Raw genomic sequence first — 120,109 nt, 5'->3', positions numbered from 1 at the left:
CAATAATAAACTCAAAATTTCATTTGGTCTGGTTTTCATTTTATGCATTATCTATACTTACTGTTTCTCCTGCAACTTTTTGGCTCCCTCCATTTGAGTCACTTATCCTTTCTGAAATTTCTCTGCTATAAAATGAAAGGGAAGAAATTATCTCCTAGGTCTATTTAACACTAAACTTTTATGATTTTCTGATTTCTCTACTCAAGTTGAACCATTATGAAAACCTGAGCTCAGGAAATAAAAGCAACTGAAACCTAAGTCAGGCAATCTTTCCCCCTTACTAGGTTAGATTAAAGAGAATTTTAAAACTGTTTGCTATGATGACTAGATTGCCACTCCTACAAATCCAAAATATTTCAGTCTCTTTTTTTCCCCATTCAAATTGGCTATATTTCCCTAGCATTAGAATATCTTAATTTTCTAAAATGAGGACAGAGTGAAAGAGATTCTTACATTGGTGAAAATAACTTCTGCAGTTTTAAAGATGCTCATTTTGCATTTACTCCTCCACATCTCCACTGGAGATTCAGAATCAGAGTCCTCCGAGGTATTGGAGATGAGCCTCAAATGGCTAAGCCAGAGCCTGTGTCGATGGAGAGAACAGTAAAAAGCAGGAGTGACCCAACACTTTTCAGTTCCTGGGAAATGGAAAGCTGACTCCATGGGCTTTGGTGTCTCTACTACTTCCCCTCTATCACAACCTCCAGTGACATTAAATTCTCCATGCTCCAAGATTTAGAGGAAGAGCAGGAAAGTTTCCTTGATTCAGGCAGCTTTAGACAAAATTACGACACCATGCATTTCCTTAGAGAGCAATCCTTACTTTAAGCCCAACTCTAGGAGTAAATCATTTTTAACTTTTTTCCTGTCTTTGTAGTGCCACATCTCCACAGCATTTTTGAATGCTTACTCCCTTTAGTGAAGGGAAACTTTCTCTTATCAGGGAAGCGAGAACCTTTAGAACACAGCCTGGACACACCGCCAAGTCTATCATCGTTATTTTTCCCCCTAAATATACTAAGTCCTCTTCTATCTTGCCCTCAGTATGAGGCTGCCTCCTGACCAAACTCATGCTAACAAAGGAAAAAGAGGGACTGGAAAATTTGTATTTACATTTTAGATAAAAATACATTTTAAAAGTGGTCAGTGCTGCTACAATTTTTTAGCTAAACTGAAGGATGATGGTAATTTTTGAAAGGGTAGAGCAGCACCATGGAAATGCCTGCAAAAGGAATGGTTTTGCAATAGCCTTTTCAATCCATGAAAGGGATAGATTTTGTGTTGGGCCTTGCACGTACCACAAAGGATACAGAGAATCTTAAGTGCAAACTTCATTTTGGTTCCAACAGGTTAGTAGATTTTGTGCCTCAAAAATTAAATTCGGAGTTCTGGTCATGGTGCGCAGCGGAAATGAATCTGACCAGGAACCATGAGGTTGCAGGTTCAGTTCCTGGACTTGCTCAGTGGGTCAGAGATTTGGCGTTGCCGTGAGCTGTGGTGTAGGTCACAGATACGGTTCAGATCTGGCATTGCCGTGGCTGCGGTGTAGGCCAGCAGCAGTAGCTGCTATTCAACCCCTAGCCTGGGAACTTCCATGTGTTGTGAGTGCGGCCCTAAAGAGACAAAGAAGACAAAGAAAAAATTAAATTCGATTAGCCTTTGTCCATAGTCCAAGTGGGTCTTGAAACTCCTGTTCCTGCCTTGTCCTGACCCCCTGTCAGACCACAAAGTTTCCATGTCCATTTGAAGGCCTATTTGTCTGAATAACTTAATCCTGGGTTACGACCTTTAAAGGGACCTGAAAGACAGTTTAATATTTCACTCACTTTCTCCCTTCTGCTATAGTATCTGAGGTGAGAGAAAGTATCACTGTAATACACTAAGAGATTATGGTGTTACCATCATATCAGGTTCATGATCTACTTGTTTTCATTATAGGGCCTATTCTATCTATAAAGACATAGTTTTTAGTTCTCAAAATCTAATAGAAGACTGCAAATAACTATCAAAACTCCAGCTAGCAACAGTATACAAGAGGTTTTAGTTAAGACCTGAATATCCATGTTTTCTTTCACTGACGTGGAATTGCTTAGAATTTTCTTGCTGTAGTTGTTCTATGACTCCTGTAACTATTCCTTGCTACGAGAATTTAGGTTGTGTCTAATCTATCTTATTATAAATAGTGTCTTTTAGTTTAGTTTTGTTTTTTGTTTTTTGTTTTGTTTTGTTTTGTTTTTTGGTGGGGGCACCTGGATATGAACTGGGGATAAATAGTATCTTTGTGCACAATTTTTTTTTAAATTTAGGATTTTTTTCTTAAGGAATATTCCAAGAGCTGAATATCCAATATTTAAATACATAGCCATATTTAGAAGGCATGGATATTTTGAGTGTTCTCTATACATATGCCCAAAGTGATCTTCAAAAGTATTATAGCACTACATGAAAATGCCCTTTTTACTACAAAATAATTTACTTTTCTTTTTCTTTCTTTCTTTCTTTCTTTCTTTCTTTCTTTCTTTCTTTCTTTCTTTCTTTCTTTCTCTCTCTCTTTCTTTCTTTCTTTCTTTCTTTCTTTCTTTCTTTCTTTCTTTCTTTCTTTCTTTCTTTCTTTCTTTCTTTTTCTTTTTAGGACCACACCTTTGGCATATGGAAGTTCCCAAGCTAGGGGTCAAATTGGAGCTGCAGCTGCTGGCCTATGCCACAGCAACACCAGATCTGAGCTGCGTCTGTGACCCACCAGAGTTCCCAGCAACACTGGTACTTAACCCATTGAGTGAGGCCATGGATCAAACCCACATGCTCTTGGATACTATTCAGGTTCTTTACTGCTGAGTCACAACAAACTCCCATTTTCGTTTTAAATTTATTTTTTCTTGTTTGTCAAAGTATGGAGTCTTGCTGCTCAAAATTTTGGAAAACCCTTTTTCCCCCCACATTAAAAATTCATGAAGAAAATACATTTTGGATTTTTGTATGTTATAGAGAGGAAAAGGCATTTGATATCACAAACTACAAAATTATAAAGACTAATATTTCTCTACTTTATTACAGCTTTTTTGTGCAATGACTGTTCTTACAGTGAATCAGGCTTAACTTAAAATTTAATTTAAAAATTAAATTAGAAGTTCCCGTTATGGCTAGGCAGTAACAAACCCAACTAGTATCCATGAGGACATGGGTTTGATCCCTGGTCTCACTCAGTGGGTTAAGGATCCAGTGTTGCCATGAGCTGTGGTACAGGTCACAGATGCTGCTCAGATCCCTCGTTGCTGTGGCTGTGGCATACACCTGAAGCTGCAGCTCTGATTCAACCCCTAGCCTGAGAACTTCCATATCTGCGGGTTTGGCCCTAAAAAGATACACACACACACAAATTAATTAATCAAGCTTGTCAATATAACAATTTAAATTTCCTAAAGAAAGCTATAGCCTATACTGCTAGCAAAATTGCTCTTTTCTGATTATTTGGAAATAAAAAAAGGAGAAACTATTCTTAGACTGAATTAATCAAAATGGTTTGGTAATTTTTTCTTAGTGTAAATATCCAGCAAATATTTAATACTAGCTGAAAAAGGTTTTATTTATTTATTTATTTATTTATTTATTTATTTATTTATTTATTTAGGGCTGCACCCCAAATGTATGGAGTTTCCTAGGCTAGGGGTCAAATCAGAGCTGTAGCCACCTGCCTATACCACAGCCACAGCAATGCCAGATCTGAGCTGTATCTGAGACCTACACCACAGCTCATGGCAATGCCGGATCCTTAACCCACTGAGCAAGACCAGGGATCAAACATGAGTCCTCATGGATGCTAGTCATATTTCCCACTGAGCCACGACAGGAACTCCTGAAAAAGTTTTTTAAATCAATAAAATATTTCACTTTGATTCTGAAAGTTACCTAATTTCTTTCAAATTGTTTTTGAAACAAATACCAGCCAGAGAATTTTTAATTTCCATGATCAATTTTGCCTGAGATTAAAATATAGGAAACAAGCATTGGGTGAGTATTATTGTAGACAGGACAGGTAGAACAAGGCCTGGTGGCTTCATGCCTGCCAGTCTTCAAAGAAGTGTGAATCACCTAGAAAAAAAAAAATGTGATTGTTCAGTAGGGGATTTATCTTTCTCTCTTTTAACCCAGTGACGGTGACACAGCACAATGAATGTGCTGGCTTCATTCTTCACTTGCTTCTCAAAGAAACTAACATTTATCAGACAGTAGTATATCACATGCTATTAGCTTAGCTTCAGTTTGATAGATAGATATGTATTTAACTGAACTTAATACATTTTACCACTTGGTTTGGCTATTCCTAGGCATGTCTCTTTGATATTTATTCTTACAGTCTTCTCTTTTAAAAATGTTGCCAAAAATTACCATCAAGCACCATGCAAATAAAATTAAGCCTCATTAAGAATACTGTTTATAAGTCCAGTTTGAGGACTTATTGCATAAAAGAATTTTAGTTTGGATTATAGACAAATTAAAATCCTTTATGTTCAAGTTTGGTAAAGCATTAAGTGTCAAAACTGGGTAATGGGTATATGGGAGATCATTATACCCTTTAATTCTTTTTAATGTTTGAAACAATTTGTAATTAAGAAGTAAAAAAAAAAAATTCCCACTAAAGGTAGGAACACCTCTTACATAAAAGAGACATAAATGTAAGACCAGATTCTATAAAACTCTTAGAGGAAAACATAGACCAAATACTCTCTGACATAAACAATATCTCCTCAGATCCACCTCCTAGGGTGATGATGATAAAAACAAAAGTAAATAAATGGAACCTAATTAAACTTAAAACTTTTTGAACAGCAGAGGAAACCATAAACAAAACAAAAAGACAACCCACAGAATGGAGAAAATATTTGCAAATGAAGCAATTGACAAGGGATTAATGTCCTAAATATACAAACATCTCCTTCAGCCCAAACAGAAAACCACAATCAAAAATTGGGAAGAAGGGATTCCCGTTGTGGCAGAGCTGAAACAAATTGGACTAGGAACAATAAGGTTTTGGGTACAATCCCTGGCCTCACTCAGTGGGATAAGGATCTGTCGTTGCCATGAGTTGTGATGTAGGTCGAAGATGTGGCTCAGATCTAATGTTGCTGTGGCTGTGGTGTAGGCTAGCAGCTGTAGCTCTGATTTGACCCCTAGCCTGGGAACCTTCACATGCCATGGGTATGGCCTTAAAAAGAAAAGAAAAAAAAAAAAAAAGGAAGAAAATCTACAATCTAAATAGACATTTCTCCAAAGAAGACATATGGGTGGCCAAAAAACACATGAAAAGATGCTCAACATCACTAATTATTACCAGCCAAAATGGCCATCATCAAAAATTCTACAAATAATAAATGCTGAAGAGGATGTGGAAAAAAGGGAATGCTCTTACACTGTTGGTGGGAATGTACATTGGTGCAATCACTGTGGAAAACATTATAGAGGTTCCTCAAAAAACTGAAAGTAAAGTGACCATTCAATCCAGCAATCCCACTCCTGGGCATCTATCCTGAGAAAACCATAATTCAAAAAGATACATGCACCCCAGTGTTCACTGCAGCACTGTTTACAATAGCTAAGACATGGAAAAAGCTTAAATGTCCATCAACAGAGGGATAGATAAAGAAGATGTGGGGAGTTCCCACTGTGATGCAGTGGAAATGAATCTGACTAGCATCCATGGGGACACAGGTTCGATCCCTGGCCTTGCTCAGTGGGTTAAGGATCCAGCGTTGCTGTGAGCTGTGGTGTGGGTTGCAGACAAGGCTCAGATCTGATGTTGCTGTGGCTCTGGCATAGGCTGGCGGCTACAGCTCCGATTTAACCCCTAGCCTGGGAACCTCCATATGCTGCAAATGCAGCCCTAAAAAGCAAAAAAAAAAAAAAAAAAAAAAAAAAAAAAAAGTACGTGAATATAATGGAATATTACTCAGCCATAAAAAAGAATGAAATAATGCCATTTGCAGCAACACGGATGGACCTAGAAACTACCACACTAAATGAAGTTAGACAATGAAAGACAAGCATCATATGATATCACTTATGTGTGGATTCGAAAAAAAAATACAAATGAACTTTATTGCAGAATAGAAGCAGACTCACAGACTTTGAGAAACTTATGGTTACCAAAAGAGACAGGTGCGGGGGAGGGGGAGTGTGGAAGGGATGGACTGGGGGTTTGGGATTGGCATACAAATACTGACGTATATGGAACGATTGGCCAGCAGGGACCTGTTGTATAGCACGGAGAACTCTACCCAGTATTCTTTGATAATCCGTGTGGGCAAAGAATCTGAGAGAATGAATATGTGTATACATATGACTGTGTCACTTTGTTATATAGCAGAAATTATCACAGCCTTGTAAATTAACTATACTTCAATAAAACTTGAAAAAAGAGTTTCTAATTGGTTATTATTTATATTATTTATTTTCTAATTATATATACTGCATAAATAAAAAAAATTTATTTTAGATTATAGACAAATTAAAATCCTTTACATTCAAGTCTAGGAAAGCGTTAAGTGTCAAAGCTGGGTAGGGTAGATGGGAGGTCATTATACCCTTTAATTCTTTTCATGTTTTAAGTGATTTGTAATTAAAAAGTTAAAATTAAAAAAAAACCTACTAAATGTAGGAACAACTCGACATAAAAAAGACACAAAAGAAAAAGACCTCTTTCACATATATGAAACTACTCTGTTTCCCATAGAGGGAAAAAAAAATCCTTTAATCCTAGCTTTCGATTATCTTTTTCACATGATCTTATTCCACAAGGAGTTTGAAGCAATGCACCTAATGCTGATAATTGCGGACAAGTCCATTGCTTTGTGTCAAATAGTTATTTAACATTAAATGATGCTGGTGGTATTTACTGTATATTTACTTTTTGCCTGTCTGTAAAAGCAATGGCATTGTGAAACATAGGGCATATTTCACATTGTAAAGGGGGAATTTGCCACCTGGCATAGAGGTCAAGAGAGGGGAAATCTTCACTAACAAGAACATATGGCCAACATATAAAGACATATAAATGTCTAAGTATTTGAAAACCTAACCACACTGGATCTTCTTAGAATTCATTGCTTTCTTCACTTTTGTGATCCTTTCATATATCCTATGTCCCTCTCTTCCTCATGTTAAGTTTCACTTCTTATTAATCCAGTATGCATAGTGTGTACCAGCAACAGATTTCCAAATGTTCTGCTTTATACAACGCAGCTTTGAAAGCTGAAAAGCTGGCTGGTTCTGCTTTAGCAGTAGGCTTCTGAGACTAAATTTACAATTTTTCTGCAGTCATTCTGAGGCAGACTAACTATGGCTTATGTAATGTGCAGAAACCACAGGCTTTCTTTAAGGCAATGTATGTTTCATTAAGGAGACAGCCAGCCCTTCATTACATTTAGCAGTAAGAGAAAGGGCTTTGCAGGCAAATGGTAACTTGCACACAATTCAAAAACTTAGTGCTAAATAAAAGTTTCCATTTTTTTCTCTTTCACACTAAACTGTTTAGTCCAGGTATTCAATTGAAAGTAAAGCAAACAACTTGAGTTTCATGCTTTCCGTTCTCCTTCTTACATTCTGTTGGAAGTGCCAAATGTCTGGCAGCCAGAGGGAGGCAGATAAAGAGAGAACTTGAGCAATCTATCTACAGTGGGATATTTAGTCCTGATAAAATGTAGGTTACAAGGTTTACCCTATCACTTCTGTGGAAAGATTGCCATAGAGTCTACTGTAATCCACTGAACAGATCAGGAAAGACATGCTTTTTACATCTCTACATGATGATCTAAAAAGTTTGTTTTTTACAAGTTCCCATTGTGGCTCAGCAGGTTAAGAACCTAACATATGTCTGTAAGGATGTGGGTTTGATACCTGGTCTTGCTCAGTGGGTTAATGATCTAGCATTGATGCAAAAGCTGCACAGATTGCAGAAGTGGCTTGGATCCAGTATTACACTGGCTGTGGTGTAGACCATACCTGCAGCTCCAATTCGACCCCTAGCCCAGGAACTTCCATACGTCACAGGTGTGGCCTTAAAAAGAAAAAAAAAAGGTTTGTTCTTCAACATTAATGTTGATTATACCAGACAGTTAACATATAATTACTTGGGTATGCAATTGTACCTTTTTGGATGGACTCATTACAATCCAGAAAGGCTCTGAATCTTGGGTCTATGGGGTCTTATATAGGCTTTGGAGAGACTATAAACACTTTAAAGTTATACTAAAAATTTATATATTTTTACTTACAGAATGCCTAGCTTTACTAGATTTATACGGGATTCATGGATCCAAAGCTAATTAGGAACTTTAGAACTAAGAATTCATTTGGTCTATAAAGACCAATGTGTAAGAAAAAATGATTTCAGCTTTGTTTTTGTTTCTGCTTTAACTCCTTGGGGGAGATGGGTCAAGAAGAGTTGTTCTCTTCATTCCTTTCTTCTGATTCAATTCAGGAACCTTAAGCTTTCTTTCTTTCTTTCTTTCTTTCTTCCTTCCTTCCTTCCTTCCTTCCTTCCTTCCTTCCTTCCTTCCTTCCTTCCTTTCTTTCTTTCTTTCTTTCTTTCTTTCTTTCTTTCTTTCTTTCTTTCTTTCTTTCTTTCTTTCTTTCTTTCTTTTGGGCTGCACCTGTGGCATATGGAAGTTCCTGGGACAGGGGTTGAATTGGAGCTGCAGCTGCCAGACTATGCCATAACCACACCAAAGTGGGATCTGAGTCACTTCTTCCACCTACACCACAGCTCATGGCAATGCCAGATCCTTAACCCACTGAAAGAGGCCAGGGATCAAACCCATATCCTCATGGATACTAGCTGGGCTCATTTCCACTGAGCCACAACAGGAACTCCCCATAACCATTATCTATATAAATCAACTTATATATATATCAAACTATTCTATAATTAAAATCTGACATAAGGAAGTATTTATACATATGCTAAAGTTTGTTTTAATATGCTCCTAATATTGTAGAATCTATGATATAGAATAAGTTAATAAAAAAATACTAGCTGGGAAACGTGGCTTTCCTCTCTTCACAAACTGAAAGTTAATTGCTCATCTTATCTTCTCAAATATAGTGCAAATAAAGACCATTGGGAATGGAAGAAATACACAAAGTGATTGTGGAAAATTTGAAAAAATTCTTATTCTAAATGTTTGTTGGGAAAAGAGCAATCAGTTGAAGTAATTAGAAACAATGGAAGAAATGATAAAAGTGTAACATGCAAATAATATAGGTGGGACAGTTAGTGTTCATAGTTTTAAAGCAGAAAAATAGAATTTGAGAACTTGGTATAGTAATGGTTAAGTAACACTGGATTTGAATTTAAGGGGTAATAGAAAGTTGAATTTAAGCATCAGTGAACACTTGACATACAAATATTGAGACTTTAGTGATGTTTTAATGAATAAAATCATCTTTTAATGAGTATGTTTTAGTGCAATGTATATTTTGTAATAAGAAAATATTTAATGTTCTTAACATTTGCACATAATATTAGAAAATAATGTCCTTAACATTTGCACAGTCAACACTTAGAAGCTTAATAATTATGCTGTGTGTCTAACATGAACTAGAAACAATGTCATTTTCAGAAATCATTACTTTGAAATAGGAATTTGTCAGGCAAAGCAATGTTAATACAATTAGGTGGGTTTTTAATTTTTTTTTTTTTTTGGTTGAATGCAAAAACATGGAGTTAGCTATGTTATTCCCTAACCACCACTCTCAACTCCTTTGCCCCTTTCTCTCTCCATGGTACTCACCTAAAATCTACAAAGAAAAATCTATACACTTTCAGCTCTTTAGCATCAGGTACCAACGTAGAAAACCACAAAACTGGGTAGACTGTGGCAATAAGATTAATCACCATAATAGTAGTAACAACAAACATATTTACTCACTGAATTATACAAGGTATAGTCCTAAAAATTATCCCATACATTTCTCAAACAATCTAATGAGGTAGGCACAATACTCCCCACTGAAGGTGAAAAATTGAGTTTTAGACTGCTTTCATCACATGTCTAAGGTCCATTGTAAGTGGCAAAGCCAGGATTCCAACTCTGTCAGTCTGACCCCAGAGCCTAGGTTTTTTCTGCTAACCATTTAAATATTTGATATCAAACTCAAATAAACATTCAACATTTCTGACACGAGACACCTCCCCCTTTTAGGCTGATGAAATATTTCTAGTTCATTGAGAAAATAGAAGATGTGAGAAAACTTTCTTATCTTCCCTAAGCCAATTATACTGACATCAGTGTACTCATCAAGTGGTTAATAGCCTGAGCCCAGCCCCTTACCAGCTGTGACCTTAGGCACAACTTCCTCATCTGTTTAATAAGAATGATAAAGTGCACCTATTTCAGAGTTTGTTATAATAAAATACGTTGATCCATGTAAGGCACTTGGAACAGGGCATGACACATTGCAGGTACTCAATAAATGTTTGCTAATATTGTTATCTTGTCTTTTTCTGAAACCTCCAATCAAAATCAGTTTGACTAAATATCATCTGCTTCTTCTCCACCTCTTTTCTTTCTGTTCTATCAAGACTTCTACACTTTTGATTATTCTTTCTCTCTGTACTGAGTTTAAATCTCTCCCTCTCTATAGGATAATTTGATAACTGTCCCTGAAAATAAACCAAAGTCCCTCCTGTAATTTCTCCAGCTACTGCCCTAGTCTCTGGTCCCCTTTACACTCCTGTTCAGTCTTATTTGCTGACTTCACTTGTATCTGATTCCTAAAAGCTGGAGTTCTTCAGGGCTTTGGCTTAAGCCCTAGTTTCCTTTTAAAAATACTCTCTCTGAAAATGATCTAATCTTAATCCCATGGTTCCAAATAACATCCATATTTTGATGATCCCAAATTTGTATCTCTAGTCTAGATCTCTCCCTGTTAAATATCCTTCCCAATTTTTTAAAGCCTGTTCATCCAGGGTAGACTAAATATAAAAATATAAATGGATTTTATGTTCATTTGGAAGTTGAGTATCATCATAGGTTTGACCTGGATCCTAATTCAAGTTTTACCATAGATATCGCCAATTTTACATGTAACTTTCTAATATTTTAAAATACTTAACATCAAATTCCAAAGACCAACCAGTAAGTGTATGTATATGTTGATATGTCATCAGTGAATATTTAGGTATAAGTTTAAGCATAATAAATTTATAAATCAAAAGCAACTCAAAAGTTCTCTGTACTGGAAAAAGTACCAAGGAGAATTAAAACCAATCATAAACTGAAAGTGTTCATTACACTAGAGTTTTTGTACAGAAAAAAAACTGAAATTCTTTGAGTGGCTTTAAAAGGAAATTGATATTCTCTTATGGCTCAGAGAGTTAAAGACCCGGTGTTGTCACTGCAGTGGCCTGGGTCACTGCTGTGTTGTGGGTTCAATCCCTGGCCCAGGAACTTCGTTTTTCTGCAGGTGTAGTCAAAAAAGAAAAAAAGTATGTCTTTAGCTTTGCAGAGCAGAAGCAAATAATCATGTCTGAAGTGCATTATCAAGATCTGGCAGACTATATGGTGAATTTAATTGGATGTGAAAGGTCAAGATTAAGTCTGTAATTAATTTTTCATTGTTTTCTTTTTGAACTTTTGGGATCAGTTCTATTTCTGGCATGTCTTCTGCTGACTGCTAGAGACATCTTATGTTTCATTTAGACATGTCTTGATTACTCCTTTGTAATACTAAGTTGCAATCTCCAGCTAACTCTTGACTCTTTATTCATTTACTGCAGATACTAGGATACTGTTTCTCCATCTTTTTCTTATTCACTTTCTTAATCATTTTTAGTTGAGTAAATTTGAAAACTTTGTGTTCTTTGGATTTGTAGAAAAGCAGAACTTGAAGTATTGATTTAGCATATACTGTCTATCCTTTTTATGACAACACTTAAAATACAGTGAAATTTCTCTATAGTCTTTCCACAGCTATTAATCCAGAGTTGGTTCCTCTGTGTATATGATCCAACTATATGCAGTCTTAAATTGAAAAAGTAATAGTTCTGGAGTTCCCGCTGTGGCACAGTGTGTTAAGGATAAAGAGCCCATGTTGTTGCAGTTGTGGCATGGGTCACAGCTACAGTTAGGATTAAATTCCTGGCCCAGGAACTTCCATCCACTATGGGTGCAGCCATTAAAAAAAAAAAAAAAAAAAAAAGAGAGAGAGAGAGAGAGAGAAATAATATTTGTGTTTACATAATCTGACCTTTCCCCACAGCCTGATTCACTTTTCTCTTTCTGCACTTAATTTTGTCAGAAGGTAGCACTTTCATAGTAGGAAGGGATACAGGACAGACAAAACAAAACAAAACACCAATAAATATCTATGAGACTATATCTAGGTTATTTCTCAGAGAAATTTCTTGAAACATGCCTAGTCATACATGGCTGCCTGGTTAGAGGTCTGATGTGAGGAGAAACGTTGCATTTGTCTTTAAGAATAAGTGGAACATTACCTTTGACAGGAGATAATCCTAATCAAAGGGCTTTTACCCTAAGAACACAAGAAGATGCTCGTCATTAATTTTCTCTCTTTTTGCTTTAAATAGGGAAGTAACAGAAGTCTGGGTGATTTAAAAGGCAAACTGAAATATACTTCATGATTAGCAAAAAAACATTACAATGATCATTCTCATTCTAGTTTCTGGAGAAAGCAAAGCTAAAGAAAACCACCTAAAAGACCTAGTATATCAGTAAGGGGAAAATATGACATAGGCTAGCTTTTAATTGAAAATTTAGTGAAAGGACTGTTTGTGAAGGTTTAGAAGAGCTGAGGAACTCTAGCAGAAATTATAGAATTCTATTCACTGGGTGCATGACAAATTTATGCCATCCAACTTGTTGTCAGTGACACTGAAGTAGTTAAGGATATGCATGAACTTTGGAGTCAGACTGATAAAGGACCCAATACCAGCTTTACCACTTTCTATGGGCGTGACCTTCAACAACTAAAAAGATCTCTCCGTATCTCAGCTTCCTTACTTGTAAAATGAAGACAATAATATCTCAAAGGATTATTGAGAGAGGCAGATGAGGAAATGTAACTCAAAGAGTAGTACTTGATACTAATGTAAAAATATTTAATAAATATTAAAATTGACTGTTAGTCTTTATTTTATTCCTAGTAATGATGCTATAATGTTGATCACAAAAACTATTGTTATTTTGGATCAAGTTTGACAGCAAATCGTAAAAAAATCTTGATAAAAGAAGCCTAAGTAAAACTTTCTCTTTACACAAAATCCAGATATAGAAAGGGCAGGTTTAGTATTGGTAATTCTGTCCTAAGAAGCCCACTTACACCTTCCATTTCTATGTTCTGCCATCCTTAGTGAGTTCAAGGGGATTAAAATCTATATTTTACACAGCTTCACATCTCCTCTTAGAACAACAGCACTTTGCACATTTTAATTATTTGATTGTCCAATGCAATCTTAAATCTGATAATTATATAGAACAGAAAAGGATTCTTTAAATCCATCCAAGATTCATTCTATAAATGATTGAATTATTTATAGTACATATATAAAAAGCTGTATGCCATAGCCAAAGATTTGTTTCTGAAATTTTATGAGTAGAACTGTATTTAAGTGAATCACTGTAAAATATATTTGAGGGCCCTATTATGAATTCATAAGCTATTATGAATTCTTTTATAAAGCCAAATTTATTCCTCCACCAATTTAAATATTTTCTAGTTTGGATTTTCAAATGTTTTTCTTAGAGTGGGTACCATTATATTTGTCTCAGTAAAAAATAATTTTTCAAATATATATAATTTTTTAAAAGTCAAATTTATTGAGATATAATTACATACAGTGAAATTTTAAGGCATACTGTCCTGTACTAGCAAACTTCCTAAGATTACTCAAATACGAAGCTATCATCTACTTTCTAAATCTCTGTGAAGGCTTATAATTTAAAGATCTCTGAATATGTTCTGGGGACAAACAGCAGAAATCTCAACTAAAGTGAAACTATTTGAAAATATTTGGTATCAAAGGAACTGTGAGGACAATGATGAGGGAAATAAAATCTTCAATCATCCTTTTTAAAACAGTTTTCTAATCATTTAAACAATTTTATGCTTTTGCAGTTAAACTATAGCAGGAAAAATTCTACAAGAGGGGCAATTTTTGTAAGAACTTTATAGCCTAATTTGCATGATATGACACATTTTCAAAGACTGAAAACTGAAAGGATATATAAGATGACATATACTAATTACACTTGCCATAAAATCATACAGGAATGGCAAAACAGATGATTATTACATTAGCACTGACAGTATACTTTTTACTACACATATGTGCAAACTTTAAAAGGGTTGGTTTTTAATAACAAAATGCATTTTAATGCAAAATACAGAGAAATGCAAGAATAGTGAATACTTCATCTACACCTAATGTTTTTTACTCAAATAGACATATTCCATCCAATCTCAGGTCAATATGTCTAAAAATTAGTTATAATAAAAACTGAATAATGAGGCTCAGCATTGGGTACTGAGTTAAAAATAGCTATGAGTGTTTTAAGTTCACATGGAAACACGATGGTGGCTCTTCTTGAGTAACAGTTGTGTTCAAATTTTAATATGGCACTCTTTTCTTCTTCTTTTTATACAGTACTTTTGAAAAACTAGAAAATGATATAAACTTTCATTGTGGGACTCTGTAATTCTGCCTCTGGTTACATTTGTTTGTAGTCGCTGAAAAGTGCTTATCTTTACTCCCCAGCCTCCTCACAAGCATCTTCTCCTTCCCAGGTCTGCTTTATCTTAGGTTCCAGACCCTTACCTCCAATAAATTAATATTTAAACTATTAGGTTAGAATGTAACTAGATAAATTAAATGACCCCCGACCTGTTAATGACTAATAAGAGCTCCATAGGTGATCTCTCAGATGTGTTTGTATTAAAAACCTTCATCACAATTTCCTTTGCATAAAGTGTTTTCATTAAGCCAATGATAGCTTATTTATTTTTACAAGGTCGTTCATTGAAGGTGGCATAATATTTTGTCACTCACTTAAAATTAATTAATATAATATAAAAGATTAACACATGGAAGGAAATTAGGGTAAAAAACAAAACAAAACAAAACACATCAAAACAGCATGAATCGTCTCTGCTGGAATCCCCACTCCAGTCAATTGTAAAAGTCCTTGATTTGCTCACTTTTGGAACCGTGTCTAATATGCTTGACCAGAAGGAGTGTCCCTGGGGTGTGACTGGGAGGAAACTGATCAAGAAAAAAAAGAGATGGAAAAGTAGAATACTGCCAAGAAGGGGTGGGGATTTGGGGTGGAGGCCAGAAAAAAAAAAAAAAGTGGGAGCGTTCCTTCATTTATTGAACAAACATTTTTTGCCTCGCACATGCCATTGCTTCTTAGCGTCTTCTCCGGAAGGGTGATCCTCGTCGACAAATTCCAGATTCTGATTATCTCAGGAACTTGATTTGCCCTCGCTTCCGACCTCCTCTCTCACAAACTGCCTTGAGGCGGGGGAGTTGGGATTGGATGGGGAGGAAGGGAGAGGCGAGGCCCGCTTCGCAGAGCACAACATCTGCTGTGTTCAGCCAGGAGCGTCTGTCAAGCAGTGGGAGGGAAAAGCGCACGGTGCCACCAGCCCACTCTTGGGCGAAACTCGCCAGAAAAACACCCGCCCTGCCTCCGCCCACCGCCTCCCCATGGGCTTCTGCTGGTTTCTTTCGGGAGGTGGTGCGGAAAGGCAACTTTTGGGAACTTAAAAGAGAGGGGTGTGCGGAAAGCAGAGAAACGTGACTTCATCAGGTCCCGGCTTAGACTCCCAAACCCGGATCAAGGGCAGTGGGCGGTCCAAGCCCATCGGGTCAGGTCTGGGACCCCTCAGCCGCCTCTCGGGCCGCGGCCGTCGCGAGGCCGGGCGGGGCGCGCTAGGGACCCCAGGCGCAGTTCCCCGTCCGCCCTCGCGGGGGCGCCGGCGCGGCTGATCAGGTGACCGAGAGCTGGTCCCGGGCTGCGGGAAGCGGCCTGGTTCTCAGCCGCCGGAGACGCCGCCGCCGCCGCCACACCTAGTGGAGGAGCCCGGGAAGGCGGCTCGGTGGGGGCTGGGGCCGAGGGCACCGGGGGGTGGGGACGGAAGGGCGGCAAGCGGAAGGCAGGAGGCTGCCGGGGCGCGGGCTGCTGCGGGGGAAGGGGCCCCGAGGCGTCCGCCGCGGCTCGCTCTGTCACCGGCGCGGAATTGGAGCGCGAGGGCTATGGGCGCGCTCCCCTGAGGCGGAGGTCGCGGGCGGGAGGGGAGAAGGCCCGACCGAGGTAGCTGCGGAGGCCGCGGGCCGGTGACTGGGCGAGAGGCAGCCGGCGGCGGCGGCGACGACACTACCACCACCACCACCACTATCACTACCACCATGTCGCGCTCCGTGCTGCAGCCCAGTCAGCAGAAGCTGGCGGAGAAGCTCACCATCCTCAACGACCGCGGCGTCGGTATGCTTACCCGCCTCTACAACATCAAGAAGGTGCGCACGGCTGGCGAGGCCGCGGCGGGATCGGCGGGTGGGCTGGGGAGGGCTGGAAGGCCCGGAAGGCCGGGGCGGGGGGGTCGGCGGGCGGCGCCTGGGGTAGAATTCACGGCCTCGCCGGGGCAGGCCGGGCCGGGGTCGCCGGGAGGCGCCGCGGCCTAACGCGGAGTCCCGGCGCCTCTCCCGGTGGCTCGCCGGCCGATCAGTGTCAGAAAGAAGCCATTTCCCGGTTCCTAGCGGCGAGATCCGGCGGGTCCGGCCCCGCTCGGGGTGAGGGGCACCTCCGCCCCCGAAACGGGGTCTACGGAAAAGGGGGTTGGTAGTGGGTGGACAAGATTCTGGGAGGGGGATAGGAAAACTTGGATGTTCCGTAACTGAGGCCGAATGGTAGGAATCTGGCGGAGATGGTAGCAGGTTTTTTTCCCTCAATTTTTGGTGTGTAAGTGGAAATGCAGGAGGGGGATGGCTAATCAGGATGAACCCCGCATCTCTTCCACTTTGCCATTTTATTCTATATTGCGAAATAAAAGCCAATCAAGAGCATATTGGCGATTTGGAATTATTTCATCTTGAAGGTGGAGAGGAGGGGGAAGTGAGGGTGGAACCAATTTTCTTCTGAAATACTTCTGGGTTGTGAGTCACTAGAACAGGAATAACAACCTTCTCTCTCGTTCCTCTTTACTCCTCCTCATTTTAGTTTTTCCAACCATGTCTGATAGTACCAAAGCATCATTTCTTAAAGTTCGGTGTCTATAAAATAAAAATAAATATGTTGCTATTATTGCTGATTTTATAGAGTAGTCTCATAACTTGAGTAGCTCTAGCTAATAGGTCTGTTCGAAGTCTTTACATGCCTTCAGAGTAAAGAATGGAAGGCTGAATTGGAGTTAAGAAAAATAGATGTTAAGATAGAACAAATATATTAATTTATCTCAGGGGAAAAAAAGACATCCTTTTCCTTTTAAGACAAAGTAAGTTTTAAATAATTCAGTAAAGAGAAAATTAAGATTTTTTTCGTACAGTCTAGATCCTGAGAGTTTCCAGTCTATATTTGATATTATATCTTCATAATTATTTTTGTCTTTTTAATGCATCATGAATATTTCCTTTAGTTTAGTCATAGCAGTAGAATTGTAGCCCTTGTAAATTAGGGCTACTGAGGAAAGAATTTTTTTTTTGTCTTTTCTAGGGCCGTACCCGCAGCATATGGAGGTTCCCAGGCTAGGGGTCTAATCAGAGCTGTAGCCGCTGGCCTACACCACAGCCACAGCAACGTGGGATCCGAGCCAAGTCTGCGACCTAACCACAGCTCATGGCAACACCTGGATCCTTAACCCTCTGATCGAGGTCAGGGATTGAACCCGCATCCTCATGGTTCCTAGTCAGATTCGTTAACCACTGAGCCAGGATGAGAATTCCTGAGGAAAGAATATTTTTAAATATTTCATATCATGGGGTTCAAGTATAAAGTTGATTTATTTAAACAATTTGATGTAGACACTGTATTCTAAAGGAGAAGACTGCCCTGGCTTAATGGTGATGAATTTTGTATAAGGATAGCTAATGTTCCAGTTGCTCACCTGTATATGAAGATGATTGACTCTGAATTTAGTGTAATCTGGAAGAGTAACTGCAACATGTCTGTTGGGTTTGTCACATTTTATGTAGCAGGAGCTTGAGGGTCATTACAAAAAAGCCCTCTGCATTTACCAAAGAGCCTTGATTATAAATTCATGTAAGTTCAGAATAATTTAGACAGTATTACTTCTAGGTTGCATTGACCTGAACTTTTTTGTGAGATTATGCACCTTAACAAACTTGGAAATTGGTTCCTATATGATCTTTGTTCAAAAAAAATCCTAGCAAGTCAAACATTACTAAAAGTTACTAGACTCGTGGTATTGCGGTTAAAGGAAATGGTTATGATGGTTTCCAGAAGAGGAAGTGAGAGTAACATCAAAAGTGGTTTGGGTATATGGCAAAATACCTCTTTTTTTTTTTTTTTTTTTTTTTTTTAAGCATTCACTATAAACATTTTTATGGCATAAATACAGTCAAACTTTGTATATTTCACCTTCATAAATGAAATAATGTAAAGCCAAATTCTAAGCATTTGAACTCTTAGAATTCCAATTCACTGCCTTTCCTCAAAAGCATATTTTTTCACTTCCTGTTTTGAGAAACTTCAGGCTCTTGTATTATTGAACTAGTAAAACTTCAAATAAGTTGAATGTGATCACTATATTCAAGTGTCTAGTATTTTAAGTTACTGAAATGTTATATTTCGGCACTCAACACATTTATAATTTGTTGAGAAATAGTTTTCTACCTTGCCTGATTGTGAGTTCTCTCTGGATGGGGCCATTGTTGCTCATTTTTGAATTACTAGTACTTAGGGCCTTACCTGGTCCATGAGGCCTTCAGTTAGGACTTGTTGAAATGGATGAATATATTATGTACATTATATTTTTTGTTTATAATGTATATATGAATGTATCTATAATCTTGCTCTAGTTTTAATAATATTAGCTTTTGGTCTGTCTCCTTGTGTGATTTTGCATACAAATACATCAGATGGATTTTTAATGTTTCAGTCTGAATAGAGTTGTCTCTAAAGGCTGGCATATCTTCCTGGCTGGTTAGGATTGAAACATTTGTTCAGAAATCTTGCCAAAAAAGTAAGATCCGTTTACCATGTGTTTGTAAGGTTCCTGCTGTCTACATTTTTATGACAGTGTAAACCACATAATCTTTTTAGTCTCAATTTCTTATAGTCCTCAAAAAAACATTCTACTACATAATACATTTCTGCCAATTATTACATTTTTATTAATGCATCTATATATTAGCTTATCTATCAGATATGATTACTGTGCTCTATTTCAACTATAAGTCTGCAGTGGAAATATTTTAGTGAAGAGTTCCCGTTGTGGCTCAGTGGAAACGAATCTGACTGGTATCCATGAGGTCACAGGTTTGATCCCTGGCCTTGCTCAGTGGGTTAAGGATCAGGTGTTGCTGTGAGCTGTGGTGTAGGTTGCAGATGTGGCTTGGATCTGGCATTGCTGTGGCGGTGGCTTAGGCCAGCGACTACAGCTACAACTTGACCCCTAGCCTGGGAACTTCCATATGCCCAGGGTGTAGCCCTAAAAAGACAAAAAAAGAAAGGTTTTAGTGAATGTACGCAATGAAAAATACTGAAGTGACCAAAGTAAAATAACTATTAAGTTACTACTATCAAGAATAATAGGCTTTAATGCTATATTTGGGAAATGTAACATGGTTCCTGTAAAATGTTGCTTTTTTAAAGAAAATGTCGTTGATTGAAAAGACCTGGAGATCTTAATATGTACAGGTTATGAAAATTTTGAATTCGTATTCTAATCAGGAACGAAAAAGAGTACATAAAGTAAGATTCAGAGAAAAGGTGAAAGTGATAGGTAATTTTACATTTAAATTTATTTCTTTCATAATTCCTTAAGGTTTTTTTTTAAATGAGAAGTATGTCTTCCCTTTTCCAAATCTAACAATGCCATTCACATATACAGTGATTTTTAACATTTTCAGGCTACCTTTATATCTACTACTGTGGTATGGCAGTCAGTGTGTTGGTGCAAGTAAAGAGTTCTGGGCCAGAAGTTAGGAGACCCGCCTTCTAATCTCCAGCCTGGCATTAAGAGTTGTGTAGGATTGGGTAGGTGTCTTGACTTCCCTGAGCTTCATTTTTCCTCAGCTATAAAATGGGGAAAACTAACTGTGAAACAAACACGAACGTCTCCAGCTCTATGTTCTTTACAGTAGAAGTTAAGCACTCATTTTAAACAGTAACTGAGCTCAATTTAGTTTTCCTTAATATAGGCATGGTAATGCCTGCTGTACTTATTTCACAAAATTTTGTTTGTTTGTTTGTTTTGCTTTGTAGAGCTGCACCCACGGCATATGGAGGTTCCCAGGCTAGGGGTCAAATTGGAGCTGCACCTGCTGGCCTGTGCCATAGCCACAGCAACACCAGGTCCGAGCTGCGTCTACGACCAACCTACACCACAGCTCACGGCAACACCAGATCCTTAACTCAGTGAGCGAGACCACGGATCCAACCCACAGCCTCATGGTTCCTAGTCAGATTCATTTCCGCTGCGCCGTGATGGGAACTCCCACAGAATTATTTGTGAAGATAAAAGATAACGATGTGGAGATAATTGAAAATTTCTCCAAATATAAGATAGTATTTGTTTAGGAGTCCCAGTAACTTTTTAGGGCAACATTTGTTTTTCTGAAATTTTATTGCTCTTTAGCAAAAGTGTATAGTGAAATCCCAAAAGAAAACATTTTAGCTGAGCTTAAAAATATTTTTCTTGTTTACTTTTTTCCCTATCTCCTGTTTTTTTCCTGAACTTGATAACTCTACCAAAAAAGTTTCATATTTTTCATCTTGTTAAATTATTGCTTCAGTTCTAAAGCACAGAAATAGGAAAAAGACTCACCCAACTATTGCACACTTTTAAAAAATGGAGTATTTTTCAAGTTTCAATGTAGTTTTACTTTTTTTTGTAATTAGAGGAATACTCTCCCCAGTCTTTTCCCCCTGATTTTAGATAAATTTATTTCATGAGGAAAAAAGTAGAGTAGCAGAGTAAAATTGAAAGTCTTTAGCTGTTACCTGCTTGTTTAATGGAGCGAGAAAAAATGTATGTGAAGGATGCAGTCAAGGTAAAGAGAGGGGAACCAGCTTTAGTTTTCCCTTTCAGTGTTAGGTTTCTCTTCATTTAGAGCTTTATTTTCTGTGTTAGTTAATCAGGAGCAGAAGCATCTTATAAAGGTTGGATTCTGACAAGTTCTAGAGTATTAAGTATTGTTAGTATGTATACTTTTTTTTCTCCCCCAGTGAGATTTCATTATCAATATCCCTAAAGTAAGAAGGAAACATCATAAATCTGAATTTAAATAATATATATATTACATAAAGTCCTACTGCATCTGTTTGTAACTTTTCAGGGAAGCTGCTTGTAAAAATAAGGATTTGATTAATTCTATTTCTTGTTAGGCTGGAAGGTAGGCTGAGGAGATAAATGTCACTGAAAAATACTTATGAAAAAGAATTATTTTTATTTTTTCAAGTAGCAGTGGTAGATTATCCATTTTGTGTTTGCTTTGTAGAATTGTTAAATAACTTAGAGTTTTTTTAATGATTACGAAAGGAATACATGCTTATGCTATTGTCAAAAATTTAAACATGACTTCAGAAATTCTTTGCCTGTTCATCACCCACTTTTAAAAATAAGCTGTATGTACTTAATACTCTTTTTGTACAAATGCTGACATATGTGCATGCATATTTTATTACATTATGACTAAATTAGATTCTTTCCAAAAATAAAATTGAAGAAGCAGCATAGTATAGTTTACAGATAAATTAAATTAGGATTCTTAATCTATTACCTGTGTACTTATACTTTAAGAAAACTAAAAGTCTGGGCATACTTAGCTAGCTACATCCAATGTATTAAAAGTGAGGAAGTCCGGATAAGAAAGTCTCAGTACTGAAAATTCTAGTCCTTACTGGTAAGGATGATTAAAAATTTATGTATTTCTGTTAATTTACTGGCAGTGTTACTGTTAAGTAAAATTCTAACAGCAATTTCAGATCACATTCAGTAGATATACATTTTATTTTTTACTGGAACTAAAACAGTTTTCTCTTTATTCAAAAAAAATAATGTGGGAGTTTCCGTCGTGGCGCAGTGGTTAACGAATCCGACTAGGAACCATGAGGTTGCGGGTTGGGTCCCTGCCCTTGCTCAGTGGGTTAACGATCCGGCGTTGCCGTGAGCTGTGGTGTAGGTTGCAGACGCGGCTCGGATCCCGCGTTGCTGTGGCTCTGGCGTAGGCCGGTGGCTACAGCTCCGATTCAACCCCTAGCCTGGGAACCTCCATATGCCGCGGGAGCGGCCCAAGAAATAGCAACAACAACAACAACAACAAAAAGACAAAAGACAAAAAAAAAAAAAAAAAAAAAAAAAAGTGTAATAAAAGTAATGCTAGCCATTGTTTATTGAGACTCTATTATATGCTAAATTGAAAAACAGTCTTTTATTTGTTCATAGATGTGGGTGCCTATTCTATAGATAAAGCTATTGAATTTGGAGAGGTTAATTTGCCCTTTTTTTTTTCTTTTTTTTTTTTAGGGTCTCACCCTCAGTACATGGAGGTTCCCAGGCTAGGGGTGGAATCAGAGCCATAGTTGCCAGCCTGCACCACAGCCATAGCAGTGCCAGATCCAAGCCAAATCTGTGACTTATGCCACAGCTTACAATGCTGGATCCTTAACCCACTGAACGAGGCCAGGGATTGAACACACATCCTCATGGATAGTAGTTAGTTTCATAACCTGCTGAGTCACAACAGGAACTCCTGCCCAGTTTTTACTCTATGAAAAATAAGAATTTGGACTGACACCTTTTTTGACCCCTAAATCAAGCTCTTAATTTAATTGTCTTGCTTTAGATTTATAGTTATTAGTGAAATTTTTATGGTAGATATAATTCGATTTTGAACACACAGTAACCTTAAAAATATGCAGCTATATTACAGACCTAATTTTACTCTTTACTGTAGACTGCTTTTGTATGAACTTTGCATAGATTTGTATGAAAAGATCATTGAGATCATAATTACCGGTATACCTATGGTTATTAATAAAGACTTCTGTTTACCTTTGTAATGTATTAAAATGAGAAATGGAGTTAGGAAACTTAAAATTCAGTTTACTGAGATTTGGGGCAAGTATATTTTCTATTTGCTTTTTATATTATATGCATTTTTCCTTTGTGATTATTTCTAAAGTTTAGCCCCTGGCATATTATAATATACATACTGAAAATACTAACCGTGCACATGATACTAAGAAAACTTAGAGGAAGTTTTGCTTAAAATGGGGGAAGAGTACATATAAAGCAGAAAGGAAAGTGTAAACTCAAAGAAACCGTGAAACGGCATTTACCTTCCTTAATTTTAAGAACACAGTCTTTACCTAATTGAAGATATTTTATCTTTAATTTTGAGATTTCAAATTACTTTTTCCATTTTCCATTTTGATTTCTCAAGTCAAATAGTGACATTTTTACATTGAAAAATCCTTCATGAAATGTAAGAAATACAATTAAGGAAGTAAAACCAGTAAGTCTGTTTCTTTCTGTCTTTTCTATTCCTACGATGTGTTTTTTTTAGTTGACTTAATTTAATATTGTCTTTATTAATAAATGTAATAAAATCTTCTTAATTTTGATCCTATTAGGAATTTGTAGTACTGTAATTATTAGATTTTGGTTTACTTAATCTAACAGTGGTAAGAAAACTTCTAGTTGATCATTTCCTCAAATAATATTGTACAGAAATGTTTTGCTTAAACAGATATACTAAATAAGCTTTTGAATTGTTAGTTTGTAAGTGGAGTTGAAAACAGACAACAACATAGACATCATCTTGAGAAATAAATTGTAATCAGTAACTTTTATTTTTTTTTAAATTTTTTTGTTGTTTTTTTTTTAGGGCCGCACCCAAGGAATATGGAGGTTCCCAGGCTAGGGGTCTAATCAGAGCTGTTGCTGCTGGTCTACGCCAGAGCCACAGCAATGCCAGATCCAAGCCACGTCTTCGACCTACACCACAGCTTATGGCAACACCGAATCCTTAACCCACTGAGCGAGGCCGGGGGAACCCGCAACCTCATGGTTCCTAGTTGGATTCGTTTCCGCTGCGCCACGATGGGAACTCCGGAATCATTAAAATTTTTTAATAATGAATTTTGAAATGTATAATGAGTTGAAGATTTCAAAGGAATTTCTTGTTTTAAGTAAAAGAGCCTGTACTGGAAAATACTTTTTTATTGTATAGTTGATTTTTTTAGATACTTGACAGTAATAAAATTGTATCTTTAAAACTATTTTATAAGTCATATGAGCTATTCTTTCAGTTAGTACCAAATATTGAGGGTTTCTTTTTCGTTCATTCATTTACTCCCCATTTATTGAATGTCTTCCTGGACACAGGGAAACAGATATAGTCTTCAATGCCAGTAAATTCAGATTGTAGTGGTGATAGAGATACAGATAATTAACTAAAATGCAGTATTTTAAGTGTGGTTTTGAGTGTCTTGAGAAGGGAGTTAAAAATTCTCATCTGGGGGAGATAAAAAGAAATAGTGACTTCTGGGCTTCACTTTGAAATATGAATAGAAACTTCAGCCAGGTAATGACAAGAAGTCATTATTTAAGATTCCAGGCTTTTGTTCAGTAGAATATACAAAGATACAAAATAGATAAGGTTATAAAATACCCTTGTAATATCAAATGTCCTTCTTGTTGGCATGTAGCCTCTAAACTTATCTGTTATTTTCCATATTTGTAGCATATTATGTGGGTTAAGAGGGCTAGATTCTAGATAAAACTTATTTTTTTTTTCTTTACTTTAGACAAACTGTTTAGTCTTTCTGAGTTACAGTTTCCTTATTTATAAATCAAGGAGATCTGTGGTTCTTAGGGATACACAGTATAGTCATTTTAGAAGTATTTTATAAAAAATACAAACATCCGGATCTTGATCCAAACCTATTGAATAAGAAAAAGCCCCTGAAGTGGTTCTGATATTAAGAACCACTGAAATAAGTGAAATGTAAGTTCTTAATGCTTCTCATTTCTTTGTCTGATAATTGTTCACAGTAGTGATTTAATTGCTTTCTAGAAATAACTAAATTTCTGGAATGCTAAGCCACACCTAAATTCTTAATGCTAGCAAAACCATCCACAGGATACTACAGGATATTTATTTGCTCTCAGCTTCTCTTATGCTTCAAGTTATGTTTTTTGGTTTACTAATCCATGTTAGTCTTAATGATTCTAATTCTTGCAACTTTAAATAGATATTAGAGTTTTCCCACATTTTAATTAGCCTTATAAAGTTGAGAATTCAGTGAATTAATTTACATAAAATGCTGGTATAGTGCCTGGCACAAGAGGAAGAAGTGAATAAATGTTGGCTATTATTATTTCTGTTGCTGGGGCTTGAAACATAGTGGACACTTATTGAGGGTTTTTTTTTTTTCCTATTACCTTTAGGAAACGTTTCTTAAATTATTCCTTTTTACTGCCTGATATTATTGTATGATATCTACTTATTGCCAATACAAAATAAATTATTTCAGAAGTTTATTTCTCAGAAATCTTTTGAAAAGTAACTTCTTTAAAACAGTAAAATTATGACCACATATAAAACTTTTAAATAAACTGTAACAGAATCCTTTTGTTTTATAAACTGAGATGTTTCTGTATATTAGAAGCTGAAAAAGTTTTGAGGGCAACAGCAATGTAGACATCTTCCTGAGAACTGAATGGTAATTAATAACTTTAGTTTGAATCATTAAAATTTTTAATAATGAATTTTGAAACACATAATTAGTTGAAATATTTCCTAAGTTTATGATTTTCCCATATCCTATGCTTAGAAAATAATAACCATAGTTTATATATCTTTAAAGCTGCTACTATTGGCTCTAATTAAGAGGTAATTTATAAAATTACATTAATTTTAAATTATTTCCAATGGTTTCAATATACTTTCCTATCAAGCTTCTTAATCCAAACTGTAGCAGTGGGTTACTTTTTTTTTTCCCCCCCACCTTTTTTTTTTCCCCACCTACCCAAACTCAGGGGGAAGTTGAAAGCAGATTGGTTGGCCAAAAATAGGTGATACACATAAGGAAAAAAAACATGGAAAATTAACTGGTAATACTAGAATTTGAGGCTTGTTTTCATCTTGATAGATTTTCCAGTACATATTGGAAAATGTCACATTGTATTTCATTGTTTTTAAAATTAGAAAATAATTATAAGCAAGTTGCACTTATGGTCCATGATCTTAGGTGATGTCCATTTTATTTTCCAGGCATTAATAATCAATTTGTTGAAGGTTCAAGGGAGAATCTTAGTCCCTTTATGCTTTCAGTTTTGCAAAACCTGCTTTAAAACAAGTTGATTATTCCTTGTTTATTGAGTAAAAATTAAATTCCCCTTTCTAGAATAAATTGGTCACATTTTGTATTTTTCTCCTCTTACCTGACATGATTCAGATGAGGCTGGTTTCTTTCCTGTACTCACAAACAGCATTCTCACTCCGATCCCTGAAATTGTGTTCATTTGTTTTTTTAATTCAGTTATTGTGTTGAAGAAAAAAACTTTTTTTTCCTATAGTATTTTGGCAAAGGAATGTGTTTTATTGATGAGCTAGACCAGAAATTAAAAAATAAAACTAATCAAACTGATCACCTTTTTCTTTGGTAGTGATTACACCAATAAAATTTTGAGCAGGACCTATTGTGGCTCAGCAGTAATGAACCTGAGATCCATGAGGACACAGGTTCAGTCCTTGGCCTGGCTCAGTGGGTTAAGGATCTGGCGTTGCCGTGAGCTGTGGTGTAGGTCACAGATGTGGCTGGGATCCAGCATTGCTGTGGGTGTGGCATAGGCGTCTGTAGCTCCAATTCAGCCCCTAGCCTGGAAACTTCCATATGTCATAGGTTCAGGCCTGAAAAGAAAAAAGAAAAAAAAAAAAAACAACAAAAAAAAACCAGTTTGAGCAGCTGAGGTATTAAAAGAATACAGCAGACTTTGATACATTTTTGAGAGCATATATATATATATATATAAAGTTTTAATGGCCACACCTATGGCATATGGACCAGACATTGAATTCAGACTGCATTAAAGGACAACCCATATCCTTTAACTCACTCTGCTGGGCTATGGAGTGAACCTGCACCTCTTTAGTGACCTGAGCAGCTGCAGTTGGATTCTTAACCCACTGCACCACAGCAGGAACTCCTAGAGTGGTACTTTTTAAAAATAATTCTGTGGTTAAGATATAGTTTCCTTTTTGTCTGGTGAAATAGCCCCTTTAGCTAATTATGCAAAAAAACCTTTTTTTGTAGGGCTGTGATATTCAGGGGCATAGACACAATTTGCCCTCTTTCTTTTTTGGGGGGAGGTGTGGGGGTGGCCAGGTTAGTAATACTCAAGATTTTTATTTAATTGAATTGGTAATTTGTTAAACCTTTTGATTCAGTCATTGTAGTAAGCCTTTCTGAAGTGTATTAGTCTAAAATGTATTGATAACTAAATATAGTAGTATGTATATTTTCTTAATTGTAATACTTCAAAGGATGATACTTTTGAGAGTAAAGGATTAATTTTGTGTAATATTGTTATAGGAGTAGACCAAGATAGGGTTTTAGGTGTACCAATTGGCAGGCTGTGCTCTTAAAGTATAAGTTGGTATGATTTCTTGGTCCTCAGTGTCATCAAAATGTTTAAGTTAGAGTAGGGAGGTGGTATGAAGATTAATCTTTTATATATTGAGACATTTGGTTAGTTGGAATTTTGCTCCGTTTCGTCAGTATAGTAGGACCTCCTTCTTCACTGAATTATTATTATTACTATTTTTTTTATGGCCACACCCACAGCATTTGGAAGTTCCTGGGCCAGGGATCAAATCCAAGCTGCAGCTATGACGTAGGCTACAGGTGCGGCAGTGCTGAATCCCACTCTGCCAGATTAAGGATCCAGCCCACAACTCTGCAGTAACACAAGCCACAACAGTCGATTCATAACCCACTGCATGGCAGTGGGAACTCTTTAACTGAATTATTAAGTATGACTCTTTACCTACATTCTAGCTTTTAGTCAAGATTTGTTTTTTTCTTGCATTTTTTTCTTTTTTGCCTGAACATTTGCAAGTGTCTTTCTTGGTATTAAGTAAATAAGTGAAGTAGGTTGATTTTATTGGCTTCTTAAAAAAATTCTGCTGGTGTGTACACACACAGACACTCAGGTAATGGGCTTAAAAACTTTTTAGGGTAGATTGTAATTATTATCACCTATTTAACAGGTAAAGAAACTGCGGCACAGAAATTTGCTTATGGTTACAGTAAGGAAGAGATGAAGCCAGAATTTGAACGTGGACAACCTGTCTTAGAACTAATGTTCTTAACTACTAGGCCAATCTTTTTCTATAAGTAAAACAAATTTGTTACATTTAGATTTGGGATAAGTGAAAGAAATATGACATTGGGAGAAGGAATTATAGTCATTGCTGGTTCTGTATAGTATGATAAAGATTCCTCTGTGATTACTATTCATATGAGACTTTGTTTAGGTAATTATATCTATTGTTAACAAAAGTAAACATTTTTAGAGCGCTATAAGCCAGTCCTTTTGCTAAATACCGTACATGGTTTATCTATCTCTCTTCTAATCCTCATAATGACTCTATGAGGTAAGTACTAATTTCCCCATTTACACATGAAGAAACTGAAACTAGTAGATGTTATGTAATATATTCAAGGTTCCACAGATAGTAAGTGATGAAGACTGAAATTTAGTCAGTCTTATTCCAGAGTCTTGTTCTTAATCTTTACGGCATACTGTCTCCCATTGTAATTTGTTTAGACATGGGTCACTGAGTAGCATGGGAAAAGGTAAATCAATCCCAAGGAAAGACTTATAACTATTTATTTTTCCTCTGAAATGAAATTCCATTCTTCATGTTTTCAGTATAATAAGGAAGAGCTGTTCATATATAGATATCTTTAGTTAAGTTCTTACACAAAATTTGTGATCATTGGAAATGAGTATGGTAGTCTACCATTGTCATTTGATAGTCACTAATATTGTTAGAATGAATACCTGAATTTTTAAATAGAGTATGAAAGATCATACATTTTAAAATATAATTTGGAATCACCTTAGGATTCTGCATTATCTCAGGCATGTGTTTGAAACTTGATTTTCATTTTATCATTGATAGAAGGCAATGCTATTATGTAACTATTTCTTGGGACAAATTCTTAGTTATGTGGCTCTTAGTTATTCTTATTTTATACTATATTTTGGGAGAAGTGGATTAATTAGAAGGCAGATTTATGAGAAATAATACCTTAAGCAAATGATAGTCTACTCTGAGGAAAAGTGGATATACTTTAATATTTATCATGTTGAAATGGAATTTACCTAGTAGCCTGTGTCAATCTGGTTAAGGATTATAAAATTATAAATTTCTTATAGTTAACTTTGTTTTATCTAATTATATTTGAGAATTAAAATAATTCTTGCTGCATTCCTGTTTCCATTTGGAAAATATAGGAATGTTTGCATTGATTTTTATACCTTGGCTCTTTAAGGAGTTAGTTGATACTTGAAAAATAGTTTCAATTTGAGCTGAAGTGCAAGTCATCCAATAACGATTTATTTTTATTCTTGGGCTACCGTTTCTTTTTAAGGTATGTAAAATTTCACTGATGGTTTTGCTCCTGTTTTTATAGTTGCATGTAGTCTTCGTTTTTCCTGCTAGTGTTATTTTGATTTAGAAAGAGCACCAAGAAACTGACGTGGTTGTACACCTACACAGTAGTATTTAAATATATATGAATAATATAAACTCTATAAATCTACTGTATACTAAACCTTGCTATTTAGAATACCTTTAAAATTGTAGCACCATATAGTTCTCATCTTGTTTTGTTACTCATAGTCTGCAGTGCATAAGTTCTCTACTGAAACGTATGTCATAGTTTGACAATCATTGTTTACAAGTAATTTTCTCTCTTTTTATTACAATGCTTCCCCAGCAAGGACAAGTTTGGAAGGTTTGCAAAGCTTTTCACCTTCCCTCTGCCCGCTTGCCCGCTTTCAGATCAGTTTCATGTTTCATAACTTCTCTTTCTGCAATCCACAACATAGCCATAGTAAACAATGAAAAAACATTAAATTACAATAATGTATTTCATCACACATAATAGAGAACTTTTCAAATGGACGCATCTCTTTAAAGTGCATTAAAAAGTTAAGTAGGAAGGTTATAATTTTAGTAGTTCTCTACAAAATCACATCACTAGAAAGCAGCTAATTAAATATAACAATGAGTCTAATAGTATTGATTATATTCTGTATTGCTAATAGTTCAGATAAAAAGTTTCTAATAGTAATACCTTACATTTGTACAATGCTTTACAGTTTACTACAGAGACTGCTCTACTGCTGACATGGTCAAAATGTAAACATTTCCATTTGTTCTGTGCTTATGAGGTATAGAATAGATGTAGATTTCATTGTTCGAAGTGCTGCTGGTATGATGGAAAACAGTTGTAACTCAGGTGTTTGGAGGAACAAGTAACACACCTTAGTTCTACAAAGGCAATTTTAGCAGCTTCCTTGAACTAGGGCTCTTGTTTTAAAATGTTTAATGTGAATAAGGAAAACATTTTGGAAAAGACATTTAAACATAAGCTTTTATTATATAACACATACAAAGAAACATTTCCAGTACTCTACTGAATATTTAATTTTGTAATATTTTATTAGCTTCAGATGAATACAATCCTACCTCAAACCAAGAGTTTTCTTTTTCTTTTTCTTTTTTTTTTTAGGTTTGAGCTTTTTCCTTCACTGCTGTTCTGCGCTAACTGCTTTGAAACTTTCCATGCATTTTTTTTTCAGTAGAAGAACATCTCTGTACTGTCTCCCATTGCATATTTCAGCTGTGACAATCCCTGCACTTTGCCTATTCATTTTATCACCTGCTCACCAAAAACAAATATCTCTAATTTCTAATTACAGATTTGATGTTATTTCTTGGTTTTAGAAGAAGGATGCATTTCACTTTTTTTTTTTTGTTACTATTTTTTATAGGCTTGTGGAGACCCCAAGGCAAAACCATCCTACCTTATTGACAAAAACCTGGAATCTGCTGTGAAATTCATAGTCAGGAAATTCCCTGCTGTAGAAACCCGCAACAACAATGTAAGTCATTTAAATTTTTGTATTACTTGATTCTAGCCATCTGTAGTGAAAGTAATGGGTGGTAAACTGCTTGATGTTGCCCTTATTTATCTAGTTCTTTGTATTTTGCTCTGCAAATTGCATATGTTGATGAAGGGTAAGGGCTTTTAGAGATTATATTCTTATCTCTGAAACTGGAAAAAAAAAGACTGAGCTACCTTGACATTTTATTATAGAAAACATAGGATCTTAATTTCTTATATACACTTATTCCCTTTCAAGTTGCAACAAAGAATAAGGTAATGTATATGTATATATTCTAAGTATTTGCATGACTAATTGGGGAGTTTTTTCTTATTGTTATAAACTTTGACTTGAAGTTAGAAAATGTCTTGTGGAGCTAATGTTGCTTTTAGTAATTACGTATGTTCAGCTTTAAAATATATTTATTTCTCCAGTTTTTTTTTTTAATGGAGAAAAATGTTTTTAAAAATTAAATAATATAACAAGGTGATGGTATTAGGATCTTTTTTATCCCATATTACTTTTCTCAGATGGGACAGTTTTGCATAGTACTACCTTGAAATACAGTCATATTTAGAGTTTTCCTGATATGTTTACATTTTTTAAAATTCTTTATAATAACTGCTGTGAATAACTAATTTTAGGAAATTAGGGTTAATTTTCACCTTACCATGGCCTTTTCATGTAAATTATGTTGACTTGGAATATTTCTGAATGTCTTTTCTTTTTCCTTTATTTTTTTCTTTGATGGTCTTATGTTATAATCCTTGCTGGGTTTTTTTGGCCATGCCCAGGGCAGGTGGAAGTTTCCAGGCCAGGGATTGAACCTGCACCATAGCAGCAACCTGAGCCACTGTAGTGACAACTGCTAGATACCTAACCCATTGTTGCATAAGAGAACTCCTGCTATGTCTTTTTCCTAATGTACAAACTTGGTCTATATGTAAGAAATTTCCTCTTATATATGATCTCCTTGATTTTAAGAAGCTCTGCTTAAAAAATATTTTGTCATCTTTTGGTTTCCTCAGATCATGTGTGTGGATAGAAGATTTGTATTTAGTCTGTTGATACAACTTTCACTTTAAGTTTTTTTTTTTTTTAATGTGGAGGGAAAATACCAGCCAATGAATAGAATAAGTCTGATAAGTGGTTTTTTTTTTTTTTTTGTCTTTTTGCCTTTTCTTGAACCGCTCCTGCGGCATATGGGGATTCCCAGGCTAGGGGTCTAATCGGAGCTGTAGCCGCCGGCCTGCACCAGAGCCACAGCAACGCAGGATCCGAGCCACATCTGCGACCTACACCACAGCTCACAGCAACACCAGATCCTTAACCCACTGAGCAAGGCCAGGGATCTAACTTGCAGCCTCATGGTTCCTAGCCAGATTCGTTAACCACTGAGCCACGACAGGAACTCCTGATAAAGTGTTTTTGAAAGAATTAATTTTTAAAAGTTTTATGTTTTTTGGGGAGTATAGGTTAATAGAGAGCTTTTTTGTTTCAAAGAAGATTGTTTTATAATTGGTGTATTAAGGTGTCACAGTTAGTTCCTGATTACAGATGGGTGATTAAAAGCACACATCTTAAGAACCCTATTATTTGTGTGGAGAACTCTTTTTTATTTTTATTTTATTTTATTTTTTGGCTTTTTAGGGCCGCAGGTACAGCACATGGAATTTCCCAGGCTAGGGGTTGAATTGGAGCTACAGCTGCCCTCTTATGCCATGGCCATGCAGGATCCGAGCTGTGTCTGCAACCTATACCACAGCTCACAGCAACACCAGATCCCCAACCTATTGCGCAAGGCCAGGTATCAAACCTGCATTCTCATGGATACTAGTCAGATTCATTTCTGCTGCGCCACAATGGGAACTTCAGGAGAACTCCTTTTTTTTTGTTATTGACATTAATTAGTTAACTCACCTAAGAGATTATATATTCACTCTAAAAGAGATAAGAAAATCTTACATTTAACTTCATATTCTTCTCTTTCTCATGGCTTATGAAATCTCTGATATAAGCTCTCCCAAGAATCTTCTAAGTTTAATTTGTATATATATAATGTATGTAATATATATATGTATACGTGTGTGTGTATATATAAATTTCTGTGTGAGAATAAGAATAATTCCTGGATATGATGTCTTCTCTTAGAAAAAATTAGCAAGATCTGTTAAATATATATTCACTGTTTCATAATAGTAAAATTTTTTTGTTAAAGAATAAATTGAGGGAGTTTCCATTGTGGCTCAATGAGTTAAGAATACTACTACTATACATGAGGATGCAGATTCAATCCCTGGCCTCGCTCAGTGGGTTAAGGATCTGCCATTATTCTGGCAGTGGCATAAGCCACTGGCTGCAGCTCCGATTTGACCCCTCGTCTGGGAACTTCCATATGCTGTGGGTGTGGCCTTAAAAGAATAAATTGAAGATTTTTGTACTTGATTTGCTGAGCTAACTGTTTGCAATAATGGTGTTGGTTTTTTTAAAAATAGTTTTACTTAACATTTTCAACTTTATTGATACATGATTCACAAAGCATACAGTTTACTCATTTAAAGTGTATAATTCGGTGCTTTTTAGTATAGCCATAGAGTTGTACATCTAATACCACAATCAATTTTAGAACATTTTTATCATCCCCCCCAAAAAAACCCCAGGCCCATTAGCAGTCACTTATGCCACCCTGCTCTCCCCAACCCTAGGCAAACATGAATCTGCTTTCTGTATGTATGCTTATCTTGGAGATTTTATATAAATAGAGTCAAATTACATGTCTTTTTGAATGTCTTCTTTTTTTTCTTTTTTTTTGTGGCTGCTTCTGTGGTTGTGGAAGTTCCTGGGCTAGAGGTTGAATCAGAGCTGCACCTGCAGGCCTGTGCCGCAGCCATGGCAGCTTCAGGTCCTAGCCACATCTGCAGCCTATGCTACAGCTGTGGCAATGCAGAATCCTTAACTCACTGAGCGAGAACAGGGATCGGACCCGCATCCTCACGGACACTATGTCGGGTTCTTAACTCACTGAGCTGCAATGGGAACTCCTTGACTGGCTTCTTTTATAATGTTTTCAAGGTTTATCCAAGTTGTAGCATGTATCAGTGCTTCATTTCTTTTTATTGTCAATTTTCCATCATGTATATGTCACGTTTTATTTATTCATTTAACAGTTGATGGATACTTGAGTTGTTTCTACTTTTTTGACTCTTAGTAATGAGTAATGAGTAATGCTGCTATCAGTATTTGTATAAAAGTAATGTGGACATATTTGTTTATTTCTCTTGTTTATATCTCCACACACACACATACACACCTAGGAATAAAATTGATGGGTCATCATAATTCTATAATTCTATAAAATCAGCTGTGCAACTGTTGTTGAATGTTAGGGCTACTCGTAGAATTTACTTGAGTTGTTTTGTTTGCAAAGTCTGAGTTTTGTTATATGACCTTTACAACTATTTTATGTACTGCTATTCTTTGTTTTTAACCTGCTCAAGTACTCTGTAATGAGTATTTGTGAAGTTTTCTTATGCTAGTTTTTTTTTTTTTTTTGCTCTTTAGGGCCACACCAACAGCATATGGAGGTTCCCAGGCTAGGGGTCAAATTGGAACTATAGCTACCAGCCTACACTACAGCCACAGCAACACAGGATCCAAGCTGAGTCTGTGACCTACACTACCAACACCATATCCTTAACCCACTGAGTGAGGCCAGGGATCAACCTGCGTCCTCATGGTTCCCAGTCAGATTCATTTCCACTGCGCCACAACGGGAACTCCCTGTTATCTTAGTTTTGATTTAGGCCTGCTACTATCCTCATGCAAACTTCCTGGCCACTTTGGGTCAGGAAATGAGAAATGAGTTTAGTTTTACTGTTATTTTTTAATTATAGAGAAATTGTTAATAAGAGTTTAAGGACAGGCAACGACAGTAGCATCTAGGGTTTATAGGAGCTGGCAGACTTCTGACTACTTAAGTACACTGAAAAAATGGTATTGATATTACAGTTTATTTCTTTCTTATATTACCTGGCCTTTGGGCCATTGTATAAATATGTGCTAGAGAGCATGCTTCCTTAATTTCAAGGTTCAGGGAGAATTATTGCTTAGTGCTACTTCTGTGTTGATTTATGGCATACACCTACCACTTGTCCCCAGTTTCAGAAAAGACAGTCACAAAAAGATTGTTTGCTGAAAAATTCAGCAACATTTGTCTTCAAATTTTTAAAATAGATCCTTATAAAAAGACCAGTCTTATTCTGCAGCCAAAAAATAGTTGATTTTTGATTTTTTTGGTAAATGCTCCTGCTCCCATACTTTTATATCCAGTAAAAGCTGGGAGTACATAGTTATCTGGTATACAGCAAAAGAGGGTGCTGCCAGCTAAAAGCAGGATTGGTTCCTTGCATGACTTCAACAGTAATGATGTTGGTCTCGGTTGAGGCACTTTTACTGTCATCCTTAGGACTCTTCGTGACCACTTATTAACTTTCCCCCCAATTCTGGACTCAGGGAAAGTCTGTACCAAGGAATTCCGCCACCCCCACCCCCACCCCCATCCGTAGGTCATGATGTTGAACTAAATGCCCTAAGTGCTTCAGTGAAGGTCAGTTAAGTAAAATTCAAAAGAATGAAGGGCATCTAGTTTTATAATTATGGCAGCCACTTATTGAGTGTCTAATAGTGCCAGGCTCTGTGTTTTAATTGAATTTGCAGATTTTTCTTATTTAATTTAAATTAAGGAGCGGGAAGTTCTCATCATGGCTCAGTGATTACAAACCCGACTAGTATCCATGAGGATGTGGGTTTTATCTCTGGCCTCACTCAGTGGGTTAAGGATTTGCTGTTACCGTGAGCTGTGGTGTAGGTTGCAGGTATGGCTCGGATCCCTCTTTGCTGTGGCTGTGGTGTAGGCCGGTGGCTACAGCTCCAATTCAATGCTTAGGTTGGGAACTTACATAAGCTGAGGGTGTGGCCTTTAAAAAAAAAAAAAAAAGATTAAGGAAAGCATTTCTGAGCTGAAAGATCTGATTTGTCTATTAACATGATCCATTATTTTGAAAGTTTAGCCTTTAAATGGATTTATGATTTATTTCCCATAGTGTTCTTATGAGCATTTCGTTTCCCTGGATGAAGAAAATAGTAGAAACTCCTTATTTTATTAACAAGTAAAAATGGGTTTGCCCAAGATAATCTAAAAGCTGATTTCAGGTGTATATTAAAAGTTTTCCAGAGTTCCCGTTGTGGCGCAGCGGAAATGAATCCGACTAGGAACCATGAGGTTACGGGTTTGATCTCTGGCCTGGCTCAGTGGGTTAAGGATCCAGCGTTGCTGAGAGCTGTGGTGTAGGTTGCAGATGTGGCTCGGATCTGGCGTTGCTGTGGCTCCGGTGTAGGCCAGTAGCTGTACCTCCAGTTAGACCCCCAGCCTGGGAACCTCCGTGTGCCACAGGTGCCCTAAAAAAGGACAAAAGACCAAAAAAAAAAAGTTTTCCTAAGAAATTTTTTTCCTAAAATAATTAATTTCCCTCCTTTTCTCCCTGTGTTGTATGACATCTAAAAGCTGGTTTGTATTTTTTAAAACAGTAAAAATATCTAACAAAAAAATATCATTATGGGATTTTCCTGTTTATTGTACATTTTAGTGTAAAATTTTGGCTTTGATTCCCAAATTCAGAGAAAAATGATCTAAATTACTGTCCTCTCTATGTTAAACTAGATCTTAAAATCCCAGAGCATTAAGACATTGTTAGGGAGTAGAGTGGCACAATAGTAATAAAGAGATTCCAAAGTTAGTTGCAGGCCTTTATTGAAATAATTTGAAGTTAAGCTTTCAAACTTAGAGGAATATTTTGTGTTATAGATATTACTTCTTTCAGGGAGCACAGTATTATAGGATACTACATAATAAGTTATGTGTTTATTTAAGTAGCTTACAAGGTCACTCAAAGCAAGAGAAAATGAAGTAACTATAAAAAGTGTCGTAATTGACAGTGAAGTTTGTTTAGAGACGCAGCATTAGAGTCTGTTTTTAGGCACTATTTTATTCCTAGTGCTTGGCACATTAGAGTCACTAAAATGTTTGATGAGTGAATGAACCTAATTGGTATGCTTTAACTTAGCTAATTTTCATTTATTCAAACATTCTCTTAGATTTATGTCAGGATCCAAATTTATCAACACTTTTAAAGAACTTCATTATGTCATTACCCCCCTCCCGCCCCCCGCCTAGTATTTTAGGTTTTTTAGTAGAGCTGTACAAATACATCTCATTACTGAAAGTAACCTGAAAAAAAAGAGCGAGAGTCCCAGGTTTTTAAAAACTTAAATAAATGTGTTCTGGGCTAGGGTAGCGGTATTGGGGATGGGGACGGGAAGTCTCTTGACACGTGTACTGTGGTTTAGTTAAGAGGTAGAAGGAAGGGTTAAGGAAATTTAACTCACTCCTATTTAGTCTCTAAACAGGCATTCCTTGTTTTGTCATGGCTTCCAACATGATGGTAGTATACCGGTTGAGAGGGTGGATAGTACACTAGAATTTGTTATGGTCTTTCTACTTATTAGCTGAATAATTTTGGACAAATCATTTAACATCTTAAGGTTTCTTTATTCTTTTCTCTAAAATGGTGATAGTACCAGTCTCAAGATATTTATTTTTCTTTTTTAAATGATTTTTATTTTTCCATTATAATTGATTTATAGTGTTCTGTCAGTTTTCTACTGTACAGCAAAGTGATCCAGTCACACATACATATATACATTCTTTTTCTCACATTATCTTCCATCATGCTCCATCATAAGTCCCTAAAGTTCCCAGGGCTATACAGCAGGATTTCATGGTCAAGAAGCGGTTTAATGTCTCCTTAAAGCACTTAGCAAATTTGTGAAACAGATTGCCTTTGAAAATGGAAGCTTGTATATACGTATGAGAACATTTTTCTTCCATGCTTCAAGTGACTACTACATTATCTAGTAATATACTATCTATAGCTACCCTTTGGACAGCTCCACAAGCTAAATAGCAAACTTCGTATCCAGTGTTGAACACATGATTATCCTTCATTTTATTTCTCTTCTGTGTTCTCTGCTTTGAGCGATTACCATTCACTTGAACCTTTGGAAACACATTTAACTTTTATAAAACATCATACTGGTCATTAAGGGCTTGTCAGTTTTAATATTATCTGTGATTTTTTAAATTACTCAATGAATTTATTACATTTATAGTTGTACAGTGATCATCACAATCCAGTTTTTTAGGATTTATTATCTGTGATGTTTTTTGAATGTAGCCTTTCAGACCTGTGTCTCCTGCTGGGACAAATGTGACCATAATCCAAACACTGCTTTTCATGTCTCCCCACCTCTGCCCAGCCTCCACTAGGGGAAACAGAACAAAGCAAAAGTAATGTTTGGGGTGCTTTGTGTCTCTGTTTTCCTAGACCATGCACCCATCTTTTAATCTCTTTTGACTAGGCCAGCAAATAATACTTTGATTTTTATGATTTTTATTCATTTTTATTTTTTATTGTTTGCTTTTTAGGGCCACACCTGTGGCATATGGAAGTTCCCGGGCTAGGGGTTGAATCAGAGCTGCAACTGATGGTCTACACCACAGCCACTGCAGTGCAGGATCCCAGCCACATCTGCCACCTGGACCACAACTCACAGCCACACCAGATACTTAACCCACTGAGCAAGGCCAGGGATCGAACCCGGATCCTCATGGATACTAGTTAAGTTCATAAATTGCTGAGCTATGACGGGAACTCTCAGATTTTTATGATTTTTAAAGAATCATTTTGTAGTAAAATAATGTAGAGGAGTTTTGATGATGCACTTTTGTGAGGAAATTGTGTGTGTGTGTGTGTGTGTCTGTGTGTGTTCTAAATGAGAAATTAAAGAAATATTTGGTTTTGATTAAACTTTGCCAAAATTCAAAGAATTTTTTTTTTTTTTTTTTTTTTTTTTGTCTTTTTGTCTTTTGTTGTTGTTGTTGCTATTTCTTGGGCCGCTCCTGCAGCATATGGAGGTTCCCAGGCTAGGGGTTGAATCGGAGCATATGGAGGTTCCCAGGCTAGGAGATGAATCGGAGCTGTAGCCACCGGCCTACGCCAGAGCCACAGCAACGCGGGATCCGAGCCGCGTCTGCAACCTACACCACAGCTCACGGCAACGCCGGATCGTTAACCCACTGAGCAAGGGCAGGGACCGAACCCGCAACCTCATGGTTCCTAGTCGGATTCGTTAACCACTGCGCCACGACGGGAACTCCCAAAATTCAAAGAATTTTAATGCAGTGAGAACTTGTGTCTTTTTTTATAAAAGTATCATTAACATTCAGTTTTTCTTCCACATGTAATCTTTAATTGTAGCTTGAATAAAGAAAATAAATAAAAGAATGAACCCTTCATTAGAAGATATAAGTAAACCTTGCTTTGATGTATTTGAAAAGTATTTGAAATAGTCAAGTGCTGGCAGGGAATTGCATCAGCAAATTTAAATTTTCTTTTATTTTTAATTTTTACCAAAATAAACTGAATACATGATAATGAGCCAAATAGTCTTGTAGTGGAGAGGGGGAAGGGCCCTCCCAGAACAAAGGAAAGGAAACTTGCAACATCAACACCTGTGTGCACATGCACAGTTCTGTAACAGTGTAACATAACCTGAACCCATGGGTGTAAGCATATCCATAACTGTCCACCCAGAAGTTTCAGAATGTATGTTACCTTATAAGGGGTGACAAAGGGACTTAGATGTAACAACAACAGTAACAGACCTAATGGGGGTATATATAAGGTGACACCCCACTGCAGTCAGGGCTCAGCCTTTGAATATGAATCCCCTGAGAAAGTGCCAGCACGAATAAACGCTCCTTCCTGCAAAAAGGCCTCAGTGTCCTCTCTCCCTGTACGTAAGTCTAGAAGAATTTAGAATGAAAAATTAGTGTATCTGACCCTATCCCACTCTTTCCCACCCTAGTCATATTTCTCAAGGGAACTTCTGCTTTTGGTATATCTAGAGGGTACTTTCAGAACTATAAGGAATATGCTTATGCTATTATATATTCATTTGCAAACTTTAGACAAGATCTGTTAACTCTTTTCTACAAAATGCAATGATTTAGCTCATTAAGTTTCTTGTCCCTCATTTATCCTCTCCCCTCTTCCTGATGTTTGATAGTTTTTGTTGTTGCTGTTGTTAATATTTTGGGGTCATTGATTACTTCCTTTTTAAACTTTAATAGTATAGCTCTCTATATTCTTACTCTTATCCTTGGTCATTTATAGTTTTATGTTGTCAAAATTGTTAATGCTTTCCTTTAGTTCTGTAGTCATGAAGTGTTCTGAGATTGAATTATATGCTGAGTCTAAAAATTAAAAACTAGTAAATACCTGAATGTTTGGTTTACATTGCTTCTCTCCATTATCACACTGTGGACTTTCTTAGAAGTCCAAATAATATATTTATATTATGTGTATTCATTCGTATTTACCTATATAATATATGTTATTAAAATGAGATGGATTCTCTCTTCCAGAATTGTTTCGCAGTTAAATTTGTTATATAGGTATATTATGACTTTGTTGAATTAGTTATGTGCCTTTATAGAATTTCAGAATTTTGCCAGTCTAACAATCATACCATCTTTCTATAAGCTTTCCTTTTTTTCTGGCGCTCACTCTCCTATAACCCTCTGTCTTCTAACTTCCTTCTGGATAGTTTTTTTTAAGCCTGTTGCATAGCTCTCATCCTGGAATGTAATTCTCTTTATTGTCCCAAGTAGAATGGTTTTCATCTGAGCTTTTGGCAGAGTTTCATAGTTTGGGAATCTCCTGAAATTGTGTACAGAGTTTGTGTATGAATGTATTTATCAGCTTTTGTCATATTCCCAAGAGTGCTTCTGTGAGTCAAAAACATATGTCTTTTAAGATCACATTATTTTGTGAATCTTGTACACTATATGTTCCAATCATGCTAAGTTATCATCATAACCTTTTCAGCTCAAGGATGCTTTTGGTTTTTCTGCAAGTGAGATAGCCAGTGAGCATGTAGTAGGGCTTCATAGTATAGTCCCCAAGGAGATGCATTCCTGCCAGCTGAAATCATTTATCCATTTTCTTCAGATTTCCTGAAGTTATAGTTTGCCTTTAGTGAGAGTTTTTCAGCTATTTTCCAAACAGTTGTTAGCCAGTCCCTTTGGCTGTAATGGTGGTTATGATTTCCTTCATAATAGCAAAGGATATTACCAATACCTAATCACCTATTGATGTTTAGTTTTTGTTTTCTTGATCATTTCTTTGAAGGAGACTTTAGCCACTTTTAAACTGGTACTCTTTGAGTGCCTTTAACATGGTATCTTACTGTTTTTCATGGCCAACTCACTCTTATCTTTTGTCAAATCAAAAGTTATTTGTCAAGATCCAAAATTGAAAACAGCAAAAGAAACTATAAGGGAGTAAATAATGGGTATTGCAAAATGCTTATTTTGTTTTGTTCTTCCTAGCATTCATCTTGGCTAAAAATATTTTAAATATGTACACTAATGGTATTTGACCAAGAATGTGTAGATAGTATACTTTGTTAGTCCTCAATATCTTGTGTAGGATAGAACATAGGAAATGGGGAAATAGATTTAATTGCTTTAATTGCTTTATTTTTTAAGGGAGTATTTTATTTTGGGAAAGAATTTATATACTTTCATGGCACAAATGACCATGTCTTCTCTTGCCTCTGGGCCTTATATTTATGCCATTTTTACTTTTTGGAGCAATCTCTCTCTTCCATATTCTTTTACAAGTCTAACTTCTGCTTGTCTTTCAGCTCTATCCTTAGATGTCACCATTCCAGAGAAGCTTTTTCTGACTCTTTCAGATTAGGTTAAGCGTTGCTTGTGTGTGTTCCCATAGGCCTTTCTACTCATCAGTCATTTGTTTATTTACTGGATGCCTTCTTTTAGCCAAGTCCTGTTCTGGGAGAGGGAATCCAGTAGTAAATAAACAAGTCAAGTTACTAGCCTTGTAGAGCTTATGTTCTGCCAGACAGATGTAGGAAAAAAAAAAAAATACCCAGTAGATATGAATTCCAAAAAAAAAAAAGAGTGATAGTGGGGAGATACTAATTTACTCTACCTGAGGAAAGCCTTATTGAGGAGGAGGGAGTAGGGCAAATATTTAAAGATAGGAGGGAGTGAGGTGTGCTAGGGGAGTAGGGAGTAGTCTTCTGTGCTGATGGAGCAGCAGTGGCAAAGCCTGAGGTGGGAGCATGCCTGGTTTTTTCAAGGAACTCAAGGTAGGCCAGTATGAGTGGACCAGAGTGGTTGGGGAGGGAGATAGGGAGATCATAGTAGGAGATGAGGACAATCATTGAAGGGATAAATAGATCATACAGGGCTTTCCAAGGCATAGTAAGGACTTTGGCTAATTACTTTGAGTTGAAATGTTATTGGAGAAGAGTAGTAAAAGAATGAAGTGATACATCTATGATCACTCTGGTTACTGGGTTGAGAAAAATGCTGGAGGGGAACAGAGGTAAAAACAGGGAAATTTGCAGTCACAGAGATAGGAGCTGATAGTAGCTTGGAACTAGGGTGGTGGAAGTGAGAAATGTTCAGATTCTGGAATCTTTCGAAGACAAAGCCGATAGTATTTACTTGCTGATGCATTGGGTATGGTGTATATGAGTCAGTGAAAAATTTAAGGCTGAAGGATTTTGGTTGAGCAAATATCAAGATTTATTGGGATGAGGAAGCGAGAGGAGTAGATTTGACTTGGGAATATAGAAGGGATGTTACTCAGTAGCTCAATATTAGATAAATATTAAGCTTGAGAGACCTACTAGAAGTCTGAGTGGAGATGTTGAGTAGCCAATTGTATATATAAGTGTAGTGCTAATGCTAGCATTAAGCCGACAAGTTAAAGAATTATGGAGAGAAGAGGAGTCACTGAGGACAGTGGGAGAGTGAATTGATGGTGGCAACAGTATAAGTTGCTACTCAGTTATGGTTAATGACCATGAATTCACATTGAGATGGAGTCAGCCTAAGTATAGGCTTTCTATTGTGGGTTTTTTCAGGCAGTTATGATAGAGGGAGAGGTGGACAAGGGAGTAATATAATGATGGGCCATTTAATCTTAAGATGGATAAAAAGGGAAGCAGAAGATGAGAGGGTGAATAACAATAAAAAGATAGTAGTGTGAATGGATATGATTTCCCTCTGTGTTCAAAGAATTGATAAATGTAGGGTATTAAGAGGGAATTAGAGATATCAAGTGGGAATTATTCTCCCATTGATGCCACTTCACCTTGTCTCCAAATCTCCCAAGAAGAGCAGATGTCCAAAAAAAAGACACAAAGAAATCAAGATAGCTTAAGCATCAACTTCATCCCTCTTTATAGGCCTGCTGATTGAGGCAATTTAGTTGAGTCACCACTGTCAGTATGTAATCAGTTAATATAATCTCTGTGTTCCCTCTCAGTTTTAGGTCCTCCTTTAATTTTCCCCATGTTGTTTATCATCGTCTCCACCTTTCGAAGCTCTGACCTTTCTTGTTATCATTCTCTTTCTATTGTGTGTGTGTGTGTGTATGTGCATTCATGTGCATGTGTGCATCTGTTTAAACCTCTTTGATGTTATTACCAGTTGGTGAGGGTCTTTGTCTTGAAGGGAATATTAATCATTGTAGGAGTTTCCATCGTGGCTCAGTGGTTAATGAACCCAATTAGCATTCTGAGGACTCGGGTTTGATCCCTGGCCTTGCTCAGTGGGTTAAGGATCCAGTGTTGCCATGAGCTGTGATGTAGGTTGAGGACATGGCTCAGATCCTGCGTTGCTGTGGCTTTGGCGTAGGCCAGCAGCTACAGCTCTTATTCGACCCCTGGCCTGGGAACCTCCATATGCCGTGGGTGTTGCCCTGAAATAGCAAAACAAAAACAAAAACAAAAAAAGAATTAATCATTGTAGTTTTTCATCAATATGTTGAAGTTAGTTGTGGCGTAACCAGATTCTAAAACTAGGTAATTATCTAATAAAAAGTGAGTTACCTGTATATCTGCATATATATTCCTCACTAGACTGTATGCTCATTTAGCACCAGGGTCAGCATTTTATTCATAGTTTTATCTTGAGCTCATCCCACAGTGTCTGACGATATATTAATATCAGGTTGTGATATTTGTTGACTAAATGAATAATATTATATATTATTTTGGTACGTCTCTCTTACCTAGAGCATATCCAATGCCTCTATGAATCACATCTGAGAATTGGGAAAGAAGCAATTCCCCTCCTAGGAATCTTCCCAAGAAAAATGAAAGTACATGTCCACATAAAGATATGTTTAGGAATTCCCGTCGTGGCGCAGTGGTTAACGAATCCGACTAGGAACCATGAGGTTGCAGCTTCGGTCCCTGCCCTTGCTCAGTGGGTTAACGATCCGGCGTTGCCGTGAGCTGTGGTGTAGGTTGCAGACGCGGCTCGGATCCCGCGTTGCTGTGGCTCTGGCATAGGCCGGTGGCTACAGCTCCCATTCAACCCCTAGCCTGGGAACCTCCATATGCCTCGGGAGTGGCCCAAGAAATAGCAACAACAACAACAACAACAAAAAGACAAAAAAATAAAATAATAAAATAAAAATAAAATAAAAAAAAATAAACAATGAAGTATGATTTTCAACAGCTAAACTGAAAAAAAAAAAGATATGTTTATAGCAGCATTGTTTTTAATAGCTTAAAACTGGAAATAATTCAAATGTCCATCAACTGATGAATAAGCTAAACTGATACTTCCATTTAATGGAATACTATTCAGTAATTAAAAGAAGCAAGCTATCAATACATATTACAGTATGATGAACTCCAGAAACATTGGGCTAGATGAAAGAAGCCAGATATAGAAAGCTTATGTATTATATGATTTCATTTTATAGGGAATGTCTAGAAAGAGCAAATTTATTGAGGCAGAAAGAAGATCAGTAGTTATTAGGGCTGGGGGTGAGAATGGGACTAACTGTAAATAGGCAGAAGGGAACTTGGAATAATGGAAATGTTCTAAAACTACATAGGATTGGTAGTTGCACAACTCTCTAAATGTATTAAAATTATTTAATTGTTCATTTAACAGTGGGCAAATTTTATGGTATGTACATTCTACCTCAGTAAAGGTGTAAAAAAACAAATGATTTTGAGCAATCAGAAATGAAGTTTATTTAGAAGTAAGCTTTTTGGTTCTCACTGTGTCCAAGATTGTTGAGTTTACCTGAGTGAAACTAACATGTATATTTTCTAATGCATTGTATGTTAAAAGGTATCAGAAGCAAATGGTAATTGATAGAAAGAGAAATAACTTTTAAGAAGTAAAATGTATAGCTTGGCAAGAACTCTTTAATGTTGGCATGGTACCTTGCACATGTCAGTAGCACCTGAGGCCATCTTGACGTAAATAGCCTAGTATAATTAATTATCTATTACAGTTATGACATCTAATCAGTAAAAAGCCTGACTTCTCTAGACGCAGGTTGTGAAAGCAAGTCAATTACAAATTAGAAAGACTTTTTAAAGAATTATTAAAATTGAGTTTGAAAAGACTAGCTTCAATTACATTTTTATTCATAATGGAAAATGGTACCATTATGTGAGGTAAATTATATTATCGTATTATCATTAATACAGTTCAATATTTTTTTATACCAAGATGTTAGACCTGGTTGACCACATTAAACTGAGACGTGTAATTAGTGCTTTTCTAGTACTAACGATAAAGTTAGTTTCATCAGTTTGCATTAATTTTTGACCAGAAATCTTGAACTTCCAAGATTTTTCTTGATACAAGTTAATATGCTCATGTGGTTAGATAGAAATTGTTTTTATTTCTATCACTGAACTTTATATTAATCTTTGTTCAGTTACCTAGTGCTGCATACCAACCACCCCAAATCTTAGTGGACTTAACAATATATTTCTTATTCCAGAGTTGACTAGGCAGTTCCTCTGTGGTCTCACCAGCCTTCGGTCATAGCTGTGTTCATCTGATGGGTGGCTGAGGCATGGGAACAGCTGGGATAGCAGGATTTTGAACCTCTCTTTCTGTGGGATATGCTATCTCAAGTTTCCTCACACATGGCTTTTTAAGACACTGTTGCAAAAAGAACAAAATAGGAAGCTATAAGGCCTTGTAAGTTAAGAGTATCACTTCTGTTTTCCATTGGTCAAAGCAAGTCACAAGGCCAGCTGAGATTGTAAGGTTGGGAAATAGATGAGAGGAACAGTAAAGTCCTACTGCAAAGAGGCATGGGTATAACCTTTAATTTTTTTTTGCCTTTCTTTTCTCTAAAATACAGAACTCTTCACTTTTCACAATTAATTTAAATGGATGACAGCAATATAAACTTGAAAAAGATCACTTTAATATATAACATGAAGATTTTGAGTTAGAATTCTTAGAAGCATCAGTCTGTGAGACTGATGAAGCTGTAATTAAATACAAGTATTTGCTGAAAAGAAAGTAGCATTAGCTTTGCTTGTCCCTACACTACTTTTGTGTCATTGTATAACAACTTGAATTTTGAAATATTTTGAAGAGGTGTTTTCAACTTTGAAATCTGATTGACCTGGATTAGCATCTTGTCTTTTCTAGTCTGTTTCTGTGTCTGGAAAATGAGGATAAGAATATACCTTGATTGGGAAGATGAAAAAAATTCTAGAGATGGAGGGAGATGATGGTTGCATAACAGTGCAAATGTATTTGTAAGTGTGAACTATATATTTATAAAATATGGCTAAAATGATATGTTTCATGTTATATTTTAGTATAATTTTAAAAATGAACCTTGAAAAGTAGTTGTGAGGATTAAGTTTGGTAATAAATCTTAAATACTCAGTAGTGTTTATTTATTAGGCAAGTGTTAGGATAATTTTTCCCTAAAATTATGCATCTCTGAAATATTGAATGCTAGTAGAATCATTTGTATGTGGTAAAAGGAAAGTCTGGCAAAACTCCATGAAACTTTTTTGAAATGACTAATCTTTGTGTTATTTTCGATTTTTGTATAATCTTTAGAGATTTACTTATATTTGATATATGTCGTCTTTAGATGTTTCTCATTTCTTTTTGCTTTCCTATCTTGTAAGGACATAATGACATATTTTATACAATTTCAGGGATTTAGTCAGGTGATTATTAAATCATCACTCTATGTTAGGATATATAAACTCATTTGAGACATTAATTGATAACCTGATACTACATTCATTTATGATTAGCAGTGCAGTTTAAAAATGAATTCCTTGACTCTTTTATTGAGAAACTTGATCATTTATTTATTCATTTATAGTACATCTACTGTGTGCTAGTATTCTAGACACTAGAGATATAGCATGAAATGATACAAACCTCCTTGCCTCTGTGAAATTTAAGTTCAAGTTGGGATCTTAGACAATAAACAATTAAATGAATATGTACTTTCATTTGGAGATAAGTGGTAGGAAGAAATAGAAAGCAGGATAAGGAGTTAGAGTAATGTTGGGTGAAGAGACTGTTTTATGTAAGTGTTCAATAATGTTTTCTCTGAAGAGAAGTGAAGTGAAGAATTGAGCTATGGGAAGAAATAGGGAAGAGCATCTCAGACATGAGAAAGAGGTTCTGAGGTGGGCCAGCTGTGGTGAATTTATTTGATGAACTCCACATACTTATTCTGTAACAACTACTGAGAGAGGCTGGAGGAGCATTGAAGAGAGATGAACTTGTAGAGACAGACAGGGGTCCTGTTTAGATTTTATTCTGAGGCATTGGAAAGGACTTTGTATTTTATTTTAAATGTGGTAGGAAACTGTTGGAATGGTTTTTTGTTTGTTTATTTTGGCCGTGCCTACAGCATGTAGAAATTCTTAGGCCAGGGAATGAACCTTCCCCATGGTGGCAACCCGAGCGGCTGCAGCAACAATGCCAGATCCTTAACCTGCTGCACCACAAGCGAACTCCCTGAAATTTTTAAAAAACCTTTTATTTTGAAATAATATTAGACTTAAAAACAATACAGAGAGTTCACCTATACTCTTCACCCAGTGTTAACATCTTGTGTAACCTTCCTTGAAATCATCTTTTCAGGGTAGTGTGTTACCTTAAAATGTCCACTCTCCTGCTACTATGTGAAGAAGACTGAAGAGGCAAGAGCAGAAGTCCAGGGGTCAGTTTCGAGGCTACTATACTATGGTATTCAACATGAGAGTTGTTGATGAGGGTGGTGGCTGGACAGTTCCTTAAAAGAGGTTTATGCTGATAGCCTCTGAGGACTTTTGTTTTTAAAAGCTTGGTTTAGAATATCATCCTAAGAAATTGAACAAAGCTTTTCTGTGAGCCAAATTTTTGTACTTTTTTTTTTTTAAGAGGAACAATATAGTTACATACTTTAGACCAAGAAAGTTATTCATTACATATAAGCAGTTTTGACGATGAAAGAATAATTGAAGTAATTGAAATGGGTGAGTAAAGTTCTGTAGTCCTGTTCCTTTATGTTGAAAATCTGTGAGTTAGCTTTCTTTTAGTGAAAGCATTGTACAGATATTTTGCTAATATAGTTAACCTATGTATCCATGATATGCTTTTTTAAAGTGTTAGCAAGTAGAATCATTTCTTCTCAAAATTGTACTTATTTCTAATGTTCCATATAACATCAAATAATCTATTACTTATCTGTATTCTTAAACCATTTCTTATTTTTATTTTCTATAATACAATGAGATGTTGGAGGAGAAAAAAAAAAAAAAACTTGTTCTAGATGTTGAACCTAAATTGGAGTTCCCTGGTGGCCCAGTGGGTTAAGGAGCCAACATTGTCACTATTGTGACTTGGGTAACTACTGTGGCATAGGTTTGATCCCTGGCCTGGTAACTTTTGTATGCCTCAGGAGCAGCCAAAAAGAAAATTAAATTAAATACTTCTTGGTAGTGTCTGCTGTCCTTTATTTTAAAAACTAAAATGTAGCATTTTTTGCAGTTGAAGCCCAAGAGTTATAGACACTTTTATTCTTTGTTGTAGTAGTTGAACTCTTTCAAGCAGAGCTTATGGAATTTACTTTCAATAAATAGAGAATGTAATTTTAACTGTCTGTAGAGATGTTTAGGATTGCGTGATATACTTATAGGATATTTGGAACCATGCTTGGCAAAGACAGCATGCTGAGTTAATATCAACTCTTTGTATAAGTACTGAGTAATATTGGGATTATTTAAAATAGCTTTATTTTTGCTCATTTTGAACAAGTGGTCTATGAGCCTCTTCTGTTATTTACCTAATACTTAAATGAACAGCTTCTGGGTGCCAGGCACTGTTAAGACTTCTCATGTACATTATTTTGACTAAAGTGTCTACATCAGCTCCAGTTTTTATAATGAGGGTATTAGACTTTGAGCGGTTAAGTCATTTAGCCATGACTTTACTGTTGTAAAGAGAGGTGGGCTCTCTAGTATCAGCTACTAAAACGTCATTTGACACTGGCATATAAAGGTCTTTAAAATTTTTCATAATCATTCATCTGATGTTTATATTGGATACTTTATATGCACAGCTGTATGATATGGTCTGTGGAGATTAAAAAGTTGAGTTTGGTATACTGTCTCAGTGTTGGAGATAGCTGTGCTGTGAGGTAAAAAGGGATATTATTTGAAATTATACACATTTAGAGGAAGGGCGATATTATTTGCATTGAGGGAATAAGTTTAATTGGGCAGGGATGGTTTCTTGAAAATGGGGTACCTTGTAAATTGACTAGTTCAGAAGTAGTGGGATTTGGTTATGTGAATGGTGGAATTTGGACATCTCTGGAGTGGAAACAGTAAAGAAAATATGAGGTGTGTAGAAAATACTGAATAGTGTGTCTTGGCTACTGTGAGTAGATGAAGGGGAAATTTAGATTGAAAAGGTAAATTAGGTCCAAATTACGTAAGGCCTTTAAAAACTTAAGTAATTTTTTCTTTTCTTTTTCGGCCTTCCTGTGGCACATGGAGTTCTTGGGCCAGGGATCAGATACAAGCTGCACTTGTGACCTAGGCCACAGCTGCGGCAATGCCAGATCCTTAACCCTCTGTTCCAGGCCAGGGATCGAATCGGCATCCCAGCCTCTCCCAAGATGCCGCTGATCCCGTTTTGCCACAGCGGGAACTCCCTGAGTTATTATTTTGAATTCAGACATCCATTATTTCAATAAATTTGTTTTAGTCATTGTAGAGGCTAGTTACATATAATTTGGGGGGAAATAAAATTGAATGAGAAATTGAGACCATAATAAAATTTTATTATTAAAAAGGAAGCTGGTGGGCATGTGGAATGGTAGAAAGAACATTTTATTAGGAGTATAGATACGAAATTTCTAATCCTGGCCCTGTCATATTAAGTAGTTACGTAACTTTGGGAAAATTTTTTTTTTTTGTCTTTTTTTTTTGTCTTTTTTTTTTTTTGCTATTTCTCGGGCCGCTCCAGCGGCATATGGAAGTTCCCAGGCTAGGGGTTGAATCGGAGCTGTAGCCACCGGCCTACACCAGAGCCACAGCAATGCGGGACCCAAGCCGTGTCTGCAACCTACACCACAGCTCACGGCAACGCCGGATCGTTAACCCACTGAGCAAGGGCAGGGACCGAACCCGCAACCTCATGGTTCCTAGTCGGATTCGTTAACCACTGCGCCACGACGGGAACTCCTGGGAAGATTCTTTTAAGTTCTGTGGGTATTAGCTTCTTATTATGCAAAATAAGAGTTTGTATAAATGATCATTAAGACCTATAATAGGACATTGTATTATTGTCCAAACTAGGACACTGAAATTGAAAGGAGGGATTTTTAACAATTAAGCCCAGTAGCAGTCAGATTATAGTTTTGCTTCATATCCTATTGAGTTTACTTTCACTTATTATATTTTAAAACTCATATTTAAAGTACTGACAAGCAGGAAACAGGATTAAGGGTAATATGTTTAATGTTGTTGAACAAGGGTAAAGGTAGTATAATCTGAGGAGATAGAATCTTATTTATTTATTTATTTATTTATTTATTGTCTTCTTAGGGCCACACCCACAGCATATGAAAGTTCCCAGGCTAGGGTTCAAATCTGAACTGTAGCCGCCAACCTATACCACAACCACAGCAACGGGGATCCAAGCTGCATCTGCAACCTATACCACAGCTCATGGCAATGTTGTATCCTTTAACTCACTGAGTGAAGGCAGGGATTGAACTCTGCCTAGTTGGTTCATTACTGCTGAGCCACACGGAAACTCCTAAAATCATTTTTAAATAGGTGTCTGCTTCATGTTTTGAGTAGGAATGCTTAAAAATGTGCATATGGGGAGTTCATGTTGTGGCTCAACAGTAATGAATCTGTCTAGTACCCATGAGGATACGGGTTCAATCCTTGGCCTATCTCAGTGGTTAAGGATCCAGCATTCCAGCATTGTCGTGAGCTGTGGTGTAGGTTGCAGATGCGGCTCAGATCCTGTGTTGCTGTGGCTGTGGCCTAGGCCAGCAGCTGTAACTCCCAATTTGACCCCTGGCCTGGGAACTTCCATATGCCACACGAGTGGCCCTAAAAAGCAAAAAACAAAACAAAACAAAAAACAAAATCCACCAAAAAAACAGTGCATATAAACAGAGAATTGTTTTAAAACATATGTTGTTCAGAATAAAGTCAACTAGTCCCATAAATAAAGCTAGAGCAGTTACACATTTCACTCTAAATAAATACCTCAATTTTCCCAGCACACAATGGAAGTAATGAGATACTTCATTTACACTTTTTTTTTTGTTTTTTAGAAACACCCTTTAAATGTCCTCAGGAACTGCAGTATTTAGGGTACTTTATAATAGTTGAGTTTACCAGAATGCTGTGCTTGTTGTTTTAAATAGTCTTTAAAAATCTGCTGATGTTATGCTTACTATTAAAATTTTCTGATTTGTAATGGTTCAATACAATTATGCATAAAACTGTATGGGCCTTGACGGCAAGTTTGATAATTTGAACCACTTTCTCATATTTTATAGTTTTCTCATGTTCCAGATAGATTATTCTCAGACATTTAATGTATACTCAGATCACCTGGTATCTTGTTAAAGGGCAGATTCTGATTTGGTAGGTCTGAGGTCAGCTTGAGATTCTGTTCTAACAAGTTCCTAAATGATGTGGAAGTTGCTGTTCTATAGACTACACTCAGAGTATCAGATAGGTTTTAGATGGTTTTTGGATTTGTGGTGAATTTACGATACGTGGCATTAAATATGGCAGAGTTCTTGCAGAAATTTCATTAATAGTTGTAAAAAGGAAAACTTTAGACTTTTATAAATTTAATAATGCAGTTGATTGAAATAATATTTGTCTTTTGTATTCACATTTCCCTCTTCATATGTTTACCAGTGTCTTAACTCTAGTTTTGCTTCTTTCTCATTTCTTTTTTGTTGTTGTGGTTTTCGCTTTTCTTTAATGTATTAGTGTGTTTTGTGAATTTGGTCAGGGAACCGTTACTGTATTTTATGTTTGTATCTACATTTTATTTTGCATGCGTAACGTGGCTTTGCCTGGATGTTCTTTTTGGTAAGTTCCAAATTTATAAAGCATATTGTTTTTTGTAGTGTAAGTCATGTTTTTCACCTTCTTTTTCTCCCACTTCTAGTAATGTGATCATGCTCATGAGTTGTTTTTAGTTTTTTTAAGAGTTCATTTGATAATTATTTTTTCTTAACATTTTCCAATTTTCCTTAATAGTAGTGCAGTTTGGTACTAATCTGCTTTGATTTGTTTTGTAGCCTTACACTGTCAGTTGCCGATCACTACTAGCAGTTGCTATCTGAAGTATTTTGGTTTTTTAAAAGAGCCTTAATCATCTAGAAATATTGTTCTAAAAGCTTGTGCTTCCATATAGCAATCATAAAAAAGATAGTTTATAGTAAAATTAAATAATTTTATTCTCAGTAAACAAAATGCATTCTAATTTTGTTTTTACAGCAACAGCTTGCACAACTACAGAAAGAAAAATCAGAGATTCTGAAAAATCTTGCATTATATTACTTCACATTTGTGGATGTTATGGAATTTAAGGTATGTATTTTAATATACAAAATTTAACATTTCAGAGATACATTGCTATTTGTTAATTGAATAAATTGCTCTGTCACTTGTAGGTAATAAAATTAGAATTCTTCTAGAACAAAAATTTAAAAGATATTTGTCTCTTTTTCTGAATTTAATAATATTTATATAGTTAAAAGACTAAAATAAACTTTTATTTTCAGGACCATGTTTGTGAATTGCTGAATACTATTGATGTTTGCCAAGTCTTCTTTGATATTGTAAGTATTCCTTTTAGAAAAATTTCCAATGGTAGAACTAAGGCAATCAGATGTTTTCTTTTCATTAGAGAAAATTTATATGATTGTATATAATGTTAATTTGGCTTGTATTTTTTAAGATAATTTATAATGTTTTCTCTGTTATCTCTTGTTAAATTTGATTGTCATTGAGTACAAACCTTGTACATATTGGGAAATAGTTGTTTAGCATTTTTTTTTAATTGGCCCAATTTTATGAGGTTATACATATTTTTCTTTATAAAAGGCATACTTGATAAAATCTTTCTTAAGACAATTTCTAGATATAGGAAGTCAAGGTGAAAAATGTCTCCATTGACTTGATGGAGAACCATTTAATTAATTAATTAATATAATACTTTTTTTTTCTTGCTTAGTGAGATTTGCTTCTGTGTTTTTCATTATTTTCATTTTGTTTATTCTTTTAAATTGTTAGCAGTTTGAACAGAGTAATCACAAACTCCTTTTCACATATAAACTTATGAGTCACAAACACAAAACTGTTATATGTAACTCCCAAATTTTAGGCATGTTTTTGGGAAAAGAAATTAGAATTTCAGAAATTGGGATAAAATAAATATCTATAGAAAATTATTTGCTTTGAGTAGCTGCCATGAAAACTTTTGTGTATATGCTTAAAAGTTTGTGAAATAGGAAGGAGTTGAACTTAATATTTTTTTCCCCTAGACTGTAAACTTTGATTTAACAAAGAACTACTTAGATTTGATCATAACCTATACAACACTAATGATACTGCTGTCTCGGATTGAAGAAAGGAAGGCAATCATTGGATTATACAACTATGCTCATGAAATGACTCATGGAGCAAGGTATACTGCATTATAAAAATCTGTGTGAAATTCTCAGTTAATTTGATGGCTTACAACTCAGTGAAATTTGATGTTTGTTTTAAGTGACCGAGAATACCCACGCCTTGGTCAGATGATTGTGGATTATGAAAATCCGTTAAAGAAGATGATGGAAGAATTTGTACCCCATAGTAAGGTAAGAGCTGTTTTTTAATTTTATTAATTTTTTTTGTCTTTTGTCTTTCTAGAGCCCAATCAGCGAAATATGGAGGTTCCCTGGCTAGGAGTCGAATTGGAGCTGTAGCTGCTGGCCCTCGTCACAGCCACAGCAACATGGGATCCAAGCCGGATCCGAGCTGCGTCCACAACCTACACTGGCAACACTGGATCTCTAACCCACCGAGTGAGGCCAGGGATCGAGCCCACAACCTCATGGTTACTAGTTGGGTTCGTTAACCACTGAGCCATGACGGGAGCTCCCAAGAGCTGGTTTTTAGATGTGCTCCAATAGGCATATGAGATAGGTTAAGGGTGGATAGAGTAATAAACTGCTTCTAAGAAAGAAAATTATAATGATAATGTGAAAAAAAAGTTCTGCATGATTTATCTAATTGTGAACTGGAGAGCTCATTAATTAGATTTGAAATAGTGAATAAGAGTCTCAGGAATATATTAATTCAGTATAGGTTTTAAGTTCAGAATAGGGCATAGAGGTAGTGAGGTTTAGTATTTGAGAATGTCTATCTTCATACGAGACTGCCTGGGTTCTAGTCCCAATTATGCCAGTTACTGTGTGAAATTAGCATGTTACTCAACCAGCTTCACTATACTTCAGATTTTTTATCTGTAAAAATGGAGTAATAATAGTACCTGCCTCATATGGCTGTTAGATTAAATGAGTCCTTTTTTTTTTTTTTTTTTGTCTTTTGTCTTTTTGTTGTTGTTGTTGTTGCTATTTCTTGGGCCGCTCCCGCGGCATATGGAGATTCCCAGGCTAGGGGTTGAATCGGAGCTGTAGCCACCGGCCTACACCAGAGCCACAGCAATGCGGGATCCGAGCCGCGTCTGCAACCTACACCACAGCTCACGGCAACACCGGATCGTTAACCCACTGAGCAAGGGCAGGGACCGAACCCGCAACCTCATGGTTCCTAGTCGGATTCGTTAACCACTGCGCCACGACGGGAACTCCTAAATGAGTCATTTTTAAAAAGGATTTTGAGGCATTCCTACTGTGGCACAGTGAGTTAAAGATCTGGCATTGTCTCTGTGACAGCACAGGTTTGCAACCTAGCCTGGCACACCAGGTTAAGGATCTGGCGATGCTGCAGGTGTAGCTCACATTTGATCACTGGCCCGGTAACTTCCATTTGCTGTGGGTGTGTCAGCAAAGGAAGAAGGGGGATAAAGTGTTTAGATACGTAGTATTTGATAAATTTTATCTATGTTATTATAATGTAGCCTAAGAGGAAAATTTTTCTATGTTTTGTGGTAATTTGGAATGTCTGTCTTTTGTAATACGTTAAATGAAATCATTTTTGTTCTAAAGAATTTTACCATTATGGCTTCTCTACTAAGCACATGAAGGAAGTTTTATAGGTATCCTCATTATTTATAGATAAGGAAATTGAGGTCTAGAGAAGTGATGTGACACAGAGTAAGCCATCTGACAGTAATAGTGGCAAAACTAGAACTAAACCCCAGGAAGTTAGAAACTTGCTCCACTGTTCTCTTTGAATGATGGGAGTTAGATTTTCTAATAATACAGTATTTTGTGGGAATCTGTGCTTTTTGGACATACAGTTAACACCAAGAATTTTTCTCTGGTTTTCTTACTCCCATGAAAATTCTGAAGATGCATTTTCAGTTTAATTTCTTTGCATAGTTGTATTGTACCTACAAATTTATAGAGTTTTAATGTCTTAGAGTTAGTTGAATCTTAGTGTTAGTTGAATACTTTGGAAGAGGCTAGTAGATGACATCGATTTTGAAGTATAAATCCACATTGTAGATGGAAGTGTCAGGGTTCCTCAAAGTGTAGATGGAAGTGTCAGTGTTCCTCAAAGTGTTGAGCTTATTATCTTCACCATCTGTCTTAGATTTTGGTAGTGCTTTTTCCTCATCTTGAAATGTTCTTCCCTACTCCTTTGCTATTTTTTCTCTGGATCTATCTCTAACTTCTTACCAATTGTATATGGCCTGTTTTTATTTTGCCACTTGAAATTTTTTTTTTCCCACTTTAGGTGGTGAAAAATTAGCATATATTAGAACTGTTAATAATTACTTGAAGAAAATTGTCCATTTGGATTAGACCATTTATTTCCCAATCTTGATTTTTCTGATTCTATAATATCTTAGAGTTTTAATAGAAAGACCATAATATATTCTCTAGGTTTTATTAAAATTAGTGTAATTTTAAAAAGCTGTTCAGAGTCACTTGGTAGAATGTGGTATCAAAACATTCCTGGATTTTACTCCCAGAGGTTCTGGTTCAGGTTCAGGTAGAGCCCTGGATTCTCTTTTTCTGAACAAACTCATCTGGCAGTTTATGTGCAGCCAAATTAAAGACCCACTCACAGAATATTTAGGAAGTAGGGGTGAGTAAGCAAAGGATAGTTAAAAGCAAACAAGAAGCAGATGAGTGAAAAATTAAATACCTTGATGATAAAACTGTAATTAATAGTCTAAATGACAAATAGAAGTTATTTATTAAGGTAGAGTGGGTTATTTTTAGAAGCCATTCTTTGAAGAAATATGAAACATTGAGCTCTGTTAACACTTAGTCATATAGCCCTAATGTCTTTTTCTTTCAGTGAGAGCTATTAGAGTAGAAAATGATGCACAAAAGGATGACACTAAGCTCGCTACCCTTTTTGAAATAAAGATCTCAATTGCCAAACATTTTCACCTTTAATAAAGCAACATGATTTTATGAACTAATCTTTTGCCTAATAATTTAAAAAAAAAACCCAAAGGAAGATAATTCACCTCAGATCTTAGATGGAGCATAGTTATAGTTAGGCTTTTGTTATTTTATGATGGTACAATTAGAAACAGCGATTGTCGCTGGAATTTAAATGGAAGAGAAAACCCATTTTATTTCTCAGCCTTCTTTTTTTCCTATTTTAGTCTCTTTCAGATGCACTAATTTCTCTTCAGATGGTGTATCCTCGAAGGAATCTTTCAGCTGACCAGTGGAGAAATGCCCAATTATTGAGTCTCATCAGTGCACCCAGTACAATGCTTAACCCTGCACAGTCTGACACTGTATGGTTCTATATTTTCTTTTTTGAATGAAAATAGTAAAGTTGATTTAAAAAAATCAGTTAAGCAGTACTGTTGTAATTTTTCTTCTAATTAGTACTAGTCTACCAGTGAAGTTTATTATAAAATCCTCAGTATTTAAATCATACTGCTTAGTTTTTTTATTTCTAGATTCTGATGCTAAGTTAATACAGCTAGTAGTATGAATATTTTCTTTTAAAGTTTAAAAATATACTTTGTTATATCGTAGAAAATTTGGAAGAAGAAAACAAAGGTCCCTCCAAATCTCACCAACTAGAGAAAATAACTTGCATTCTGTTATATTTCTTTTCAATCTTTTTTCTCTATATATATATGAACCTAGATGTTATGCATATGGAGAATAAACACGCATAATTACTGTTTTGGGTGAGATAGTAAGCATCAAGTTACATACATCTTTTCTAAACTGACTAAAACTTTGTCCTTTAGAATACTGCAAACTTCAGTAGACTTGGGAAATTTGGAAGTTGTCATCTGTCAGATTGAAAACAGTTTAGCAACAGTGTTATTTAAAGAGAAATTTCAGGATGTGTAAAAGTGAAAGGGGCAGATCTTTCATTGTCCTTTATGGAATGCAGGTGTAAATATAGATTATAAAACTTGTATCCAACTTTTCATGTATGTTGTGGTGGTATTTGGACCAAGAATTGAGTAGTTAGCTTCTCAGGAGGAAGAGGAGGAAGTGTGACTCGGCACAGAGGAATTTTGTTTTAGAATTTCTTTAAACCACAAATGTGTATTTTCTTTTTTTAAGATGCCTTGTGAATATCTCTCTTTGGATGCTATGGAAAAATGGATTATCTGTAAGTAAAATTGGTTAGTTTTGTGATTACCCCCTCAGGTTTAAGTTTTAGACAAAAATAACAGGTAACATGTATTACTTCTGTGCCAAGCACTGTGAAAAGCCTTCTACATGCATTCTGCATGCATTCAGTCCTTATATAGAGCCTATTTGGGTAGATAAGACTCTTTTATAGATGTGGAATTAAAGCTTAGTCCACACAGCTAGACAAAGCAAGAACCCAGGCTAAATCCAAGGCTCATGGTCTACATTATATTGCCTCTCAAAACGGCCATCATGGCTAACATTTTATTTTTAATGATTTTTTTTTTGATATCGCATTTATTTCAGTTAAGATTTTTGGTTTTAATTTATTACATACGAAAGACAACCCATGTATTTGGCAGTTGTTAAATGCATGGGAGATAAAATTACCAGTTTGCTCCTACATTCACAAACTATGTGAGAAATAGACACACAGATACAATACAAAATGAGAATTACTATAAAAATTTTTTTTACCAACCCCAGGTCCACTGGCAGAAGGGAATAATTTTGAGCAGGTTGTATTTTTTTAGTTTCTTATAGTTTGTTTCTTAGTTTATTAACATTTAGGTACTATTTGTTGACTTTATTATACTGTTTCTAAAACTGGTAAAGGATGGACTAGTTTTTTTTTAATATGATTTTTTTAGATTCTTCTCTAAAATGTAGTAGAATTGAATTACTGAAAATTATCAGAAATAAAGTAATAAGCAAAGATAAAATAAAAGCCTACATTTTACTTATTAGATTCAGTTTAATCTCAACGAGGTTATTATTGGGTTTCTAATCATAAATCACAATTAAAGGTTTTCTAGATGAAAACTTCTGGATATTCTCAGTTCTCTGCCTAATCTCGTTATGCACTGGTACTTTTGAGTAGCGCTCTTAGTGTGAATGAGGAGGAATTTAGCACACATTCCTTGTCTGTCGCCATTTTTATTCTTTATACTTTTTACATTCATCAGGTTTGTGATGTTTACTTTTTTTTCTGTAGTGGTAGTTAAAGTTTTCATGCTTTGTTGATTTAGAAACACAGCTTTCAAATAATGATTTTGCTCAAAAGTGTGGTGATCCTTGGTTGTTTTATGTTTATGGATGAGGAACTGGTGTGATTAGTAGAGTTAGATGGCATGAGTGACCTCTTGCATTGTATAAGACTATTTCTCTCCAGTCATTTTCTTAACTGGGAATGCCGAATGCTCGGCTTTGTGTAATGAGCAGGTAGGTAAGTTAGAAGGCAGACTACCCTAATGGAGGATACCTGGGTTTGGAGAAGGCAAACGGATTTGAGATACCCATAGTTGCCAAAAGTAAGGAAAGTTTACTCAGTTTTGCTTTTTTTATTTACTTGAGCCTTGAGTAGAGTTAATATAGAAGTTAAGAGTTACCTCAAAGTCTGCATTTCTCTTACTGACACTAATATCAGCACTGGGACTTTTCTATAGAAGATGGTTTACTTCCTCTAGAGCTTTTCTCTGTAGTAGTTCAGAGGTCAGCTGCATCACCCAGGAACTTGTAATATAAGCAGAATATTAGTCTCCATCCTACACCTACTAAATCAGAAACTCTGAGTGAATCCTAGCAATCTCTGTTTTAGTAAGCCTTCCAGTGATTCTGATAGCAAGCTAAAGTTGAGTCACTGGTCTAGATTATAGCCTGGAGCCAAGGGCTGTTGAGGGTCTGGAATGTTGAAGATCCAGCTCTTTGGAATGCAGTTATACAGTAACTTATCCTGATATTCTCTTCAGGGTTTGTTCTTGCTCTGCTGGTTGCACTCAGAGGATTCTTTGGGAAGGATCTCTATTTATTTATTTTCTTACTGCTTTTAGGGCAACATGTGCGGCATATGGACATTCCCCGGGTAAGGATCTAATTGGAGCTGCACTTGCCAGCCTACGCCACAGCCACAGCAATGCAGGATCTGAGCCATGTCTGTGACCCACACTGCAGCTCACGGCAGCACCAGATGCTTAACCCACTGAGTGAGGCCAGAGATGGAACCCTCATTCTCATGGTTACTAGTCAGGTTTGTTACTGCTGAACCACAATAGGAACTCCGGGAAAGACCTCTTTTTAAATTGATAGTCTAATCTTTCTCTCTTCAAAGATTTTCTCCAACTTTCTTATCTAGTTTGGACTAGTATCTTGTTTTCTAAGATTTTTATGACTTAATTTTTTTTTCTGTCCTTTTATTGGGACTTTAGCAGGGAAAGGAGGTTAATGTGTGGTTTAATTAATAAACTCTCTTCCTAATCTTGGGCTATTTTAAATTAATATACGTTTTATTGATCTTATCATAAACATTAATATATTTTAATTCATAATATAACCCATATTTTAAAAAAGTAAAATATACAGTGACTCATAGTGAAACTGATTAATATTCTCAGAGAAACTTTTATTATCAACAGCAGTCTTGTGAATCTAAGTATACAATGAGGTATAAGACACTAAGTGAGACCGTACTTACTAAGGGGATTTAGAGTATGAAAAGTCACTACATAAGAAAAAAATTTTTTACAAAACTTCTCTTGAGCATTCTTTAAATTTCCGTATTGTATTCTATTTCTTTGGTTATGTACCAGATCAAATAATTAGGCTTGCATTTAGGGGCCCTGTTGTATGAAAAACATTTTAATATATTTCAGGAAATTTAAGAAAGTTAAATGTACTTGTGTATGTATGATTTCACAGTACATGTCTACTTAAAAGAGTTAGCTTGCTTGTGTAGTGGCCTTTTAAAGGAAGGTTGAGTTACGAATAGAAAATAAATGGCAAGTTAAATGTCAATGATTGAGGAGTTTAAAGATGGAAGTTGGTAGTTTGTGTGTGTGTGTGTGTGTGTGTGTGTGTGTGTGTGTGTGTGTGTGTGTGTGTATATACATATATATATATTTATGTCACTTAAAAGCCTCAATTTAGGAGTTCCTGCTTTGGAACAATGGGATTGGTGGCATCTCTGGAGCCCTGGGATGCAGGTCCATCCCTGGCCCGGCACAGTGGTTTAATGATCCGGCATTACCTCAACTACGGCATAGGTTGCAACTGCAACTCGAATCTCATCCCTGAGCCAGTAACTCCATATGCTGCGGGGTGGCCAAAAAAGGGGAAAAAAAGCCTCAGTTTAGTGGTTGTGTTTTTGTTTATTTTTTGAAAAGTTACCGTGTAACTGAAATAACCTAATTTTGGAATACTTTTATACTTACATTTCTTTTTCTTTTGTTTGTAGTTGGCTTTATTTTGTGCCATGGGATCCTAAATACTGATGCAACAGCATTGAACCTTTGGAAGCTAGCTCTTCAAAGTAGCTCTTGCCTTTCTCTCTTTCGGGATGAAGTTTTTCACATTCACAAAGCTGCAGAAGACTTATTTGTAAACATACGAGGGTATGGCATTTTCAATTATTATTATTATTTTTGAAGTGAGTGGAATATCTATCTAAGTTTTGGGGTTAGAGAAGAGTCATATTACATAAGAAGATATAGCCTGTACTAGCTTACCAGTCACAGCTTCTAGTAGTGCTATTTTAGAATACAGTGCCTTTAGAAAATATATAAATCAGTCAGAAAATACTTATTAAATTAATTGTAGCAGTTACAGAAATTGGATTAACGCATATAGGAAATCATGTTTCCGTATAAGAAAGTATTCCAGGAGTTCCCGTCGTGGCGCAGTGGTTAACGAATCCGACTAGGAACCATGAGGTTGCGGGTTGGGTCCCTGCCCTTGCTCAGTGGGTTAACGATCCGGCGTTGCCCTGAGCTGTGGTGTAGGTTGCAGACGCGGCTCGGATCCCGCGTTGCTGTGGCTCTGGCGTAGGCCGGTGGCTACAGCTCCGATTCAACCCCTAGCCTGGGAACCTCCATATGCCGCGGGAGCGGCCCAAGAAATAGCAACAACAACAACAACAACAACAACAAAAGACAAAAAAAAAAAAAAAAGTATTCCAAGCGACTCATTTATATTCATTGCCTGTAACACAAATAATTCTTAGATTTGTTTCCTTGGAATTTTTTTTTTTTCCTGCTTTTTAGGACTGCACCTGCGCCATATGACAGTTCCCAGGCTAAGGGTCAAATCAGAGTTACAGCTGCCAGCCTACACCACAGCCACAACAACACAGGATTCAAGCCATGTCACAACCTACACCACAGCGCACAGTAACACCGGATCCTTAACCCCACTGATCAAGGCCAGGGATTGAACCTGCATCCTCATGGTTCCTAGTCAGGTTCGTTAACTGCTGAGCCACGAGGGAAACTCCCTTCCTTGTAATTTTTTAAAAAATTTTTGTTTTTTATTTTTTTCCCTACCTTGTAATATTTAGTGCTTGAATTTCTTTCCACTTAAGGTTCTGTAGCCAGCATATAAAAACAGTTGAGTTCAGGCTTGGTAGCAATTATGAAATCTTTTGAAATTAAGAGCATCTAAAATAACCTGGGATCCCATGAACCTGAAAGTGTTGAATAATTGTGTTTGGTTTGTTAGCTTCATAGAAATGAAATTTACATTTAGTTCATATCCAGTTCAGTAATGTCTTAAATGAAATTAAGATTTAACAAAATTTGGGGTTCCCATCGTGGCTCATCAGTTAATGAACCCAACTACCATCCTTGAAGACGTGGGCTCGGATCATGCGTTGCTATGGTGTAGGCTGGCAGCTCCAGCTCCAATTCATCCCCTAGCTTGGGAACCTCCATATGCCATGGGTGTGACCCTAAAGAGACCAAAAAAAAAAAAAAGATTTACATTTAAGTCAGTATACCACCTCAGTTTTTAGTGTGCAAATGAAATAACCTGGGATGTGAATTAAAATCCAGGTTCCTGGGCATCACTCCTAACCTCCTGTATTTCCTGTATCTGTATCTTGGAGAGGCTAAAGAAATCTGCTCCCTCCACCCACCAGTAGATTTATAAACAAACAAAAAAGCATAAATTTTAGGTGTACAGCCGAACAATTTTATGTATGAATACTCATGGAAACCACGTAGATCAAGATACAAAAATATTTCCATTATCCTCAGAAAATTCTCCTATGCCTCTTTCTGGTTAGTACTGTCACCCCTGGTCCCTCTCCCCCACCCCTTTCTCAAGTGATCACTGATTTCTGTCACTGTAGGTGATTCTGACATCCTCACGCAGGTAGTCTCTCATGATGTAAGAAATAGTGCCCTCTGTACTTTTCAACTCTTAGTTCAGCTTTTATTTTAGATGGTGGAGTATCTGGGAATATCCTGTGTTGTTATGGGCTTTGTCATTTTCTAATTGATTCAGATAGAAAATCCTGAAACTTACGTGATGTCTTAGCATATTGACATCTTTTCTGTGGAATCATATTTAAATATATGTAAACATCTAGAACCAGATAGCCTCTGTATAATGAGTATATTTCTAGCACACTCTTTATAGTGTACTGTACGTAATGGTATGTGTAGTACAAATAAGTTTAATGGCATCATGAAACCAATTGTCTTTTACACTTTTCTAATGTTAAATTTACTATTTAAGAATATTTAGAGTCGAGGAGTTTTAATTTTTAATTAAATTGTGAGTGATCAATCTAAAATGTGAATTATAGTAATTTCAAGTCAGACCATAAATAGAAAAACTCATTCTTTATACAGGTCACTTTTACAGAATTAGTATATTTTGGACATTTGCTTAAAGATCACAAAAATCTTAGCATACTTAATTAAGCAGTTGAAGTTCTTGGTATAAGTGATTTTAGCCAATTTATCAGGAAGATAGTTTTTCTTTAACATTTTAGGAATTTTGAGTTTTTATGTGTAGTAGTCAGGAAATTAACATGTATTTATTAGTGTTTATTTAATTAACACTTTTAAATGTTGGTGTTTCTTTTTTTTTTTTTTTTTTTTTTTTTGGTCTTTTTGCTATTTCTTGGGCCGCTCCCGCGGCATATGGAGGTTCCCAAGCTAGGGGTCCAATCGGAGCTGTAGCCACCGGCCTACGCCAGAGTCACAGCAACGCCAACGCGGGATCCGAGCCGCGTCTGCAGCCTACACCACAGATCACTGCAACGCCGGATCGTTAACCCACTGAGCAAGGGCAGGGACCGAACCCGCAACCTCATGGTTCCTAGTTAGATTCGTTAACCACTGCGCCATGACGGGAACTCCGGGTGTTTCTTTTAATTATTTTTTAAATTTGAAAAAATGTGTTTTTTTAAATAGTAAAAATCACTCATAGTTCTGTCCTTAAAAATAATTTAAAGTAGTCAAATGCTTTACTGTTTCAGTTTTCTCCACCACAAAACCCAGTCACTAGTGTTGATCACTAGTACTTTTGAGAAGTTTTTTATGTTTATGAGATAGCATAAAAAGTCAAAAGTGATAAAAAGTTAGAAATACTACATTTGCACTTCCAGTTTTGGAAATCATTATTAATTATATAAGAAGTATAATTTTAATGTCCCTCTTGGGGGGCTTAAGGAAGTATATTTAATAGAATAAAAATCTGTATTATGAATTTCATTACTTGATTTTAATATAATATGAGATTTATTTTTCTATTGCATATTTAAAGTTCTTGAAAAGGATGTGGGTAGATTTTCCATGTGTTTCCACTTTGATGGCCAGTTTTTTCTTGTTAAGTTATTTTTAATTGATTAGTATTTGACTAACATTTTTATTGCTATTAACCAAATTAAGATTTAATCTACTTACTTTTTTTTTGCACATAGGTATAATAAGCGTATTAATGACATAAGAGAATGCAAAGAGGCAGCTGTGTCACATGCGTAAGTAGTTCTAAGTTATCTCTGATACTTTTAATCAAGAATTCCCTTCTTAAAGCACTATTTTGTTGCAGATTAATGGTGTGTAAGAAGTGGTAGTAGAAGTGGGGGACTTGCAATCAATGAGGAATAAGTTTATAACCTCTGTACCTAGTAATCTTGGTATTAGTGCAGACAGATTTTCAGTATTTTTGAAGAATTTCTAAAAATAGTCTAAGGAATACCATACAAAGGATTTAAAAAAGTTTTTTTTTATTACAGTTGATTTACAATGTTCTGTCACTTTCTGCTGTACAGCCAAGTGACCCAGTTCTACATACATAAACATTCTTTTTCTCGTATTGTATTCCATCATCTTCTATCACAAGTGATTGGATATACTTCCCTGTGCAATACGGCAGGACCTCATTGCTTATCCATTCTAAATGTAATACTACTAACCCCAAACTCACAGTCCATCCCACTCCCATCCCTCTCCCCCTTGGCAACCACAAGGTTTGGATATTATTCAGGTCTCTCTTACTGCCACTGTGCTCTGGTGCTAATATTTTGCAAGTTATGATATTTGTACTACATCAGAAAATTGACATATCCTACTCCCAAATGGTATTTACTTTTCAAAGTATATTACTCCCATACCTTTTCCAAGTTTTAGTAAATTTATTTTATAATTATATATATAGATGACTTAAATTAGAAATTAGTGTTTTTAAGATGGTTGAATAATTTTTCAATTTTATCATGAAATAATTTGATATTTCATCTTAATTGTTATGTCTAATATACTTATATGGAATATTTTCTCCAAAGAGCCTAGGCAATATAAAGATAACATTATCTAACCCATCAGTATTTTTCTAAGGCAGGGAGAAGATGAGCAGCATTGTCATAGATGAAAATACAAAACCATAAAAAGTTTTAGAATTTAGATTTAGGCTGTAGGATTGATACTGGAATTTTTTTTTTTTTTTTTTTTTTTTTGCTTTTTAGGGCTGTACCTGCATCATATGGAAGCTCCCAAGCTAGGGTTTGAATCAGAGCTTCAGCTGGTAGCCTATGCCAAAGTACTTTATAGACATTTTCTCTTGAGGTTAATGTTCCTTGCAAGCAACCCTGTGTAGTTAAAATAGCCAAAATATCATTAACCTTTCTTTTTAGATATATTACCAGATGAATTTATTACTGTCAGTTAAAAGGGAGCTTGTCATTAGAATTATGCTAACATTGTAAATTTACCCATATATTACGGAAGATGTGTCTTTTGAGTCAGGTATTATCATTCCTGTTTTATAGATGAGAGGCTGAAAATTAGAGAGGTGGAACCTAAAGTCACATAGGTAAAGGTTGGATTTTAATGTGTTTTCTAAAATTAATGTGTTGTATAATGGGATTGAATTCATGCTGCAGCTGCAGCCTGCGCTACAGCTGTGGCAACACCAGATCCTTAACCCTTTGTACTGGTCCAGGGATCAAACCCATACCTCCCCAGAGACAGTGCTGGATCTTCAGCCTACTGTGCCAGAGCAGGAACTCCCAGGAGATAGTTCTTGAAGGATTGGTCTTGAAGTTTGTGTAGGATTTTGATAGAGAGTAAGAGAAGAAACATGGTTACAAAAGCAGCACAAGAAAGGTAAGGATAAAGAAAAGATTGGGAAATCATTTAGTGACAAACACATAGGTGATATTTATAAAGGTTTCTTCTTCCTAGGAAAACTTTGAAAGTTGACCCTGAAATGATGTTATTTAATTGCCAATATTTTTAGTCAAAATAGATAAATTGTAATGGTGGATGTCTTTCCCTATAGTGGTTCAATGCACAGAGAAAGACGCAAGTTTTTAAGGTCTGCACTGAAAGAACTGGCTACTGTCCTCTCTGATCAGCCTGGCTTGCTAGGTCCCAAGGTAAATGATTTAATTATTTCAACTACAGCAAGTGTACCATATTAAAAAATTAAAAATTTCTTCTCTGTGAAATTTTTCTGAAATTTCAGTCAGAGACTACATAAGAGGGTTTTATATCTAGCTGACAGTGAATTTGCTAACTTGGCATTTGTAAATCACCTTTCTGCATTTTTCTTGTATCTTGCTTATGTGCTTGGTTTCCCTGGTAAATAATTTGAGGTTCTCCTCTGTTCTCTCATTTCTATCTTTTAAAGTTGATATTTTAAGGTCTTGCCAGAGACTTTTTACTTGGAAAAAGATTATCTGTAGGTTTTGTTTTTAATCTTTGCATGAAAGTAAACTGATTTTTTGTTTGTTTTTTTTTTTTTATGTGTATCAGGCACTTTTTGTTTTTATGGCATTATCCTTTGCCCGTGATGAAATTATCTGGCTCCTTCGTCATGCAGATAACATGCCAAAGAAGAGTGCAGATGACTTTATAGATAAGTAAGTTAGCAACATTAAAAAAGTTTTTTTGTGTATTTTTAGAATTTGGGAACTAAAGTAAAATTATTTTGAAAATGATTTTTTTTAGGGCTTTTCATATTTGTCATAATGGAGGGAATATTTATAATACATAGTTAAGTAATATGAATTAGAATGCAAAGTCAACTTTCTTAGAATAGGGGCTTTAAATGCTTTCTCTCTAATGTTTGAGGTAGTCCTAGAAATCTTGTTTGTTTTCATGCTGTAGTATTTCTTATGAAATTCATGTTTCAAAATTATTTACCACACAAAAGTTTGAATAAGAATCCTAATGGAATAGAGTTGCAACTGAATGTGTCATTTGTAATATCTTTCTCTAATTTTAGGCCACAGTCCCTTAATAGGAGTTATATAAATGAATTAGAAATAAGAGCATACAGGAGTTCTTGTCATGGCTTAGCATTTAATGAACCCGACTCTGGTTCGATCCCTGGCCTCACTCAGTGGGTTAAGGATCCTGCGCTGCCGTGAGCTGTGCTGTAGGTCGCAGATGCGGCTTGGAACCCACATTGCTGTGGCTGTGGTGTAGGCCAGCAGCTGAAGCTTCAATTTGACCCCTAGCCTGGGAACTCCCACATGGCGTGGGTATGGCTCTAAAAAGACAAAAAAAAAAAAAAAAAAAAGAATAAGAGCATACAAAAAAATCATACTTCTTCCTAATCTAATTTTCTTTATTATTTTTTAATTTTCTTTTTTATTTGTTTGCTTTTTAGGGCCATACCTGTGGTATATGGAAGTTCCCAGGCTAGGTAGGGGTCCATTTGGAACTGCAACTGCTGGCCTATGCCACAGTCACAGCAATGCTGGATCCTAGCCACATCTGCGAACTGCATACACTACAGCTTGCGGCAACGCCTGATTCTTAACCCACTAATCAAACCCTCATCCTCATAAATACTAGTCAGGTCCTTAACTGCTGAGCCACAACAGGAACTCCCTAATTTACAATTATAATGAATTATTTATGAGCTGTCCTAATTTAATTTTTGCTTTGGATTTTCCTCTGTTCCTCTTTTTCAGTCTTAGCTTTTTTTTTTTTTTTTGGTTTCATGATTTCTTTATTTATATGAAATAATATAAAAAGTTGTTGACATTAAACACAACAATAGTTTTTCTAAGGAAAAAACAATGTTGCAATGTCAAAGACATTTCATATTTTCCTTGAAAACAGTGAATTATGTTTTAAAATATTTTTCTTGAATTTTTGAAAAAGGCACATTGCTGAATTAATATTCTACATGGAAGAGCTTAGAGCACATGTAAGGAAGTATGGACCTGTAATGCAAAGATATTACGTGCAGTACCTTTCTGGCTTTGATGCTGTTGTCCTCAATGAACTTGTGCAGGTAAAAACTACCTCATATTATTCTCCCTTTTGTTCCTTTTTCTCTTTTCTGGTAACTGGTTTGTTTGCTCAGTGAACAATTATGAAATGTCATCTTATACCAGGTGATGAAGATACAGGCATAGATAAGTCATGGTTTTATCTTGTCAAGGAGGTCATTATCTAAAGGGGGAAAAATTTAGTTGTATTCCAGTTGATGGGTGTTATGCTGAAGTGTATGTAAAGGTCATAGTGAATACAGTGCGGGGAATGATTGTTTTTCTTGGGGGTGGAGGTGTACAGTAACCAAATTACAGAGGGCCTTGCAAAAGAGGGGGTTAGTCATAAATCAGATTTAATACTTAAGAAGATCACCCTAGCTCGTTGTGGATGTTGGATTGCTGGAGGCCAAGGGAGAGGAGGCAGGGAGACCAGAAGAAAAATTCCTGCACTAGGGTAAGTGAAAGCTATTGAGAGCCTGAACTTGCACATTGGCTATGGAGATGAAGAAGAGATGTTGGAGACATTATAATTGATAATTAAGTATTAGAGGGAAAACAGAAGAAAAATATTTTTGCATTGTGTGTTAGAAAATAGCTAGTAAAAAAAAATTTCGTCTAGATGCCTCAATTTATAAAATTTTCATTTTGGATTTTTCTCTATTGATTTTTAGTCTTAGCTTTTTTTCATTTTTTGCTTTCCATAATTTCTTGATTTAATCTTTTAAATCTCAATATAAATTTATTTTTATTCTATATTAATTGACTAAAGAAAATAATACTTTCTTCATTTTATAAAATCATAGATGTCTATACTATTACATACATACAGTACAAAGGAAGAACAGCACAAATTCTCTTTATGTTAAGACCACTCTAAAACTACTGGTTTTCCAGAGAAATAAGCATACTTTAAAGTGCTAATTTTTTTTCAAACCTAGCTAAAAATGCAAATAAGAAAAAATTTGTTTATGTAATTGTTTACCCTGAAGTCTATCTATATAGCTTGTAGGTTACTATCCTAAACTAATGTAGTCCTTCTTTTGTCCACTAGATGGAGCTCAGATGCTTCCTTTCTAGAATGGCTATTAAAAAGGAAAATGGAATAGTTGATTTTTATCCCTAGAGTGTTAGTGCTTTGCTGCAATTTTTTTCTTTTTTTAGGGCTGCATGTGTGGCATATGGAAGTTCTCAGACTAGGGGTCAAGTCAGAGCTACAGGCCTACACCACAGCCATAGCAACACCAGATCCGAGCAGCGTCTGCGACCTACACCTCTACTCCTGGCAACGCAGGATCCTTAACCCACTGAATGGAGCCAGGGATTGAACCCACATCCTCATGGATATTAGTCGGGTTCGTTTCCGCAGAGCCACAATGGGAACTCCATTTTTTTTTTTTTTTTTTTTTTGAATAGTGATTACTTAGGAGATAAACCAGAGGCTACCATGCTATCACAATCTAAAAAGTAAACCAGACTCCTAATTTCATGAAACTTGCTATAGTTAGTTGGATATTTATTCATAAATTTTACAGATTTATTTTAAAGTTTTAAAAATTTTTCTGTCACTCCATGTCTTTTATATAAACTGATGTTAACAATACCGAGAAAATTAATTTTGTAATTTTTAATGGAATTATAATAATGGTAGTAGTAGCAGCAATAATAACACTAATATTAATAATTGGCAGAGTTCCCGTCATGGCTCGGTGATAATGAACCCAGATAGTATCCATGAGGATGAGGGTTCAATCCCTGGCCTCACTCAGTGGGTTAAGGATCCAGCGTTGCCATGAGCTATAGTGTAGGTCACAGGTACAGTTTGGATCCTAAGTTGTTGTGGCTCTGGTATAGGCCGGCAGCTGCAGCTCCAATTCGACCCCTAGCCTGAGAACTTCCATAGGCTTGGGTACAACCCTAAAAAGCAAAATAATAATAATAATAGTAATAATTGGCAAATGTATTGATAGTATATTATATTCTGTCTGTACAACAACTTTTTTGCGGATAGGTATGGTTATCATTATTTGTTCAAGAAAAACAGACCTCTATAACTTGATCATTGTCATGCAATTTGTGTGTAATAGCGCCAGTATTTGAACTCAAGTCTTAAACACCTAAGCTTTTTACCACCCACTTCTATTGTAAAGTACCTGCGTGGTGTTTTTAACCATTTGCTAGGATTTAAATTTAGAACTAAGATTAACCTGTTAACATTGTTCACTGTAATAGGTATTAATTTTTTTTTACCTTTTATTTATTCATTTTTCTACTGTACATCATGGTGACCCAGTTACACATACATGTACAGATTCTTTTTTCTCACATTATTATGCTCCATCGTACATGACTAGACATAGTTCCCAGTGCTACACGGCAGGATCTCATTGCTAATCCGGTATTAATTTTTTTTAATTGTCTTAAAATATGTGAACATAAAAGTTACCAGGCAACCATTTTTAAGTTTACAGTATAGGACGTTATATACATTTACATTGTTATATAGGTCTTAATGTCTTAAAATTACTTATGATTTTTGTGAGCTAAGCATTCTTTTTTTCGCTTTTTAGGGCCGCACTCGTGGCATATGGAGGTTCCTAGGCTAGGGGTTGAACAAGAGCTACAGCTTCTGGCCTACACCACAGCCACAGCAACATGGGATCTGAGCCACATCTGTGACCTACACCACAGCTAATGACAATACCAGATCCTTAACCCACTGAGGCCAGGGATCGGACCTGCATCCTTATGGGTCCTAAACAGGTTCGTTAACCGCTGAGCCATGAAGGGAACTCTGCATCCATCTTTTAAAATATTTATGATTTAGCATCTTCAAATTAGTAGTTTATCAAATATTCACTTTTTTAGCTAGATTGAAATGGATTTTTTGGTCCTAATTTTGTTGAAGTGAAATTCATATATGATAAAAATAACCCATTTTTAGTGTACTATTTGAATTTGGGTAACTGCGTACATATACGTGACTACCACTAATCAAGATGTAGAACATTTCTAACCCTTCAAAGTTTTCTTGTACATATTGTAGTTGATACCCTCTAAACCTCCAACAATCCCTTATCTGCTTATCACTTTTTGCCTTTAAAATTTTTTTTTCAAGTTCCCTTGTGGCACAGCAGTTCAGGAACCAGTGTTTTCACTGTAGCAGCTTGGGTTGCAGATGCAGCAAGGGTTTGATCCATGGCCTGGGAATTTTCCGTGTGCCATGGGCATAGCCAAAAAAAAATTTTTTTTTTCATAAAAATGAAATAATCATGATACAATTTTTTTGTTTTTTATTTCAATTAGCATAATATTTTTGAGATTCATCCATGTGTGTGAATCAACATTCCATCCCTGTTTTTTGCTCAAAACTATTCCACAGTATTATTATTATTTTTTAGGGCCACACCCACAGCATGTGGCGGTTCCCAGGCTAGAGGTCTAATCAGAGCTATAGCTGCCAGCCTACACCACAGCCACAGCAGTACAGGATCCGAGCCTCGTCTTCGACCTATACCACAGCTCATGGAAATGCTGGATCCTTAACCTACTGAGTGAGGCCTGGGATCGAACCCACAACGTCATGGTTCCTAGTTGGATTTGTTTCTGCTGCGCCACAATGGGAACTCCTTACATAGTATTGATATACCAGTTTGTTTACTCACCCACTAGAGTTGTTTCCCAACCAGGTGTTTTTGACATTATTCTATTTTTTATTTCCTTTTCAGAATCTTTCTGTTTGCCCTGAAGATGAATCAATTATCATGTCCTCTTTTGTTAACACTATGACTTCTCTAAGTGTAAAACAAGGTAGGTCTTTTAAATAAAAACAGGTTTTCAAACTTGATTGTTAAGTAGAGGATTTAAAAGTTAATTTTTACAGAATTACTTATCTAATTTCTTGGACATATTTAGTCTGTTTCTTTTGTTTCAACTTTGTTTTCTCTGAAGCAGAGGTTTCCAAAATGAATGTGTGATGCTGTTTATAAACATCATATGAAGTATAGCTTGACATTTCTTATTATTCAGTGGTAGGAAAACAGGCATTTTGTAGTTAAAAAAAAAAAAAGAAAAGGAAAATGAGCACCCCCATATCATAATAATGTGTATACATGGTCCAGGCATTACCTTTGACAACAATGGATACCATTAATAAACTGCTTAGTCTGGGCAGGGATGTTGTATATTATCCTGTTTAATCCACATCAGTTTTTAAAAAGCTGTCATTACATTTATTTGACAGATTTGGAAACTTAGGGTTTGAGGATTAACCTCTTGATTATTTAGTATGATCTGCTCATACTCTAACAGATATCTTCTAAGTGCTAGAATAGGAACTTAAGTTCATGTCAGTCAATCTCAAAAGTTGATGTCATATACCAGACTGCCTCTCCATTAGTTGAATATTCCATTCCGAGAGATTGGTATGATGTTTTAGTTTTATAATCTTCATGTAAAAGTTATCAGAAATCTTGAAAATTTCTGAGTGATAAATTTTAGTTTTATCAGTCTTTACCATAAGTAATGAACCTATTATAAACTTGCTTAATGATATTTGGTTTACATAAAGTTATTTTGCAGAAATTCAGCGTACTATCTAGAATTTCTATTCATGGGATTCCTCATGCTGTATTTTAAATTGACATGTAAGCAAAATGAGAATCACAGGGTTTAGGAGAGAAGTGTGTACTTACCCTTCTCTTAGCATAACTTCCTCTTTTGTCATCATCTTTATAGGATATGAGAATTATTTCACTCTTAGATATTAAATTATTTTTAAATTGTGGTAAAGTAAACATAACATGAAATTTACCACCTTACCATTTTTAAGTGTACAGTTCAGTAGTGTTAAGTGTACTTGCATACATAGTTTTACAGTCAATATTAGTAACTTTTTGTCTGGAAAAACTGAAACTCTATAGCTATAAAATAGCAACTCCTATTTTTCTCCCCTCCTCTCCAACCTCTGGCATCCACTTTTCTACTTTGTTTCTATGACTTACACTATTCTAGATACCTCAACTAAGTGAATCATATAGTATTTTTTGTTGTTGTTGTTGTTGACTTATTTCACTTAGCATACTATCCTTAATGTCATCTGTGTTGTAGCATTCATGTGATAGAACTTGCTTCCGTTTTAAGATCAAGTAATATGCTATTGTGTATATATACCACATTTTGCTTATCCATTCATCTGTTGATAGACTTTTTGATTATTTTCACCTTTTGGCTGTTGTGAATAATGCTGCTGTGAACATTGGTGTACAAATATCTCTTCAAGACCCTGCTTTTATTCTTGTGTGTAAATGCCCGGAAGTGGAATTAGCTCTTAAATTTTAAAATGTGATTTTAGATTTGTAAAAACATTTAATTTGCTTTGTAATCTTTTTTCTATTATTGTAGTTGAAGATGGGGAAGTATTTGATTTCAGAGGAATGAGATTAGATTGGTTTAGATTACAGGTAAGCATAACAATTTTCATTGTCATTCTCTTTTGTTATTGGATACCGTAGCTAACATGAAAACATAACAATATGAAAAAATATTCATTGTTGTATACCTAGTGAAAAGATTTTTTTATTTATGACTAACCAGAGTCTTTACCTCCTAGAAGAAACTTGAAAAAATTAAGATGTAGGAGTTCCTGTTGTGATGCAGCAGAAACAAATCCGACTGGGAACTGTGAGGTTGTGGGTTTGCTCCCTGGCCTCACTCAGTGGGTTAAGGATCCAGTGTTGCTGTGAGCTGTGGTATAGGTTGCAGACGTAGGTCAGATCCTACATTGCTGTGGCTGTGGCATAGGCCAGCAGCTGTGTAGCTCTGATTTAACCCCTAGCCTGGGAACCTCCATATGCAGTGGGTATGACCCTAAAAAGCAAAAAAAAAAAAAAAAAAGAAAAAAGAAAAAATTAAGATGTAATTGATACGTAATATAATGTTATTTTTTGGTATACAACATAATGATTCAGTGTGTATATTTTGGGAGGATCACCACAGTAAGTCTAGTTAATATCACCGCCATACATAGTTAGAAATTCTGTTTTTTCTTGTGATGAGAACTTTTAAAATGTACTCGCTTAGCAACTTTCAGATATACAATTCAGTGTTACTAGCTGTAGTCACCAACCTGTACATTATATACCTAGGACTTATTTATTTTGTAATTGGAAGTCTGTGTCTTTTGACCACCTTCACCCATTTCACTTACCCTTGACTCCCCTGCCTCTGGCAGCCACAATCTGTTGTCTGTATTTGTGAGTTTGGTTGTGTCTTTTTTTTTTTTTTTTTTATGATTTTTATTTTTTTCTGCCACAGCTGGTCCACAGTGCTCTGTCAATTTTCCACTGCCCAGCATGGCGACCCAGCCACACATACGCTCTTTTCTCCCACACCACCATACTCCATCACAAGTGACCAGACACAGTTCCCAGTGCTACACAGCAGGATCTCATTGCTAATCCATTCCAAAGGCAATAGTCTGCATCCATTAACCCCAAGCACCCCATCCATCCCACTCCCTCCCCTTCCCCCTTGGCAACCACAAGTCTATTCTCCAAGTCCATGATTTTCTTTTCTGTGCAAAGGTTCATTTGTGCCGTGTATTAGATTCCAGATATAAGTGATATCATATGGTATTTTGTCTTTCTGGCATTGCCACAAATGTGACTTGCATTACATGTTGCTGTGTTGGTATGGTGTACACTAGCAGCTGCAGCTCCGATTCTACCCCTAGCCTGGGAATGTCTGTATGCTGGAAGTGCAGCCCTAAAAACAAAGAAAAAAAAATTAAGCCTGAAATCTTTGTATGTACTACAGATTTAATGATAGAGCCCCTTAAGTATTGCTAGCAATGGGAAAACTGGCATGATATTTTCACTGGCTGCATATTTCAGAAATATATATATTTTAAAATAATAATATGCTCTCATCATGAAAAGTCAAAATATCCAGAGGTAAAGTAGAAATTGAAAGTTCTCACATTTCCTAGTTTCATTCTGCAGAAATATTCACTTGTAATAATTGGCCTATACAGTATCCTTTTAGATGTTGAAACCTGTTAAGTGAGATGATACTGTATACTGTTCTGCAACTTAAAAAAATTTAAAAATATTTTAATTAAATGGTAAAAAAAATAAACACTTTGTGTTTAAGGAAGAGATTTTTAGATTATACAGTCTCAGGAAGGACTCCTAGAAAGAGTATACTTTTCTGGCATTCTGCTTAGTTCCTTGAGGTGCTTTTGCTTTGCTTACGTTCTTTCCCTCTAATGTTAAAATAAATAGGCGCTTCTCTGACTCTTGTCCTGTGTTCTATAGCAGCCATTTTTTTTTTTTTAGAAATTATAATTATGTAAATTAAGGTACAATATTAAGTAATTTGCCTGAGGTTGCAGAGCTGGTTAGTGGGAGATTAGGGAAGAATAATTGAGATACCATCATTCTAAAACATGTGTGTATGTATTATCAATTATTTTCTTCCAGTTAAAGTTTAGAAATTAACATTCCCTTGTTTTAAAAAATGCTATGAAATAATACAAAAGTAGAGCTTTCAAAATGAATGAAAATAGAAGGATATTTGCCAAAAATTTTGAAAGCCATTGTCACAGAATTTGAACTGTTTTCATTCTCTCACTCACTTTGTGGGAGTGCCTAAACTAGCATTTAGTTTCAAAGAATTTTAGATTTAGATGCATTTTAAATTAACCTTTATTAGATATTTCCAGGGTTTTTAAACTTTCATTTGAAGGATTCACTTGAGAATTTTACCTTTGTTCAGTGCAATCATATAGCAGAATATAAAGCATTTGAGTAAGCATTAGGAATATAGAAGCAATATTTCCCTAAATGAGACTTTTTATTTTCCTTAGCTTATAGATGCAACACTATGAAGACAATATAGCTCTCTCTCTTCACATCGTCTTCCTTTTTTGTATATCTCTCTGTCGAAATTTTTTCTTTTTTTTAGGACACTAGTCGTATTGATTAATGATCACATTTTTAACTTGACTACCTCTATAAAGACCCTATTTCCAAATACGAGTATTAAATGCTGAGGTATTTGGAACTATAATTTCAGTATATCTTTTTGAGGGACGCAATTCAACCATAACATTTTCAGATGCAAACTATTATATTTGGAATGGAGAGGCAGTGGGATCCTACTGAATAGCACAGGGAAATGTGTGTGATTGAGTCACTTTGTTGTACAACAGAACTTGATGAAGCATTGTAAATCAACTATACTTTAATAATAATAATAATAAATAAGTAAAAATAATGAGTACATACAAAAAAATTGCTCTTAACTATCATTGAAACACAGTCATTCAGCTGCTTTTTATTGCATAATAGACTCTTTATTTTTTAGTGATAATAGGTCAGAACTTACCAAAGAAGAAAAGAATGGGACATACAACCAAGCCTGAGAAGTCTTGGCTAAGAAAAGAGGGCAAAAGTGCAGGTGGGAGACAGTGTCCAAAATCTAGGAGGTTTGCATAGATGATGAAGAGCAGGTCATCAGTGGGGCTTCCAAGACCACACACAAGACGAGAGGATTCAGGAGATAAAATATTGTGAGCAGTGTTGTATAAAGCTGTAGAAGAGTATAAATCCTCTTATGAGTATTTTATAAATGTGGATATGGAGACAAGGCATAAAAGATAATGAAAAATTAAATGGCAGTTTAAAATCTAAAAGCTTAAGTTAAAAGATACAATGACAGAGTATGATTATCAATTGATTATAGTTTTCTTAGGAAGGAGAAAGTTTTTTTGAAGTTGGAATCAATAGTAATGGCTTTATAGAGAAAGCAATGTTTTACCCTGACATTGAAAGGTGAGTAGAATTTGAATAGGAAAATAGCTCGAGGAAAAGGCAGATAAAGAGACTTTTTAGTGTAAGATATTACTACAAAAAGGAAAATATCTTCACAAAAGATATGAATGATCTCACTTTGACCAGTCATCTGGTAGAAGGACAAACATTATTAGGTCTAAGCATATGGCCAGAGAAAGATGTATAGCTCTGTATATGTCAGTTCTTGAGTAGAGCAGGGCCAGAAGGATAAGCCTTTGAAAGAAAGTTAGCATGTGCTTTGTGCCTTCGCTGGAGTCTTTTTAGTCTTAAAAGAAGAGTTCTCCTCTATATATATTCTATGCCATTTTTTTCTGTTCCCTAAGTTATCTCATTCCCCCAAAGCATCTTTGGTCAATCATTCAGCTTCTCTTCTGTCTTCTAATTTACTTGGGTTCTTCATATCTTAGACTTTTATTTAAACCAATTCTTCTTTATTTAGTAATGTTTATTTCTCCTTCCATTCTTGTCCAGCATTTCAAATGAGTGTTTTAAATTAAATTATCTCATTTTGTCACCATCCATTTTATCTGACCAGTGATACTTCAATTTAGAATTTTTTAAATGAGGGTCAAATGGTAATATTTATTGATCTCATGGCCACTACTGATTCCTTTTTGTACTTTAAAACTGAGGAAAGGTAAATTGAATTTCTATCAGATTTAAATTGTCTAACAGTATAATATATAATGTTTGGAATATATCTTGCTATTAGAATATTGCTATCGTATTCCTCATTCTCTCCACTTTACTGGCAGACACAGACAACAATATAAAACTCTGCTTTGTGATATGCCTATTTTAGTGAATGGTAGCTTCATCCTTGTGACCTTTCACCATTATGAAGTCTGATATTTGATTGTTATCCTACCTTCTCCCCCCGCCCCCCTTTTTAGGGCCATAACTGTGGCATATGGTGAAGTTTTCCAGGCTAGGGGTGGAATTGGAGCTGCAGCTGCCAGCCATAGCCACAGCCACAGCAACATGGGATTTGAGCTGCAGCTGCGACCTACATCGCAGCTCACACAATGCCAGATCCTTAACCCACTGAATGAGGCCAGGGATTGAACCTGAGTCAGCATGGATACTAGTTGGGTTCATAACTTACTGAACCACAGCAGGAACTCCTGATTTTTATCCTACTTAAAAGGCAATAATTATTTAGTCTTTTATTGCTTCATGAATACTAGCAGAACAACAGGGGGCTCCTGTATCAGAGACAAAGGACTTAATTTGTTGCACAGGAATTAAACATCAGTATGAGCATTAGTATGTATACATCATTTTTCTCTTGCTTCCATGTCTCATGGGGGCAGTGTAGAGAGACCCAGATGAATGCTGTGTATGAATTGGGCTTGTGTTGCAGCTAATGAGAACTGAGTTTGAGGGACTCTCTGATTTATCATCAACAGTAAGCACACTTACTCTTTGTTCTAGAGGGACACGTTACCTTATTTCTCAATTTTGGTTGCTACAAATATAACCCTGAGAAATGGCCTGCATAGTGAATGGTCTGGGCCTTGCATTATTGGCATATCCAGCAGAGTGTATAGGCGCACTTGAGATTCATGAAGGAATGTCTTCCAAAAGCCAGAAGAACTCTAACCATCGTCCGTAATTATTCTGTTGCCTATCACATCTAGTCATTCCCAGATTAAGCATTTTTGAGCTACACCACCGTAGACTGCATCATAATCCTGTCTGTATTTTTGCCACCACTGCCTCCTAACAGATCTCTGCTTCCTGCTCCCTTTCTCTCCACTTCTCTTTGTTTCTCCCTCCACATAGAATAATAATCTTTCTGAATAATAATTAGCCATCACACAGAACCTTCAGTGGTTCACCCAAAAGTTTAAATTCTTTAACATGATGTACAGTGGTCTCTATGATCTGGTTAAATCTCATCCTTCACCATTACCCTTCTCTTCTTTGCACTCAAGCTATAGCCATAGTGAACAGTGTGTTCTGAAGGCACCCCTTTTATTCTTGTTCTCTGCTCTTCTGAAATGTCCACCATCCATGGGCAAGTTTCCACCTTCCGTGAGTGGGTACCTCTTTAGTGGAATTTCTTTCCCTCACAACCTATCCTGATGGTTTTGATTAAGACCTATCACCTTTTTGGTTAACCTGCAGTAATTTTACTGTCTTTATCACTTTTCTAGAATCCATCAGTTAGTACAGTATATTATGCTGTCCAGTTTTTAATGATTCAGTATGATCTAAAACCTCCCTGAATCAACACGTGCAGTACTTTTCATCTTATTTCTTATACATGTTTTCTCTTGAACTAAATTGAAAACTTCTTTCGGTTGAGTCACAATGATAATACATTGTTTTATGATTTTGATATTGTAACCACTTATTTTGGGGTTTCAAGATGAGTGACCCATGTATTAGATTCTGTTTTATGGACAGTATTTCAGTTTATGTAAAGAAATTCTTGGTAGTAATTTCAAGTTTGGGTCACTGTAGACAATTTTTAAAAGATGTTGCTCATACAATGTCATAATAACTTTAAGTATTTTTCGGTAGTGAGGTTTTGTTTTTTTTTCCTTGTAAACTTGGTCTATACTTAAAGTCATTACCTAAAGTACCTTTGTTTTTTGCTTTACTTTTACAGGCATATACCAGTGTCTCTAAGGCTTCACTTAGTCTTTCAGATCACAGAGAACTTGGAAAGATGATGAATACAATAATTTTTCATACGAAAATGGTAGATTCGCTGGTGGAAATGTTGGTGGAAACATCAGATCTCTCCATATTTTGGTATGTTGTAGTTTTCTTTAAATCAGAATTTGTAATTTTTATAAGCCAGAGGTGTATTTCTTGATTATTTTACATTAGTGTAGTGCTGAAGACAGTTCATTAATAAACACTTAAGAATAAAGGGAATAGTGGACAACTTGCCAACAAAATGAAGTTTACTAAGTTGGAACTTTATGTCTATTTTTAATTCTCTATGAGATCAGCTCTTACTGATGTGAATTTATTTTTTAAACTTTCTTTGGGGAGGTAAAAAGTGGTCACGTCAAATTGCATCATTAGACTAAGGAATAAAAAAGGTTTGGGATCGGTCAAATAGAGCAAATATTGGAAATTAAATAACAATTTTACTCTGCAGTATTAAGTCAGATGTTAATATGATGATGATGTGACTACTTCCTCTATTATGCTCTGCTCTCCTTTGCTTCACTCATATAGCTCTTTTGTTGTACTTAGTAGTTTACAACTTTTGTTCCCTCTTTCTTCCCATGTAATGCAGTTCTTGAAGAAAGATCATGTTTTTGTTGTCAGTGTCTAACATAGTAGGTACTTAATAAATGTTTAAATGAATACATGAATTTGATTGTGATAAAATTAATAAATAGTAGTGTCAGGACTCAAACTTAAGTATTCTGACTCCAAAACTGTACAGTATCAACTCTGTTTCTGCTTATTGACCTTTTTTCCCTTTAGGGCAGTTGAAGGGAATAAACTAGTAGGTTACTTTATTGCTAAAATGCTGACTTAGTCTCAGTGGATAGTGATAGTAGTTTCCATTTTTTGAGCAGAGATCATTATGAAAAGCTGCTCACTGCTTTTATTTTTTAAGGGAAAAAAACTGCATTGTTTTTTTTGTTTTTTGGTTTTTTTTTTAGTTTGTTAGTATGACTTTAATTAGCAATATTGTAGAAGAAATCCAAATTGCCAGACAGAGAAGGCATAAGGGATCTCTTAAAGGAACTCATGAAACACTATCATTACATAACAAGTTTTAAGAATTTTAAGATTATTTTGAACCCTGTCCTTTTATCTGACCTGAAAGCTACCTTGGAAAGAAAATGAAATGAACATTTTATGTTTAGGGGTGTTTGGGCTATAGAAAGGTTTCTATTGCAAAAGAGTATATAGCAATTAGAAATTCCTCTTCTCTTTCTTGGAATAAAGACATTTTGAGTAATGTTTAAAATTTGCAAATTTTCAGTCATCCAATTTTTATCCATATTTTCTCTTAACCATATTCTTATTTTGTCTGTCATATCCAAAATAAAGACATGTTTACTGCTTCTGTTTATCTTATTATTCCAAGATGTGCTATATTTTATCACTTCACGTTCTTTTAGATTTAACATCTCTTAAATCTGGAAGTAATTTAAAATTGATGGTGTGTAATTGTTTAATTGACAGTATTTTTCTTAGTGGTACATAAAATAATGATGTTTCTTAACAATTGATAGTGACTTAGCTTTGATAAAATTTGATGATGTAAGATTTGAATGTCATATATTCACGCCATTGATATGGTTTATTTTCTCTTTAACTTTCTTATTTAAAATGTGTTAATGTTATACAAATAATACTTTTATTACTCTGAAATGATTATTGGTATGTAAGAGAGAACTCTGGAAAAATATTCTCTTCCTAAGAGAATAAATAATACAGTTGGTAATTTTTATTCACTTGAATCAAGTTAAATTAACTGTAAGTTATTGTATCATAAATTTTATTTTTAACTATAATATTTTTTATTCTAATTTTTAATTTGTTTACTTATAGTTTTTATAGTCGTGCTTTTGAGAAGATGTTTCAGCAATGTTTGGAGTTACCCTCTCAGTCAAGATACTCAATTGCATTTCCACTACTTTGCACTCATTTTATGAGTTGCACACATGAACTATGTCCAGAAGAGGTAATTTCAGAGTAGTACTGTGATTTATATGGTATGCAGAATAAGCTGTACCAAACATATAGCTGACCAAATGTAATCTAATCTAGCCGCCCACCTAATGCATCTCTCTGCAGAATCAGAAGAATGCTTGAATATATATATGATATAGGTATAATAGACAAATATATTTTTGAATGAATGAATAAATGTACATAGATATTTATAAAAATAAATCATACAGTTACTTGAAATTACCTTTATTAAAGTAAATGTCAGGTATTAACATTTATGGTAAAGTTATATGTGGTGATTAGTTTTTATATGCTTAGTTTTCTTCTAAAACTATTTTTGAAAAGACTTGATAATTGAACAGAGAAATTACTGACTAAACAAACATCTCGAAGAGGAATTTCACTGACTTGTAAATTTAATAGATGTATAATTGGCAAAATATAGATTTGCTGGTAGTTGTAAGACATTGACATAAAGGCACACACAGTTACTAAGTAATTGAACTACTCAGTAGTTTTATAAGTACCAAGTATCTATCAAAAATGTACTCAGTATTTCTTCTAATCTTTCATGAAGAAATATCACTTTGTGAATATAAGAATGAATATATGTTGAAATTAAATAGTAATTTTAAAAGTAATAATTTAGTTTTGAGTCCCTTAGAACTGCAGAACTTGTAGAGGAGAAACTTAGAGATAGCAGTAGAATTAGTAATCTTTAAGCATTAGGTAATATCTATTGGAGGTTATTTTTCAGCATTCCATTGGAAGAAGACTTTGAGCCTGCAGGAAGTTTATTAGGGAGTGTTTTTAGGATTAATACCTGTGAGGATATAACACCACCAATTTTAATAGATTTATAGATTTTTTTAGATTTGATAGATTTTTTTCCCCCAATCATGACCCCTAGGGTATACTATTAATTTTGTCCTCACCATCATTCTTCCCATTATACTCATCAGGTCCTCTTAATTTTATTTTGTGTGGTGTCAGTTCTTAAATTCATCCTCTACTTCCCATTGCTCTTGTCACTATTGTAGTTCAGCTTTACACTGTTTTTCATACATACTCCTAATTAGTTTTCTTCCTTCAATATTTCTGCCTTTAACACAATGCCACCAGAGTGCTTCTTTCCTTCTTAAAGAGCTGTCAGTCATTCTCCATTGCATATCAAGAAAGTAAAAATTTCTCAAGCATTTAAAATCCTCCACAATTTGATCTCTATCCCCATTCTTCTCTTTTTTTAAAGAAAAAATACATATAACAAAAATGTGTAATTTTAACTATTTTTAAACATACAGTTCAGTGGCTTTAATTACCTTTACAATGTTATGCAACCCCACCACTATCCATAACTAAAACTTTCATCACTCCAACCAGAGATTCTGTATGCCCTTAAGCAGTAACTCCCCATCCTTCCTACCCTTGGTATACTCTAGTGTACTTTCTGTCAGTCTGACTTTGCCTGTTCTAGAGAGTTCATATAATGTTTGACTCTTTATGTTTGGCTTATTTCATTTAACATAACGTTTCAGGGCTCATCCATGTTATAGCATATATCAGAACTTCCTTTTTATGAATAATCATCCACTGTATGTATATACCACATTTTGTTTATCTACTGTATTAAGCACAGTCTTCTACTTTCCACTCTCTAGAGTAACTAGACCACCTTATATAAACTGTACTAATTTACTCATCTACTTTCGTCATGTTAGAGTCTTTTTCCTTGTACATAAAATTCACTACATTTTTACTTGTTGTATGTACTCTTACCTTTTCTTCAGTGCTTAGCTTAAATACCACCTCCTGCAAAAAAGTTTTCAACATTTCTCCTGTTAGAATTTGTCTCCTCTTTACCATATTGTCATAGCACTTTACATCATTATTTTACCTATTACCATCACCTCGTATCATTTATTTTAATGTTTCTGCCTCTTTTAGTTGGTAAAGTTATGGTTCCTTAAGAGGGTAAGACTCAATTCTTACCAAATAATTACAATTTTTTCTTTTTGTGCTGTGGTAGAAATATATGTGAAGCATTCTGGGAATATTAAAGGGATTCTCTGGAGTTGGTTGGTGTACACAGTTAGTAGTTCTCAGTGCAGTCTTGCTTTATAATTTTAGTTTTAGCCATTCATCTCATTTAGATCAGAAATATGATAGAATAAGCCTCTAGAACAATTTCTTAATGCTAAGGCCTTGTTTTAAGCTAGAGTACTTAAAGTGAATTTGCAGAGAATTTACCTGCTGCCTCAGCATGTTAAGGATCTGGTGTTATCACTGCTGTTGCTCTGGTTACTGCTGTGGCATGGGTTTGATCCTGGCCTAGGAAATTAAGCGTGCCTCAGGCAATGCAAAAAAAAAAAAAAAAAAAAAAGAATTTGCCAAATGATAGTATCTTTTGAACTAGATTCAAAACTCACACCCTTACAGGTCAGCAGAATTCCCAGATAGGGACAGCCAGTACCAACAAGAAATTATTGTGTTGCTATAACTGTACCATCCAGTATAGTGGTTCACTCAGTCTTTCCAGTCTCATTGTTTAAAAATCTTCCCTATGCTAATGTCTTCTAAATCTGTATCTGTAGCCCAGACTTTTCCCTTCAGTTTAGATTTTCTCTATATCCTGCTGTAACTTAGATTTTTTTTTAGCCATCTGACGTTTAATATGTGCAGAATAGAAATACTGATTTTCCACATCCACCCCAACTTGGGGCCTTTTCTGTTTTTGGCTCTACCTTCTCATATGTTCAAACTTATACCTCTTCTTACCTTTGTACAAGCCATGTCATCTTTTGTCTGATGATTGTTACTGCCTCCTAAGTGGTCTGTTTCTGCCATTATCTTCGGTACCTAGCAATACAACCAAAGTTAAGAAACCTTAGTTTTGCTTTCCAGTCTTAGTATTTTTGAGCCATTGGATAGTAGTGAAATCTGTATTTTAATAAGTTAGTCCAGTAAGTTTGAGGCAGTGCTGGTTCCATATTTTTTTCAGGGAGAAGTGATAGCAAGGGATATGTTTTACCTTTAAGGAGTCAGAATTTGGTTAAACAAAACCCAAATGTTTATCATTTGAAATCTTTCCTTAAGTTAAGTGAATGATTATTTAATTGATCTGGCCTGTAGATCCTTTTTAGTCTGGCTTCTAACTGTAGTTTTAAAAGGCATTTTTTTTTTTTTTTTTTTCTTTTTAGGGCCACACATGCGGCAGCGGTTCCTTCCCAGGCAAGGGGCTGAGTGGGAGCTGTAGCTTCTGGCCTATAGTACAGCCACAGCAATACCAGATCTGAACCAGATTTGCAACCTATGCTGCAGCTTGCAGCAATGCCTGATCCTTAACCCCTAGAGCGAGGCCAGGATTGAACCCGCATCCTCATGGATACTTGTCGGGTTCTTAACCCAATGAGCCACTATGGGAACTCGTATAAGACATTTTAAATAAAATACATTATAAGGTATTATGGTAGATTGAGGAACAGTTATTTTACATGTTTAAATATTTTTATATTCTTTTATATTATTTTACATTTATTTAGCATAGAATTTGTGTTGTCTACATGTTTGTTATATAATTATGGATGATCAGCGAAGGAAAACCTGTAAAAATCTATTTCTTTGTAAAGTATTAAAAATGTATAGTGTAGAATTGTCCAGCATTATATACTTAACATTTCAGTTACTGTTGACAAGGAAAACTTTTTAAACCTATTAAATACCCACCAAAACTAGAATTCTGTAGCTAGAGATAGATGGATTTGAGTGAGTGTATGCAGCTACATGTGTATATGTAATCTCTCCAAAGTTAGATATAATTTTCTTTTTTCCTCTTATTATGTTCAGAAAAATACATGCATGGTCAGCTTTTTTTTTCTCTTCCAGGATGGGGAATTTGATTTTGGGGAGTTAGTTGAATGCCTTGTGAAGTTTTGTTGACTTGATTGCTGCTGATTTTATTTAAATATATGACCTTTTTTTCTGTTTTATACTGTGTGTGTGTGTGTATATATATATAATATAATCAGGTGAGGTCAGAAAATATTACTCTAAATCTGTTCTTTCACATTTGTATATTCGGTGTTTTAGTATTTAAGAATTGGATATGAGACTGGAATTTGAAAATAATAGTTTTTCTTGTTAAAGAAAATACTGGTTCTTTCAGATTCCTTTCAACCATATTTTACTTGTATAATCACCAAGTACTTATTTTATGTCAATTATGTGCAAGTACAGTATGATAGGTTAGTTGTTATAAGAGATAAAAGAAATCTATAACATTTTCCACCCTCACTCCTTATCGTAGAATAGACTTGAGCCTTCTTTTTGATGTTTATTTAAAAGGTGTCTTAATTCAAACTACTTTCTTATAATTTTTATTATTGTTATTGTTACTCTCTTGCTTTAACAGCGACATCATATTGGAGATCGAAGTCTTTCCTTATGTAATATGTTCCTTGATGAAATGGCTAAACAAGCTCGAAATCTCATCACTGATATTTGTACTGAACAGTGTACTCTTAGTGACCAGGTAATAAATGTTAAATGTTTCCTTACAGGTAGGAAAACTGTGTATGAAGGCAAGAAAATGATCTCTTAGCTAGTTGTTTTTTTTTTTTTAGTATTTTCATTTTTAAAATTCTCAAACTCTTAGTAAATCTCATTACCTCTTACTGTGAAGTTCCATTATTAGGTTTTTTAAAAATTGCCACTGTCCTTAGGATTACTTATGGTGTAAAATCCAGCCTCTAGCTTGATATTCAAGTCCCTTTCTGGTAGCTAAAGCCCCTCTACCCTGCACTTTGCATTCCATTACCTAGTCATTCTCACTGGATTCTCAACACATTGTGGCCTATAGTTTTGGTCTTCTTAGGCCATTTTCCTTTCAGTAAAGTGTTCATTTTTACTCCTGACTTGCCTGGTATTTTTTAACTTTTCTTTTAGCTGTAGCTCTATGAAGTGTTTCTTCACACAAGATTTACTTGTTTCTGTTTTCCATCAAGCTGAGTGGGCTCTCCAAGCTAGCTAGGTAAACTCTACCTCCCACTTAATACCTCTACTCTTAGTGCTAACATATTTGCCACATAGCCTGGATTTAGATAAGGTTTATTTCAGTAGTTAATGTTTTAAAGTAATCAGTCTAAGGTTTTATTTCTTTTTAAATTTAGTTACTGCCCAAGCATTGTGCCAAAACCATCAGTCAAGCAGTGAATAAGAAGTCAAAAAAGCAGACTGGTAAGAAAGGGGAACCTGAAAGAGAAAAGCCAGGAGTTGAGAGCATGAGGAAAAACAGGCTGGTAGTGACAAAGTAAGCCATCCACTATTGTATCTTTTTGTTATAGGTAGAAGAGTGGTTTTTTGGTATGATATTAGTACTGAGGAAATTCTTGTAATTGTAGATTCTTAATTTCCCAATCAGGGTTTTTGGTTTTTTTTTTTTTTTTTTTTTTTTTTTTGCCTTTGTGAACTTGCTTAGCCAGTTAGTGCTTATTACTTCATCCCAAAATATAGATTTTTGAATTTTTCATGTAATAAATGTCATTTGTCTTTATATGCTAAATATTAAAGGCCAAGAATCTCAAAAAATTTGGGAGCAGGGATATCCTATAAGCAATCTATAATTTTCAGCTTATTTAATATCAGGTGTTTGAGACTATTTTGGCATCTTGTCATGTATTAGAAAATACCCGATATCATTACTTTAAAATAGGTATATTATACTAGATAGTGTTCAGTGATTTGTTTGTTTATAGAGGAGATGAGCAATAATGGGTGAATGTTTTTTGTTGAGAGTAAATTTCCTACTTCTTTGCTTCCTGTGTTGAGCAAGCTTCTTGCCATTTTGTAGACAGCTTTCTTCCTCCACAGCAGAAAGTACGACAGGAATTGGAAATGATTATCTTTATGAGTGCAGAAAAAACTCATTCATATATATTAAGTCATTCATCTGAATGAAGAAACAAATGATGCCATCTTTAGAAAATTGTTCTCCATGCTTAGTGATACCCTTAAAGATTTTGAACTTGTCAGTTTAAGAGAGAGAAAAAACTGAATTCTATAGTTATCCCCAAATAAGGTCCAATATGTTTATAAAATTAATTTTTTATTGCTATGATGAAATGTTAAAGTTTTTATTTTATGCTTGTTAATATTTTTCAGCCTTGATAAATTGCACACTGCACTTTCTGAGTTGTGTTTCTCTATAAATTATGTACCAAACATGGTGGTTTGGGAACATACATTTACCCCACGAGAATATTTGACTTCTCATCTGGAAATCCGCTTTACTAAGTAAGAAAGAATATAAATTATTTTTGTTTGTTGGTTCAATTAATGAGTTTGTTATTTTATTCTTCTTATCTATGCAGTGTCTCCTTTTGTGAGAGAAAGCACTAGTAGAAGCAGTATAGTATAAAGAATAATAAACTGGGGTGTATAAAGAATAGTGAACTGGGAATTACTTAAATTACAGAGATTCTTATCCTATACTTATTAACTGGTTATAATACTGGACAAGCCAGTTAATCTTTGTGAGTCTTCCTTTCAAGCAAAATGAGAAGATGAAGCAAATCGGTATTCTTCAGTTGGCAGGTGACAACCCATTAGGCTTATCAAATCAGTTTAGAATGTTGCAGTCAACATCTAAAGAAAGATAGAAAAGAGAGGAAAGGAAAGAAGAAGTAGGGAAAAAAGTGCATTACATGTAGTAAATAGAAATATTGCTTCATGAAACTTTGTGTATATGTATGTGTAATCTGAATTGTGATACTAAATACATATTTTGTAGTGGGACACAGTCAAATGTTTGAAAACCTTAAGACTAAATAACGCTTAGTCTTCTGATTTCAAATGTATGCTGTTAGGGCAGCAGAATTAGACTCTTGAGGCACTCAATTCTAATATATATGCTTCTTGAAATGATATTTTACCTATCGAGTCAGAAATCTTAATTTTGTAAATATTAATTCAACCTTTTTATGAAATTATTTATTAAAGAAAATATTGATTGATTTGACAAGGTTTTTTTTTTTTTTTTTTTGAAGGCCTTAAGGGAATTTATAAAACAAAATTTTGCCAGAGATTTTTCAAAAACTTTGGCAAAAGAGTGTAGTCACTGAAAGTAATGTTTGTACCATATGCAAAACATTGTGTTAAGTACTATGAGTAATAGTGAAATGGTGTGAATCTTAGAGCTACAATTACAGAACAAAATAGAATAGGTAAGTGGGCAGTAAATTGAGTATTAAGTCATCAGTTGAGAAGAGTCTGGTGTTGAACGAAGACTATCTTTTGCTCTTCTTTAGTAAAGCAGGAATTCTGACAGTGACACTGAGAATATTCCATTATTTAGACCAAAGGGACATTATGCCTTCTGGTATTTATTATTTTTATCTGGGTGGTGTGGTGGATGGATGGAGCATAGGGTTCACTTTATAGCTCCCTTATTTTCCTTCAGTAGACAGTCTAGTCTGTTAATCCTTGGAGAAGCAGATCTTATTTTTACCAAACATATACTTAATGATCAGGATCAAGGCAAGGCTGTAAACTTGATTACCTGGGAAAGATTTTTATACCAGGACAAATAGCTTATGAATATTAGTTGGTTAATTTTTGCTGACCATTTGATCACAGTCTTAGAATTTAGGGTCTCTATACAAAGATAGCAGTTTTTGTCTCGAGTTGGTCTTCAGGAACTGTTACTGGTGATGGGGTTTGTGTATTTTCTTTACGGATTCATCCTTAAAAAATACAAGTCTAAGGAGTTCCCGTCGTGGTGCAGTGGTTAACAAATCCGACTAGGAACCATGAGGTTGCAGGTTCGATCCCTGGCCTGGCTCAGTGGGTTAAGGATCCAGCATTGCCTTGAGCTGTGATGTAGGTTCCAGACACGGCTCAGATCCCACGTTGCTGTGGCTCTGGCGTAGGCCAGTGGCTATGGCTCCGTTTCGACCTCTAGCTTGGGAACCTCCATATGCTGCGGAAGCGGCCCAAGAAAAGGCAAAAAGACAAAAAAAAAAAAAAAAATACAAGTCTAAGATTTTTATAAATTTAATGTTCAGGGAGTTTTAAAGAAGGTGGAATGGGATGACCAAGGTAGGAAAAGATCATTTAGGAGAGTATTTTCAAAGTTTGTTTCCTTTTAGACTGACACAGTTTCTTAGGATATAAACCAAACAGATCTGTGTTTTATGTGCCGTGAGTGATTAAATACAATAACTGTTTGTTTGTTTGTTGCCTTGTTTTGATTGTCATGCATTTTGTTGAAAGGCAGCACTAGTCAGTTAGGTGTGGGCCAAACCCTAAACCCACCACTTCCAAATAAAGTGACCTTGATCTGTTTACTTGAGTTTTGTGCCTTAGTTTTCATCTATGCAATGGTGGTGATAACTGAATTGTAAGATTATTAAATATAAGAATTGTAGGTAATATATATAAAGTATAAAAAACTACTGGCACATTACAGTGTCAAAGGAATTCAAGCAATGGGCTAAAATAGTCCATTAAACTTGCTGTAGATAACATATCATGTTAAAGGAATTTTTAAAACCCTCTTTATTCTTAAATCACTTTTATTACTGATGCCCATAGTATTTTTTTTTTAAACATTCATATTCCCATTTCGTTATACCTTTTAGGTGTATATTCTTTTTTAAAGTTGTTCCTTTGAAAGATGATAGTAATTTCATGGATTTGTAACAAATTGCATTTAAAATTAATTTCATTGCTTATTTAACATTAGAGATCAGTAAATTGAAAGGCCTGCTTACATAAATGCAAAAATTAGAACTTTTTTATTCTTTTTTTTTTCTCCTTCAGGTCAATTGTTGGAATGACTATGTATAATCAAGCCACACAGGAAATTGCGAAACCATCAGAGCTTCTAACAAGTGTAAGAGCATACATGACTGTACTCCAGTCAATAGAAAACTATGTGCAAATTGATATTACGAGAGTATTTAATAATGTTCTTCTTCAACAAACACAACATTTAGACAGTCATGGAGAGCCAACCATTACAAGTCTATATACAAATTGGTAAGGAACATATTTAGAATTTTGGAGTGATATAAAATTTCTTTGTAATGAACGTCATATTAATTTTTTTTTAATGGCTCATTCCTTTTATTAGTCAATGTAAAATTGTACAGGGATGTGTAACATAATAACTTTTGAATTAAATAGTTTCTCTTAGTTGTAAATTTACTTTTCTCCTTAGGTATTTGGAAACTTTGTTAAGACAAGTCAGCAATGGTCATATAGCTTATTTCCCTGCAATGAAGGCATTTGTGAACCTACCTACAGAAAATGAATTAACATTCAATGCAGAGGAATATTCTGACATATCAGGTGAATACTACTCTTTTTTTTTTTTGTCTTTTTGCTATTTCTTGGGCCGCTCCCGCGGCATATGGAGGTTCCCAGGCTAGGGGTTGAATTGGAGCTGTAGCCACCAGCCTACACCAGACGCACAGCAACGAGGGATCCGAGCCACGTCTGCGACCTACACCACAGCTCATGGCAACGCCGGACCCTTAACCCACTGAGCAAGGGCAGGGACCGAACCCGCAACCTCATGGTTCCTAGTCGGATTCGTTAACCACTGCGCCACGACGGGAACTCCTACTCTTGACATGTTTTAGAGAATGAGGAAACCTTGATTCTTCTGGTTTTTGATTCTTTTATGACTATTTTCTTTCAACTATATGGATAATCATACATTATCACTTAGATGTACCTTTGCATTTTTGTTCTTTTTTTTAGAGACTTTTCTTTTCCATTAATTGCTTCTTAAAATATTTGCTCTGTCAAAGTATAAAAGTATAAAGTATAAAATTAATTACATTTTCTTTCAGAAATGAGGTCGTTATCAGAACTACTAGGCCCATATGGTATGAAGTTCCTAAGTGAAAGCCTTATGTGGCATATTTCATCACAAGTTGCTGAACTTAAGGTAATACAGTCTTTATTGATTTTAACTTTAAAACATTTCAACAATATGAACAAGGCAAGAATGTTAATAATTTTAATCTGATGTGAAAGCTGTCATATGTAAATGAAATTATAGACCTAGCATTGTCTTTCAGTAGCATCTTTGTTTACTTCTACTTTACGAATGATAAAACAGAAAGCCTAGGAAAGTTGATTGATTAGCTAAAGAACTGAAACTCACATTTCCGAACTTTTGGTCAAGTCTTCATTCTGTTGTACCATCATGCTTTTCTTCGAATGACAAAATTGCAATTAGTCATTTGTTTAAATTTGTATTTTAAATATATTACTTTCCACAGATTATAATACAAACATTATTAGACTTAGTGTTTTTTCTTTATTATTAAGCAGTGTTTTAAATTATATTGTGCCTTTTAAGTTGGATGAAAAGCATCTTTGGAGTGCTTAGCATTTTAATAAAGGTGTGAAAGAGCTCAAGCAATGTTTTAAATAACTCAAAAAGCCTTTTAGATCTCAGTGCTGAGGTGATTTATATTGAAGGGTCTATGTATATAATAATTATTTGGTTTTTGAAAGAATTTTAATTTGGACCACTAAAACTTTAAATTTCTGAAAAGAATAGAAAAGGCATGTTTTAAAATATACCTTTTTCTTTTTGAAAGTTTTTTGGTGGTTATTTGTGCCTTACATTTTTAATTACTTAAAAATATGGTATATAGATAGCATTGACAAGTAGCTTTCATTTCAGGTGTAACAGTTAGTGGTCTAAATGTGGCAATCTGGTTTGCTGAAAATTGAACAAATATGTAGAGAAATCATTTCCTGCAAGGTTAATATTTTACTGAGTGAATGAAACAGATGGTAAGACTCAGTGTAATTAAAAGGGGAGGCGATCTTACCCAGGGGTTAAGAACTCAAGCTTTCTAGTCAAGCTGTCCTGAATTTCAGTCCTGTTGCTAAGGAGCTTTGAGTTTGAGCAGAGAATTGTTTGTGGTAATACATGTGAAGCTCTTAGGTATTCAGCATAGTCCCTGACACCCAGTAAGTACTGAGTGAATATTAATTTGGTATTCATCATGTCGTTGTCCTTTTCACCATTCTTCTTGAAGAGAAAGGTCTGCATTTCTTGTGTAAAAGTCAGCTTTTAAATGCTTTATAATGAGGGTTTTAAATATACAAACTTTATAGTTTCAAATACACAAACATTGCAATTCCAGTTTTGGTTCTTTACAAGCAGTGTACTATTAGACTCATTCCCCTGTGCATGCATGATCTCTTTTCTGTCCTGCTATTCTCAGGTAACAAATTTCTCATTTCCAATTTACTTTCTTTGGCTTCCTTTTAGTATGAGATAGTAGAAAAATTATGGTCCAGTAATTTAGCCTTTGCTAGCTATTTTTGATTTCAGACTGAATAAGCAGATACTTATAGAACTGTTAGTATTTTTAGTGCATCTCTGCCCTTTAATGTGGTGGGTTGAGTGTTATGGTATGATAATAAAAATTAGCCTATTTGGAGCTCTCTGTGTTCATACTCTGAGAGTTCAGAGGCATCTGATATCCTTAGCAGTACCGAAAGGCCCCCAGAGCATCTGGTCTTCCACATTTTCACTCCATCCTGGCTGGTGTACTTGTCATCTCAAAATACTCTTCACTGAGATAGTGTTTTAGCTTGTCTTTCTCATAATATTCAGAATTATCAGTATATCATCTCTTGATCACACTTTTTAAAGTTGCAACCATTATCTTTTATTCTTTTTATCCAACTTTATTTATATCTTACTTGTGACCTTTCGTATCATGTATTTTATGTCACTTTCACTAGAATTAAAAATTAAAATTCTTAAAATCTTGGAGCTAAATAGTGTCCAGCATATAGTAGGTACCTGGTAAATATTGGTTGGATTCAAAAATAAAAATAGCTTTCTTGACTCTATTCTAGGACTTCCCTAAGCTCTTTACATACATTTTATTAACTCTTTCAGATCCTATTGTCCCTATTTTATGAAATTATAAAAGACCAAGAAAGATTAAGTAACTTGTCCAGGCTCACATGGTTAATAAGTGGTAAAGCTTAAAATTTGAATCTACATAGTCTGTCTAGCTCCAGAGCTCATGCTAGCACTGTAATACGCCATCTAGAGAAATGAAAGAGATCTTAGCAGTCAGCTAACCCATCCTTATCTGATGCAGGAACATACGGTTTTCTAGGTAGATGATTTGGTCTTCTTGAAAATGAGGCAGTCTTTTTCAGTTACTGCATCTCTCTCACTATGTTAATAGCTAAATCTTTTTTTTTTTTTTTTTTTTTTTTTGCTTTTTTGAGGGCCGCACCCGTGGCATATGGAGGTTCCCACCCAGGCTAGGGTCTAATTGGAGCTGTAGGCACCGTCCTATGCCACAACCACAGCAACACAGGATCTGAGCTACATCTGCGACCTGCACCACAGCTCATGGCAACACAGGATCCTTAACCCACTGAGCAAGGTCAGGGCTCGAACCTGTGTCCTCATGGATGCTAGTCAGATTTGTTAACTGCTGAGCCACAACAGGATCTCTGAAGACCTTTTTTTTTTTTTTTTTTTTTTTTTTAAAGTATTTATTTCTAGACTAAAATCAAGGAGACTGTGGGAACTCAGAGACAGGCCTAGCACTAAAAGCCACTTTTGATGTAAGGACATTTGCTGATCCAGAAGTAACATTTTTAAGCGGTAGCTGTGGTGGTCTTGTGGAGCAAGGGACTCCATAATCAAAACCCGAAGACTACTCAGAGTGGAAGTCTAAAGGAAGTCTGCTTAAACTCTAATTCTTTTTTTTCTTTCTTTCTTTTTGCGGTCATACCTGTGGCTAATGGAAATTCCTGGGCCAGGGATCAGATGACAGCTGCAGCTGAGGACTATGCCACAGCCACAGCAACACACGATCCGAGCCTACACCACAGCTTGCAGCAACGCCAGATCCTTAACCCACTGAGCAAGGCCAGGGATCAAACCTGTATTTCAAGGAGACAGCATTTGGCCCTTAACCTGCTGAGCCACAATGGGAACTCCTGCTTAAATAGCTTTCACCCAAATTCTCTTCACTCACTTTACATAGGTACCCCAAAGGTTAATACCTTCAGAATAACAATGAAGTAAAAATGATTCACTCCTCTCTCTGATTCATGTTACTCTTTGTCTTGAATCTCAAGTCTTGAATGTGTATTAAAGTGGTCCTTGAACAGTTGTGCCCTAAGGGTTCAACTTATTAGCTTGGCTATTAGCTTGGCAGAAGCTAATAAAGAGCCTCTCTGGAAAAGGGTATCTTCATCCTGGGCTTCAAATGATTCTTGCACATAATTTTTCAAACATGGTAACCTCCACTGGAGAGTGTGGAAGTCTGTTGGAGATCAGTGGAGGGTGGAGGTAGGAAGTCTGATATACCTGGCCAGCTGCAACGATTCTTAGGTCTTTTTCTCTCTCTCTCCTGCCACCCTCTTGGATCCACTTGGAGTCACTGGTGCTGGATGAGAAAGGCAGGTGCATCTCAGCCCAGGTTACAGGTCTCTATCCCTGATGTTCCTGAATTTAGAGTCCTCCTTGTTTATATTACTTCCTAAGTTGTGTGTGAGACAGCGCTTCATACAGACACATAATAATCCTTTTGTTATCAACCCCAAATCTTCCTTTCTCTTTTCTCTGCACTGCTTACAATTTCTGGGTTCTGCCCTGGTCCTGAGGTTTCCATTAACTTGCTTTCTGCGTTGTATCCCCTGCAAGAACTTAACTGCTTAAATTTCTCACCTCTAGTTATTCTTTGCTCCTCTTGGCATCTTCTAGATTTTTATTGGCATCTCTCATTAGGTCTGTTCTTCTGTTTCCTTTGTTTTTATAGATTTATGTCTTTTAATTTTTTTCTCTCACTTCAGTGGATTTCTGGAAGAAGCTGTCCTAGACATATGTATAGAGTTCTCTACATTTAACCAGCACTTCCACATAGTTTACATACTTGTTTGAACGTTTTGATAGGAAGACTTTCTGGAAGTGGGTCAAAGGATATGAACATACACTTTTTGCTGATATTGTAAAATATCCTTCTGAAAAGATTGTAATTGACGCTGTCCACATTAGAGCATGATGATACTGATAGGGCATTTTAATCATTTTGAAATTAGTGCATATGATGTTTTGGGGTAATTATAATGTTATATATAGTTATATATATATATACACATATATATACTTTTTTTTTTTTTGCTCTTTAGGGCCACATCCGCAGTGTCTGGAGGTTCCCAGGCTAGGGCTATAGTTGGAGCTACAGCTGCCTGCCTATACCTCAGCCACAGCAACGCAGGATCTGAGCTGTGTATGCAACCTACACCACAGCTCTTGGCAACACCAGATCCTTAACCCACTGAGTGAAGCCAGGGATCAAACCCACAACCTCATGGTTCTTAGTCAGGATTGTTTCTCTGAGCCATGATGGGAATTCCTAGTTATAATATTTTTAAGATAGCTCTGTTAATTCTTAGCTTTTAGTTTTCTCGATATTTATTTACTTATTTTTTGCTGTTTTAGGGCTGCACTCACAGCATATGAAAGTTCCATCAGATTCGTTTCCACTGCGCCACAATGGGAATTCCTAGTTACAATATTTTTAAGATACTCTGTAAATTCTTAGCTTTTAATTTTATATTTACTTATTTATTTGTTTATTGCTTTTTAGGGCCACACTTGTGGCATATGGAAGTTCCCAGGCTAGGGGCTGAATCAAAGGTACAGCTGCCGGCCTTTGCAACAGCCACAGCAGTGCATGATCTGAGCTGTGTCTGTGACCTACACCACAGCTCACAACAGCGCCAGATCCCTGGCCCACTGAGCAAGGCCAGGGCTTGAACCCGCATCCTCATGGATACTCATGGAAATGGTCGGATCCGTTTCTGCTGTGCCACAACAGGAACTCCCTCTATTTTTATTTTTTATATTTACTCTAAACTGAGAAACTAAATATGTGGCTGCATCTTTTTCTTTTTATCTTAAAGATGACCTTGATTGATTTGTTTTAGTTTCTGTTTTAGCTGAGGACCTTTTTATTTCAGAATTAATTTGTGAGCCAATAAAAAAGGAAAGTTTCTTTCTGTTTAATGATTGTGAGTAAATCGTATGTCAGACATAGTCAGCACTATGCATATGTACTAATGGTTAATGTGTTTATTACTTCTGGAGAAGAAAACAACCAGTGTTTATTTCTATTAAACTTTTTGGGGTGTTTCATTTGGAGTTGTGCCCATTGAGACAGCTTCTTTTTCCCACCCTGCCAGAATTGTTTTGGCATTTTATGGATCAATTCTTATGGTTCTTCAGTCTTAGAAGATGTTTTTTCAAAGGAAATAAGATATTTAAATATGAATTGTGCCAAGAATTTAATGCTTTTCTAACAGAAAACTGTGGGTTTTTTTTTTTCAAGTAGTCTCAATTTGTTTCACTTAATTAGTCTCAGCTTTTTCCAAACCATTTAGTTGTAATTCCAGGTATTATTTCCAGCTTTTGGGCCATTTGTCAGTGATATTAATCAACAGCTTCAAATACATAGAAAGCTGTTTCAGAATGCAGTTGAGGAAGAAAATAAATTTGTATAAACTGTACTTATATAAACGAGACATCATTAACTTTTTTTTTTAAGTAACATGCAAACAAATAATTTAGGGTAATCATTCTTGAAGTACGGTTTCCAGATCAACAGTGGCAGCCTTGCCCTGGTTCTTATTAAAAATATAGTTTGGAGTTCCTGCTGTGGCACAGTTGGTTAAGAATCCAACTACAGCAGCTCAGGTCACTGTGGAGGTGAGGATTCCATCCCTGGCCCAGTGCACTGGGTTAAAGGATTCAGCATTGCCACAGCTGTGACTTGGATTCAGTCCTTGTCCTAGGAACTTCCATATGCCACAAGTGCAGTCATAAAGTTTTTTAAAATAGTGCAATTTTTGGTTCTACTTAAGACCTACTAAATCAGAACTTGTGGGGCTGGAGCCCAACAAGTCCTCCACATCATTCAGATGTACACTAAAGATTAACAGCCATTTATTTAGGGATTAAGAATATGAATTTTTAAATCGGAAATACCTAAATTCAAATTCCAAATTCCACTATTTGATACCTGTAACTTTTGGCAGCTAACTTCTTTTGAGCCTTCGTTTTCTGTTGTAAAATTGGAATATTACCTTCCTTTAGATCCAGGTAAATGAGACCATTTGTAAATTGCCTAGTAGAGTAGCTTAAAAATGATTACAGGATCTTTACTATTAAGTATATATTTGTCCTGTTTTCTGAAATTGTGTCTTACAGCCACATGATTAGAAAACATTGTGTCTAAGTATTGGAGGAGGTTTTTTTTTTTTTTTTTTTTTTTAATATCATAGAATAATGGTGCGTTTCAAATTAAGTTCTGCCTCTGATTCACTGATGCTTATTCAAGGTGTGTGAGCACTGTCAAGGATGGGCATGTATTTGTGTATTGATTGATGGGACAAATAGTGCACTGGCTTCAGAGAGAGCAAGCATTGTAATTAGACACTGTAGAGGTTGAATTTAGCAAATAGATGTGATTGGCGCTGACCATCTAAATGAAAGCATAAAGAGAAATAACCCGAAGTGTAACAAACAAACTTACACTAGTATAGGAAAATTATTTTTATAGCTTTTCCATAATGATTTTTCGTGCTCTTTGGAGTGGCACAGCCGAAATGAATCTGACTAGGAACCATGAGGTTTCCGGTTCTACTCCTGGCCTCTCAGTGGGTTGAGGATCCGGTGTTGCTGTGAGCTGTGGAGTAAATCACAGACACGGCTCTGATCTGACATTGCTGTGGCTGTGGCATAAACTGGCAGCTACAGCTCCAATTTGACCCCTAGCCTGGGAACCTCCATATGCCGGGGGTGCAGCCGTAAAAAGACACGACAAGGGAGTTCCCTTCGTGGCGCAGTGGTTAACGGATCCGACTAGGAACCATGAGGTTGCAGTTCGATCCCTGCCTTTGCTCAGTGGGTTAATGATCGGGCATTGCGGTGAGATGTGGTGTAGGTTGCACACGCGGCTCGGATCCCGCGTTGCTGTGGCTCTGGCGTAGGCTGGCGGCTACAGCTCCGATTAGACCCCTAGCCTGGGAACCTCCCATAGGCCACGGGAGCGGCGCAAGAAATGGCAAAAAAGACAAAAAAAAAAAAAAAAGACACGACAAAAAAATAAATAAATAAATAAATTTTCATGCTCCTCTTAAATCAGTTGCCATCAGTCTTTGGCTTGTAACAAAATCAGTGTGGCACTTTAACAGTATGCTTGCTGTATCCACATCCAGAACTTCTGAATTGAGATACCCCAGTTTTCCAAAGACATATATTATCTCTGCCTGAGTAAAATTAATTACATTTGTTTTAGTTATTTTTAACTTCTCTAGGCTATCTTTGGTCAGCCTTATCTTTAGGTAGTTCTTTTTGTTTTGGTTGGAATTTATTGCTCTCTGTATCCATTTCAGTGTCTATATTTTACTATTGATGCTGTACTGTGTCTAATCAGAAGATAATTCTTTATCCTTCTACTTATCTTTATTACTTTTTCCTGAACTCCTCCCTTCTTGAATTTGCAGACTGAAGGAAAACATTAATTTTATGTAAATAATTTTAAGATTCTTTTATGAAAACAATTAACAAAAACATACAGCATTGAGCATCTGGATTTTGTGAATTGTTTTCCCAAGCATGTAATTTCCAAGCATGTTCTTATCTCATCAACATAAGAAAGTCTGTGCCTGACCTGGGATCTCTTTCTTTTTTAGAAACTTGTGGTGGAGAATGTTGATGTGCTAACACAAATGAGGACCAGCTTTGACAAACCCGACCAGATGGCTGCACTCTTTAAAAGATTATCGTGTGGGTAACTCATGATACTTTTTATAAGCATTAAGAAGACCTTGACACTCAGTACTTAGCTTTTGCTCAAAATTTATAAATACGAGTAAGTTATGAAAAGTACCCTTCAGTAATGAAGAGTACTAGAAAATTTTTGCAAAGGATTTATAAAAAATGGTTTATCTGTTTCATAATTTTTTTCTTTACCAGACATTTAGTACCATGTGTTAAATATTTGATATCATTGTCAATTAGTTCATAAAGCCTAAATTAGAGAAAATCTATGTTAATTTAGACTAAAGGAGATTTAACTTTTGAGTATATAACTTTCTAAAAATTAACTTTATTGAGGTATAGTTTACATACATTAAAATGTGCATATTTAAGTGAACAGTGTGATGTGTTTTGACAGATGTATACATCTACATAACCATTACCGTACTCAAAGTATATGGAGTTCCTGTCGTGGCTCAGTGGAAACATATCTGACTAGTATCCATGAGGACGCAGGTTCAATCCCTGGCCTTGCTTAGTGGGTTGAGGATCCAGCATTGCTGTGAGCTATGGCATAGGTCACAGATGCAGCTTGGATCCCATGTAGCTGTGGATGTGGTGTAGGCTGGCAGCTACAACTCCGATTCGACCCCTAGCCTGGGAACTTCTGTGTGCCTTGAGTACAGTCCTAAAAAGACGAAAAATATATATAGAGAGAGAAAGAGAGCAGTCCCATCACCTCAGAAAGTTTCTCATGATTGTCTTGTCAGTTTCACACCCCTAGATAATGACTAATTTGATTGCTATCACTATAGTTTAAATTTGGTTGCTTTAGCCAAATAGAACTTAAACAGAATCACATAACACTTTATATAAACAGAATCACTGTATATACTCTTTCATATATGTCCTTGAGATTCATCCCTCTGTGTCAAGTAAATCAGTAATTTTTTCCTTTTTGTTGTGAAATAGTATTCATTGAGTGAATACCTGAGTGTACAACTTTAATTTTTTTTAAATATCTTATTGATACTAATTCTTTGTGGGAAATATATTGTAAAATAACAGTGAATCTTAAATGAGTAACAGTGAATCTTAAATGTTTATTAAAGTATTTTTAGCCAGGTGACTGTTTTACATGCCCTTGAATTAGTTTTATTTTCATTTACTTTTTGTACTTAAACTCAGTTATAATTAAATATTATTTTAAAGTCATACTTCTTACTTGACTCATTTAAAAGCCTTTCCAACTTTCAAGATTTAGCGAAATCCTAGTCTATTTGAGAAACAAGAGAAGGAATTTATTTCCCCAAATAAAAAATAATCCTGAAATAAATCAAAGCCATGCATATATTTTACATACTTCCCTTTTAATGTTTTTCTTTTAAATGTTTCACAGCTATGTCAAGTTTTATAAAACTAAAACGATTTAGAAAATAATTTTATTGGGCTATTTTATCCTGCTTTTACAAATACAAACCTGGAGTTCCTGTCATGGCACAGCGGAAACAAATCTTAACTAGGAACCATGAGGTTGCAGGTTCGATCCCTTGCTCAGTGGGTTAAGGATCCGGCATTGCTGTTAGCTGTGGTGTAGGTTGCAGATGCGGCTCAGATCTGGCATTGCTGTGGCTCTGGCGTAGGCTGGCAGCAACAGCTCCGATTAGACCCCTAGTCTGGGAACCTCCATGTGCCACAGGTGCGACCCTGAAAAAGACAAAAACAACAAAACAAAACAAAAAATACCAACTTAATTTAATAAAATTAACATAAAGCCATAGTACAGGTTGCCTTTTAGAGTCAATCAGTGGTTGCAAAATCTATTAAAGGGAAAGCAGCAAAGGAATCTTTTGGGGTGATGAAGCTGTTCACCACTGTCATGGTTTGCTCTATGGAAGTTTGTTTATTTATTTTGTCATTTTAGGGCTGCACCCTCGGCATATGGAGGTTCCCAGGCTAGGGGTCAAATTGGAGCTACAGCTGCAGGCCTACGCCACCGCCACAGCAATGCAGGATCTGAGCCACATCTGTGACCTACACCACAGCTCACAGCAATGCCAGATCCTTAGCACACTGAGTGGGGCCAGGGATTGAACTAGCGTCCTCCTGGATACTAGTTGGGAACCACAGAGCCATGATGGGAACGCTGATGGAACTTTAAAAAATGAAATTTTAAAAATGAAAAGAAAAGATTAACTTGATGAGGTTATAGGGAGGAGGAATGTGAATAAATACTTAATAGAATATTGTTTTTTAAGTCCCTGTCTTTTTTTGTTCATTGTTTCACTATATACTGATACTTTAAATACGTTTCATTTTATTATTTTAGTTATTTCTCGTGTTGCACTCAATTTTTAGTACTCATCTGAGCACCCAACTGGCCTTAACCCTACTTAATTTCCTGTCAGTAAAAAACATTTTGACTCTTATCAACTGGTTAGAGGCACCTAATACACTTCAGTATTCTATGCCTGTTTATTCTCACTTTAATTCTCCTTCTCATGGAATTCAAAAACAGAAGCTTGTTTGTGATTTAGAAAAAGAAAAGATCTGCTCCAGAGTGATTTAGGGGAATAGAGAAAGCTACTCTTTTGAACTGAACCTTTTCGAAAATGCTCTCTTTTGTCAGTGATCTCCTTTACGTTTGAGCTGCTAGAAATTAATGTAATTTCGTAGCAGTTTTGTTTTCACAGTCAACAATACCCTTTAAAAGAAAAAACATATAATTTATTACAAGTAGCTGTGAATTGGGAGGCAATCTGAAATTAATTTTTAGTTTTTTGGAATTTCTGACTGTGACTTGAGTAAATTTATTTTATTTATTAAAATGGTAAGTTAAACAAGATTTCTTACTATGAAATTTCTCAGATTTTTTTTTTTTTTTTGCTTTTTTTTTGTGTGTGTCTTTTCAGGACCGCATCCACTGCATATGGAGGTTTCCAGGCTAGGGGTCCAATTGGAGCTGTAGCTGCCGGCCTTCACCACAACCACAGCAGTTCAGGATCAGAGCTGCACCTCAACCTACACCACAGCTAACAGCAGCGCCGGATCCTTAACCCACTGAGCAAGGCCAGGGATCGAACCCTCAACCTCATGGTTCCTAGTTGGATTCATTAACCACTGAGCCACGACGGGAACTCCCCCCAGTACTTTTAATATATTGTTATTGTTATGCATATTCAAAATGACATTATAGATGTAGACTTTGCAAACTTTGTTAAATCCTGGGTAACATCCTTTGGGATATATATGATTATATCACACTAACTTATTTTTTGATTGTTCACTTTACTTTCTGCATTCTTTCTTCTGAGTTTGCTGTCTTAGTTTTTGGCCTAGAATGCCCTTCTCTGCTTAGTATTCCTTTAGCCTAACTTGGGTGACATATTCTTGGAGAATCTTTTCTTTTACCCTGTTTCTTCTCTCCTTTTCTAAATAGTAACAACTGTCTAGTCTCATTTTTTTTTTTTTTTTTTTTTTTGTCTTTTTGCCTTTTCTTGAACCGCTCCTGCGGCATATGGAGGTTCCCAGGCTAGGGGTCTAATCAGAGCTGTAGCCGATTTAAACCTTTATCATAAGTATCTTTTATTAATACACATGAAAGGGCGTAATATAAACCAAAATATGATGAGAATTAAAATGGTAGTGATAACAATACAATGTAAGGAGCTGTAGCCACCGGAGCTGTAGCCACCAGCCTATGCCAGTCACAGCAACGTGGGATCCGAGCCGCGTCTGCAACCTACACCACAGCTCACAGCAGCGCTGGATCCTTCACCCACTGAGCAAGGCCAGGGATCGAACCCACAACCTCATGGTTCTTGGATTCTTAACCACTGAGCCACAGCAGGAACTCCCTAGTCTCATTTCTTGAATAACCATTTCATTGAACAGCACCTACTCTTCTGGGTCTTAGGCACTCTGTTAAGTGCTAGAGATAGGTAAAAAAAATGAATAAAACTTTGCTCATGTGGAATTTATAACATATTTGTGCCTTATATTGTATTGTTATCACTACCATTTTAATTCTCATCATATTTTGGTTTATATTACGCCCTTTCATGTGTATTAATAAAAGATACTTATGATAAAGGTTTAAATAAACCACAGAGAAGGTAGAAAGTCAAAACAAAACAATTCTCTCCATTCCTTTTCCTCAAAGTTAACTACAGTTAACAGTTTTCTACACATCTTTCTAGAAATTTGTTAGGTATATACAAATGTGTGTGTGTGTGTGTATTTTTATCTTTTTCTTTCACATAAAGAGAATCATAATTTTCTTGATTTTCTTGAGAATCCATTTCGACTATTACTTAAGGTCTAGATTACTATCTTATTTGTATTTGTATTCTTATTACATAGTGAAACATCTTGCCTATAGGGAGTAATTCAGTAAATGTTGGCTTTTTAAAATATGAGGGTACTGATCCCTCAAATTCTATTCTCACTTTATTTTATTTAACCATATTTTGATCATCAATATAATAATACTTTTCAGAATAATGCTGTCTAACCAAAGCGTTATGAAATCCATTCATAGTCTTCAGAAACTTGGCCTTAGTGGTTAGAATCTCAATAGTTAATTTCTTTTTAGACTCTCCAGACCTCACCAACTTAATTTAGCATCTCCAGGTTCCAGAGCCATTTGATTTGGGGGATCCCCTCTAATCAGTGGCTTTCTCCCTTCCCTTCTCCTACTTCTGTCATTACTTGTGATTATAATACAAGTGACTACTTATATGATTGTTTGAAGATTCCAGTGAACTATCTAAACCGTTTTAAAGAACAAAGTGTACTCCACTGGAAGTAAACTAATTTCCTTAATTTTAATGTCAGGTTTCAATACATTTGCCTCTTTAATCATTTATTGTAATCACATTGTTTTTAATTGTTAACATGGGGATTATATGACAAGCGTTTTCTCCAAGGTTAAGAAACTATCCAATTCACCCTCTTTTCTTCTCCCCTTCCTTCAAATCTAGCTGTTGACAGTGTCTTGAAGAGGATGACAATAATTGGTGTAATTTTATCTTTCCGATCATTGGCACAAGAAGCACTTAGAGATGTAAGAAACCATTATAAGTATATATCTTATGGCTAAATAATTCTTTTTAATTTCCCAGAAATTTATAAATTTGAAAATTTATAGTTAGCTGTAATATAATTAAAATTAGTTTTTGTAGTTAAAAAGTAAAATTATCTAGAAATTATAGTTACTTAAACTCATTTTTTGTTATAATATTGGAATTCAAGAGATGTAACTTGCCTGAATATTATGCTAATTTTTTGACATTTATCTTCATTAAAGCATTTTCTTTTTTTATTTCTTTTTTTGGTGGGGGTGGAGGTATACCCATGGCATGTGAAAGTTCCTGGGCCAGGGATCAAACCTGCACTGTAGCTGCAGTCTTGTCAGATCCACTGCACCACAAGGGAATTCCTTATTAAAGCATTTTCTATTTGAATGTACTTGGTTTGACATCAAATACATTCCATTTCTGTGTATTTTAGCACTTTAGAAAATCATGTGAAAATAAAGTAGTTTTTGTGACAACTAGAAGTAATCGGTAATATTTTATAAGTTTAGAGGTGGCCTTTTAAAAATAATTATTTGTTTCCTGTCTAGGTCTTGTCTTACCACATTCCTTTTCTTGTAAGTTCAATTGAGGATTTCAAAGATCACATTCCAAGGGAAACTGATATGAAGGTAATAAATTTTCTATTTGAATTTTATGGTTCCTAATATGAAATAAAATTTAGTAAATCCTAAAGTACTATAGGTTTCTATTTTAGAGTGTTGGGCTAGCATGCTTACCTTTGAAAAATGTGTCTTTGAGAGTTGAGCACCAAAATATTACATAGGCATTTTGAAAGTCAGTCTTCTTTGATCACCTATAGCAATATAGGTTAATATCAGTCACCTTTTCCTTAAACTGATAGTCATTTATACATGGTCATAAGCAGAATGAGAAAGAGAGAAAGATAAGCCAATGAAATAAGAATTGTTTTGTTTTGAATAAAGCTAAATTCAATCAGTTTTTTAATTGATGTTAAAAGTCTTATTAAAAGGAGGTTAGTTATAGACTAGTTTTTTAAAAAAACTATTATGCTGTTTATATATGTGTGTGTGTGCGTGTGTATATGAATGTTGGTAGCCCTATTAGAGTCAGCAGGTTTTATTGTTTTGAAAATTTCCTGACTTTTATGTTTCTCGGAAAGACTATTCTGCTTTGCATATTTCAAAAAGCCCTGACTTTAAAAAGTTATTTCTAGAGAGTTCCTGCTGTGGCACAGCGGGTTGAAGATCTGGCATTGTCTTTGTGGCAACGAGGGTTCCCTAATCCCTAGCCTGGAACACTGAGTTAAGGGTCTGGTATTACCACAGCTGTGGCATAGGTTGCAGCTGCAGCTTGGATCCAATACCTGGCCCAGGAACTTCTATATACATACATACCATGGGTATGGCTGAAAAAGGAAAAAGAAAAAAGTTATTTCTAAACTTTTTTGTATAATGTTCAAGTCTCTTGATTTTTGAGGCTTGTCTTCCATCACTTATTCCATCCTTCTTGCATTCTCTTCCCTTTCTTTCTCTACCCTTCTCTTCGTTTGGATCCTATAGGATGATGATCTTGCTGTGTGCATTCTCACATTTTCTGTTTTGTTCTCTTATTTATTCTTCCTGAAAATCCTGCTTTTTTCCATTTCTGCCTTTTGAAATCCCACTCAACTTTTAAGGCCTGAGTCAATTACCATCTTCTAAAACACATTCCTGGATCTCCAAGTGATAGAAAATTTCTTCTTAAAAAGAATTTATTTATTATCTTTTCTTTAAAAATTTTTTTTTTTTACAGCCACATCTGTAGCATTTAGAAGTTCATGGCCAGGAGTCAAATCAGAGCTGCACTTGAGGCCTGTGCTGGATCCAAGCCACATCTGTAGCCTATGCTGCATGTTGCAGCAGTGCTGGATTCTTAATCTACTCAATGTTGGTTCCATAACTCACTGTACCACAATGGGAACTCCTCCTTTTTTTTTTTGTCTTGTCAGAGAACTTTTTGTTTGTTCATTGTAGAATTAAATATATTCTGCCTTGTGTTATAATTGTTTTCACCCATAAATATATACTAGATTTTAAACTTTTGTTGTTGTAGTATCAGAGGTAACCAATTATGTAGGTTTATTTTAACTGAGGTATTGAGCAGTCAGAATATCCTTGAAATCCATATGCGATACCAAAAAAATTACCTTAATCGTTACAAATGGCTTTATCAGATTTTAAATTGGTACTCCTTTAAAAATCTATTATAATAAATAATTTACTGTATTTATAAATACAGCATGATTAGGCATTGAATCACTAATTTTTTTTTTTCTTTGTCTTTTTGTCCTTTGAGGGCCATACCAGCATCATATGGAGGTTCCCAGGCTAGGGGTCTAATTGGAACTGTAGCTGCCAGCCTATATCAGAGCCACAGCAATGCCAGATCCAAGCCGTGTCTGTGACCTATACCACAGCTCATAGCAACGCCAGATCCTTAACCCACTGAGCAAGACCAGGGATCGAACCCGCAACCTCATGGTTCCTAGTTGGATTTGTTTCCGCTGCACCACTACGGGAACTTCCCTTAAACTCAAGTGGCTGCACCTGCAGCATATGGAAGTTCCCAGGCTAGGGGTTGAGCCACAGCCACTGTAGAAACAGCGCCAAGTAGTTATGTTGTGAGCCACACGGGAAGTCCACTAATTTTTAATAAATATGATTTTAATTAAACATATGGTCAGCAATTTTGATCCACTTTTATTCTTTCATTTGTATCTTTTGACTTGATGTTGATCTTACATCTGTGTTTCTAAGAAATATGATAACTTTAGAATGATTCTGTTGGAATTTTCCAAAGAAAGTGTACAAGGTTTGTTTGGCCAAATATTAGCATGTTATAATCAGCAGCACACACACAGAGTACTAACTTAGCTATTTGTTATAGTTAGTTGTGCTGTAGTTCCTTATACAGCTGAGTTTCTAAAAGTCTCTAGTGTTCTTGTAGGCAGACTAAACACTATATCTTTCCTTACTAAAGTGAGATTTCTTAGAAATTTGTTAGAATACTTTTTACTCTGTAATCTTAAATTTTTTAGGTTGCAATGAATGTGTATGAATTATCATCAGCTGCTGGATTACCTTGTGAGATTGATCCTGCTTTGGTAGTAGCTCTTTCTTCACAAAAATCAGGTAAAATGCATTAGTAAATACATAGTGGTCTTAGTAAACTACCAGGACAACACAGATATAGGTATGAGATAGATACTTAACTATTTATTCAAATGCCTGCTTTAAATATCAAAATGTTGTTTACTTCATTTTTTGGTAGTTGGAGTATATCAATGCAGAAAAGATCCCTGTCTTCTTGGAGCTATGTTATTAGCGTAATCATCATACAGATTAGATATTTAAATCGTAAGACTGGGTGAGATTATTTAGTCCATTCAGTACACAGAAGTGAAGAGAATCAGAGTCTGAGCCCCGGGACACTTTCAAGTTTAAGAAAGTGGGACCTGGGACACTTTCAAGGAGAAGGGGAAAGACTACCAAAAGAAACTGAGAAGGATCTGTGAAGGAGAAGAAAACCCAGAAGAGGATTGCTTCCAGGAAAGTGGAAAGGGCATGATCAGCTATATATGTGTGATAGGAGCAGTGTCAGTGGAGTCTTAGGGGCAAAAGGCTCATTAAAGAGTGCTTAAAAGAGAAAATAGGAGAAAAGTAATTGGAGATAGTGAATATAAAACGACTTTATCCCAGAGTTTTACTGTGTAAAGGGAAGCAAAGAAATAAAATTATAGTAGCTGGGGCAAGAGTAAATCAGAAGTTGTAGCCCCAGCTACTATAATTTTATTTCTTTGTTTCCCTTTCACATTCATATATGTTTGAGGAAAAAAATTAAGAGTTTTTTTGGATGATTTTGCAGAGTAAGTTATGAGATAATAAATTTTCTATGTTGTAACAGAATTTTTCTGTAAAATAATTTGTTATTTTCAAGTAGGAAATTTTAGTATTCCACAGTAATCATAAACATATTTTTAGTCCTGTAATCTTACAATTAAAAAAATTTTTTTGCCTTACTGTTTTATTAGAGGTTCTTGAAATATGTCAGAACTTGGTAATAGCCAAGTGATATGTACTATTTCTAGAGTAATGTGTACTGTTTCTATTCATTCTATATTTCTTTTTAAAAAGTGATTTTTATTTTTTCCATTATAGCTGGTTTACAGTGTTCTGTCAGTTTTCTACTATACAGCAGTGTGATCCAGTCACACATACACATATACATTCTTTTCTCACATTATCATGCTCTATCATAAGTGACTAAATATAGTTCCCTGTGCTATGCAGTAGGATCTCTTTGCTTATCCACTCCAGATGCAGTAATTTGCATCTATTAACCCCAGACTCCCAGTCCATCCCACTCCTTCCTCCTCCCCTTTGGCAACCACAAGTCTATTCTCCAAGTCCATGAGTTTCTTTTCTGTGGAAAGGTTCATATGTGCCGTATATTAGATTCCAGATACAAGTGATGTCATATGGAATTTTCTTTCTCTTTCTGACTTATTTCACTTAGTATGAGAGGCTGTAGTTTCATCCATGTTGCTGCAAATGGCATTATTTTGTTCTTTCGTATGGCTGGGTAGTATTCCATTGTGTATATATTCCACATAATCCATTCATCTGTCAGTGGACATTTAGGTTGTTTCCATGTCTTGGCTATTGTGAATAGTGCTGCAGTGAACATGCGGGTGCATGTGTCTTTTTCAAGGAAAGTTTTGTCTGGATATATACCCAAGAGTGGGAATGCTGGGTCATATAGTAGTTCTACATTTAGTTTTCTGAGGCACTTCCATACTGTTTTCCATAGTGGTTGTACCAATTTACATTCCCACCAACAGTGTGGGAGGATACCCTTTTCTCCACACCCTCTCCAGCATTTGTTATTTGTTGCCTTGTTAATGATGGCCATTCTGATAGGTGTAAGGTGGTACCTCATAGTAGTTTTGTTTTGCATTTTTCTAATAATTTGTGATATCAAGCATTTTTTCATGTGCCTCTTGGCCATCTGTATATTTCCTTTGAAGAAATGTGTATTCTGGTCTTTTGCCCATTTTTCAATTGGGTTGTTGGGGTTTTTTTTGCTGTGCAGTTGTATAAGTTGTTTGTATATTTTAGAGATTAAGACCTTGTCAGTTGCATCATTGAAACTATTTTCTCCCATTCCATAGGTTGTCCTTTTTTTTTTTTGGTTTCCTTTGCTGTGCAAAAGCTTGTCAGTCTGATTAGATCCCATTGGTTTATTTTTGCTTTTATTTCTGTTGCCTTGGGAGACTGACCTAAGAAAACGTTTGTACTGTTGATGTCAGAGAATGTTTTGCCTATTTATTCTATATTTCTTGTAACAAAATTGTAATAGATTCTATAAAGGCTCTGTAAACTATATAGAAATTAAATTTGCTTTTTCTGATTTAGATAATCAACTGTAACCAATCTTGAAAGAAATACTTTTAATTTTTCTCCCTTAGAAAACATAAGTCCAGAAGAAGAATATAAAATTGCCTGCCTCCTCATGGTCTTTGTGGCAGTTTCTTTGCCAACACTGGCCAGTAATGTGATGTCTCAGTATAGCCCTGCTATAGAAGGTAATAGTGGTTTAAAATTGTATTGGCACTGGAAAAGTTCAAGTTTTGATATAGTAGCTACTTTTCAATTAATTGATTTTTTTATGTAATAAAATGTGGGTTAAAGTTCTGCCACTTACTAACTGTATAACCTTGAATAGTCGAATTTTCTTTTTCTAAGCCCCAGTTCCATAATCACATACGAAATGTGTATGTGAACCTGTGGGTGCCTGTGTGTGGCAGTGAATGGTGAGGGAGTTTCTAACCCAGGATTGTGTTAAGGATTGATTGAGGAAATGCTCATAAAGCAGCCAAGCATTTATTTTTTAAATTTCTAAAACAATGTAAAATTTAGAAATGATTTCTTTTAGGGGTCTTTGAAAATGTGCCTCTTCAATACAAATAAAAAAATTTCTTGCTCTTTTGCTACACTATTTTTCAAAGCAGTAATTCTTTGAAAAATGAAAGAAAAGCAAGGCAGGTTATGCCAACTCTGTATTTAATCATGCCACTATTCATATAGATTACGGAGTCATTAAAGATTACTTTTTGTGTTTTTGATATTTTGGAGTCACACAGAAACCAAAACCCTATTTGCACTTTCTCAGGGCACTGCAACAACATACATTGCTTGGCCAAAGCCATCAACCAGATTGCCGCAGCTTTGTTTACAATTCACAAAGGAAGCATTGAAGATCGGCTTAAAGAATTTCTGGCGGTATGTATAATCAAGTAGCAAAACTAATGATGCTTTTTAAAGAAAATTAAAAATCGTAACTATGAGATTATAACAAAGTAAATTTTATTTATTTACTTATTCATTTTTGAAAAAGGAGCAGATGAAGGCAGGGCATAAAATCAAGGAGCAGTTAATTTAGTATTTTTTCCTTTTGACTTAGAAGTTTCTCATTTCTAGAGCTCTGCAGTATGACCTTTTTTCCTAAACTGGTGTTTGGACTATCCTAGAATTTTGCCTAGGATTTGAAAGAGAAAAAAACAAAACGAAGGAAAATTGAGGCAAAGGGTGAATGTTCCCACTAACAGGATATATTTTACTAATTTCCATTTATGTGGAGAAAGACTGTTAATGGTCCCAAACTCAAAAGGAAGACTACTACTCACTATCCAGAGAGGGTAGTAGTGCCAACTGTTGCCTCATGAATATGGCTCTTAGTTTCTGTGGAAGGGTAGCTCTTTCCTTTATCACTGTACTTTTTCTATGTATTACTTAAGAGAAAGTTGCACTGTGATATAAAGCACACTATAATATTTGCTTCTTTTCAAGTTATAAATGCTGTTAGCTTTTTAAATTTTTAAAATTTTGAAAGCAAATGTAGTACTCACTTAGGACAAAATAACATCTATTTCAAAGGGAACAGTATTAAGAGTTAAATTTTTTCTTTTCATTTTTTTTCTTTTATTCAAAATTTAGTGTCCTAATCTCCCTATGGTCCCATTAACTCACACTCAATTTGAAAATTTCTTATTTGAGAATTAAGAAATATAGTTCATACAGATATTGGGAAGAGAAAAATCAATTTAAAATCATTTTTTTAAAAAAAGGTTTGTTCTAAAAAAATGAATTTTAGAGACCAATAAGAATATTGAATTACATTTATTATCTTGTGTCTGTTTATACCGTAATAGCTCTTAAATTTTGCTTGAATGTGAAGAACCTAAGCTCACCTTGTTATTTAATTGCTCATTATCTTAAATGTAGCCACTGAATGGTTAAAATGTCTTACAAGCACAGTGAAAATAGACAAGTAACTTTTGAACATTTTACTTTATTTTAAAAACTTATTTATTTAAAATGTATGTATACTTTTAAGCTTGCGTCCTCCAGTCTACTGAAAATTGGCCAGGAGACAGATAAAACAACAACAAGAAATAGAGAATCTGTTTATTTACTGCTAGATATGGTAAGTCTTATTTTAATTTTTGTTAACAACAACGAAGTTCCAGTCATTCCTGATAATCTTTTCTTGGTATTTTAGTTATTAAATAACATTAAGAGCTTTTATGTGTGTCCATTGCCCTAAGGTGAGTCTCTTGTATACAGCAGATTATAGGCTCTTGCTTTTTTATCCAGTCTGCCACTCTGTGTCTTTTAATTGGAGCATTCAGTCCATTGACATTTAAGGTAATTATTGATAAATATGTATTTATTGGCATTTGAAACCTTGTTTTCCACTTGATTCTGTGTTTCTCCTTTGTTCCTTCCTTTCTTTGGTTGGATGATTTCCTTGTATTTTATGCTTGTGTCCTTTTCTTTTTAGTTTTTGTGAATGTAACGTTTGAAATTGATCTGTGGTTGCCCTGTTTTTCAAGTATGTTAACCCCTTCCTTTATCTGCTTGCTTTAGCCTGGTAGTCATATAGGCTCAAACACGTTTTAAAAAAAAAGTTAGATTTTCTTACTGTCCTTCCCTACATTCTGTGATTTTAAAGTCCTTTTATAAGATCTCCATATTTGTCCTTTTGCTGTTCATTATGTTTGTCATCACTTTTACAATAGGGTTTTGGTTTTTTTTCCCTTTTAGATCTGTATACTGGCTTATTTAAATGATTGCTTTCCAGTTGTGATTTCCTCCATCCTATTTCTTCTTATTTCTTTTTTATTTAGAGAATCCCTTTCAGTATTTCTTTTAGAATGGGTTTAGTATTGCTGTACTCTTTTAGCTTTTGTTTGTTGGAGAAATTCTTTCTCCTTCTATTTTAAATGGTATTCTTGCTGGGTAGAGTATTCTAAGCTGCAAATTTTTCCCTTTTGGAACTTTGAATATCTCTTGCCACTCTCTTCTGGCCTATAGTGTTTCTGTAGAGAAATCAGCTGATCGCCTTATAATTAACACTTTGTTTTTCTCTTGCTGTCTTTAGAATCCTCTCTTTATCTAACTTTTGCCATTTTTATTAGATTATGTCTTGGTGTGGGCCTGTTTGGGTTCAACTTGTTTGAGGCCCTCTGCGCTTCCTGTATCTTGATATCTCTTTCCTTTAGATTTGGAAAGTTTTCAGCCATAATTTCTTCAAATATATTTTCAATCCACTTTTCTTTTTCTTCTCATTCTGTAATCCCCGTTTGTAGATTGGCCCGCTTTATATTATCCCGTAATCTCTTACCTTGCTTTCATGTTTTTTCATTTGATTTTCTGTCTGCAGTCCGGATTGGGTGATTTCCATTATTCTATCTTCCAAGTCACTAATTCATTCTTCTGCATTATTCATTCTGTTCTTTAGTGCCTTTAACTCAGTTTACGCCTCTGCAAATGAATTTTATAATTTTTCTTGGTTCCTCCTTGTGTTTTCTAGTTCCCACTACCTGCAGATCACATAGGAGGTTCTGCTTCACGCTTAGCCCCCACTGCCATTAGCTCTCACAAAAGGTGCCTGGCCACCCGTATCCTGAATGAGAGGCATCTGGTCTCCCGTAGCCCAAGCAAGTGGCCTCTCACCATCTGTAGCCCACGCCAGAGGTGCCTTACCCTCTGAGAGTCCACACATGTGCAGGGAGATTCCTATGGCAGGCCTTCCCTCCTTCTCTCGCCCACCCCAGCAACAGCACCTTGGTTCTCCTGTGGGCCCAGGCCTCCTCCCAGGTTCCCTGGGCTGTGGCCTTCCACTCCCTGGCCCCTCAGGCTGTCTCCACACAGCCAACCCTAGTCTGGAGGAACTGATCTCTGGAGCCAGAGTCTCAGCACCCAGCCCCCTCTCAAGCATCTCAGGCTGTGGTGTCAAGAGACAGTGGTGCAGATGATCTCTGCAGCTCTCACTCTCCTTTGCCCTCCTCAGTCCAGTTACTGAGCTTTTTCTCAGTGACTTTGGCTGATCTCCTTGTTGGTTAGGTGGTTTCCCAGGGTGTGGGTTCCTTTTCTCTTTAACAGCTCCTTCTTAGGAATGCTAGTCCCATCTTGATTCCTTTTCTCTCTCTCTCTCTTTTTTTCTTTTGTTCTACCCATTTATGTGGAGGGTTTCTTGCCCTTTTTGGAGGTTTAAGTTCTGCCAGTGTTCAGTAGATGTTCTGTGTGAATGATTTTACATGTAGATGTGTTGTTTTGATGTTTGTGGGAGCAGTGAGCGTGACATCTTACTCCTCCACTGTCTTGATCCTACTCCCTAAATAACATTAAGAGCTGATGTACTTTTTTGACCATTCATTTATATTCACTCTACCCAGGTCACATACTTTTTAAAAATTGCTGAAAAGACTGATGTCACTTGTATTTTACCATGAGAATCACATGAGAAAACAAAATAAAAGATCACCATTACCTGTAGAGTATTGTCTTATGAATAATTTTTCAACCTACGAGGAAACACTTGGGCCTTATATATTCCTAGTGTATCAGTGTCGGCTTTTCTAGTTTTCCGAGTTTTTTATTTTCTGACTCCATTCTACCTATATAATAAATTTTCCTATGCCTAGTCAGTTCCGTCTCTTCATTGCCCATGAAACCATTTGTGTTTGTTTTTACCATGTGATTCTTTCCTCTCTTGTAATAATTTCTTTTTTCTGCAGAGGTCTGTGTCTGTCCTAATAATGATTCAATGTGCTTCCTAGCTCAAATCTTTTTTTCATATAAACTTTCTTGATTACTTTGGACTACATTTATTTTTCTTTTGCATATTCTAGAACTTTTAAAAGAGTTTTCCACTTGATCATAGATGGTCTCATGTTTGATTTGGCTTTTTAGCTTAGTCTTGGATTCTTAGTTAGACTTGAAAACCACATTTTAAATATGTATGTGTTCTATTTTGTGTCTAATATGTTGTTATGGGCAATGAAGGTGTTGGATATTTCCCATGATTAATTGATTTAATTGAAAAGTAGTGATTTAAAGCATTTTGATAGTATATACTGTAGCGCATTTACATTTCAGATTTTAAAGTAAAAGGAAATAATTTATGTCTGTTTCTATAAGAACAGTATAAAATTACACTTTACTAGTTGTCAATAAATGTTCTCATTATAAATAACTTAAAGTGATGTATTTTTTGGAATTTTTCAGATTGTGCAAGAATCCCCATTCCTGACAATGGATCTTTTGGAATCTTGTTTTCCTTATGTCTTGCTGAGAAATGCATACCATGCTGTCTACAAGCAAAGTGTTACATCTTCTGCATAAAACATCTACTTATGAAGACAAGCACGCATTTTTGTTGCCTCAGTTTTACCTGTAAACAGTGGAACTATTTTACCTTAAGGCCTGAAAAACAGTTTTGTGGATTATAAATTACTTTCATACGGTTGTATTTTCTGATCATTGGTTTCTTATATGGTTGTACTTCCATATACTTGGTTGATTTAGGTTGCACATTTGCTGAATTTACTGAAATTATTCCAATAATTTTAGAGTATCATTTGTTTAAAAAACATACATTATCTCTATGTTTTTGATATTTGATAATGAAAAAAACTTTGCTTGTTTATTTCTGAAAAAGAATTGTATTTAGTGATTATTTTAGGTAGTAATATTATAGCATTCATCTGTGTGTAAATTATTTCATATAGGGAAGAGTTCTGACCTGTACCTATGGTTCTTATTGAAAACAAAACTGGATGTGCATTTCTGTGATGTTATGAATACATTTCTACTTTATTTTGAAACATTGCCAAACTAATTACTGTAACACTGTATAACATTAAAAAATGTTTAAGGACTGCTTAGCATTAGAAGCAGACTATGTCCCAAAATTCTAAAACAGCAACAAAATTGTTGCTTGTATAAAGCCTAGTGATAATTTTTAGACTAATTTCCATAGTGCCCTGTTGGCATTAGCACTACCGTTGTACCCCTGCTGTATAATAAACACCCTTAGACATTTATCAGCTCTTGATACAAATGTTAGTCCCTAACCACTTTTTATATGTTTTAAATTTTTGAAATTCAAGTGTATCTGCCATAACATAAAATAAACACTAGACTGTATCACATTTTGAATGCTTTCTTTAATTTGGGATCCTCAGAAATTTATTCAACAATAGGAAAGTTTTCATTTAAACTTAGTTTAAAATAAACTTTAGTTTAGGAATATCTAAGTATTGTATTTGATACCAGATTAGCTCTTACAAGATTCTTCTTCTTCTTTTTTTTTTTTTTTTAAATCTTTTTAGGGCTGCACCCCAACATATGGAGGTTCCCAGGCTGGGGGTCAAATCAGAGCTGTAGCCCCTAGCCTACATCACAGTCACAGCAATGTCAGATCCAAGCCTCATCTGCAACCTACACCACAGCTCACGGCAACGCCAGGCCCTCAACCCACTGAGCAAGGCCAGGGATCGAACCTGCATCCTCATGGATACCAGTCAGATTCCTTTCTGTTTAGCCACTACAGGAACTTCCTTACAAGATTTCTTTAAATGCTTGAAAAACATTCCACTAGAAAAAAATACTCAAATTAGGAAATAAAATTATGTAACCTTTTTTTTAAAAAATTAAGAACTAAAAAGAAACTTGTGTGCCATTAGCTTGCTAATTTTATGAGCAAGTGGACAGATTTATTTGAAAGACTGGGAAAAAAATTAAATGATCACAGAACTAGCGAAAATGTTGAGCACTACTACTACATCAGTCAATAATGAATGGGAAGGACATAAGGGCCTGTTGCTTGGAAGTTGGCATGGAGGGTAGAGTAGCGCATTTAGTTTGAAAACTAACCAGATGTTTTGCTCTTTGATTGGCATTGTGAAGACCGATCCTCAGCTCTCTGTATCTGGGTATCACATAGAGCTTCTGTAGTTCACAGCCTCTTAATTTATGTACTGATAACTTGTATTAATATAAAAGGAGGCTACTGTGAACTCAGTTATAATTCTCATGTTCAGATACAGGAATGAAAGTGAAATGCCACAGGTTTATCATCTTTCCATTTTGTGTATGATAGCTCTAGTCTATATTTAAAGCAGAGAATGGTTGTCACCGTCTGCTGAAAATTACCAGTGGTTCCACTGAGGATTTTCTATAAGGGAAGGAATTTTTAAATGAAATAGTTAAAACTTGAAATAGCCTGAATATACAGTGAAGAGTTGAAACTAAGATTAAATGCTGTTTACTTTGAAAATATTAGGATCCTGGAGTGGTTATAACTTGTCTGTAATGATATCCTCAGAGATAAACTAGACATTTGAGTATATACAGTTCGATTGAGGTAATACATGGAAGGGCATAAGGACCTACATTAGACATTATTTAACTCTGTTCAGGCTGAAAGAAAAGGTCACTCTTTTATAGTCAGGTGAAGTTTGTCTTGCCCCAGTTTTTTTCTCATATACCCTGACTGATTGACTGACTGGTGTACTGTGTGATTATTCTTCGCAGAGAGTTTTTCTACCCTCAAAATAAATGAATTTTTAAAAATAAAGTTAAAAGTAAATTGACAACTACGGCTTTTAACATCTTGTTTGTCTTAACTTTTCTTTTTTCCTTCCAAATTTATACAACATACTGTTTTTGTTGTTTCCTTTACAATAATGTGATCATACCATGTATACTTGCCTGTCATCTACTTATTTCACTCAAGTAGAAAAAGGTCTTTGATATTTGATATTCTTTTTAATACCTTCATATACAGCAAAACTAGTTTAACAGTCTTATTTGGATGAAAGTTTAGGCAGGTTTCTTGTTTTTAATTACAGGCATACCTTGGAGATACTGTGGATTCAGTTCCAGCCTAGTATAATAAAATGCGTATCGCAGCAAAGCGAATCACATTAATTTTTTTTGGTTTCCCAGTGCACATAAAAGTTATATTTACACTATAGTGTGGTAACTGTGAAATAGCATTATGTCTTTTTAAAAATGTACATACTTTAAAATATTTTATTGCTAAGAAATGCTAACCATCATCTGATAATGCAGGGTTGCTACAAAAATTCAATTCAGAAAAAAAGCAGTATCTGCAAAGTGCAATAAAGCAAAAGTGCAATAAAATGAAGTATGCTTGTATTATAAATACATTGTATCTTGGGGAACTTGGGCTATTATTGCTTTAGGATAATTTCTCACAAGTAAAACTGCTTGGTAGAAGGATGTATACATTTTAAACTTTGATACATATTATTATATTTCCCTCCAATAAGATTGTATCAGTTTTACTCCTACAATTGTGTGTGTGAGTATAATTTCCTCCACTATTGTCAATGAATCTTTGCCTCTTTAAAAGATGAAACGTAAGAGCTCCCTCTGTGGCACGGCGGGATTGGCAGCATCTTGGTAGCGTTGGGATACAGGTTTGATCCCTGGCCTGGCACAGTGGGTTAAAGATCTGGCATTGTCACAGCTGCAGCTTAGGTCCCAACTGCCGCTCGGCTCTGATCCCTGGCCTGGGAGCTTCATGTGCTGCTTTATATGCTGCTTCATATATGCAGGGCAGCCAAAAAAATGGAAAAAACAATTTTTTAAATAGATGAAACATAGATCTTGCTTTAATTTGCATATCTTTGCTTACTAGTGGAGTATCTTTTTTTATGTTGATTGTTTTTATTTAATGAGTTACTCATTTTCATTCTTTTTGTTATTTTCCAATGGAGTGGTCAAAAGATTTTCCTTTAAAATACTAATGGAACACAATTGCATGTGTAACAATTTTTAGTGCATGTATTTAGGATTGAAAAAAAACCCTATACAATACTGAGTATAGTGATATAACTAATAAAATGTACTAACTGTGCATAGAAATTAATGTTAGTATATGGCTATTTTGATTACCTAATTTTTTTTCTTTCTTTTGACTATGTCTGTGGCATGCAGAAGTTCCCAGGCCAGGGATTGTTTTCAAGCCACAGCAATGGCCCAGACCACATCAGTGACAGTGCCAGATCCTTAATCTACTGGACCACCAGGAAACTCTGATTACTGAATTTTAATTGACTTTTAGAGATATAAGACATTTATTTACAAATCCAAGGTAAGAACAGCATTGATATAAAA

At 35.6% G+C, this 120,109-nt stretch overlaps 1 protein-coding gene across 5 annotated transcripts; it reads left to right on the top strand.

Annotated features, from left to right (window-relative positions):
- Positions 16,002-118,558, top strand: NCKAP1 (NCK associated protein 1). Of its 5 annotated transcripts, none has more exons than XM_003359582.4 (32): positions 16,170-16,534; positions 30,213-30,230; positions 31,273-31,383; positions 53,377-53,469; positions 53,664-53,720; positions 54,426-54,568; positions 54,653-54,743; positions 57,677-57,814; positions 58,608-58,656; positions 61,909-62,065; positions 65,380-65,436; positions 67,239-67,335; positions 67,715-67,821; positions 69,074-69,206; positions 72,912-72,993; positions 74,587-74,645; positions 80,656-80,801; positions 82,572-82,704; positions 87,103-87,222; positions 87,860-87,999; positions 88,851-88,982; positions 91,509-91,727; positions 91,909-92,039; positions 92,546-92,643; positions 100,452-100,545; positions 105,501-105,583; positions 106,145-106,225; positions 108,655-108,748; positions 111,085-111,201; positions 111,789-111,898; positions 113,013-113,102; positions 116,189-118,558. In XM_003359582.4, exons 1-32 carry the CDS (start codon positions 16,427-16,429, stop codon positions 116,303-116,305), a joined length of 3,405 nt encoding a protein of 1,134 aa, XP_003359630.1. In that variant the 5' UTR covers positions 16,170-16,426; the 3' UTR covers positions 116,306-118,558. The 5 variants fall into 5 exon arrangements, with proteins under 5 accessions (XP_003359629.1, XP_003359630.1, XP_020931472.1 ...); XM_021075812.1 differs by having other exon boundaries at positions 16,198-16,534; positions 53,383-53,469; XM_003359581.4 differs by lacking the exon at positions 30,213-30,230 and having other exon boundaries at positions 16,002-16,534.

Source organism: Sus scrofa, chromosome 15 (assembly GCF_000003025.6).
Source record: "Sus scrofa isolate TJ Tabasco breed Duroc chromosome 15, Sscrofa11.1, whole genome shotgun sequence".
In the NCBI taxonomy this organism is placed as follows: domain Eukaryota; kingdom Metazoa; phylum Chordata; class Mammalia; order Artiodactyla; family Suidae; genus Sus; species Sus scrofa.
This window is presented reverse-complemented; position numbering and strand designations above follow the sequence as displayed.

What these genes read in the sequence shown, in the direction of transcription:
- NCKAP1 (XM_003359582.4), top strand. Translation starts at nt 16,427, where the DNA reads ATGTCGCGCTCCGTGCTGCAGCCCAGTCAGCAGAAGCTGGCGGAGAAG. An exon ending in TTCTCTAAGTGTAAAACAAG is followed by an intron (nt 72,994 to 74,586) that starts GTAGGTCTTTTA and finishes CTATTATTGTAG; the next exon opens with TTGAAGATGGGGAAGTATTT. An exon ending in GGCTTAAAGAATTTCTGGCG is followed by an intron (nt 111,899 to 113,012) that starts GTATGTATAATC and finishes TATACTTTTAAG; the next exon opens with CTTGCGTCCTCCAGTCTACT.